Genomic DNA, 144,179 nt, shown 5'->3' with positions numbered 1-144,179 from the left:
ATATTACAGTAACTTTGTTGTTTGTTTAAAATACCATAAGTCTAAGTCTTTTTAGTTGAGATATCAGTTTGTTCGTGTAATATTTATATCGTTAAATATGCAGAGCTTGTCATTCTGAGCGGTTATAGTCTTTGTACTGCTTATTTAATAGAAATTGTTGAGCTTCAAACATATGTACTACTCGTATATCTATCAACTTACTCATTTCTCGATTTTGTATCATACTCATATGGAACATGCATTTATTATTTACCTCTCACCGTTGACATTCGGATTGGATCAACTGTCTGTGTACATACATTACTGTGAGATAGGAAAACTTTGTTAGTAGGCGTCTTATGTAAGTCAGTACATGTTTTAGTACATATTCTCAGAGAAATCTATTTCGCTACTAAAGTAATCCTTCGAGAAATAACCTAAGTTTGGTACACTTTATTGCCATTGGAAAGTAAAATAACATTACTCTCGTAACCAAACTGTTAGGCATCACGTAGTCTACGGGCATTTCATTGGCTAAATTACTTTACAAGAAACCTCTCTACTTATCCCTTAAACTAAATTGGGTCAATCTAAAATCAGGAGGTCAGGAGTTGAGTGGTCCATACCAAGTGCATCAAGTAATTTGAGCTGTTAAGTGAGACCTTTTGCAGTGTATAAATGATTTTATTGACTCCTCAACTAATTTTAATGCGGTTTTTTTTATTTCTTTGGTAGTACAGATGAGTCATCACGACACATCTGCTGTTCAGCGACGGTCTGTGAGATGTCTGTGTCCAGATTAAAATTGTTTTTTGTATTTATCTGTTCTGAAAAAAAGCCCAGTTAATTCCGTGATGGTGAAATAAAAAGTCTAGGGTTTTGCGTTACACTGAAGTTGTCGAGATTTAAAGGTTGATTGAGCAGCCACGTCAATTCTCTACCACCAAAGTCGATGTAAGTTGCTCAAAACGTCAAAGAAAGATATATTATTATCATATTTTTTGTTAGCATTTTAATACTGCCGACTATAACAGAAGAATGGGAAGCTAAATAATCGCCGTTTACATTAAAAAAAAGAAAAAATACAACCGCCTTTAAACCGCAACAAGCTAAATGAAAACACTAACTCCTAAGATCCGTCTTTTAATTACCGCGGAACTAAGAAAGCCGTGCACTGTATTCTAGAGAGTAAACGCAAACAAGTGACTGAAGAAGCTTTAATTTCGTTGTTTAGATTCACAACTTTGTTAATAATTCGTCTCGGTGGCTTCTCACGTAGATGTTGCGAAGTTACCGCGTTTTGTACTTAGGTTAAGCCTTCCTCATTACATAACCACGGAGGAAATTGGAAATTGAAAAGTTATTTATAATTTATGAAAGGTTTATTGTTGTAGGTCAGGTTAAGGAATCTATTTTGAATAATGTAGAAGTAGATTTCTAGAGAAAACGGTTCTACGGATACCTGTTCAGTGTTCGCGTACGATAGGAAAGACATGTGTTAAAAATCAGGTGCAGTAAGTCGGCTTTATGTGATTTCATTTATACTTTCTAAGAACTAGTTTTTAAAAAACGTATCGTCTTCGTAGTTACAGTTATATTTGCTATTACTACACTACTGCACTATAATTGTATATAGTAATCTATAAATTCCGCACTTAAATACTCTTACTTTAAAGGCTACAAACTGCATACTTAATACAAAATTTGCACCAATAAATAACGTACCGACGCTTTGACACTTCGCTACCTACAAGCGACTTTCCCGAAGCACTTCAATGATGTATGTTATAACTTTGACTACACTTGTAATATTAAAATACAGGGAAAACTAAGATGAATGACTCAATACATTAAAGAAATAGCGGAGAAAATAACTTTGGAAGATATTGCATACTGCTTTTTTTGTTTGCTTGCTTCGATATTACGCTCGATGTATGTACTGCAAATACTTAGTCAATGTCTTTACATTGCTGAATACAGTAGGATATTACTATTTGAAAGAAATGTTGTTTCATTAGATGAAAAAAATAGCTTCAGCTTCCTGCAGTGTTTAAAAAATAAAAGCTTTAAAAAAACGTGTACCTATTTCTTCAAGCGAGAACAAAATATACTTTCAAAAGATGTCTTTAATTACGTTAGTATTTAAAGACATGTTTTGTATGGAAAATTGATTCAACACCTTCAATGTATTTGGCGAGAACTATGTCAATTGTCAACAACTCTTAACAAAGGCGACTTAATACTTACCTACCTATAGCATAACTAGGAATCATATTTTTTTTACCTCACAAAATACTACGAAATTTTATTGCAACAAAACTGCCAAATATTTTAAAGTTGAAAAGTTACAATGTTTATTTTAAGTAGTGTAGGTTGTTTGTACAGAACAAAGTTTGAAGTCGGGAAACCTGCACGGGAAATATTGGTTACACAAATGTTTAATATTAGAATAGCAAAGGTTCTGTATGTGGGCGGCTGTTTGTATAAACAGTGAAATTATTTTGTCAGTCTTTTAGAAAGTCTTTGAAGCTTTAAAAATTTAACCCATTAATGTCCCACTGCTGGGCAAGGGTCTCCTCCCGTAATGAGGGAGGGGTTAGGCCTTGAGTCCACCACGCTGGCCAAGTGCGGGTTGGGGACTTTGCATGCCCTCAATAAATGTATTAAACAAATTTTAGGCATGCAAGGTTTCCTCACGATGTTTTCCTTCACCGTTGGAGCATGTGATAATTATTTCTAATACACACATAACTTCGAAAAGTCATTGGTGTGTTGCCTCGGGTTCGAACCTGCGACCACTTGAGTGGGAGGTGTCAACTTATACCACTCGGCTATCACTGCTCTGCTTTGAAGCTTTATAAAGGAATTTTGCTGTCCAATTGAGTTATGCTTCTTTGATAGTTAAATGTTAATATGAATTCTGCTTTATGGTTTTTCACATTTCCGTGTAGTTACATGTTAAGTTCAACACGGAAGCTGTGTATTTAAATCAATAATGACATTAGCTGAAATTACATAGCGGACAGCGTAATCATTTTGTCACCGGAGGTCTAACAGGTGTTTTGCTATATGTACTTATTCTTGGATAAGGATGGCTACTGGAGTGCTTAACCCTTATATTTTTTTTATCAGGATTATATGTTTCATTGATATGACATAACTAGTAAAATTAAGGATTAGTTACCAGAATTATAACATGATACAATAAGATAGCTGTTACATTAAAAAATATACATTGCGAGATTAAAATATAAATATACTAGCTGACCCGCGCAACTTCGCTTGCGTCACATAAGAGAGAATGTGTCAGAATTTTCCACGTTTTTGTAACACTTTTTTACTGTTACTCTGCTCCTATTGGTCGTAGCACGATGATATAAAATATGCTTTTTTTTCCCTAAAAATATTCTCAAAATTATTTATATCTCTTAGTATAACGAAGTCGCACTAAGGCATATGCGCCATTAAAACAGTTGCCATGGCAACGGAATTTTGTTAATTTAATGTCATTATAATATTGACTTTTCGCGACTTCGTTGAATTTTCTGAATTTTCCCGGGAAATGCGTCATTTTCCCGGGGCAAAAAGTAGCCTATGTCCTTTCTCGGGTATCAAAATATCTCCATACCAAATTTCATGCAAATTGGTTCAGTAGTTTAGACGTGATTGAGTAGCAGACAGACAGACAGACAGACAGAGTTACTTTCGCATTTATAATATTAGTATGGAAGAGTAGCCATTCTCACGATGTTAATACCTAAATAAGAGGAAATTCGTTGTACGATCCTTTAATCCGAAGACTGTATGAAAACAATTACGTATCGTTACCTCCCTGAGGCATCAATTTGTTTATAGAATGTCTAGCCAGTTAGGATTCCATTAAAGTTAATTCGGGCTTGTTGTCGGGTGTATCTTACGAGTATTGCGTAGGTTAATATAGAAAAAAGCACTGAGAGTACCTTTTTTTAAGGCTAGTCGAAAAATACTGTTTAAAGGGTATTCCTATTATTGGAAGATTTGAATCAATCTATATTTTGAATCGACTTGACACGTAGCAACGTGTCAAGTTCGCGGCTGTTTAAATTTTCGTTATTGTTTTTTTATAAAATGGTTTTTTTATGTTACTGAACCTTTAGATCTAATAATTATATAACATTTTTGATTTTATCTGTCTGTGTTGATAGTTTTCTTAATCCTAAGGGCTCTTTCAATTTAGACGTTTCGTGTCGTACGGCTGCCGCACGTTAACCGTTAGCCGTCCGACACCAAACGCCTAAATTGAAAGCGTATCTGACTGCCGTGCGTTTGTATGTTAGTGTTGTGTTATGTTATATTCAATTTCATTTATAAATTCTTCCACGTCTATGGCGATTAACACAGTGCCCCGCATCATGCTGCATATTGCGTGTCGACGCACCTACGCGCGTTCCTGCGGGAGTGCAGATCTGCATCATCGTGCGGGTTTTTGGCGCACTCACGCGCGTTGGTGTGTTTTGTAGATTCACGCACGGCGGCTCTCATTTATCCGCCGTTCTCTGTGGTGGTCGTGCAGTACTGAGCATCACGATAGTCTTGATAAAAATCACGCGCGGCACTGCGGGATTCGGTGTGCCATACCTTGCGTCTCGCCTCGCACCTACGCGCGGGGATGCATGTTTCTCCGCGTGTATGCGCGTGATCCGCATGAACGCGCGTGGATGCATTTTCTGTGTGTTAGACTGTGCGTGTTTTCCATACAAACGGAGATACTTACAAGCAACGTTCGAACACACATTCACGCGCTACGCTGCGTGGTGCGGGACAGTGTGTTAAGCGCCTATATCATCCATTTTAAGCAAATAATAAACATGAAAATTCAATGAAATTAGCTGTCACGTTTAGTCACCGCACTATTCAACAGCGAAATGAACACGTGGAGCTTGCGACGTTGCCGTCCTGTCGTCGTGCGTTCTCGGTACCGACACCGCACTGTTGCCGCACCGTGCGATTTGTATGAAAACAAATGACCGTCCGTGCACCGTACGACAAACGCACCGTTTCGGCACTGCTGCGGTCCGACACGATACGGCTAAATTGAAAGAGCCCTAAGAAAAGTTTTGTATTGAGCTGTCACTTACAATTAGTGCTAAATATCCCGCGGCACTTAATTTATTTTTGTTTCTCTAGATGTATCTTTTCAATCAGAATTAGTTCTCTTGAGCCAAAAAATAGTTTCCAACCGACGCATTTAATATAATTTGTTATACGAAACAAAGTATCCATGCAAATCCAAGTAATAAAATAAAATTTCACATTAAAATGTAATTTATTTTTAATCCCACAGGCATTTTCTTATATACGTTCCATTACACAATTGTATCAAACATCAAATTTTATATTCATAAGTCACAAGTGATATCATTACTCATGTAAATTCCCGTAGAGACGCACTCTAATACGATTATGTATCGTAAGTGACATTTAAATGTGAAGATCACGTTAAACCTTTAAACATATGTACGAGGGACTTTAGGATAATAATATTTACAAATAATGTGTATTTGACTTTTGATGGGCTGTTAATTTTTTTTGAGTGGGTGTGCTGGGCTCTGAGTAAATTATTCATTATTATGATTCTAAGACTTATTTTATACAAATGCCACTAATCCTTAATCTTTATTTATTTGATATTAAAGTGCTTCTTAAAATATATTTAAGTATATTTTGAAGTCATTTTTGTACAGCCTATCTAAGAAGACAAAAATGCAATGACATTTTCAAGTTCTAGTAGTAATAGGTTGATTTGTTTGTTAATTCAGTGAAGAAGTTTGCATGAAATTATGATTTTATTTCCTCGGTTATACGGTAGCTGCTCGGAAATTCCAAAATGCAGTGGTTATTCTAGCGTAACATTTAAATTGGCCGAGTATTCGTGTTACGTTTTGCTCCCGAAAAATGTGGACATCCTCATGTCTGCATTTATCAAAGCTGTGTACAGAAATATTCATATTTTTTTCAAAAGATTATATGTCCAATTAGTAAAATCCACAACCCATCCCGCATAAAACCTTTTAACGAAAACATGATGGGGTAACTTGCAGTAAGAATAAAAACAGATTAAGTGAAAAGAAAATCGATTAACAAAGATAAAAGTTCACTAAACTCAAAAAATAGAGTAGGTAGATTTTCCTCACACGTAATGAAATCGTGCGCAAACCTATAACAAAATATAATAATAAGTACATATTTATGTATGTAGTATGCACCCGTAAATGATGTTTGAATTTCCAAGTATATAAAACAAAACTTGGGGAACAAAACTTTTCTCCTTTCTATAAATAACTTCGCTAAACGTTTTCAACTTGTACAACTTAAACGGAGCGATAAAACGCTATATTTATACTTAAGACCAAGTTTGAGGGTTAAGTTTTGAACAAATAGGTGTATTATGTCATACCTGTATGGCATATAATATTTTGATTTATTTAATTTCTATAGTAGTCCATTGAAATGTTACACGAGTTTAAGTTAAACTTCTATTGACCCCACCTACACGTAACATAAATAAAATTGCGTCCTCTAAGAAATGCAATATTCGGCTCTCAAATTGTAACATTTCAATGGACTACTATAACTATAGAGCAATACTTGACTTGTTTTTTGTACTGTTATATTTCAGAAGTTTTTTTCGATACTATCGCCTGTGTATTTATTGTTGTCTTCTAGTTCAATCAGATAATCTCTATGGAAACAAATACGAGGAAGTATCTTTTTTGGAATAGATAGTGTGCGAAATGGGAAATACATTGGATTGAAATAAGTGACAACAACAAATGTAAATAGCCATTTTCTATAAGAAAAAGCATTTACGACGCATTTTAACCACGTTTATTAGTTTGCGCATACTCGTACATAATATACCTTTTTATGATAAGAAATAGTATGAAAACCACAGGGGACTATTGAAATATGACGCAATTTTTATCGCAGACGAAGCTATTTTCGGAATATCTCCAAAGAAAAAATCATGTATGACGTATGAATAATGTTTCTTGACCGACCGAAGTCTGTAGACTACAAAATATGAGCAAGGGTTAAGTGCCTCATTCCAGCTCAAAGGAATTTATAAAATTACGTGAAAGAGACTGTTTCATATTTTTTAAATTCTTAAAGAGGCTGTAACCGCAAATCCTACTTATTCACACTTTCATTGTTTTAGAATAAGATTTATTACAGACCTAAAATTGTTCATAACTTGGCATAAATTTCAGCCAAGTGTTTGTTTAGGAATTCCTTAGAGAATAAAGTCTTAATAAACTTAAATGAATTCTTGATTCGTAATAAAATTTCGTTTTACTTTGAGCGAAGCCGTGACGTCAGAGGCTACGAAGATGGCCGGCGTTACCTGCAAAAAGTTAATTAAGATGATCCTAGAAATAAGGGAAAGCTTCCACCATAACAAATTACCTGGATTAATTAATTTTTGTTTCGCAAATTATTTAATCATTCATAAGGTTTCCTTGTTGCGTATTTTGGAAAAGTTAAGAACGTAACATTTAAAACTTTGTTCAATGAGTATTGTTGAAAGCTACAACCTACGCATGAATGAAATTTTAGTCGCACATTTTGTGGCATTTGCGGCTTACGTAGGCAAATGGAGAATCCGTGTGACATTAACTTCTGATGTTTTCAATAATTTATGAAGTTTACATGCTCCTTTAATACATTTTATCATCATTTCATCAACCAAAAAGAGTAAAGTAACTAGCAAGCGAAAATACCGCTAATTATTGATAGGTACGCTGTCTGAAGCACTTCAATTATATGCGTAATTTGATTCAACTTTGAGTCAACCGCGGTAAAATCGTGTAAGTGTAACGTTTAACCACATAGCCCTGACTAAATAACGAGCCCTATAAAACAAAAATAAAACTACATTGTTGCTATATAAACAAGCTATAAAGTGTTCGCACTTTACACCTTGCAGTGCTTCTAAATATTTATGTAGTAGGAAGGCTAAGTTTTGATAAACAACCGAGCACAACTCTTACTTTCACGGAGACAGGTAGTTGCTGTGATATATCACGTACCTTCCTCTTAGAGCGCTATTGAGGCCAACACCATCGTCCCTTATGCATACAAATGTTTGCACATAAAAATATCATGACAATTTATGATAAAGGGCAACAAGGACTATTAGATTGTATACTGCTTGTTGTCTACGGATTTGTTTGAGGGAAATCTGAATACCATTAAGAATTACTCCGTTCATATTATTAGGTCATCGTGTCAACAAAAAAGTTACACATTACTCTTCTAACATTCGCAGAATTGTCAGTACCCAGAGCTCGAGGAATATGTAACATATTGACCTGTAATTATTTAAGATCGACAACAAGACCGTTCTACGTAAGTAAGTTGTGTTTATTATACTCAATTGAAAGGCATATATGCTTTTTACTTTTTTTAGAAAACAGTTAAGAGCTTATTTCTGTCGATCCTATATTGGACATTTTAGTAGGGCAAGCGAAAAAATTGGCCTACTTTCGACTATTGTAATATTTTACGATGTGATTGATTTAAGGATGTTTACACAAGTTTCAAAGGGTAACGCTGAAAGGTAGTGAAAGATGGCATACAATATTATATTAAATATTCTTCCATTCCTTGTGCACGTTGCTCTATCTGTTTAGGAAAGGTTTTCATGAATTATAAAGATGTTATTCGCAGCCTAAAAATGAATGGCAAATCAAAATCAAACTTATATATATATAGGTATGTATGTATGTAAGATATAAAATAACACGCTTGAAGCGAAAATATACTCGGTTCTGGGCCGACTAAATCTTCTATCTAAATCTACTTACAATACAGCAGACAAAAACAATAAGAACTGTTCATATTTCTCTATTTTAATTGAATTTTGCTATGACAGCGCAACATTTCAATTACTACCGTGTTACCAACACAAAGCAAAGGATTTGTTTGAATTGTATTACTTTCTCAACTTGTTGAAAAAAAGACAATTCAGAAAATATAATTGCTTAGTTTAACTTCGATAAAGAATAGTTTATTTATACTGAAAGGACTTTTTAATGTAACGTTGAAAATCGAATTCATAAGATCTTACTGTTTTATAATAATAGTCATGTTACGATCGTGATTATATAAAAATAATTCTCAACTCAAACTCAACTCAATTAATGTGAACTTTGGAAATCAATTTAGTACATATTTTGATAGGACCTAGTGGACGAACTTTTGATTACATATATCATTTTGCGAAGCTTTTATATGGACTCAAGTTAAATGTATTTTCATTTCATTTATTATATTAAAACGTAATATTGCTTTAGTTGAATCATGTTTTATAAAGTTCAAAGGTTTTTTCTGGGTTGACAGCCGACTTCTATGAATAATTGAGACGCTCCGTTCCTCAACTCGTTACTACTCGATGGATCGAATTTACCAAAATCAACAATCTTCAGATAAAATTGGATTCCGTACGAGTACAAAAATCAATCAATTTCTAATTAAAACAGTTACAAGGCCTTCCAACGGCTTCAGCAATTAAAGATTCTACGATACAAAAAATCACCAAAACGGACTTCATTGTTCGAATGTTCCTAAAAGAAAAGTGTTATTTAAAACTGAGGACAAATCAGTAAAGTGTAAACAAATTGAATATAATGTGAAAAATAATTTTCAAATCGATTTCACAAAGGAAACGGCATTATTAAGCATCAAATGATTTCTCGATTGCGATTTCCACTCGCACCGTTTATTGGAGTTTCTCGAATCGGAAAATATTGCGTCGGACGACAGCGTCGCCCTACGAAGGTTACGTTTGGGAATAAAAAGGAAACATTTGAGTGTAAAAAGTTACGTGCGATACTTAATATATTATTTTTATTACTTCTTCGAGTTTTATAGCACATAATACGTGCTTTTAATGGATCGTAAATAAGTTTGTAAGTAACAATGTAATGAATCTATGTTAATCTGTAAATTGAATGTACGCTTGTTTTAGCTTTATTTTCACTCGAGATCTGCTTCATTAATTCTCTACGTAAGAGTTTAATGTTTAATTTATAATAGTGCTCTCAGACGGGGGTAATCAAATTTTATATCGTTACGTTAAAAGTTGTAATAAAATGTAAGATTTTATCTCGCTGGGAAGATGTCTTGCATCTTTTAGTATATATTTTACATGTTCAAGAGTCAAAGGAATCATATTTGCCATGCGGAATAACTAAGATAAAAGCCATATGAGAAAAGTAGAGTAAGATTTCACTGAACTCTCATGACGTAATAAAAACATTACGAAGATAACCATCTACAAAAGGCACACATTTTACATCCAAACACTAAAAAGGAACTTTAAAACCCATCCAGTTTCCATACAACATAGTAATAAAAACCCATAAAAGCTACAATCTAACGGCGTAATATCTTTCAATATTGGTGAAGGCAACTCGCTAGGGTATTCATGTTCCCATCAGTGCGCAAAACTCGGTACACGTCATTTCCTATCATAAAACTTTTATAGTTTGTTACTCGAATGTTTCCGATGAGGCTTCCGTTACGGGAAATGTTTCTGAAAAATAACGAATGATTTGTTTTTTAAGTTGTAAATACTTGAGATGCTTTTGTTTGAGATTCGTTGTTCCGAGATTTGGTTTTTTCTGAAACTTTACGTGTGAATTAGGGATAATATATAGTTTAGGTTTGTTTAGGAGTATTGGTTGTAGTTACACTTTGTATTAAATTATTTATAGGTTTTCTCTCTTCGTGGAAAATACGCACATAACTTCTAAATAATTCGTAAGTTGATTAGTTCGCTTTAGTTATGCCTAACTCTTTTGTGAATATAGTCAAAAATAATTTTACAAAAAATTTAAAAACAAATCGTCATTTGTCAAGTGACTTTCAATTCTATTCAAATTAATCCTTGCCTAAAACGAATATACATACGACCTTACTCGAGTTACACATAAAATGGAAACGACGGCAACGGTAATTCAAAACCTCGTGAATGAATTACAGAACAAACACTCATGGACTAGTACAATCATGAACAAACGCGACACTGTTCCCACAACTGATTGCTCGTTTTCACACTATTGATACTAACCAACTACATTTCAACTCCGTTGTAATCTGGTTTCGCATTTTAGGGCGATAGCACACTTAATTTAAAAACTAGCAGTAAGCTGGGTCCTGACTGAGCCAGAAGCATCGCGTAGTAATATCTCGGTCTCTTTCTTTCAAATCAAAGTGAGCGTGACTGAGATATTGCCTCGCAAGGCGGCTCCTACAGTTGCGACTTGGGACCCGACTATTAAGAAGCTTTTTGTTAGTTGCCGGCGTCCAAATGTCAGCAGACTGACTTGTTTCGATAGACGTTATCTTAATTAATTCAAACGCGATCTGTCTCGAGATATCGAAACACTATCCTTTTTATACTCGATTCATGAAAACCCTCTCTTAGTGCGTTCCAACGTTGTTCGTTTCTGTCTCAAAAAGTCTTTACAGAATTTGTGTCTGTATAAAGTCTCGACTCTTTGTCCCAGTCCATAAATAGTCGAGAACTATACCAGTTACGATATTCTTCTATAAGCAGACGGTGTCGAAGTCTTTTTATTTAAAGAAGACACTCTAATACACTTACAGTCGCAGCATTCAGGTTGTTACTAAAACTCTTTTACAAAAACGCAGTCGCAGAATTGTTCGCTTGAGATCGTAACTTAACGAGATATATGAGGTAGCAAAATCGTTTGTACAACAGCTTTTACATCGTTTTGTTTTGTGCCAGCACTGGTTTATATAGTGCCAATGAGTTTATTGTTATTGTTAGGCCGCAAACCACTACTGTCGACTTTAGTGGCCAGTGTTATTTGGTTTATCGTGTGGTATACATTCTACTCACTATACATATGTTAATCCCGCTTATCTGTAGTTACTGAATCGGTGCCAATTATAGTAAGTAGTGCTCTATACAATTAAAAATCAATGTCGTGTTGGTTTAAATATTAATTATTTCACGGTTTAGTATTGTAAAAACTTTTTATGAATGAGTAACTGTTAACAGATTATTAACAATACGACAAAATATATTATTAAATACAAAAATCTTAAAGGAAATTCCCAGAACTGTAGAATAAAAAATGTACTTAGCCACTTGGGGAATGCGGAATCAACAAGTAACTCAGTTGGCATAATCCTTGATGTAATATTCAAGGCGAGAAATAAAATGTGCCCAGAAGAGTTATAAAAGGGAATGAGTAGGACGTAGTCTTAGAAATATGTATTCCAAAGGGATACTGAAATACTAAGGGATATAGTCTAAGTGACAGTAAATTGGTCTACTAGTATTCAGAACCAAAGGATAATTATATTTGAATTCATTACGAAGTTAATCGTCAAAGGATTAATTTAATGGTCTCGTAAAATCGCCGTAGCAGAAACTCGTAGCACGGTTTCGTAGCATTAGTATCTACGTAGCGGTAAATCTGCTTCATCGGTTTAAAATTACGTTAGAAGCTAGCTGAAATTATTCACCTTTAGAACTTACAGCTTAGACTACTGAAATAGATGGTTAAAATATTCACCACGCGACTGCGCAGGTATGATCCACCAATAGCTGTACCTATCGTGTATTTTAAACCTTTGTGCCGTTTGTCGGTGTCTCTGTCAACGACCCCGCAAGACAAAAATAGTACTTACGCAATTTAATAAATAATAACATGTTTTGCGACTAGTTGCCAACCGCAATGCAACGAGTCACGTAGTTTAAGTTCAAAACTAGTTTCTATTGCGTTGCAGACTAACTCTTCGATTACTCTTGCTTCTAGTGTGGTATAGAATATATTTAAGGTTGCATTTGGGTCACTGAATAGAAATGGAAATTTACCCCTCCGCAAATAGTTTCGAGGTGACCTTTAAATCCGGATCGAATTTGCGATATACGTAGTATAGGTAAATAAGCTTCTTTTGCTGATTCCTATCAAGTTCGTAAGATGAGAATATATTATAGAAATAGGTTATTCGTTTCGTTCACGTAAGAAGCTCATGTCCACCGATCGGTAAACAATCAGCAGCTTACGCATGCTTTGGCGTTGACTTTCTATAGAAGGCTGGCCGATTTGTTCGTGAGTTTTGTCGTTTTGAACAGTATAAACATACATGTCATTAAGCCATATCAAAGATTTCCGAGTTTGAATGGCTGAATGACTATACAGTTAACAGATAAATACTCGAAGGATATGTTACATGTTACAAATTTTGCTTTTACGTTATTAATTTAATTATTGGTCTTTTAAGGTCAATGACCTAGCAAGCAATGAACGTGTCTTGCATGAAAAAATAAAATTATAAAACCTTAAGTCGGGTCATAAATGTTTCGCAAGTCTGTCTATTAATGTCAGTGCTTACTGAGAATATAAGCTTAACTCAACGTTTAACTTCTTTGAAGATTTGAAATTGAAGGTGTTAATAATGAATGGAATATTTACTTAATATTTGCTTTATAGTTTTTGCGTGGAAAGAAAACTAATGTACACACATCCAAATTACTTTATCATATACGATATAATATGTACAGTAGTTTTACACTTTTAATTTTTCTATCTTTTTTATACATAACTATAGATTGTTATACCTGCTTTTAGAGCTACGTGTGTTCCTTACATTTAAAATAATATAAACTTTTAGTAATCTCTTTTGGTATATTATTTTAAAAGCTTTTTCTGCTTGCCTTTGCCCACATATTCACCCACATAGAAAGGTCCCCGGAGTCTGATAATTGCTAAGGTTTAAAGTAACTAGTTAACTAGTAAGAGATAATGCAAGTTTTTATCGGAATATTTTTTTAAAAACTGTAGTTTGTTTTTCAGGTAACTTGCCAAATTTGACAGTGGGACTGGCGTACGTAGTGTTCTGAAACATAAAACATCAAGAAAAACACGTTTGTGATATGCCAGCCCTATTCAAATATTTTTGTAATTCTGTTTAGTTTTTGTTGTTGTTGTTAGATTTCAACGTTTTATGAGTTACAGTCCGATGACAAACAGATGGTCAGCGCAGTCAATTGTTTCGTTTCTACCCTTTGGATTCGAAACCTCTTAAAATGATGCGATCTAATCTAGAAATTCAGTGTGTGGTGCATACTATATGGGTAAGAATCATAGTGTGAACATGGTCTTACTGTATGAAGAACACGCTCACCCAGTCCAGTAAGCAACCTGCAATATTTTCTACGAAATGATTGCATTATCTCTAAGAGATATTGCTCTCGTTATCGCGTCTCGTACAAATTAGATTAGCTCCCTCGTTTCTTACGTGCACATGTGTTGGCATTATGTATGTACTCGCCGTTTTAGCATTTCTTTCATTTGATTCCCGTGTGTATTTTAGTTAACTAATTTTTATATTTTACTTTTAGAGTGCGGATTATGCATTACATTTATTTAAAGAGGGTTATTTTTTTTTAAACTTTATTATCATTATACCAATTCTTTAAATTTCATAACAAATCGGAATATTTGAAATTGTGTTGCTCTAAAATGGATACTGGAAAACAGCTATTTTGATCGGCATTGGCTTTGAAAGATACGCGGAAATTCAACATCGTGCGAACATTGACTAACTGAAACATTATGTATACAATATTCGTCGTTATTATATGTAAATAAAGGATGTTATTGCCTAAATAGATGGTAGGTGTTTTACGTTCAGTGAAGTCTTGTGTGTATGTGACGTTAATTCATAAATTGGTTATCATATGCAATGAAGCGGGTAATAGCTTGTGGTGCTTGGGACATATTTCAGTAGGCAGTGTGTTGATAAGTCATCCGACTGATTTATTGTCATAATATATTGTTTAGGATAAAATCACGCCTATTACTCGAATGTTTAGCATTCATGATCTGCTACCAAACTTCGGCCTGCCATTAAGAACATTCCAAAAATTACTGTTAATATTTTTTGCTAAGAAAAGCGTGTAACTGAAAGAATTTAGAAAACCCCACTATGTTACAGATTTGAGGTTGTATCATGTAAGAAAAAAATATTTTGGCTACAATCTTTAAATGGATACAAAGCCAAAGCAGAATTTTGCTATACATGAGGATGATGATTCAAATATTATTTACAAATATTAGACCCCCGGTAGGATAAAATACTACTTTAAGTATTTCTCTAACCTTGATATTTAATATGAACCATGTCATTTTCCAATGTCCAAGTTACTACAAGATATCAGATAGAATAGAATTTATATTAAATGCCGACCTTTATAAGAGTCAGGAAGATAGCAAGTACTAAGTTTTATCAAACTGCAGTATTATAAAGAAAACTACTTCGATAAAGGCAACTTACATACCAGTAAGATTACTTCAAATGCGGTGCCTTTGTAGTTCTAGTTGCATTGAACGCATTGAAAACTCTTTGATATCAATACTTTGTTTCAAACAATGTTCAATTTAATACGGTCATTTGCATAGAATTTTTATTTATTATGCAGAAGGAAATTAAATAGTGGATAGTGCATTTTTCGTCGACTTGCTTGACATTTCGGCGCAGGTTACACTCACGGAAGAAAATTAACTGGCCTTAAACCAATTTAACAAGCATGATAATTACTTTTTGTAATTACAAAGGGATATTCAGCAAATTTTACCTAAATCATAGCGCACAACATATTATTATTGTAGGAGTACATTTATATCTTACATTATTTACTTGAGTAATTTCAAACAAGTTTGAACAATAAATACATCAAATACATTTGCTCTCTAAAGCAAGCAAACCAAATTTAGAAACAAATATATATACTGATATTATAAATGCGAAATTCTATCCGTCTGTTAAGCTTTCTTAGTAATTACCACCGAACTGATTTTCTTGAAATTTTGTCCGGAGATAGTTGAAAATTCGGTGAGAAAAGTGGTGCTGTTTTTCAAAATTCTCGACTCTTAGTTAATTAAATCAAAACAACTCACAAACGGACCAGCTAAAATAAGCGAGTAGCAACTGTTTTTAAACGATGTGTAACTTTTTAGTTTATCTACAAACTTAAATTTTAAACCGAACAACTAATTATAATATTAATCTACAACTTTTCAGTTTTAAAGTTGCAAAAGGTATTATGCTAAAAGGATAATTAGTGTACTCCATTACGAATTCTCAATATCGCTCTTGAACTAACTTGAAATTATTGTTCATATAATGAAATCAAAATACAATAAAACAAAAAATCAACTCATACTAAATATTATTTAGGCGGTGTAAGAACATCATTGATATATTTATAATCTTTATAAAGCATTAACCAAATCTAAGCCTCACAAAACCATTTATTCAATATGTAAACAAACTGTCGAATACCAGAGCTTTACGCAATTTTGAAATGAGTAGGCCTTTAAGGGACAAAAGCAATATGAGCGTGAGATCGAAAAGTAAAAATGAGTTTCGACCAAACCTTAAGACTGTATTATGTCATTCAGAACAAAGACAGAATTTGCGATAAAATTATTTTTACCTGTCTATTTTCAATAAATACCCCTAATTTCTGTCACATTTCCTGTTCATATTAGAGATCCAAAGACCACTTAGTATTATATTTTCGCAAGTTCTCCCTATTTTTAGAATATAAGTAAACATCAAAAAAATATCGTGACGCGTGGGCTGTTAAAAAAAAACTTAAGTTATCTTATAAAAAAATTATCAAAGGATTCATGATTTAATAAATATGAGTGCACATTTAGATCTATCTAACAAATAATTCAGTGAATTTGTCGACATTAACTTAGTTTACAAATTAAATCATGACGTCATTTCGAACCTCTGTGGGTGTTCTCATTCTGTAGGTGTACGTAATGTTCGGTCAATTATTTATCATTATCATAAGTTCAATACAATTTCATATAAAATAATAATTATGGATCGATTCGATATATTTTCATTGACATTTTCATATCAAAACAAACTGAAATTGGACAAAACCTACTGACACGTATAAAAATAATAATAAAGATAAGTAAACCCATTGATATCACAAACTTTCGCATTATACACGTAAAACTGAACAGTGAACACTTTTAATTGGCCCTATTTTTGCTATTTAAGTTTCGTGTTCAATGTTTAGCTGTAAGTTTTCTGTAAAAATAAAATAAGGGCGAAAGGTGTCAGAAAACTTAGCCAGGTACTTAGAACATCTAAGTACCTGGCTAAGTTTTCTGACACCTTATCCATAACTAAAACCTTTTTAAACCAACTCTAGAAGAAATGTCATTAGTAGGTACCAAAGCAACAACACTTAGGTACTTAAGTACTAATTAAGTCCCTATAGTATTGTTTGACTCATACTAAGTAGCAACTGTAAGTAATAAGGAACTTATGTAAGGGATTTAAACTAGAAAACGTAGGTACAATTGTGCGCAAGTATCAAATAACAATTATTTAAATCTCACATAACATGACGGGCCGTTCCATTCATCCGCTGTAACACAATACAGTTTGATGAAGACTGACGGCTCTATTACCGCGCCGATTTATTCAGGACATAAACTTGATACCTATGCTGACGTCAGGAAATTGAGATAGACACCTATTTCGAATATCAATGTAGGTTTTATAGCAAACGAGCGATTTATCACCGCTATTATTGGAAAGGCAATTTTTCGTACGATAAATCAGTGCGTGATTGATTGTTATATTTCAGAAGAATGCTATTGACAGATGTGTAGAGATTTGTAGAGTTCGGTTCAAAATTAATATTTGAATTTTATATTTGATCTTGAAGTTCGTTGAAAAATAAAATCGTTAAATTGAATTGGTTTTTGTCGTTTTTTTTACTTTTATCTAATCAAACATTGATTTTGATGGCATAACAAAATATTTTTATATTTTATACAACCTCAAAGTACATAAAAATCCAGGAATAGCGAAGCGATGTATAGTGATACATCAGAGTCCTTTGGGAATACCCTTAAAAGTTTCCTACATAAAGATAGATAGATACACGTGGATTTATACTATGTCTGACGATATGGAGTCCTTAGATTTACGTTTTAGTTATATCCTCTAAGAGTTCTTCCACGACAACCTTGGCACAGTTGCCAAGATGTTCACGATATTAACAACAATGTGTAGGACAGTCGTAGGTTTTATTAAGTAGGTACTTTTAGATGTACTTCGTGTCCTTTGTTTGTATGCTTGTATAAGTATAATTACTGATTAACTTATATTGTCGTATTAACTGTATTAAAAGAGTGATTTTTATAGGATAGCTAGAACGAAAATTAATGTACGAATTTAACGGTGACTTACCCATACATTACAATCTTACTATCTACAAACAAATTCTGCAGGCTCTCTTAAAGCGTGAAAATGTAAAGTGAAAATTAATAGAGGACTTTTTACTGAACTGCAACAGTCTAGGAATTCAAAACAGCATGTGCCTTCATGAATATGTATGATCACGGTTGACAGTATCATTGATATGTCTCAGTCGACCGAATTATCCGTTTTAGACGTGAATATACACTCGTGAATAATTTCGTAGCACTAAACTAACGGTAAAAGGTTAATGACGGAACGGAATTGAGTGACTAAATTAACCCGGATTTGAGGGACTATTGGAACTTGTATGCTTAGTTGATAGGTAAATTAATGTATTGGAGATAGAGGATTAGCATTTGCTTCATAAATTGGGAATAATTGGCTAGTAGGCTTTGTAGTCAATGAGACAAAGTTTTTTTTTGTTCATTAATAGTGATATTGGAACCAAAGTAACTGTCTGTTTGTCTGTTACTATTAGGTCGGGGATAAAGTCTTTTCGCATTATAGTATGTATTAAATTTTAATAAAATCTTTTCTCTACACAAAAAAGCTCGATATTTGGGTACCTCAAGAGCTCACTCAAAGAAACCTAATGAACCGTGTACTCATTTGTGATTCTTGAAGCCAAAGATATTTTATTACAAATTCCTACATACTATAATGCGAAAAGATTTTTTCCCCGACCTAATATTTTATGTACCTACATTCACAAATACTATTTAACCAAGAAGGACATAAGCATTTTTCTTTAAAATAATATCTTGCGGAATGCGCTCAAAAGGTTATCTCTTATAATGTTTGCTAAACAAGATATTAGAACAACCTTTCTCTTTTATCTCAAGTTATTGGAGACTGTCGTAGTAAATTCGAAGAAAGGGAAGGGGAAGTATTGTAACTTTTACTTTTTTTGGTCGATTTAAACTTTTCGTAATTTAAAGTTAAACGGAATAAAAAAAATTATCTTGCTCAAACTCGTGCTAGCCAATTTGTTAGTATTCTCTAGAAAAGGATAACTTTAAAGAAGAGTTTGAATAAGATCAAGAAAGAGTATGTAAAAAACTTTGTTATTAGTTTTTGTTATGAAACACTGATTTATTCATAGGGTAAGTAAGATTTATGTGAAACTTTTACTTTCTTAGAGATTGTTAAATAAGTTAGCAATTTATGTCAGTGATTTTACCCAATTCACTGGGAAAACGATTACTGAAGTAGAGTAAATTGTTGTTTTTTTAACTTTGTTAAATTTAAGCTTTGAACTAGAACTCAATGAGCATAAGTCAGCCGTATAAAAAGAAATAAAATTATTTACACAGATAGTAATTTAAAAAAATTCAAAGTCTTGATAATCGTTGCAATCGTACAAATCAATCTCAAAGTAGACAGTACAAGAAAGTTGAAAATCTCTGTATTATATCAAGTGCCCTACATCTAACGACGAAACATTCACCATCCAACTAAATTGGACACGCTTGTACACTCGTGAAGACAACTACCAACAATTGCATAGTTCATGACAACCGTTGCAAGATGTCCTTGTTTTATTTTGTACTCGTTTATACTGCACTGGATGTACCACGAAAATAACGAAGTGAACAATAATTGCGGAGATTCAAGGAAAGAGAGAGATTCGTCTAAATTGTTTGTGAAAAAGAGTGATATTTTGTTTTCGTGAAACGACGAATTTAAGTAATGGGTTTTGTTTTATATTTATAGAATGCTGAAATCAAGCTTATGTATATGCTACTTTATTGTTTTTTATTTCATAAAGAACAGTACAGAGCCAGCAAAACCGTGTCGATATATTCAATCAGTTGAAAAATCCATCATATAAGTTGCTAGTCTTAAGACATAACATTAAGTACTCTTTATTATTTGATTTACCGAATACGCAACGGCAATCTATTATATGTAAGAAAAAATTAATAATGACATGTCAAACTCAAATATGTAATCAGTCTTCGCCAGACACCTCGGGCACTATCTATCTAGAAAGCATAATTGCAATTTTCTTCACGTGACAAAGGACTGCATTTATTTCTTTCTACTGCGAATAGGGGTCATTATTTATAGTAAAAACAGGCTGTTTAATTTGTCAGCGTCCATAATAACATTGCACTTAATAATTCAGTGTACTAATGGTAGCATTTACGGGACCGTCCCCGGAGGCCTTTACCCAATGAAGTTTACTAATAGAGGCAAAAACAGTCCTCCTGTCTTGATAAGGATAATGACAACGGCAAAAATATCTCATATTTTTTGTTTTGATGATTCGGTCTTTTAGCGTTTGTTCTTTGCTGTATCCAATCCTTATCTTTATCTAAGAGATTAAAGCTGGGAATATAGTAACAGACCAAAAATGCGGTTGTTAGGTTTTATTCTTAGTTTTTTTTATCGAATAATTATACCATCCGATAATTAAACTATCTAAGGAATGCAGGGAGAACATATTATACTTACATGAACGCGAATAAAAATATTATCATCACGAAATAAATGTAGGTGTCAATTATAGACATTTATGAATACGAATATGAAAGGTCAAAATTTAAGGACTTATTTTTGTGAAATTGACATTTAAGCAAACCTCTTATAAGAGCAAATAATCTTGAACGTCAAAACGGATATTTTCTAGGAGCAATAAGAAATTAGATAACTTTGGTCGGCAAATTACAATTTGCTCGTTTCCTATTACAAGAGACCTAATCGTTTCTATCAGAATGTGGGTTTACTGACTTCTATGTTATCCTGCGGCAAAATACACATGAGATATTACTCCGAAGATATATGATATATCTTAAGATGGTTCCAATACTTGGATATATCTATTATCTACATTATTAATGTAAGAGCTAGTTGCTATTATTCCCCTAAAGGGTTCTCAAGAATTATACAAGGTGGATACAGTAATTGGGACTTATAGGCTTTTCTCTATACCTATTCATAGCTTTTGTACTTTATTTACGAAATGTACTTGTGGTTTTACTTTACATAAAGTATTTTTATGAAAGTAATATTAGTGTCATTTTCTGTGTAAAGCATTTTTTAAACATTATAATCATGAAAACATTGGTTTAACTTGTGAATGTGTAAACGATTTTGCGAGAGCACGATTTTAATGAGAATAACAAAAATATATGTTTTAACTCGTCGTCAAAGCCGAATTATGCTCGTAATATTATCTACCAATATATTTACCTAGCAATATATTTACCTACCAATATATTACCTACCAATCCAACTGTGTATGTTAAATGCTAATAGGAACATAAGATGCATAATGTCCTTGGCTGATATCCAACCACGGCCACCATTATTGCTGAATCCAGCCAACTGTCGAAACCACATTCACAACAGCTGCTTTACAAAAGCAGTCCTGTAGCGCAATTCTCTACAGACTGTAATATCGTGAATCGAGAGTTTAAAAATGTGCCGCAGAAACAGTTCCTACGGCGTCCGCTAGACACACTGACCAGATAATTCATACAAAATATATGGTAGAGGATAGTGCTACTGTAGAGTGTATATTACTGTACTAGCTGACCCGCGCAACTTCGCTTGCAACATAAGAGAGAATGCGTCAAAATTTTCCCCGTTTTTGTAAAATTTTTCGTTGCTACTCCGCTCCTAATGATCGTAGCGTGATGTTATATAGCCTATAACCTCCCTCGATAAATGGGCTATCTAACACTGAAAGAATTTTTCAAATCGGACCAGTAGTTCCTGAGATTAGCAAACAAACAAACAAACAAACAAACTCTTCAGCTTTATAATATTAGTATAGATATGTTACTGCAAAAGCCCGAACTGTGGTAAATCCTAAGATTTACCGATTAAATGGTGGTAAAAGCTCGAAATAAAAGAACATTCGGACTTTTACCACAGAGAGTTAATAAATCTTAGGTTTTACCGGAAAATCTTAGGATTTACCACAGTTTGGGCTTTTACAGTAACATATACAATGTATACCTGGCATTCAGCAATGCCAATAAAGCTAGAAAAAATACGACCTATAAACACAACTTCCAAGGTATTTCTCATCCTACAGGCGAACTAAACAAAGGAGGCTGCATTGCCCAGATTCCTTACTGCCTTCATTTACACGAGTGTAGGGCGGATATTTATTTTGCAGTTGTTTTTTCTTTGGTAAGGCCAAATTCCGCTATTAAGGGAAAGTAAATTGGCGTAGAAGCCGACCCTAGCTATCAGGTGACTACTTAAGGAAATGCCAAGAGAAAAGTAGCGACATTCTGTACAATAGTGGGTGAATTTACTACAGATAAAAGAAAGATAAAATGTATCAGCTACTTTTGTTGCGTCATAAATCGACTTCAGAAATGGAAGAGGTTCTTCCATTTCTGAAGTCTGAGGTCTTCTTACTCGTATTAAAATAATATATTAAATATTAATAATTGTTTGTTTTAAATTTCTTTCAAAATATTCCCATTAATTTTCGTAAAGATCTAATGATGACATTTGAGGATAAATAAAGCCCCTAATTTGATAAGTTATTTTTTATATTTACTTTAAGATACCTATAATTATTATTATTGTATTATTTGCGTCATCGATCATTATTTCTAACAGTATCTTTTGCCTACCGAATACCCATTCATCAATCTTACCTATCTAGAAATTTCTACAGACTTGTAGTATGAAAACAAAACAGTGTATGATGGATCTCTTACGTATACGGAACTCAAACCATAGTGAAAGATGAAAAAAATTACAATAATAATAAATAAACGGCGTTCTTACACGATCATTTGAATTAACATATTTATTACAATAATCATACCTTTGAACTTTCGCGTTTCTAGTTTATTATCTACCTAATAATTTAGTTGCAAATGCAAACATGCATTTACTTTGGACTGCTTGACTTTTCGACGCAGTTTATACTGAGTGTGGCTGCCAGCTGACACAGCTGAATCAGGCTTACGGCTGTTTGCTCAAATTTTCGTAAAATATTAAATAATGACGATAACAATAATAGCCAATAATAATAAACGCGACGACAGTTAAGTTAAAACAAACAGCTAATAATTATATAGCCAGCTTATATCTGCATTTTACAAATAACAACATCACACATACCTATATTAAACCCAAACATGTTTGCCCCAGTGATAGAAGTGCTTGTATCCTGTTTATTTCGCAGTGTAACATCAACACCGGTCGCCAAATAAAAGGCTATTTCGACGTAATTCACTGGCAAATGAGGGCTAGTGAAGGCTCGACAGCTTCGGACATGTTTGCAAACAATTATCATGTATGGTGCGTGTGACAGCTCGTGTTGAAATACTCTCTGTGTTGTTTTGTACCGGACGAGTTGTTGATGGCATTCGATGGCCATTTTCGTGTATTTGTGTACTGTATGTAGGTGCTCTACTTGTAACTATGCATAAGATATTGAGAGATTGTCATTGCATATTTTCGTATAGTGATATTAAACTTATAAGCTTATGATTAGTTGCTTACCTTTCTTTCTGAGGTGTTATGATTGTAGACAATAGCAAGCAACGTTTAAATCTATTATTTTATTCTAAATAAACATCCCTTTCAGCGAGTCAAAAACTTCAGATATTTAAAAAATTGTGTCATTCATAAACCTTTTTATGTTTTCTCATTATGCTTTAAACTTTTTTATAATATTCTGGAGCATTAAAAAGGCTGTAGAATATAAAGTACCATTTGAGTAAAAAAAGTAAAAGATCAAAGCAATATTTTTATTAGAAGTGTCCTTTTAAACAGAAATAACGAGAATTGATGCTGGACTTAAAATAGAATTACGTGATTATTTTCATATTTTTAATTAAATTATGATTGCGTTGAAAATTGTGTTTAAATGTATTTGCCTTTTTACTGTTCAAGTAATTACTTGAAGCTATTAAGGAATGCCGCTTAAAATAATTGATAATTCAGACTTATTTAGAAATGTTTCTTAGATATATTTTTAGTATTAAATATATTATAAGTCGTAGTTTTTCATGTATAAATAAATATTGTTCAAGGCGTCTTTATTTTTTTCAGAAATTTCAATTATAAAAAAAAATATTTGGTAAATAATTTATTTTGGCCACTTCGTATAATATAGAAAGCAATTTTATTCATAAATAGTAATGTATCAATTTGGTTAGAAATATTGCGTAGGCGACTCAAAGGGTTAAACTTTAACCGAGTAATAGGATTACATTAAAATTAATGCGAGCTTAAACTTATTGAGTCAAAGATAAGCTTTAAATAAAATATTAGTTTACTTCTATATCGCTATTAGTATTTATTGCTATTTAAATTAGTTTTGGTAACATACAAATGTCTTGTTGATTACAGACATATTCATACAAACTCGTTCTGAAACAAACTAATAAAGATTGCGAGTTGAATAAATACTAATTAAATGCAAAGGCATATTGTGTAATGGACGTTTGCATATTTTTTACAAATTAATACTTAATTACTCCGCTGACGCAACGACCCATAGTGAGTCTGCAGAAACAAAAAAAAATGTAACAAATTAATACTTAAATGTTAAAGAATAAAAAATTAACAATTTAACGTAACCCCATGTATGCGATTTGTTCGAAGTGTAGGTACTATCTACGTATAGTAAAGGAATGAATTGGGAATGAACATCTAAATGTCAAACACTACCTAGAATCGAAAACGGCAGTCGGACATTGTACACAAAACATTGCTTTCTCAGAAAGCTAAAGTTAACGCATCATCCAATTACAATTCAAGGAAGTCCTATTTGCGATTTAAATTCAAACGTTTACTAAGAATATATTTTGTTAATTTCTCGGTGATTCGGACCGCAGATATTCGTTCCGTAAGGCAAATTACCTTGGGGATTACTACTGTAACTCTACTACTATTTGATAATTATGATTTTATTAACTACCGACCTAGGTATGAACAACAGATTATTGCTTTTAGTGTATTTCGTAAAAACTATATAATTTCAAGTAATTTTAAATGTCATACGCTTATTTGTCGACAGAAAACCGATAACATCGAGATAAATAATATCAGGTGTTAAAAATCCCTATTTATTCCCGACTCGTTTGCATAGTCAACCTTGTACTGAAGCTGTTGAAGACACCCGAAGGCAGTATATTTTATTAACTAAAGAGATAAATAAATTACGCCAGGAAATATTAAAACTGCAAGTGGCAAGAGAGGTCTTAATTAATTTTTCTATTGCGACGACGCGTCGCAGTTTTCTCACTACTCAGATAAATTGTTGAAATAATTCTCTTTGACTTACAGAAATGAACATTAAAGTATTTTATACACTAGGATTATATTTTATTTTCTTCAATGGACGCCGACGTCCGCTATAAATGCGCGTAAAAGTTGGATTCATTTCTCGCGAGTAACAAATATTCTTATGATTAGAAAGTTGTTGTATATTGGGGTTTTCTTACTTTAAGTTCATTGTACGTATGCAAAAGCCTCTAAAAAAATCCTTAATAATTATGATTATCTGCTTAATTTTGCTATGTAAGCATTATTAAATGAATTATTGATTACAATAACTTTGCCCAGAATTGTGCTGCTACGGCCCACTCGATAGACCACCCAACTAGATTGGAATATTGAATTATTAAGTACTAAGAAAGGTGTGGAAATTCTCGGAAATAAACGAGGAATCTCAGCTTCTAAGAATAATTTAATTAAGTAGTTCGAATTTTGAGAAATACCTTTGTAAATTGTTCCTGGAGTGGCTTTACTGAATAATAAGCACCTTGAATACTAGGTATTTTCGTTTCTAATTACTTTCGTCATTTATAATAATATAAGACCTTTGATAGATGGCTCTACATTGATTGAAATGATGTTTCGATATTTGTAATGAAAAAGATCGTCTCAAAGTAAATACCTTAAAACAGTAGTTACTTGTTTCATTTGAGCGAATAATGTTAAATACTTTTTTGAAACACTGTAATAGTGTAACGTCACACCTGTCGAATCTTTGACGCCGATCGACAACGGAAGGTTCGGGACTACACTGAACGCGATGTAATTCTGACTAATGTCGACGATGTCACAGGCGACTTTAAAAACATTAGATTTTGTGTCTTATATTGAGAAACTAAACAATTTTTTTTTTGTACAATAAAATTTTATACAATTCTAACAAAAATGCCAACAAACCAACTCGAAACTTGTTAAATACTCCCAGGAAAATGTTGAGATTAGCATAAAGTTGACTGCGGTCTGCCGTAAATAAAAGTAATTGTAACAAAACTTGAACACTAAGGAACTTTTGAACAAATATTGTTGGTATGACTTGGCAAGTTTCCGCGTTGCCCTTTAGAAGTCGGCAAATATGATTATACTATGACCTATGTACTTGCGACAACAAAGTTAGACATTACGGTCTAAAAAATACCTGCTACTACATAAATTCATGCCTTCTTCTCATAGGTGTAGGTAGAGACCAGAAAACATAACTTGGTATGAACATCGCAAACTTCCTTTGCTTCATTTACATACATCCATACATCTTGTCATTCAGGGTCTGAAAAATATTTCTTATACTAGCCTGATACGAAAAAAAAATGTTCTTTTTATTCTTATTTTGAATGTTAAGAACTTATTTTTTCGGCCAGTTATTTATTAGTCGTGTCGTTTTTAAATTTATAAGGTCACAAAGTAGGGGAGGCATAATGTATGTAAAATATGTAGGCGATAAAAGCCACAAAAGAGCATACATTGCAAGTATGAAGCAGTGATATTGCTCCAAAACTTTGATTAACGATCCATTGTACCTATCACGTAATATTATACTGTTCGTTCAATAAAAGCAGCTCCAAGACTCATAAAAGAAAGTGCTTTGAAGGAATTTTCGATTGAAACAATGAAGCTCTTTATAGGATTTTATTTATAGTAATATAGAAGATGAACGTGGTAACCTGAAGCACAAATGATTCTAAGATGTAGTGCTTTTATCAAAATTCAAGGGGTTATTTCAATCCCCACAAAGTCTTTTGTAAGAGGTTGCAAGTCAAACAGTTTTACGGATTAGGATTGAATTTGGCATAGACATTTTTATTGAAAATTAGTGTACTGGCCCGATTTCGTCCAGGTATAGTACGATTTCATCCCGTTGATTTAATTCCCGTAGGAATGTTGATCCCATCGATCCCATACAAACCTTGTCCCGGCAGTAACAAACATATTAAAAAAATAATTCTTCAATTTCGTTTAGTTGTTCAAAAGTTTTGGGCGTACATACATTTCGGTAATTCGTATTTATTTATGTAGATGTTTAACTACTTCAAACAAAAAAGGACTTTAAAAGATGAAATAGTTTAGGAACCTGAAAGTCTGAGAGTACTTGAAAACTGTTTTCGAAGAATTCTGCAAACGTACATTCCTCGTACGCGTATTGGATAGAGGTAACGTCTTGATTTAATGTGCTAAAAAATAAACTTATATATGAAATTCCACGACAAAAATGTTAATAACCAATTTAAGAAAGAATTTACTTCTTAAAGGACCTTAAATTCCGAACCCCGTCTTTAGCAATTTCGGGCTCAGTCTGAGTACAAATTACATTCCTTTATACAGCAAAATAAAATGTCCTTATTAATTAATTCCTATTTGTACATAAAGGTTTATCAGCGATGAAAAAATACACGTAAGAAGGATTATCCGTCTATCAGCCTACGCGTTTCTACGTCGTACAAAGGGGATTCAAACCTTTGGAAATGAAGGCTATAGTTACCTGTGACTACTCACCTGATTTATTGTTTGAATGTGATAATTAATGATCTTGAGAATGTCCTTCAAAGAATTTGTTTACTCTAATTATTACTTTTACTAATCTTCTTTGCTTTTTCGAATAGATAATAGCTAATGATAATAATGGGTATCCTAGTATGAATGTATTTTTAGACAACTAATATTATTTTAAGTGACTTCATTTTATATATTTGCCGCTCAGTCCTATACAGGATACCACTGTAGGATTGAAGCAGTTTTTATTCTATATGAATAAAGAACAAAATGTTACTTATGACACTATTTGATTATCAACATGTAACGTCCTAAGTGTACCTTATAGGGCCGCATGAATTTTGTAGAAAATTTACGTTAGCGTAGCAATGCTTTTATCCATCATATTAGACATATTATAAGCAAATATTAAAACGAAGATTAGTTTTAAATATAACGTGTTTTCTTGGTAAAAGGCTATTTCATTTCCGTTTATTCTGTGGTCCATGCAGGTTCTTAGAAGTGTCCATCCGCAAGAGATTAATGTGATTGACCCGGTTCCTTTTTTTATTCAAAAAATATACAAAAGAAGGTAGACCCTTACTAGAAAAACATATTACTTTACCAATTTATTTAATTTTCAATATTTTTTTATAAATGCATTTTATAAGGATTTAACGATATTTTTTTAGTGAACATCATCATGAACAGACAAAAAACATCACCAATAATACAGACAATATTTTGTAAAACAATATCTTCAAAACAAACATCGTAAATGAGGTGTCGCCATGGTATCCCAAGAAAATTAATCTTTGAGTAAATAAAAATTCCCGAAGCGCTCTTTTGAAGCCATGAAACAGAATGACTGATGGTAACGACATGATAATGATTTTTCTTTGAAGAGTAAACGGATAACTTACATATTTTTTTATGCATTTTTTCTGAAACAAAGGCTTTAAAAGTGCCGTTAAAAATGTAAATGGCTGAAGTTTAGCCACGTGCTCTGATCCATGATAACGATATATTCTAATAGACGTTTAAACAGATACATTTTAAGTTTAAGAGTTGGGTGCCAAGGATCCGATAAAATGAGGATTAATGGGGATGATAGCGGAATAATGAATGAATGCTTTTGTAAAAGCTCAGGGCCGTTTATAGGAGAAATCATAAATTTGGTTTCATTTTAGTTTAAAGATGACAATTATGCATAAATAATAAAGAATTTTAGGAAATATTTGAGATGTAGAGATTACCTTGAACTCTTTATCGGTAGGAATGTTTGTTTCTTTATATCTCTCAAACGTCGTTTTTGGTATTATCTAAATACGGCAACAATTCGTAGAATTTTAAAAGCGTACAAGGTTATGAGACATTAATTGAGTCTACGTCCAATTTTCCTTAACATAACAAAGACACGAGACGGAAATGTAAACAAAACAATGCCCGTTTCTTCAGCATACGAAATAAAAACCCAAGTTGAATTTTTAAAATGGACGTTTTTATTTTATGCAGTGAACCCTCGTTTCTGTAGAAAATAAACTTGGGTAGAAGATAAATCTTAAAATAAATGTCACCGTGTTATCTATATAAATATGAACTGGTTTCAACGCTCGCTCAGTATATTGTTGTTGTTTATTTTCTTGGAAAGTCGCATCTTGCAGCGGCGACAGTAGCGTGATTCTAAAACATTATCTTGGTTGTAAAATTGTGTGAGTTGGCTCCGCTTCTGTGCAGACCGTTCGTGTTTCGAAATGTATCTCATAATCTGCAGACGTGGGTTTTAAGATAACATGTTGAGTGTCGAGAGCTTTGAGTTTTGTACTTTAATTTTGATTAAAAGTGTAAAAATACTAGCGACCCACCTGGCTTCGCTCGCCTATATAATAATGAGACAAATGACATGGATATAAATGGAATAGTGAATGAATGTCAATCATCATACGTTATTAGTCCTGGCGATTACCGATTCATATGTTTACTCAGACTCCTTAAATTTTGACTTTACAGTGACTGAAATGTTATGTAAATGTAGTATGAATTTTCAGCAGGTATAAGGTTTCACGGCTACGAATAAAATATGTATGTATTATTAAAATACCAAATTAATATTATGTATCTTAAGCCTGAATGTGTTTGTTTGAATAAATAATATGAGGTACTATGTATTCTAATGAGGGAAAACCTTTCCTAAGACACGGATTTCAAGGCATTATGATTCATTTAGTGTTTTTGATAATTAGAATTTATGTATTAGCTTCTACACGAGCAAAATTTACATTGCTGCTAGAGAGATAATTAGAAATTATTTGATTTGTTTTCTCAAATTGTGTGCGTATTTCTAGAAAGATTAGTAATACGTACCTACTCATTTTACTGTGTTACTAGAAAGTACAAAAGGTTTTATTTTCCATCATTACAGTTAATTCATATGCGATAGAGTGATATATATATTTTAAAAATACTTACTTGCTAATATTTTTTACTAATTATTTAGATGCAAAACCTATTTTATTAGAGTTTACAATAAATAAGATCTTTATAATTTATGTTAATGTAAAAGTACTTACTTATATTTAAGAATGCCCGGATTTACTTGTTCTGTCGTAATAAAGTCCCTACAGCGAATGAATTCTCATTTCGTCGGTTTCAAAGTTAGACCGCCAAATGAACCTATTTGCATACGTCCCGAAATTGCGCAAGTGTGGGTGCATGACGTCATTACGTGTCATTATGAGTTGGCGTCATAATCCGATGCGATTAATGACGATCGATGCTTGCATTCTCGATGTAGCCTACATTTTCACTGGTAGGTGTATACCGCTGAGAATTAATTAATATTTGAGCTAGTTGGTTCAAAAGGACGAATTTTGACCAATAAAGTGTTTTAATATCGAGAGTTTGACATATTAAATGTATTTCATAATTAGTGCCTACGCCACCCGCTAGAGGCGTAAATCCCGTTTTCATACAAATTTTGTCGACAGATAGCCGGCTGACAACTTACAGTCGAGAGTAGTCGAAAATCGGTCCTCTGTAATGTGTAGTTCTTGTGCACTCTGGCGGTTCATTGTACCTTTGTAAAGTTCCTCTTTACCCAAAATTAACTCACAGTGAAGGAAATATCTTTTTAAAAACACACATAGCTATCTCATTTTACCATAATAATATCCATTTTGTCAAGAGTTTACACAACACCCATGGGAACTCGCGAGTGGATCTATTTAAAGACGTACTTTCGGTCGTTATTCGAGCTATACTTCTTTAATATACTTGTATGTATGTTCCTAAAATTATGTGAGTTGCAAAGAACATTAAATTTTTCAGATGATTCGCGTATGTAGGTGTATGTCGTTACGTAGGACGGAGTGTAATCAGGATTAATGTCCTCCATCAATGTTTGTTTGAGTTATTATTACGGATGATTGTTAATAAGCTTTGACATGTTAAGGCTTTTGGCTAGATATGTGAGCCAATAACCAAAAAAAAAACTGTTGGCAATACTCATATTAGGATTCGTTCCGGTTGAAGTAAGTCTCGTACATGTGAACTTTAAATTTTTTAAAGCACATTTTTTTCAATTTCTTAAAGCCGCTTCTTCCGCGTATGTGTTTTTGGAAGTTTTGAATTAAAATAAAAATGTAAACATAAATCCAATTAACTAATAATAAAATAAACATATATTATTCTTATTCTTGTTTATTAACAAATATGTAGTGGCTGATCCGCTAATCTAAATGACTATCTGTTATATTATATCTGTTATATTAAAAAAATTATATAATAAATGTATCCTTTATACTCATAGTCAAAATAAAGCAACAATTTCGTTTCCAATAAGATTTGTTAAACAAACCTTTTACAGGTGCTAAACGAATACAGGAAACCATAAAAAATAATAAATATTTCTCTCGGGAACACATTTTCCGATGATGAAATAACCAACTGTTTACGATCAAACCCGTAATATTACCATAAAACATTGAAACGGCTCAATATTACACGTCGTAAAAAGGAAAAGCCTGAAACAATATTATAACAATAAATGGCTGGCTTTAATTATTTGTAAAGTTATACGTTCCGAGTTATTTAGTGGTTGCTATCACGAAAATGTTATTAAGATTGTACACTGATATGATTCGTAAAATAATAATAATTATGCCTTATATTGTAATAAGTTTGAAACCTTATATTACAAAGATTTGTACGTGGTAATTTCGTGATAAGAAAAATAATCATATAAAATTATGTTACAGAATAATTACCTTTTCTAAATTCTTAATCTACTTGTTGATTAAAGTATGTACAATGCACACACGTAAATAACATGACGTCTTTCATACCTGAAGGTGTAGGCAGTGGTGTATAAAATTCCTATGAACAAGTTCCATGTTTCGCCATCAAGAATGTTAGTCATATGTAAAAGGAGGCGAGCCTTTTGCCATATACCGGGCACGTTACCAAAATACTAAATATAATCGAATGTAAAATTAAAAAATACCTACCCTTTGCCAGCCCCGGGAACCGATCGAATGCATTGTAAACCAAGACATTGTGATCAGTAGCCGTATACACTATGCCGCCCAAATGCAATGCATATCGATATGTACATATTGAAGGTTGTAATTACTTGTAATAGACTGGGAACAACTTGGAATCAAGGTTTTAAGAACCCATTTTAATTTATGAAAAGGGTTTTCAAAACCGTGCAAGTTGAAAACAGTCAATAAATACGTTCCTTACTTACGCCTTTTTCTCCAAAGTTAATACAAATTCTTTCCGTGACAGTTTGTCGGCAGCTCTCCATGTCTCCTGTTGCATCTTGAAGTTCAACAAGTTGGTAATCAATACGTCGTGTCGTTTCGGTTCCTCTTTGTAAGTAACTTTCGTTAAAGTGATATTATTTTCTCAGAATCAACCTTATGAGATCAAAGACTAGTAAATTATCCCGTTGACCTTTGCTTTGTTTTTGAACTGATAAAGACATTTTAATATATCGTTTTCTATAATAATTTATAACAATGAAGCACAAAGACTGCATGCACGATGGATTCTTCTTTTTACTTAAATTTTATTATAAGGTAACAAAATTAAATCCTGGTAGATTCAGTAATTATAACGACCATCTAAGTGTTAATATTTGACTTGAATGAATAAATAAATGATTTATTGATTGATCCCTCTGGGCAATAATATAGAGGCCAAAGCTTGTTTATATATGTATGTACATATTAATATACATATTTCTTAGGTACTCTTCTACCTTAACACACAGATAGTTTATAACCTGGATTAACACATAAATTATGACAAGGGATTACCCCGGTAAATCTTTCTACGTGATGAAAATGCTGGCTGAAACTAGTATTTATTAGAAACGTATAAGCTCCTTTAGTCTAAAAAAAGAAAGTAATTTGTTAAAAAAAGACGTATAAATTCAAATGAAGAATTATAGATCAATTAGGTTTCTACGTCATAGTGACGCACTAACGTCTCAATGGAATGGTAACTGCGGTAATAACTTTCTGTCTAAGGGCGTTGGAATATCGAATACATTTTTTTTCTTTACATATTAATGAAGTACCTATAACTTTATTATGTGGTTGGCCCGTCTCAACTCTTTGTTACCTAAAACATAAGGATAATGACTGACTTCAAACTTGTTGACTTCAAAGTTTTTTTATAGGAAAGCTAGTATAGCTTTCCGCCCGCGGCTTTGGCAGCTCAGAATTTCACTCCTTTCGATGTATGAATTCTAAAAATCCTCTTTTAATGCTTCCCTACACTCTACAAGGAACTTACATGCCAAATTTCAGCTTCTAGCGTTCAGCTGTTTCAGCTATGCGTGTCTGTCAGTCAGTCAATCACTCAGTATAGGAAGAGCTTCACATATTTAAACGGATTGTTTGGCGCTTGAACAAAAAAAAACATCAAACTTCACATAAAGACGACACAAAAGTACAAAATGAACCAAAGGATGTAGAATGTAGATACCTCTGAGAACAACAGGCAAGATGTTGTATGACGTATAAATGCTACCAATTCGAGGTCCCAAGAGACTTGTGAGAGATAAGACGAGACTCAAACAGACTATTAACAGATTGTCCAATGTTGATCCTGTAATATACACTCAGAGGCCCTAATGCTTGCGTAAGATAAAGATTTTCTCAGAATTTTGGACGTTTTTATCCTCAAAGTATATTTATTCGTGACATAAAAATATAACTGAATTTATTTGCTTTGATTTTTTTTTTGTGAGTTGCGTATTATCTTTTATAATTGCTTGGTACTTGGTTTTAGAATCGTAAATATTTATGTACGTCTGTGAATTTTAATTTCGAATAAGACTGAATAAATAATGCTCTTGAATAGTATCGTATTAATTAAACCGCGAGACAGACAATAGCAGATTAAAAATATAAAATTATAATAATTTTATATTTTTGTGTATTTAATTCTTCGAAACAATTACTTTTAAATAATTTTATTTAAATTTTATAAAAATTCTCTAGTTCAATTATGCTCAAAAATTAAATGTGTATAGCGTCTTATTCATATAATACATTAGAAAATAGATGAAATACATACCAACTAATGACGTCACTGTTTTGAAAACGTCAATAAAGCTTGGAAAATTATTCTCACGTTGTAAAGGGTCATATTATAAAAACAATACCTATCAATTAGTACCATGAAATGCCCATTAGTAGTCGGTTACTAGTAATTTAGTGCTACAAATTAATTCCGCACTCAGTAATTACGGGTCATATGACGCTCTCCCCAATGGCTGTAACTAACGCAAATAAATAATTACCTGTAGTTTCGGGTTTTTCTTTACAAATGACTACCTATTCTTTGTTACGTCAACGCTTTTGTTCATGTAACTTAGTTTGTGAAAGCACAAACTTTTTGAAAATTACGACGTATTTTCATAGAAAAACGTGTTCTATTTTTAACTCTCAAAAAATCACATTCACTTACTGTAAACATTTAACTGTATAAAATATGTACAAAAGGCTGATAGTTCTTATAACAATAGTAAAGAAAAACGGTTGCAAAAAATGCAGGCCCGTACTTGCTAAAGCATTTTACATATTAAATTCCCAGATAAGGACGCGTATAAACGCGATAGCGAAGGTCAAAAAGTGTTTAAGAGAAAATTTTATGTACGTTATTCTATGTGAGTTCACCCTTTTAAAAGTTACTCGTTGCACCAAAAGCTATACAGGTTTAATTCCATTTGTATTCTGAACGCTGAGTAGGTAAAGGTGGAGTTTCTTACGTAATAGTATCATTTCGCTTGCTAAAGAGGTATTTACCTTTAACAATGCAGTTGTTAAGCTTAAAAGTAGTGTTTATTTTCTTATGCAACGTTTGCGATAAGAACTTTTCATTTACCTACATGAAATAACAGTGTTCTATTGTTTTAAAGGTATCTTAACCAGCCAGGAGTGTAACGTAGGTACTTCTTTGCAAATAAAACAACACATTTTTCGCCAATTTGGCGTTACATCATTTTATTTCATTGATCTTGCACATTGTCGAAATGATTTCCTACTACAATACGTGTATATTGGCAATATTTTATATTATTAAACATTTATAAATAAGTATATTGATATAATATAAGGTGTAGCTTATTTTAAAATATTCTGAATATGTAATACGCTTACTTCATAAAACCTATGAGCAATAAATTGTTTTCAGATAATAACTATAGTAAAAGTATTTGAGAATTTCTGAAAATTTAACAAGATAATTTTATCGATTAAAATATGCCTTTGGATAATTTTAATATATTATTCTATTAAGGTTTGTTGCAACTAAAGTTCTATTTAACTTGGCGTGATCGAAACATTATGAATTCCAAATCCAATGCTATACATGGAATATAGTGTAAATTGGAGTTACAAAAATATGATTAAATTCATTTTTAGACTTGAAATTTCACGATACAATTCAAATAGAACGTTTTCACAATTTCTTAATCTATGTTTATAATACACAAAGTACAATCACGTACGATGTGGGAATAAAAATGAGATTACAAAGACCGGGACAAATCGTGCCGAGTACGTCCCTGTGGATATGATATAATACAGCTGATTTAAATAGACTCACTGGTAGGCCGGGTGGGTTGTCGATACGTTCATTGTGCGTTGGCCGGGTTGTCGGGTTTAATTGGTTAGCGGGTGCCATTGTTTGACTTGTTCCATGGGCGCGGCGAGGGCAGAGTTCCAGTGCTGTAAGGCGCGTCCCCTGGCGAACATGTATGATCCTAACACGAACTTGCCGAGCAGCCGATCTGCAACAACAACAATGCCTTTGTTTCTCTATGGCGATATCTCTATTGTTTCTGATGTTTCAGAAACAAGAACAGCTATTGTCTAACGGTTTCATGCTTCATCTGCGTAAATCCATTATATGACAATACATTTATCTAGATAGTTTGACATGCGACTATTATGTCTGATGTTGCGTAGTAGAAAAGCTCACAATTTTATTAAGAAGGGACACAACAAATAAACTTTTACATTTACGAGATACACGGTTAACCAGCCTTTGCTTTTACAACGGCTACTTCTCAGAGTACTGTAATAATACTTTACGCGAAGTACGGCCATGACTCACTGACGTCAAGCCAAATGAATGGAACATATAAATCATGGATACCGTGACGTCATCGCATGTGGGAGCGAAATAAGGAGAAAGGGTAAAGTTATACGACGCTTAGAACTTTCCTCTTTCGGTTAATTAGTATACTATTCTAATGTCTCTCTTGGGTATTACGAAGGGAATAAATGTAAAAGTATTACGGACTCTATCACGACCTATGAGAAGTGATTCAGTCTATTCCGTGTAGGTCACGTTCTCGGAAACCGGCACGGATCTAACGAATTTATGAAACTTACGTGTTGAGGTTTCCACTGGCTTAAAAATCAATCTATCCGGGAAACTCACTCTTATGTTTTCGCACCTGGTTTCAGTGAAGATTTTCTTAAAATCTATGTATTATTATCTGAATCTTTGTAAAAAGGGTAGGGTTCACCAATCTCGTTTTGGAACTCGAATAGAAAATTAAGCAAAATTTTGATGCACAAAAACTTAATTAATTCTGTAGATTTACAAAGATTTCGGCGCACTATAAAAACCGGCTCAAACAGTTGCTAAGGCAGACCACGAAAAGTATATTTACGCGCAAATACCACGCGGTAAGAAGACAAAGACGTGTAGATAAGGTTAGATACCTTGTTGAGGTGTAATCTCTTGTTATTGTAGAGTAACAATGTTTCTGCCTTACCTTTAGCATAAACAGAGTGTGGCTGCAACGCTTGTATGGTAACGCTCGTGGTATGAAGTTCATCAGCCCTCAGCCTGAAGTGGAAGCACTCGGAGACGAAAGCGGATCCGTCTTCACCGACGTCAACAGCGGCGGTTCGACGTGCGCGCACACCTCGACATGCTCGCTCTTGTGTCACTCGAACCACCATCTCTCTCTTGCTTGATGACGGATCCAACTAGGAGACAAAGAGATTAAGCTATAAACTTGTTTCTAGAAACAGATATTACACTTAAGTTGCTACGAGGCGAGAAAATATTTGTAATTTTACCAATATTACGAAAACAGATTTTAATTGTATAATTATGTAGGTACAGTAAAAATGGCATTTAATTAGTTTCACTCGTTAATCAAATAAAAGATTTTAACAACTGAAATCCTTTGATTAAATAAGTTAAATTCGTAAAGATAACAAACTAACTACATAAGTAAAGTTAGCAAAAGTTGTTTTCTAATATTATTACACTGACACGTTAAACGCTCTGTAATTTGAAATACCAAGGCAGAAAAGCAAACGGTAAAAGTGTTCAACACACTTGTGAAGAAACTTTCTTAGAAATCGAATTGTTATGTTCGTCGCAATTTTCTGAAAAGCCTTTTACGATTTAAAAATAAATCGAGTTTCAAATATCCCTAAGGATTTGATAGAATCGTCTTAAAGTTTTAATACGCAATGAATATTTTATAAGATACGCAAAGCATTGCGGTTAACTAGTTAAATACTTATTAGTTAGTTCTCAATTATTTGATTAGTAACAATTAACATCCAGTAAAATGTCAATGTCACAATGTTTTTGTTTCTAATTTTACAGGTTTATTTTATACTTCATTTATAATTCAAGAAAGTAAATCTTTAATCTAGTATTCTTGGCTACAAAGATTTGTACGTCTTTGTAAACCTAAATAAATAATGTAAATTGCTTATAAATTCACAAAACAATCAAAGCCAACTAATAAACTCGAAATGTAGAGAATATATAAGTATCGAAAGCCTTGACAAAGTGGTCTGGCTTTATATTAGTAAACATTAATTGGTACCACAAAGGTCTTTTGAACACTGTTACCAAGCGTCCCGAACCCTCAGTTATACCTATAAAAGGAGTAGAATATCGATAAAGTTTTGTACAAGCGTGAGAGAGTGTTTCAAACTGAAATAAAAATTTCCGCATCGGTTCTATTCAAATTCAAATTGATATTTCTGTCCCGGGAATAGTATCTTTCTATACAGTGGCTCCATTGAGAATCTAAGTAATTTTATTCTGGTGCTTTCCAATTTTGCATACAATTGTTGCTTTACACATGACACTAATAATACAATAGTGTAGTAACTCAAAATACATCGGCACAACAGTTACTGCAACTAGACTTAACACTATAACCATACCGAATATTTTTGATTTTTTAGTAAAAAAATAAAATCTTCTATTTCATTTTTGACACAAAGACCATTTAATTTTTTTATACCCATAGTAGGGAGTAATAGACAAGTTATTCGTCGATTCTGAAAGAAATAGTGCATATTGTATTATTAGTGCGACGTAGTCGGGCAGCATAAGTCGCCATAGCTGGGCGGCAAAGTCTAAAATACGAGTATGAATGTTCGGGAGTCACTAACCGTTCGACCGGTACATGTGAACACTCGGCTTGGCAACTAGTGGCGACTTTCTATTTATGCCGATGGGCTTTTGTCGTTTGAACATAACTGCGTTGGTCCGATCGGCACAAGCCGACTGATGTCGAACAAATGCAATGATTGCTTCGGATTAGCTTTGCTTTTCGACGAATATTGCTGTATCGTCCCGATTATGTATGTAGTTTAAAGTGAAAGTAACCTTTTCAAAAGATACGTTACCTTAAGAGCTCGGGCTTCTATGACGGTGACTGTGAGTCTGTGCAGGTTCTCATTGTATAGTAACGACACTAGAATCTCGCCGAGATCCGAAGTTGGGTCTTGAAGATCCTGTGAAGAGATACGAATATTAACTTGATGGAAATATTCTTTTAAAGGCATGTGCTATGATATAACTGATATTCTCTTTGAATATGACTATGGAGTAATTAACCACATTGGTTACTGAAATTTTGAGAATATTATAGTTGCTATTTACGTAAAAATTTTACTGTTAAAGCTTAATACTGTACTGAATAAATTTATTTACATCAATTCATCAAGCCATCATTAGAATCTATAATATAAGCCGAACAGAACAACAGACTTGCAACAGTTTTCTTTTAGAATAACTTATTTGTATTAGTTGTAGAAAATAAACAGGATATTGCAAAAGACGGCACAGCTGGATGTAGAGCACTTTAAAGTTGCTTTGCCATAGACATCGCTTCGTAGGGGGCGAACCAATTAGCTTCAACTAAATAGAATTAACCCCAATTGACACAATGCGTGGGATAACATTTTTAAGGTGTAATGTAGAAAATAGCGAATGTAAATTGATACAATTTCAAACGAAAAATGCTTAACCACTATTATCAAAACTGACAATATAACACATGTTTCTTTTGTGTATCGTTGCAAAACACAGAAGCATATTGCAAATTTACATATTTTTTATTACCCTACGTATTCCTAGATTTCTATCACATAATTGCGTGGCTGCAATTACTAAGGATCTCCGTTGACGTGCGCTGAAGGCAGACAACGGGACGGTTTACACTCACGAACAATCTCAAAGCGGATTAGCCACAGCAAATCGGCGTTGACAAGACACCCCTCAAGGGAATTACCTCGCTTCTCTTTAATAACTACGAGAGAGTTAACAGCAACACGGGCCTTAACAAACTACCGTCGCGTTTTCGATAAATAATAGCTATTACAGTGGTTTTTTAAAACAACTTTTTTTTAAAGAAACTTGTCATATTTTTGTATAATCACGCGTGGCCTTCCCACAGAACAGTAAAAAGACCACAACGACGCACAAATATCGATTTTACATTCAGACTTAGAATAGATACTCATTCTCGTTACATAAATGTTTGTTCTGGATGGAATTTGAATTCAAGACACGTGGCTGACTATAGTAGCGAGGTGACCACTTTAAGTAGGTATATCGGTAGTCGAATGTAAGTAATCCATCTTACCATGAAAATATTTCGTGACTTAGTTAACAACAGCCGCACGGATCGATCTCTGAGGTTAAACCACGCTTGCCAAGGTTGTTCTGTGTATGGGTGACCATCTTATACAGATCGAGTTAGAGAGTAAATCGTGGGTCCCGGCTGTCATTTTCGAAGATCTTTGACAGTCGTTAACAGTTACAGTAGTCAGAAGCTTAAAGTCTGACAACCAGTCTCACCGAAGGGTATCGTGTTATAACCCAGGTAATTGGGTTCTGCAGGTCTGATAGGCAGACGCTACATGTAAAACACTAGTACCTAGCTGCAACCGGTGGGACTGGAAGCCAACCCCAACATAGTTTGGAACAAAGGTTAAGCTAATACGAAAGTATGAAATTTCGAAAAGGTCTTATCTTCTGTCTTAGTAATATTAGATGAGCTCTTTTTGATATCATGTATTTAGTCTTATAGTTACCTTTTCAATATCAAGCTTGTAGAGCTGCGGTTCTTCATCTGGAGCAACACCTTCCAGCTCAGTCAAGGGCAGAATGATGTGTCCGATCAGTTGCTTGCCTTTACCAACCCTCCCGGTATCCAGAATTGACAGCTTTAGGGTCAGACTCTCGAGCTTGCCGGGTGGAATCTGTTGGGAAACAAAAACCATAACATATATTTGAGAGATGAGATATAAGAAAATGTCACAAATTTATCATGTGTAGACGAAGTCACTATTGAAAGGAATATTAAGATCTTGCATTATTGTCCTTTTCTTGCATTCGTTTTAAGGAAATTTCGTATTAACCGCTTGATATTCGATAGTTCTTGGTGTAGGTAATTGCACTGTTAATATTACGTCTTTCATCTATGTTGTTGTTTTTCATCTATGTTGATATATTGCTGAACACGCTATGTATCGCAAAATAAAAAAGATATTTATTCGTGTTTGTTACACAATGAGCTCCGACTCAAATATACATTCAACAATAAGAATTCACATAACGAATTACGAGACTAATCAAGCAATCCGTCTGTCAGAAACAGATTTAAACTCATATTAAACGCGTACGATTCAGGAATTTCAACGATGAAGCTTAATGAGGAAAGTTTCCACGGAGTTCCATATGAGATTCGAATGGGATTTGTTTTGTAAGAAAATGTTGTGTGGTTGTAAATGATTGAGGCGCGGCGGTGCCATAACTTTGATAGTTTCGGATTAGGCTCCCAATGTCGGGTTCGTGGTAAATCCTTTACGTGACGCGGGACTCCCTGTTACGTGTTACCGATCGGGTGAATGTAAGTTCCAGTAATAATAATATTGTCAATTTCGTTTGTCGTTATTTAATGAGATAACATGGTAATAAAGTAAATATTTTTTGATTCACACAAAGATTCTCAGGAAACAATTTATATATTTTTTTTATATTCGATACTATCGTGTCTTTAAAATTACTTAGAACAAATAAATTTCCAGGAATACGTTCGAAATACTCATCAGTTTTTTATACAACACCCATAGCTTCTTGTAGTCGATAGTGGTATTTAATTTCTTCTACAGTTTTATGAAATGCAAAGTATAAACTTGTAAAAAGTTATCAAAATCAATCTCAAATGTTAATACTATATCACGTCAATATTAAATGTCCATTAACTAATTAGTCTCATCAAAGAGATACGATATCCGACAAATTTCCGCGTTCAAATATTTACTCATTGGCTCTCGCTGCATGTAGTCCGGATGATTACAATTGATGCTTGTAAATAGCAGCTCTGTTAATAAATTGGCAGCACACACTAGTTTCCTGTTTCACGATACTAAAACCCGGTTTCACCATTCCTGTAGCGCGATTCTTTACCACTTTCGAAAAATTTTGTATGAAAACTTGATCAGCGCCTCTAGCGGGCGCCAAAAGAATTATTTTTGTGGTAGATTTTAAATGTCAAGCTCCCGAAACTGTATAGTATCGACCGCATAAGACCGCGCTACTGGATAGCATGCATTTGAATGAACGGTTAGTTTATTTAAAAATAGTTCATAAAATATGAACTGGCTCCTAGCCGTATATTTGTATTAAGATTTTTACAAATCATGTTAAAAAAATTAATGAGATTGAGCCTTTATTTTAATTTATTTTGTTAACCTTCGTTATGTACAGGAAAACATTGCTTAAAAAATATCAAAAAAGGTTTTATTTTCATAAAGAACTCTCAGTTACCTTCTTTCGTTGTAGAAAAATAAAAGATCTTTTGTTTTGTAAGATAAAAGTAAAGAGGTCTTACAAATTTTTAATGATTTTTGAAATATGATATTTTAATAAGACGCGCAAATATAAGCGAAAATAAAGCAGGCCGCAAGTTTACCAAGTCTCGTTATTTTAGTTCAGACGTGCTTTATAACCTTTGTAAATAGTGTTCTATTTGAGTCTGAATACAACCTACGTGTAGTTTGCGCACTTAAAATTACGAGCCACTGTATGAAAAGAAAGCAAATAAAGCGCAAACTGTGAAAACTTGAAAACATAGCGATTTGTTACAACAATGGGTTAAGTGGTTCTCTCAAAATTGTAAAATGTATTTTTCTATATTTATTTTTGCTGTTCATTTTCTTTTTCAGTTTGATTAAGCCTGACTGTGAAAATAATAAAATAATGTCTGTATTTTCTTTTTGTATTTTTCATGAGTTTTACGACTCAGGTATATGGATGTTGAAAGCTCACGTTTATATCCTTTTATCGCCGTGTCAGCCGAATAAAAATATATTTTAACTTAAAAATAACACTATTTATTTTTATTAAAAGCAATAGTAGTAGAAAAACAGTGGGTAGGACAGGGTCAGACGTTGAATAAACTATTGAAATGAAATTATCAATTGTAAAAATGATGTATGTAGTCTAAAATTTAAATTGAATTTAATTCATAATTTAAGCGCAGTTTAATGTAAAATCTGTCCCATTTATAATATATGTTCACCGTTTTTCAAATACCTCAAATAAAATCCGTTCGGATCTATGAAGTAAAACGTGTACATTTTTCATTACAAAATAAAGTGTTAAAGTAAACTCACTTGATAAACAAACGTTTCATCGAAGAACGGGTTGCAAGTCTTCTTCTTTTGTTTGGTCTGGAGCACCCTCCTCTCATCCGGCATCAATTGGATCCTGGCAAGTTCACTTTACATTAATACCATTGTTCTAATTCAAACAAACCCAACAAACGGTAAACAATGCCGTTTGCTTTGCTCGTTGACTTAATCTGTAAAGGAAAGTTGGATGTCCAACTTTGTAACATTTCAAAGTCACTTGGGTTGTGAAATTGCTGCATTTTGGTTAGGAAAATTGTATGACAAATTCGTTGCAAAATGAATACACATTTTGGCTAAAAAGGTACATTAATACAATGTCACTTCTTGCGATGCTTTTTTTCCAAAAGAAAGTGGGCGACCGGTAAAAGAAATGTAAATCTATTGCCGTCTTAAGCCTTTTTACCAACAGTGAGATAATGTTATCTATAAATTGGTATCGTGTTCTTTTTGTTGCTCCACAAAAAGTAACTGAGGGTATGTACCATAAGTCTAACATTTCTATTTACTTATTACAATACTTAACAAACAGATACACCCCAATCCACGTCATGTGACATGACATCACAAACCCCGGCTTATCCAATAATCAACTTTTGTAATAAGCCGATATATTTCTGGCTTTATTCTGCGCACACAACGTTAATTATGTTTCGCAAGAACAATCGTGCTTCCAATAACAATGTTTCATTAAAAAATACGTTGATGACGTAAAACGTTTCCCACAGAGAGAAACAATAATTTTCTCATTAAAAATGAACAAGATCAAGATAAGTGCTGAAAAATCACGACCGAATTTTACGCAGTTCCGTCGATACGTGATGAGAATAATGTTTTTTTATTTTTTGTTCTAGATTCAGATAAAAATATGTAATTTATTCGTATTTCTTGTTCAATAGATCTACAGTTAGAGGTGCCATTTCGAAGGAACTAACTAGGCGAATAAAAAAAATATTTTCTAACGTAAATCTGAATCTAGAAGAGTGTGAAATTCGTTGGTGCGATCAAGTAGCTTGATTTGAGTTCGTTAACAATAAAATAAGTAATAAATCAACAGTATAATTTGTGTCTGGAACTGCTCAAAACCGCGCCGCGAGGGCGTAAACATTAATTACATTAGTGCGCCACAATCACTTACTTGATGTACGGGTCACACGCATTGGCCAGCGCGGGGGTGCGGGAAGGCAGATGTTTCGCTTTTATAATATGCACCTGTAGCCTTTCCGTCCCCGCCTCGTATTTCAGAGTGAACCACACTCGACCCTAGGGAAATTAAAATAGAAGGTCAATTAAGGCGACACGTCATATCAATGACGCCCTACGATTTACGCTACATTCACTTTCGCATCCAACGGCGATTTCATTTTACGATCCCCGCTTTCAATACACATAAATTGAAATGGAATCCGCAGTTGTTTCGGGATTGGTCATTTATTTTGTTATTGAAAATATACATTGGTAGAAAGATGTCTTAATTGAATTAGTTTCGGCTGTACAAATACGGGCTCACTTTTATGTTTCATTGAAGAAATATTTTGATGGCTCAAATCTTAATTTAATTAAAGTTACGAAGGACGAGAACTGTCTTTGGAGTTACTTTTACGCGTACAGTAAGAACAGTTAAAGTTGTGAATGAGAAAAGTTTGCCGTCGGTTGTGCCCGTATGTACAACGGTATACAATTTACGTTTTCGTACGCGCTATCAAATACGGGCCATCGTAAAAACGTGTCACTTTTACACGAAATTAAAACGGGTGGGCGTCTCTACTTATCCGCTTACATTGAAATACGTTTTCAAGTATAGGAGCATTTGAAGGAGCTAAAGTGGGTATACACATACGTAGCTGACACAGGGATAGGATTATAAAGGGTGCGAAGTGAAAGGGACAAATTAGCGTTAAGACGTTATTGAACGTGAAAAGGTCTTAATCCTAAAGATGTCTGAGCTGTGTTTGCAGACATTGTTTGTTAAGGTTGATTAATGTAGAACATAATTTTGTTTTCAAAGAGAATGTAACTGAGATGTTTGATCATTTGTATGTTTGCGAACATTTTGCTAACGTCTTAACTAATTTATTACGATGAAATATAAGGGCGCTTCAAATCCGCCTAAGCTTGAAATATGATTATATAAAATGTCAATCTGCCCTGTGATAACAAGATAATCGTTTTCTTTTGACGAGGGCCTTATTCTTATACAAAAATAAATGAAGCTTGGGTTGTTATGAACCGGACTCTTGTTCCATTAAAGGAGAGTAAATCTTTATAGCTGGGGGCTATAAATTTTAATGTCGTTCCTATAAGAATGGAGCGTGAAAACAGTAAAAGTTAAACGCAAAGTACATAAATATTCATAAGGGACAGTAAATTCGCCCACGAGTCCGACTTGTTGACGGAATATTTCAACCTTACGTTAGGTTTTACTGATTAGAAATACACCATAATCAGGTAAGCCCAGTATTATGTTGGGGTAATGAGCTGTGTCTTTGTTTTGGAATTCAACTTTGACTTTTATTCTAAAAGTGCTATCATATCTTTGACGCGTGTAGCTAATTTGTATTACAAAATTTTATGTTGTAGGTACCTTTTGCTGTAAAGAATATTCACTTATTTCTTGGTACGATGTTCAACTAAGACGTGCACCTGCAAGCACGTTTTACTTAACTTCAAGTTTCTAATATAATGAGAGAGAGGGCGCTGTTGCAAGAACTTCGCCATGCACTCCAGTGCACTTTAAGTGTTGCACGAGTTGGCAAGGGCTTCTACTTTGCTCACTCGAGCTGAGTGTATTAAAATGTAATATATTTTACATAAATGTCAAGAAAAATAATAAACAACAAGATGGGATAAAACATCACTATTTTTAGTTGTAATATCCGCCTGAATGCATTTCAGCGCCCGAACGGCAATAATTATTATTGACAACAACTGGGAATGACTTATATCATGCTATCTGAAGCACGGAGACGCTCAGTTCAGTGCTTTTCAAACAACTCATCTACAGCACCAAGGGTATCTTAACCTACAGATCCCTTATCAGCCGGTGAGCGCCATCTACTCTAAGCTTCTCAAAACACCAGTAAAATGTTTTCAGTTCAATTAAATAAGGATAAAATTGAATTTGTAAAACTACGTGATTGTGAACTGTTATTCTGTTCTGATATTTGCAATTCAAGCGCCGCGTAATAAGATTTAAGCGGTAAACTAATCAGCGTCCCACAAAGTTCAGAATGAGGTTCGAGCGTACCTACTAGCTTTTATGAAGGACTTTGTCGCTTTTACGATATGCTTTCACAGCGGGGAACGTGAATATGAAAGAATATGTTACGGTAGTTTGAGGGTTAACAGATAATATAATAAGCGCAATGTTTTGGTACGTAGTACATTATGATTCAATTGAATATAATTTTCTTTGCGGGGTTTTCGTGCAATAATAAATACTGTTTAAGAAGCAAGTGCAGTTTCATGATTTATGTTCGTGTATCGGTTTTATGTAAAGGTTTTTAAAAAGGCGTATATATCTTGGAACATAATCTAAAGTTAACGAAAAGTTAATGGAGCGTATAATCCACATGATCTGCGTCGATATAACAGCCAGTTTCACGTCCTCGCTAAAAGATGATTTGATCTAAAAAGTTAAATTTTCCAATAAAATATACTTCGATCTCAAAAAGCTGGAAATAATTTTTGTGTCGTGTTTAGATGCACGGGATTGTAATACGGCCAAGTTCATAAAAAAAATGTACACAATATTTTCTGTTGATATATTGCTGAATGGAAATTTATAAATAGCTGAAGAAATTTAAGTGATATTTTATTGTTTATCTGTTGGTGAAAAATGCTACTTTACTCCCAAGATATTTGATATTTAAAATGTAATTCTGATATTATTTAAACTTAAAAATGCTTACCACATGTCCTTCAGGCCACATAAGATCTTCATCGAGGCAATCAGATTTGTAAAGCGATGGGTCCAGCACTCCTAGATCGGCGGTGTTTGCTGTAACAAAGAAAAACATTGTTCTTACAAATGAGCTAACCATATAAATCCTCGTCATCCAAAACAGTAAAAGAGGCTTACAAACCCAAAACCTCGCGGTTAAGTAATTATGATATTAATTTCCACCTCTATCATATTAATTTGTAGAAAAAATTATTATAAATCGAAAATACATAATATATTTGTTGAAAATATTATAATTAGGGTAATTTATGCTGCAAACTTGCATTCTATTTAAAGGCTCGTTGTTTTCAGACGATACAAATGAATAAGCGGGCTTGCAGCAATTCCCACGCAACGCAATTTATAACAATTAACGCGAGGGAAAATGCCCGCAGGACTTTTCCTTTAGCATTCATATCGTTACATTTACTTAATATTTATGGTCGAAAAATGCTATTCTTTAAAGTTTTTCTTTTATATTTATTCCGACATCAAAGAATTGCGACTCTATTCAGATGTTAATATTTTCAAGATATACAAAACTGTATTCTTGCTTGAAGAATAATATCTTTGTTTAATGCAGATTATTAATTTGCCTTTTAAAGTTTTTTAATCGTCTTATGGTTTTATACCGGGTTGTATGCATGGATTTATTTCATTTTTCACCAGATATTTATAAAAAAATAAAACCATTCAATTGTTATAAATTTAATGCAAATTTAATCGACATCACTGAGTTGTTGAAGTGTATTTTTATTTTAACCGTAAAACCTACTTTTTATAACCGTGACTTAATTAAAATAGTAGCATGAGAATGCCAGGTAGGTATTTTTAATTTATGGTTTGATGTTCACATTCATCATTACACACAGTCGTTCCCTTATTTAACAAAGGGGTTACATTTACTTGCGTGTTATTTTAGGGTGATTTAATTAATTAAATAAAATTTTGCAGTAATGTAAAAAATAAGGCAGCTCTTTTCTGTATTATGTAAAAACATTTACACAAGCATAATTACATCAGAAAGTGATCATTTTACTCGGGTTGATAATAATGATTACAGTCGGGATACAGGAATCACCATAATTGTGCCGACATCTTCAAAACAAATTTTATTGCTGTAAAGCTGTCAAATAGTTCCAGCTATTAATCCAGCGCTGTAATTCATTTGATTCCAAATTTTATATTATGATGAATCAAACGTCTTTCAAGATCTTTCACGACAAAATCAAAATATATTTGGTCTATTAATTAAATTGATTTAATATAATTTCTCGTATATTGTACGAAAAGAACTTGGCCTACATTTACAACGAGTACCAATATAACATGTAGGTTAAATTCACGGAATTGAATAACGCCGAAAATACACCGACGCTTACGTTTGGAGGACGTAAAGTACGTAAACATTATGTCAATTTTGGGAGAATATTGCAATCGATTTGTCAAGAAACAAGTGCTTATGTAAACCAATACAGGTAAATAGAATAGGAAAAATAAGTTAAGTCCTTGTTATGAGTATTATTTACATAGTAAATCTGTTTGTTTATTGTAAATTCGACACTTTGGATGAATAAACTGAACGGATTTTAATTAAACGTTGCTTACTTCTTTCAAGCAGACGAAATAGGCTAACAATTTGACTATCATATTATTTTTTATTAATGTTTATTATTTCAGTCATTTAGTGCAATGGGGATTATCTCACATTGGGTACATTGTCAGGTATATTATCAATCAACCCACATATATAAATAGACTTAATCATTTCTTTAAACAACATATTTTTCAAGTTATCTTATATGAGGTTGAAATAAAATATGCATTTTTATTTGATCTAAATATATTTTGCCACAACGCCGCGTGGGAGTTCATTTAATAGCATGTATTTAGCAGTTCCGACGTTTACTTTAAACTAAGGAAGCGCGGAATTCCAGGTATAATATCTGCACTGGCAAACTGTAATTATAATTTCTCTGAAACTCCTATATTCCAATACCGACGTTAGATGTAAATCAATATTCATTTAATTGTTAGCTTGCAAAATGAAGATATAGTTAGATAGATATAGATAATAGACATAAATAACGTAATATACATGTGAATAACGATCAATGCACTAATCAATTAGAACGATAACAAATTGCAAACTGTCAGCTTTGATTGACTAGTTTTTATAGAATGGTAAGTATACAGTAATATTTTTTTAAAGTTCATAATAATGTGTGACCTTGTTCATAATATTGTGTCTTTTATAAAAACCTTTCGTTCTATTTTCAGTCAGCTTTAAAACTCTATAAAACCTATATTAACAAAAAACCTATATTATTATGCATTAATCATGCATACTTATGTCGTCAAAAACAGTCTCACATTGATCGATTTTTTTATTTCCAACTAATTCCACCAGATTTTTAAGCTTATGTAATAAAGAGGTTTTAAAAATATAAAGTTGTTAGGCAACTCTTATAGCTATGCCTATAAAAATATTTCACAAAAACCTTAACATTTCACCTCAAGCCATACCTCAAGTGGATTACTAAAAAAGTAATTAAAAGTTAATCAAGAGTTTCAAACTGGGACTCAACCTCAAGTTTACAGTGGTTTGTGAGATAAATAAATCAACACAAGAAAGTTTTACGCAGTAACAACATTTAGAAACTACTGAGTGATTCAATCAAAGAGAATGTTTAGCCTCTAATTCATGACTTTACATTAGGGTGGTCCACCGATATAGGGGAATTTTTTTTTTTTCAAATAGAAGTTTCGCCACCCTCCCATTTTGTTACACCAATCATACTTATTATATATTTAAAAAATCAGCTTTCTATCTTATGTAATAGTGGATGCTCAACGGCGATGAAAATATTAAAATTTTAGTAAAATATCCAAAAAGGGTATGAGCATACATTTCACTACAGGTACATCAAAGTAAGACTTTTTATTGTAATAAGTAGTTAAAAGGCACATAAAATGAATGATCAAAGCAAAAACTAATTTATGTTATTGTAAAAACTTTTATGATCAATCTAAAACTGAGTTAGTTAACTCCTTTTTAGAAGTTTCAGTAGACACAAGTTGCATGTTTTTTTTCAACTAAATGTAATAATATATTGTTTTTCTTCCTCGTCCTTAGTGAGCAAGCTATTGTAGTCTTCAAATAGTTTCACACCCCCTACCGCAGCCTCTTTAATAACAAGCAATTATGCAACTTTTGCTTTAAAGATAATCAGCATTTTCATTCCAAACCTCAGATGGTAATTGCAAGAAAAAGTCCTTAAATCTAGTAGAAAATCTGTTTTTAGCGAACTTTCCGACGCAAAAGTATATATATAATGTGTATCAAATGACAGTTAACGACTGTCACCTCGTTCTGGACGAGAACTACGATCAGCATTCATTTGATGAACTGTGGCCATTTTCTCGCCACAAAAAAGCTTGTCGGAAAACAGAGCAAAGATAATAAGTTCGTCTGGCAAATACCACAGGTGACGCTTTAAGACCTTCCTTGCAGCTTTACTTATTTCAAAATCAATGGCATCGTACAAGTCATTTCTTGGTGCATCTGTTTTTAAAGGCATTTCAATACAAGTCTTGGTGTATTTATGAGCACCAAAACTAATTAATCGAGCTATTAGCTGTTCTTAACTTTTAATTAGTTAGATTATTCTTTTAAGGAATTATTTGTACAATAACTGTCTGTGTAAATAATGCCTGAAAAGAAAAATCTTCATAGCATAACTCAATTTAGACATCCATCGAGCGTGGTGTATTGGACCTGGGGCCAGCCAATGAATTTAGAAGGTGGTTTGTTCAAACGATCATAGTGAGTTCAATTAACTCCTTGTAGTAATCGCTAACTTGTTTTTCCCCAGCTTTTACGATGGTAAGAGTCTCAAGTGTGTTCAGGGCGAAATTTTCCGTATCCGAATTATCAATCAGACTATCATACTGCTTTTTCGAAAAAGTCTCCCATGTATCACTGAATCTCTTGAATAGTGGTATTTGAGGAGAGCTTGACTGACCAAAGCACAGTGATTATGACTATAATTATGAAGATTTTTAATAAATTTCTCTATGCAATGGTCTAATTGTCTTGTCGAAATTCCCGATTTTTTCCATATTTCCACCACATTTTCAATAAGACCGCGCGCAGAATTTATCAAATTTATATGTTCAATAATTAAGTGGTGATAAAGAAGCAAAACTTGCCGAAGAGTAAGATGTTGATTGAGCCTTGATAAGGGTTCCACATCTCAACAACCCAAAAGAAAAATATCGTGGTTTTGTCGAGTTATTGAACATATTTTGTTCCTATTTTATGTAACAAAACACTTTTTTTAAATATATTTTTTAGTTTTAAACACTTAAACAGTCATATATATAATGAATTAGCTTAGTTTAATACCCAAAAAAGACCTATAACAGTGAAAGAAAAATTTGCACTTTTCACAAAAAAATCTAAAGTATAACTGCTTTGAGCACCCACTTCCACTAAAGCTACCTTGTTCAAATTTTGCAACGTTATTATTTCAAATACGTGTAACAAATTAAGCCCGTGGCGAAAGTGATAACTAAAAAAAAATTTTTTTGGACCACCCTACTTTACATAATACATTTTGTTTTCTAGCCCGATTTTGTACACTGAGTACTATCGAGTATCGACAGTTTGGCATTTAAAAAGCACTGCAGAATAATTAGTTTGTACGGTGCCCGCTGCAGACGCTGACGTGGTTTTCATACAATATTTCTCGGTAGCTAGCTGGATGTCGACAGTTGATAGGAGTAGGATGTGAGTGCAGATAATAAATAAAACATCCTACAAAAGTACTATAAGTCCAAACAAAGATAAATTAATTTGATGTAAACTATTTCAGACTTTTCCTTTCAAAAGGTTCCGCAACATTTGTATAAAAAATATTTATAGTTCATTTTTACTTAAGCTTCAGGGTAAACTGCGTAACAAAATATTTTTTTATCTCAAACTGTCAACGTCCGAATTGTATAAACATTTAGCCGCTGGGCGTAGACTTATCTGAAAGGAAATATGTATATATTTTTAATGTTTTTGTTATTTTTGTCAGATCAGAAAAGATCTCAACGATACATTTCCATCGTTAATTGGTTCTTATACAATGTAGCTAATGAGAGGTTTTACGTTAAATCTCAAACCGCTGTGCGCCGTGAGAAACAAAGTCTCGAAAATGATAATGTTTATACAAAATTGTGGTGCGAGAATTATTAAAATGAATCAAATTAACTCAGTGCAAAATGTGTTCGGAATAAATATAACTGTATTGGGCTACTTTTGTTCTGTTAATTGGTGTTGGATTCGAAATTAATAAACAGTAATTATTTGTAATATTTGCTAACTGACTTAACTTTTACACATATTATTATTGATTGTCGCCTCCGGCCTCACTTTATAAAAGAAAGGATGTGATTCATTTATAGAAAGAGAAAGTGTAAACTTTTATGTTTTGAAAGATGAATATCACGATTGAAGACGTCAACCTTACCGGTCGGATAGACAATTATCATCAGCATTCTTAACGCTATTTATACGCGAAGCTCGTGACTCAGTTAACAATAGCCGCGGGGATCGTTCTCTGAGGTTAAGCTACGCTTGCCGAGATTACCGACTCCAACATAGTTTGGGAGAAAGGCTAGGCTCAAAAGAAAAACAACTTCAAGCCACGCGTACGTTCAGACAAAGGCAAGAAAAGATCTACTTTATGTGATTAATAACATACATAGCCAAGTGAAATATAAACTACTAGAGATCGCCCGCGACTTCGTCCGCGACTTCGTCCGCGTGGAAACCCTTTCAAATGTCATCGTAATCGATTCAGTAGTATTTCCGTGAAAGAGTAACAAACATCCATACATACATTCTCACAAACTTTCACATTTATAATATTAGTAGGACTAATTATGGTACCCAACTACTAGACGTATTACTGGCCACTAACAAACGCGTCTCAAGCACTGTTCACTGAACTTGTATACTTGGGTGTTCTTCGTTTAAGAGGATGTTGTCTATTCACCTGTCACAGGCCCTTACCCCAACCCGAGGGAAATAATGGAGTGCTACTTTACCGAATAAACAGTTATAAATGTATGTATGACAAATATTTTGATGTTATTCATAAATTACATTTATTCTTTGTGACATGCGATTATTTTTTTTTATTATATATTCGTTCGTATTTGATTTTAGGAGTAGGTTGGCAGTGTTATTGGGTCTTGAGTGTTTTATTATTAACATTTTTGGATCAGAGTTAGGAATGACGCAAGAAGTAGGTACGTAGTGAACGTAAAAAAGACTTCCTGAGAAACATTTAAAACGGTGAATACAAATGGTGCTATTTTTTACCTATCTAATAAGCATGCTACTAAAGTTTTTAAAATCTATCAACATTATTTAACATATTAAAAATTATTTATAACGTATAACATTATATAACTAATTGATTTCGGCGTTTATACGATTGTACGAATACATTATTTTTATGTTGAGATAAAATTACTTTCCAAGTTTGTAGATAATGTACTCCCAGTATATATTATTTTATAAATAAAGCATCTTCTAAACTTACATCACAACCAAGCTATCTTAAATATACCTACCTACTTTTCCTTGATTACAGCGGAACTTCGTACCTTGCGTGACCCAACATTCTCTTGGTCAATTTATTAAGTGAATCGACACAAAAGCAATTATAAGTTAATCAGGAGTTTGAAACACCGTGACTGAATTTCAGTTTATAACGTTGTTATTGAGGCAATTTACACTTTGTTCTTGGACAGACCTTATTATTTAAAGGAAATCTTTGAAAAGAATAACCTTTGAAGTGACTAAACGATTCTTGTTTTTGTTCCGCAAATTAAATATTAAACATCATCCTTGATTAACTGGTATTTAAAATTTAATAAGATGTTCTTTTAAAGTGTTAGTAAGAACTATTTCAACTCATAATTATTATTCTCAGTATTCCCAGAACGACAAATTACACAGAAAGTGCGGCTAAAGGAGCAGCTAAAACGACGAATGTTTATTTATTTATTAGAGTCTGAATCAGCGGCTGTAGTATTCTTTCTTATGTTTAATACATGAAGATTTCTACAAACTATCTTATTCAGTAAATTCTTTTGATTTTAACACAAATATTTTGGGAAGAAATCCCGTTTTAGAAGGTTCGATGAACTTTAACTTAATCACAAACGAAATTAATATTTATTTACACATTTTGTAGGTAACGAAACATCTTATAACCTTTAATCTTGAACTAAAAATACATATGTATTATTTCAGTCTACGCGTATTTCGTGTTACGTATCTGCCAACGATAATCAGTCATGTTAATTACCTTAATTACCTTTACACAATGTTGTATGCGGAAATACAATGTAGCCTACTAATTAATTATGACACATTTAATATTCAACTATTCGACACCTTCGTTACATTAAAGTATATTAAAATGTTACCAGCAAAACACGTTTATCAATGAAGTTATGAAGTAGCTGCTAAAGAGATTCTGTACAGTGGGTGCTATCGAGTTCAAATGTTTTAAATTCTCGATCCCCCTGCATCGATCAAAATGCATTTGCGAAATGTTAAGCAAATTAAGGTTACGTATGAATAAATTAATATTTATCCGTATGGTAAATCTTATTGATTTAATTATTGCATTATATTTGAAATTTGGCTTTATGAAAGACTCAAAGTATTCACACATTAGTTTTACCTTTTTACAAAACTCTAAGTGTTTGTGTACATTTACAATAAATTTAATGAAGAATAACATTACCGTGTCAATGTTTTACATTTTATTTCAATCTATCCTTAACCATCATTTGCGGGCTGTAATTTTTAATTTAAATAAAATCGCTCCTTTGCCCTTATTCAATAATGATGGCTTAGAATTATACCTTAACAAAATGTATTTTTGTTTCAATTTTACGTTTAATCAAAGCTTTAGCGGTTTTAATTACTATCCCTAATCCTTTAGTCTGGAACCTTTCAATTATAATTATTGTTATTTTTAACATTAATTTTCTTGACTTGGCACTGGTTAAACGGCTGTGGACACCAAGGCAGAAAGCAGATAGGTTCTACATTGAATCTCGTAATTGTTTGTGTATTTTAGTAATACATCGACAGTCCGGAACTCAGTATTGCCATAACCTCGCTTCTTATATATAATGAAGAAATTAATTTTAATAAACTTTTAAACTCTTGCGTTGCATGTTTAATGTATAAACAGTCAGCCTGCGACCACGGCGAGTGCAACCTGCACCGAAGCGTTAGGCATTTTAAGATAAAATGCGTGTTCGCGTTAATTCCCTTATTTTATTATACGTACATTTTAATAAAATTTTAAATTTTTCCCACTCAGAGTGTATAAAAATAGGCTTGATATTTTTACAAAAAAATATATTCAAATTGGAGTCTTTTTTCACATTTTAAAAGCGTGGATTAAATTCAGAGGCTTCCCCAAAAAGGTTCCAGGAATCGTCCGTTGAACGAGTTTAATTGGTTTGTTTGGTGTCTCCTCGATGAAACGTAAACTGCCAGTTAATAAAATTGAGTTGTTATAAATATGATTCAATATTGAAAAACGTAATATATATCTAAACTTAATATTATAAAGCTGAAGAGTTTGTTTGTATCATTGTTTGAACGCGCTAAACTCAGGAACTACGGGTCCGATTTGGAAAATTCTTTGACTGTTATATAGCTCATTTATCGAGGAAGGCTATATATCATCACGCTACGACCATTAGGAGCGGAGTAGTAACAAAAAATGTTACAAAAACGGGGAAAATTATGACCCACATTCTTTCTTACGTGACGCAAGCGAAGTTGCGCGGGTCAGCTAGTTTTATTATAAGAGGTGGATATCAAAACAAGTCTTTCAATTAAATGTATTTTACTCATTCTCGATTTCTAAAAGATTGGTAAGATGGATAATATACTAGCATGACAGTTACAATAACTACAACTTCCAATGACTACTGTTTATTGACACGTACTCATTAAATTAAATAGTGGTTTACAGTTGTCAACAGATGTTTACGTTGATCAGGCTTTCAGAAAAGAATAGTCTCGAAGTTACTGCAACACACAGAGGGAATCGATATTTTTTTCAATTGTAAATACCTCCGGAGACTGCCTTCAACAGGACTTATAATATAGCTATCAATCAACTGATTTTGCTCTAATACGACGCTCAAGGATATTTCACGAAATATTCCAAAGTATGTCAGTACAAAATTTAGGCACCAAAGTTTTGGCCAAGACACGAATCAACTGACAATTAAATTGTATTTTTCTTCTCACAAAATACACAGTTTCCTAAATCTTAATACAAATTGAACAGAATATTACATTAGCGCAAGGCCTACGAAGTTAATGCGTAGACAGTTACAATAATCTTGTCACGTAGCTGCCTACGGCGTAGCTTCGTAGCAGCCTCTACGACTTTTTCTAAACGTTTTCCGTTTATAGGCAATTATGTTCTATTTTTGTGATAATACGACAGAGGAAATATTAATGTGAGTTTATATCTACTGACAAAGTATTCAATTGTATTTTAAAATATAAGTGCGTAAAACAAAGGAATGTATTTCGCTTTAAAACTGTATAGCAAACAAATTTACGAATGCTTAGTCCTAAGTACTTTAATTTAAAATAATTAGTGTTCCATGTACGAGCGAATATTACCATTGAATATTTTATGTCCCTTTTTAGATGTCTCCGAAATGGAAACGCGGCTAATTGAAGTATAATGAACAAATATTGAATTATGTACACGCAAATGAAATTAATGCTATCTCTTCGTAAATATATCTTCAAGGTTATTTGTCGTATCTGGTTACAATATAAATAGAATAATATTTTGTTGTAATTCATGATATTTCATGGTTTTCTTACTTTGTGCCTAATTCTTGTAGGGTAGGCATTTGAAAGGTCTTGACGAAATACAAATGAAGTTCATAGTTCAAAGTTTCAAAGAATTAAAAGTCTTGTTTTCACACTACTGTGGCTTTTAACAAAACAAAAATAGGAATAAGGAAAAGAAATATAAGAAAAAAATTACAATACTAAAATTTTGTAGTACCCGTGTGCCGTTTTTTATTTTATTTAAAAAAAAAATATGTATTCGTCATGACTATGATTAAATTGAAACTAGATTCTGAGTACTTTATATTACAGTATACTGTCTTTGATAGACTATTGAACCAGCAACCAAACAGTTTACACTATCGTCCTATTTTCCTTCCGAGTTTAGCTAAAGTTATTTGTAAGTTATATGCAGTATAACTTTACAGCTTAAACTTCGCGATAAAGGATAAGTAGTGGCAAGTAGTTTGTCGCTTGATAGCCGTGGACTAATACAAGCGCTTCCTTGAAGTTAGCCGAGCAGCAAGGGAGTTGTAAACTAGAGCAAATACAAGACTTGTAAAGATAAATTGATAGATAATACGTGATATGTTTTGAATATGATGTAAAGTTTTGCGAATATTTTTAGCTTCTGTCAGTTTTTTTTTGTTTGGGAAGATTTATAGAGTATTTTAATAGGAGGTTTAATTAAACAATATTTATTCAGTAGTTTCATGTGAATGCTTAACAAAATTATATCCATTCAAGTTTTGGTATTAGTATTATTTGAATGCATACATAATTTTTAAAATAATCCTCAGTTTTAGCCTACCCAACTGTCTAGTTATTAGAGATTTTATGTTTCTTATAAAAGTAAGAAAAATATTTGTTTGTTATACAGTTCTTGTATCCAGACGGGTTTGCATCACAAAAAAGTAGTAAAAAATAACTTTCCAAAGCGAGAAATAGGTACGAGGAACATATACGAGGATGCATCAACTGAAATATAGACAGGTGCTTTCACTACTCACTGAAAAATACTGAGAATATTTTTAGAGACTGATAGAAATGGAGAAAAACCTACGCGAAAAATACAGTTTACTGACATTCAGAATAAATGTATCTGAAAAAGATAAAGGTCACTCAATAATATTTTGAAATTAGTGCATGTTTGAGTTCATAATAGGTATTTTTAACTGTTGTAAGAACTGTTTTAAATGGCAAATATATGTAATGATAATTATCTTTTATTGTTTTTCAGAAGAACTTCTTCCTCACAGTCAATTGCTCTGTTGTCGCACAAACAATGGACATAAAACAACCAGACCCGGGCACAACGTTCTGTGAAAGCCAACAATATTTGTTCCGTGTTATGTGTATTGAACCTACGACCTTTCTACACAATGGTACTGGCGTAGGTAAAACCTTAAGCACTGCACAGCGAGTAATGAATACCTAAGTCTTCTTTTCATCAGTCCATTGAGACCCAGTGCTGAATATAATTCTCACTCAGACTGAACCAACTGTCTTCTTTTAATAAAGATATAATTCCCAGTTTGATTGATTAACCGAAATTGTCATGATGACGGCAACTCGGAGCAGGTTATTGCCCTCTACTTAATAATAGTCTGAGAGGATAATGAAAATTGACGTGAATAATTGATGACATTCTCTAGTTTACATTTGATTAGCTTAAGACATTGTATTAATGTTATTAGTTATTCACACCTCCAATTGCTTTACTGTCTTTAATAATGAAAGTCATCAATAATTATTATGTTAAGAAAAGGTGTTTTTTTTAAATGAAGCTTAAAAAGTAGAAATGGGCTGGAAGTGATTGTTTGGTATAAAATAAAATCAACAGGAATTAATCTATTAATACAAAAGTTTACCCCGACTAGCTGGTTAGACGACATCATGATATATGTAGGTTGCTAAAGGCAAATGCAGTATCGCAAAAAGAGCGGTTCTGAGAGGGACGTCCATACTCAAGAGAGGGTGAGAATTGGGCTGAATAATAAAAAAGATCATTTAATTTCAGTATACCTTTTTTCCAACTACATCAATGTGCGTTAAAAGATACCCACCATAGAATATGAAAAAATCATTTACGGAAATGCGATAGCAATCAGTCAAGCATTTACAAATGTGCAGAATTTTATCGCAACGGTGTTCACCGCTTGTATACTTTCATTATAAGAGCGTTTATTTATTGGGGACACGTTAATGCCTCATCGAAATAAGCCGTTTAATGATACCGAGAGCTTTATGGTCTTTATCGAAAGCCGATTGACAATGTATTTTTAATTAATGTTTTGTACAACGTATTTTACGTTTTGTTTTGTTTGTTTTTGTCATTTGATTTGTTCAACTAGACCCGAAACAACTGTTTGTGGATTGCACAAATAATTGTTCCGTGTGGGAATCAATCCCGCGACCTCTCGACGCTATGATAGCGGCGTGGTGACCTTAACTACTGCGCCACGGAGGCAATCAAAAGTTACAGACTTATTCGTTTTCACTTAAAAAAGCTGTAGTTTTTATTTTAATATTGGAATTACTATTTGACGATAACTGTCTAAAACAAATTATACGAATATTGTTATTTTATGACATTCAGTATGTACTAAATGTTAGAATTAATTACAGTGTTCATATAGTATTCAGTAATGAAAAGTTACTTCAGTCGAATGTGTTTGACTAATTAAAATTAGTTAGTATATTGTTTTGAATAAACACGCGAATATTAATACAGAGTGGAATTGAAACATTGTTGTTAGTTTCGGCAGTTCATTTAAACTTAGTCCTTCAATTACTTTGATATCTATAATGTATATAGATGCTAATAATACGGTGTAAACTAGGTTTCGTATTGTAGAAAGTGACTAAATAATACTCATTGCCGACTTTTAGTGTGACTATCAAAGTTAGGTTATATTAAAAAAAAATATTTTCATCAAATTGTTTTAAAATCTATTTGTAAACATATTGTCCGTTGTCCAAATGTCCGTATCACATTATAACTAAGCGAAATTATTACTAAATCGCGTAATATAAATTACCTTTGAAATGAGTAAATACCACAGTCTAAAGGATTCTGTCCTATATATTATATTATAAAGCAGAAAATATTTTTGTTAACCACTTCATACAAGTACGTCCACATTTATACGCTCAATAATACATATTGCCCCGTCGTCTGCACAAATAAAATTCATTTCCCATTATTTCCGTTATATAAATACACATGAAAAATGAATAATCTTTTCTGTCTGAACATATGAAACGGGAAAATTTCTTTATTTGTAAATCAAAATGTTGAAAACAGGTCTTCGGGATGCTAACTATATGTGGCTGACTAGTACACAGTCATCTGCGTACTCTTTGCAAATCAGATTTATTGTGTTTGGGTATTTAATAGCTTCTAAAACAAACCAGCACTCGTCTGGTAAAACAGACATTTGAAATGTTTAAGCTATATTCGTTCTTTCTTCTCTAACGTTGAATTTTAAAATGAATACAAATAGAAACAGCACATAAGTCATTCATTTGATTCCAACAATAACACAAGCCTGTGACGTCATATGCACGTATTTTCATACAGAAATGATGACATACTTAAACATTTCATACAAAGTAGTAGATTTGACATATTATTACAGTCAAATACATTAATGGCTAACAAACCATTTGTGGTAATAATGAACGTTAATTTTATAATAATAGGTATAGAGCTAATAGTAAAGATCAAACGAACATGAAACTATAATTAATCAGGGAAGAGATCCTCATAATATTAACGTTTCAAAAGCTTTAACATGTTTGTTTGTTGCCATGACGACGATTTTCGCATTTGCTTCAAGGTTGCCAAGTTAATACAATAAATGATCCCTAAATTGATGTTAGAACATAAAAATAGGCCTAAAATTGATGCAGGAAATGAGATTAAAGATGCTATTGTATCAACCAAAAAACGAATAGTATCAACACTAACTATTTGCGGTTTTTTAAATAGTGTTACGGCGATAAAAGTGTAATGAATACCTCACTAGAACGAAAGTTATTTTGTACGAAAATAAACCCTTTGTAAAATTTTCCTCAAATAAATTCAATTTTGCTTATTCCGTAGGTGGCCTAAATCTCAAAACGCGGTTGTAATAAACCTATTGTGGTGTCTGACGTGTGAACGGGTCGACGTTGATTATTTTAATTAAACATTACATGGACCCGAGCCATCTCTGTATATTAAAAGGGATTGTGCTGTCATTAGAACAAATCCTTTCAGCATTCCAAACGGACCGTATGAGGTTTCAATGGGCTGTTTGTTTTAAGGGTAATACTCCATAAATTGGGAGATGGTGTGTATAATATCGTTGCTTTTCAAGTGACTATACATAATATCTAGGTATGGACAAATAGAAGCCTATTCTCAGCAGCGGGTAGAATAAATAAGTAGTAATCTAGAAATAGCAAAGTTTACCCATTTTTCTTACTTCAGACTTACCCGTCTGAGGACTACTACATACAGTGCGATGCAAGTTTCGCTTTTTTACGGACAAGAGAATACAAATGTGGTCATAAGAGTAAAATGAAGGTTACGTTTACAACAATGGTAACAAAAAAGAACTCCAAAAGTTCACTTTATCACAGGTGCATAAACTACATTAGGCAATATGTGCTATCATTCGTCCACAGATCTCATTATGCAGAGTTGGTCGTGGTTAAAACGCTTTCAAGAAGATTACTCTCAGTACAGGTACAAGTTTTCCACGGATAAGACGTACTTGTTTACAAAACTTACGGCTTCTACGCTCTCACGTAACCTAGTTCAAAGGATTAAAACCTTTCTTGTATGTATTTTTAGACGCTTATAATATTGGAAAATCGATAGTTTAAGTTGAGTTCTAGTATGCGCGACACACGTATTCATTACCAACTAAACCAGTAAATAATATCAAAAAATAAGACAAAAGAACCAATGCAATGTTCTTAAAACAAAGAATCTAGTTTTTTTGTATGTTTACACTTGACTAGCCTCTTCGTGTCGTTTCCTTAAACGTTTTTACTCAAGTGCTCTTGTGTTTGGCATTCGATTGCTTTGATATTTCCCCGTACGATTTAACTCCACAAAGAAAAAACGCAAGTGGCCTGAGGCTTTACCTATGCTCAAGAATCAAGGAACTAAGCACACTTTAACTAAATACTGGTATTATCCCAACCTTAAGATAGTTTGATCCTAGCATTTGATAATAAACAGAAAGGTGCTTGGACAATCCTTACACTATTGAGGATATTATTCGGCTTAGGTTGTATTCTCTCAAACTTAATGTGTGTAAGATTATACTCTTACAAGTTTCTGACAATGTTGTTTGCATTGCGTAAGCGTTTACGGTTCAAGCACACATAATATTAGAATGTTTAACAAAAATATGTGAACACTGTTATATTCTATTTCTACAGCAATTTATAAAAATAAAATAAAAACAGCAATTTGACTTCTGTTTATTCATTTCAAAGTAAATTTACACTATAAAAATTTCGATACTTGAAATAATATTCTTATATTAAAAAATACGATTGAAAATGCATGTACCCGTAGACATATTCTTGGCTGTATTTTCTTCTGGTCGTGATATATACATATTTCTTCTTAAAACCCACATTTTATCTTTCATAACTAGTAAAGTCTTTAACAAGCTAAGACGAAGGGTCAAACTATCCGTATAATGGGATAGCGATAGAGTTAAAAACTTTTTCCAAGTCAGATTGTATCAGATGAGCTACGAGCAAAGTATAAAACGAGTTAGGACTTATAGCCCAGTAGAGCATACTCTTAATTAATGACTGACGCCCATTCAAACTTCCTGCACTGTACAAAGTTGATATTAAATGTAAAAAATATTTTAAAATTTGTGCCTGAGTTACTTGTTCGATTATTGGTGAGAATATATTTGAAAGTAAATTTTCATGCGAATCGCAATAATGTGTTTTTGATACGAATTCAGTCAGAAATGTTTTAACGTCATAGATATATATTAACATATAGAACTTTTACCATTGAGAGTTGGTAAATCTTAGGTTTTACAGAAAAATCTAAGGATTTACCACAGATCGGGCTTTTACAGTAACATATACAATACTAGCTTTTGCCCGCGACTTCGTCCGCCACCTGAATTTTCCTATGGGAATGCAACATTTCCCCAGGGTGAAAAGTAGCCTATGTCCTTTCTCGGGTATCAAAATATCTCCATACCAAATTTCATACAAATTGGTTCAGTAGTTTAGGCGTGATTGAGTAACAGACAGACAGGTTTATATAATTAAATCTGATAACTATAGACCTTACCATGGTATTTAAGCTCGATAGTTAAAGTTTGTTTGTTATCTTCATTGACAACATTTGGGACCGAGTTTTAACATACCTTCTGAAGTATGAATTTATAAATTTATACATGTTATTGAACATTAAACAAATGTCAGTGCCGGAATCCATTGACGCAGCAAAACTTTATTACCACAAAAACTCGATTCACACGTGCAGCATTATCTGTACGAAACAAAAATAGAAGGGAAGTGACAACTGATACTATCTGGTATCCTTATAGGTTAAATAATGGCCGGTACGTGCTTACTGTGTTAGGTACTCCTGTGCCGCCCATTGACGTTTTTGTTGATAAACCACGTAAAATAGCAAATGATTGTCTTGAAAATTGTTTTTTAAACTCCAAAGTATAAAACTGAACTACCAGACCCGACTGGTGAGAATAGTAGACTATGGAACTGATGAACACTATGTCTCAAACGTGTCCGGAGTGTGGCATAAAGCAAAACACTCGCTAGTATTAAATGGGACAAAATTTGGATATTTTTCATACACCTCTGCTGCAGGTATTACAAAGCCGTGGCGAATATGTACTAGGATTATTACAAATAACAAACACTGACAAAAAAAAAGGAAAAAACAACGTGAACAAATTATAAGAAGTTTAATATTCTAGAATGTTTGTCAAATTCTAGTTTGTAAATCCGTAATGAATACCTTCATATTCATCGAGAATGAGATCAATCTCAACAAATTCAAATACCTATTATAAATCTATTCCAACTTTTGCCGGTTACATAGCTAATCCCAGCCTAGGTCGATCAATATCCGATGGCTAAGTAAGTTTGCACGCATGGTTAAGCCACATCCCTAGATGGATAACCGCTATTTGCTTAGAGATAGCCCTTCGTGCCGGAACACATTAAACTATTAGGACTTAAGTACATATGGAGAGCCGTTATGGGGTCATTAAACTTATGGTGGATTAGGATGAAGAATTAATATTTATTCGCAGATAAAATTTATAGTGTAAAGTAATGTAAAGGAAATGTAAAGAATAACCGTGATTGGTGGAGTTGCTTACTTTTAATCCTTTGAGGAATAGAAGTCTCAGATTTAGATAAAAAAGGGGGGTTGGTAACGTGACCGGGAAATAACAGTAGTCTCGCCTCCTCGTAAATGGCAAAACGTGTATTGCACACATTGTAAGAATGTAGAGGAATTCGATTTTCTTTTTCTATGATTAATAATGGGTATATGGGAATCAATACTGAGTATGATTCGTTATACATTAAAGTAAAACAAATTTTATATATCAATTAATAATTTCGCTTAACAGCACGTATTTCTGCAGAATGACTGCGCCGAGGGTTACTTAATCCACTGATCGTTTACCGACCGGGTATGAGCGCTTCATAGCCAGTTGCGCTCACCGGTCACACAAACTATCTAATCTAAACATAACATAATGAATTGCTAGCTATACCGTTACTTAATTAAACAAGCTTGTAATGGGCCTACAAGGAATTATAAACTACCTACCCATTGCGGCGGTGTCTGCGTTTGAACAAAGGTTTCCAAATTAATTGGATTAAATATATTTGTTGTCATGACGAAAACTAAAGGCTTTATTTGAAGCCTAGGTAATACCATTTTGGTCCCGAAATATAAACTTTATATTAAAATATATAACTTCTAGACTTTTGCAACTATTATTTATTTTATAAAACTTTAGAGCGATCTTTGTATTACCTATTTAATAAATTTGTCATTGCTTGTAGTTTAATCTAGGTAAATCTGGCAAGCCTCAGCCTCTCAGCCTCTCAGCCCTCAGCCTTGGACCTCACTATTACAATGATTTGTTAATGATTGCTGATTTGCGATGACAAGGCTCTAAATATGCAAGGTCAAAAAATGTATCCTGCAAAAATGATATCAGTATCGATCCTCTTTCCTCATTAATATTTGATTCAACCAATGTACCTCTAATTACGCATAAATTTCCAGATGTAATGCCCGTGGCACAAAGCTTCATAAAAAGAATTACAATAATAATTCCATTGACAAAGAAGTCTGTATCAAAGTGCCTATTTCATACAGGCTTTCAAGCTTTAGCGTGAACAACAGACACTCCCTCATATAACATAGTAACAACAAAGTGTATTAATCGTCGTATTCGTCCCCACGCGTGGGTCAATGACCGCTATGACAATCTACGTGCCTTTGTGTTACGTTACAGGCATTGTTTGTTATCATTTGATTAATTTTCACCTGTTTCCCGGTACTAACAATTACATATGATACGTATTTGAATATTTGGTTAACTTGAAAAGTAACGGTGCGATCGGTAGTGTATCTGATCGTTGATTACGAAGTCTCGGGTTCGAGTTCCTGGTTGGGCAAAAGTTTATATGCATTCATAAATTCATTATGTCAATAGTAGTCAGGAGTTTGTAGAGTGTGCAACGTGCCCGGTTTATTGCAATAGGCTTGCCCCCTGTTACATAGGAAAAACATTATTAATGGCGAAATGTGGATGTATTTTTACACCTCTACCTACACTTTTGGGATATTATGTATAGCAGGAAAGTATATGCGTTTAAAAAAGTATGACAAGGTTTTCAACGTATTTTATTTTCGAAATTACAGAGGAGGAGGAGGAACATTTTAATTCAATTAGCGGAGTTCATTTTTAAAATGGTTGGAAAACAAAATATTTAAGTTCTATTTAACATGCCTTGTTCCCATTGGGGTTGGTAAAAACTGTGGAACGTCACTTACTACGACACGTAATACGACAGGGCATTAAAATTCCATTTTTATAAGTTGAAACTGATGGTAATCCTATGTCACTACATAGTTGACTAGCCATATAAAAGCACCATAGGTAGATCCGTTGCTATATTAATATGAAAAATGACTAGATATTTGTTACTCGAAATGGCATTACAGTATTTCTGTAACAAATGGAAGGCAACAAACCTTCCGCTCATACCAGTGGTTTAAGATTTATGGCAAAGTTCAGGTTTACGTAAATACGTGAAAAATAATATTAAGAATATCAAAATCATTTTACTTTAGCATTTTGTTGAATACCTACTCCACGTGACGTCATTAAAGCTGGCAAAGCATCACTTTAAATGTTAATCTAGACAATTCATTTACGAATAATATAAGTTGACTACAGAGTGACTATGTACTTAAAAGGATGATAATAATAATTTAGTTCTGTACATACCTCAAATATAATATCTAGTGAGTCAGACCTTCATTATATACTGAATGTGTTACAAACTATCCCAACTGAAATTAACCCATGTCAGAATTCCGACGTACTTGAAATAACTTTTGTCTATTACATCATCGTATGTAACCAGTAGTTATGTTTTTAATGTTATAATATTTATGGCTACTTTACGAGTAATTAACAGAAATATATGCATGTAAATAAACATATTTGTATGCAAGTATGTTTGCCCAAAACCACTTTTAAAATTACTCCACGATCTTCTTCGATCGACGTCTTGACCAAGATTAATTCAAAATGGTTTTAAGTGCAGACGAAGTTTAAATGTTTTAAAACATCTGGTTTTATGTGACACGTTTCACATATTCCAAAACTTAACTTCTTAAGTAACAATAAAAACACGTAAGAATAATGTAGAGTTGGGTTCTTAAAAGTTTTAATAGCCCTAAAATGAGATAAATGTGAAAATTATGCAGATATAATAGAAAACTGGACTAATTAGACTTTTAGTTTTCGCTTACAGCTCCCGAGGGATGTGATGAACAGTCTATCTGAAGTTCAAACTACTAAAACTTAGTTCACGGATTGTTGAAGTATACTTATTCAGAATTCACGGTCTAAACAGCTTGGGGCTATTAGGGTGTTAAAATAGCATCTCATAATGTGGAGTGTAGGCACTAATTGCATGTTCGTGACGTTAACTTGAGGCTTGAAAGAATAAACGCTCGGCATTTCCGCAAATCAGAGTGCGGTCGACGAATAGACGGGCTAATATAAATTTAATTACGGATGCCACACGACATGCTGAGAGTGAAATAATTAATTTTCCTTCCAGGTTATTTTATCTTTGACGTCATATTCAATTTCACTTTATTTAATATATTTTTAAAGCATAAGTTTTAATTAGCGTCAATCGTAAAACGCTGGTTATCACGGAAAATAACGACAAACCTTTTCATTGAAACATTCGCGAGTTCGTCTTTGAATAAATATAACGTGTTCATCCGAATATGCATTGAAATTTATTATATTCAATTTTAATTACACTTATGGTTTTTAATTTATAAAATAATATAGCTCTAGCTCGTAATATTGAGTCTACCACACGAGTACACAAACCTCTACAATTTATTACACGAACGATATCTCAACTAGTATGTACTACAGTATTCCCGTCCCAATTTAGTAGTCTCTCCGCTCCGGTAACTCAGGTGTAGTCATTAAATTCATAACGTGTGCATTCTGTTGACACGTTACTGCGAGCGTCGATACAGTGTGCGGTTGAGAACCCTGCACGTGACAGTACCAACGTAATCACTGGTCTACGACTGCGGTTTCTGCAAACTGCGGTGAAGACAGCTAATCTAATGCATATTATAATAAGTTTCCCAATCATCAAAGTCATGAAAATAAATTTAAAATTCAATTTTAAATACAGGTTTTGCGTACATAGATGGTTATATAGTGAAATTAACATAAAACCTCATCTAGAATAGTACATATGTGTATGTATGCTGCTTAATTAGTAGGTACTAGCTACACGTGTATAATTAGCAAAGTCTAGACTGAAACGCCGTCAGTGAAATTTGAATAACAACGACTATCTAATCCGAAATACTTACATTGAAATTCTCTATTGTAACTAAATCTACATGCATTCATACCTAAAAGTACAGACAAGGTACAAGAAAATGCGCGGTTAATCTATAAAAACCATAATAAGAGTGTTAGACCAATTGATCGACCGTCGATCCAAGCAATTTATATTTAATTATAAATTGAAAATCAATGGTGGCCACCAATTTAACCCGCTGTTGAATCGACACACACAGCCTCTGTATAAACGGAACATAAAACTTAAAGAATTTATGAAGAAAGACTAATTTTCTACTGCCAAAATTCTTTCTATTGAATCTCAAAGGGTGTAAGACAATTTTTCAACTTACAATGTGTCGTGACCTGATCCATTTTCAAGTGCCATTAATCTTAATACGCATGCACCAGTAGTTTTCGTACCACCAACTGAGATTGTACACGTAGAATATTTTTATATATATACATATTGTCTCAAAAGGTAACAGATCCGATTAGGTTGCAGATTTAGGAAACTGTTGATGGGAAAAGCTATGGGTCGTTGAGAATGGGAAATATTTTTAAATTTTGCAATACAAGAACGTTACCCAACAATGGATAAGCAGGGATTACAAAAAAAAACTCAGGAAAGTAACGGATCGTGGATTTTACCTTTTTTTTAAAGCAAATGGTGTGAGTCCTTTTAAAGGATATACAAACTAGATAACGAGAAATTAAACTAGAAAACTAGAGAACAAAACACACCAGAATACGGCTAGACTTTGACAAACGCTTATTAATAAAGTCTTATTTAGTTATGAAAGAAGGTTTTAAAGCAAAACAACGACCCAGAATTCTATTAATGCCACTACAATCAAAATAAACAGTGGACAATTAAAGTTGAATTCCTTTGTATTCGAGTTGATGTTTCGGAACGTTTCACCAATGTTATCTTCAGTTCTCAGTTGTTTGTTCTTCTTCGGAATATTAATTAATGTTACATTTTGTTTTGAGATGTCTTTCATTCTTCATGTTCAACTAAAATCGGATTATTTTGTGACAGTTTACATTTCGCGAATGATAATTGGGCCTTTTATTTCTACTCTTACATTAGCTAATGATCTATGCCTAATTTAATTTTATAATCAGTAAAAAAAGCAACAATAACGGCTACGCTAGAAAAAAATATTCTCTTTATATGACGAGCATTCGCATTTGTCTTTCTTCGTTTTTAAACCAGATTCCTATGGTTCTATAACCTTTGGTTGGACCACTGTTATCGTTGGTTTATATTTTTGCATTTTCAATTATACTTACATGACAAAGAATATCGTTTATGAGTTTTTATTTTTTCACATTATTCTTAAAACACTTCGTGTATTCGAAATCACGTTGACAAATGCGTGGGATTTAATCAAAAACGCTAACAGGAAACCAATAAAAAAGTTACTTAAGAAATACTTAAAAGCTTCTCCACATTATGCAGGAAAGGTCAATTCTATCTTATCAATTCCATTCACCTGAATCGAACTTCCACCGGCAACATTTGATTATCAAAAAGTGGTTTTCAAAATTCAAAAGGTACATTTGTATAAAAGTATCTCATGCTTTTGTGATAAGGTTCCGTTTTGCGACCGCGAGATGTTTTTCCTACATTTATTTATATTTCACCATCCTCTTATTTCCCTGAAGAGTAAGACAGAGTTATAAGAAGAGGAAGCCCACGTTTTGTTTGTTATAATAGGACCCCATTCGCCCACAGTTTCAAATTATACTCTTGCGACTCTACACGTGTGATGTTTAAAGAATGTGGTTTTCATCTTCCCGGCTTTTGGTCTCGTCTTTGCGACTTCCACGAAAAATTATCTGCGGTTTAGCAATAATTATTATAACTCTATTTTAGTTTGTTTTGAAAAAACGACCGACACAAAAATAAATCACTGCGTGTGTGTTAAATTTAAATAAAGTTACGTGTTCTGGTCTAAATCGCTTGTAAAATAATTCTGTATTTAAGAATATCTTTTTTTAGTGCCTCTTTTACTAGCCTCACACGTCTAACGAGCAAAACAGTAATTTTCCTTGCCACAATTTTACCGCAAAACATAAAACACAGTCCACAGTCTCGCACGTTGCCACATATTAAAACTAACTGCACGTTATAACGTAACTAAAGCCTAATTAAGTGAGACTTACTGAGGCTGCCGTACAACGTATGCATAACAATGCAGGTAATATTGCTACAGGTACAGTCAAAAGCATATAACAAATGTATATACGTGACACTAACATGCATAACAGTAGCGCGATTCTGAACAGTCGGTACTGTCGAGTATCGAAGTTATATCGGTTTTAGTTGCAAGTGATCTATGTATAAGGCCCGTTGTGCTTCTAATCATTATGTGTATAAGCCGCCATAGTTTAATATATACATAAAAAATATTAATTTTGGTCACAAATATATAAAAAATGTAAGTAAAATGTAGTATAAAAGGTATTATAGATAATAATTTTGCCGTATGAGGGTCGAATACAGACAATTACCTGCACCGACTTTTACGTTTCCTCCAGGGCCTGGTAATGCTAAGCTCAAATACTACTATGCTTAACCCTTCTATCGAATGCCGCGCTAAGGTTGTTTAACTCACTAAATGTCCGGTGAGCACAACTAGCTATGAGCGCCTCAAATATATTTTCTTATTATGAGCACGATTGTGATGATGTGTACATATTTTTGCTCACGACTGTACGGCTAGTGTGGAAGCGACAAATGATATGAGAATATAATATGAGGATTGGACCTCTGTGGAGAGCGGTATTCATGGTCTATTTGCACTCGCCACGTCGTCTGCAAGTGCTTTACAGAGAACTGCAGTTAATAACTTAAGGTTTAGGATATTAGCTCGGGATTTGCTTTGATATGTAAATGTTAGTTTAGTGCAGCATTGTCTTAGATAGAGTCAACTTGGCGTCCTCCGTCGCGTTGTGTAAACCGTTTATAAAGGGATATAATGTTCATGTTTAATAAGTAACCAGAACATGGTTTATCAACACTTCTTTGCTTACATCTGAGTTAAGAATTTGATTAAAGTTTAAAAATACTAGTATTGAAATTACTTAAACTGATTATTAAACTAGTTTGACTGCCTCCGTGGCGCAGTGGTTTAGGTCGCCACGCCGATACCACTGCGTCGGGAGGTCGTGGGTTCGATTCCCACACGGAGCAATTATTTGTGCGGGTCTGGTTGTGCTTTGTGTCCGTTGTTTGTATGTTTGTAAAAGTCCCCGCGAGACAAGAGCAATTCTTAGTGCGGGAGTTGTCTTTAAAAAAAAAGAAAAAAATGTAAAAATGGAGGAAATGGAGGAAAATGGAGTCATTATATAATTAGTTTGTGATATATAAATAGTTAGTAATCTAATACCGCCATTAGTGCTTAGAAGTGGGTTTAATAAGAAACACGTGATAAAGATTAGTTAACTCATGAAATTCCGTCCTAATCACGCGTCTGATAATGCTACGCTGACTGTAGATAAGAGCAACGAAATACTACGCGCATAAAAATATCTACGCCGTAGCATAATCGCTACGTGAGACCTACAGAGGTGCTACAACTTTGCTACGATTATTGTCGCAAGAGATGTAAAAAATTAGACACTTTGTGTGACGAACAGTAGTAGATTAATAACATTTTAGTATTGTTTTTGTACCATCGCAATTAAAAACTGAAACAACAAAGAGAAAACGAAAAATCAAATAAAATTTCAACAGCTCGATGCCAAACAACAAATCCACGAATGGGACTAGTCAATCCAGTTACGACCTACAATAAACAATCGGCCATTGAACGCGAGTAACGATGAACGGTGTTACGTCAGAGCTTCAATCATTCAACATACGCATTTGTTTACGATGTATGCACCCAAATTAAACCAACAAAAATAAAATAAAGATACACATGTGGGCAGAATGACGCATTACGATATTCAATAACAGTGAAGTGATACTAATTGCTTCCTTCTTAGAATTCCTTTTGTTTTACATATTTACGACTTGATTCCTTGAAACGTTTGGTTCTGAAACGGACGTTGAAGTTGAATAATTATATTGAAAACTGTAATTATTTTAGTGCTGAACTCAATCAACCGTTTGGTCGTTTGGCAAATTTATTTTATATTTCCATTTTTTCGTGACGATATTTGAAGAAAATTTCAGACAGAGCTCATTTTGGCATAAATAAAGAGAGAAATTACATTGCCTTTGGCATTAAGTTCGCCTTTATACAACTTTGTATAAGAAGTTAAAATAAATAAATTACAATTACTTTCCTTTACATATCAGTCTTCGAGCAATAATGTAACCATAAGAGATCCATTTTCATGAAGAAAATGCACACTGCCATCAAACGGCTCCTTACAAACTTAGTTGTTAAACTTTATCGTGTGACATTTCCATCGGCATAAAGGTACGGACGTAAAGCCAAGTTGTAAAAGTAATGCCACCAAAAACATTCTGTATAAACCTCAAGTCTCGCAGCTCAGTCTTTCTGGCGTAAAAAGTAGTGAGATCTATATAATACCAAGTCGATTAATCTATTTCGTCTCTACTTAAAGGACCTTCTGTCTTAAGTTATTACATAAGTTATTATCATGCCAATAATAAAAATATTTTACGTTTAAAACAAATAGACCGACCTGGCCATCGCATGATTTGTATGTATATGTATACACTACACAGCACGACGAGTAGTTAATGCTCCTGAAATTTTAATGGCGACTTTGTGTTTTTATGCGATGACCAAGTCGATCTATTTGTTTTAAACGTTAAATATTTTTAATATTGGCATGATAATAACTTATGTAATAACTTAAGACAGAAGGTCCTTTAAGTAGAGACGAAATAGATTAATCGACTTGGTATTATATAGATCTCACTACTTTTTACGCCAGAAAGACTGAGCTGCGAGACTTGAGGTTTATACAGAATGTTTTTGGTGGCATCTCACTTCTTTTTGTAGAACGAACATAAGTCCAATTTGTATGGAAAGACGTTTTTTCTTACAATTCAACATATTTTCCTATGGGAATGTTGTTTAGTTTCATGGGCTAAACACCCTTACCCACCCTATACCCCCTCCCGTTATGCCTCATATAGTATGTACCTATCTACACCTATTATTTATTTATTATTTTCTACAGTAATAATGAAGTAATAATGATTAATTAACTGCAAATGTAACCTTGTAATCTTATACATTTATATGGGATTACAAAGTTATTGTTGCAGTTAGTGTATTTAGAAAACTGGACCGAAATTAGAAAATATTAAATTTTTCCCAAGATTAAGACACTAAACCCTATTTGTATTCTAAATTTTAAGCTTCTAAGTCTGCTAGAAGTACCTTAGACTTTTGATGATCGGTGAGTCAGTGAGTCAGTGAATCAGTGAGTGACAAAATTGAAAATTTTAACAAGTTGTCATTCTTAAACTACTGGATCAAATTGACTGAAATTTTAAATATACCGTGTTTATACAATGACTGATTAGTTGCTGAAAATTTAGGCTTCTTGCTTTATCCACAACGACATTATAGGGGGGTCGAAAATAGCCCGAATTGCTTCGAGAAAAGATGGTACGGCCGTGCCGCTTTTTTTTGCTCGACTTGCGGGGGCACTTCCGTGCCCCCAGATATTTCATCCTTCCATTTCCCCAAAGAGTTTTGAATAAAAGGTTTAGGATATCTAACCATCCATTTTAATTATTCGAGCGGTCTTAAGCTTCAAATTCGTGGATGTTTTCTTTGCGTTCAAAAATCCGAATCAGTTTTCGTTCGTCGTGATAAATTAACGAATATTTCAGACTCATCGCCGTATTTTTTTTATGACGTAGAAACCGATTTGTGAGATGCTCTGTGACGCATGAATTATTTGCGTTACAAAATACTACGTTGTTTCGTTGACAGAGTTTTATTTTTATGATATCGTTGTACGTTGGGAATGTAGTGCCACTTTTTTGTTTATTTACCTGTACAGTTTACAAGTCAAGTGTATTTTGAAACGAATGACCACATAAAAACGTGATAAACTTGAATATTTAATAGCCATAAATTCGGTGGACACAAACTTATTGCTTCTGATGTACTGAAAAAACAGATACATGTGGGTAAATGTACTGGCGCAGAATTTAAAAAACGTTGATATTTTTGCGTGACAAATGCCATTATTTCAAATGTTATGTCTCCCAAAGGCGAGAGATTTTCATGAAAGTACCGTGACCCAGCTAATTGTAATAAAATAGAGTGATGTTTTTGTTTCACATTATAAGGTCATTCCTTATCTATTCAATGACTATTTATGTTATTAAATTATTGTTTAAGTTTGCGCTAATCGATAACATTATGTTACTAGTTCAATCTGCGTTAGTGTTAAACACTATTGATATATCGTATACTACAAATTATAATTTTCACTAACGCTTTTGTACGAATCAAGAATTGAGCAAACAAACAAATTATGCGCTATTTAAATAAGAATCAGACGTATTTTTTTGTGAAAAACGATATTTGGTTTCACGTGGATATCGAATATTAATACTTTGTTCAATGCATAGTCATACGGAATTGAGTAAAATCATGATAATGTACCGCAACATACTTTATAAGTAGCGGAAGCAAGCAATTTTGGTATATTCTGAAGTAAAAGCAAAAAATAGATAATGTTTTCGCAAGCAAAACGTGCGGGTTGTAGTAATTTTTCACGTAAAATGGACCCTTAGGTGAAGTAAGTGGCCGAAAACACAAAGATAAGTGTTAGGTCAGAATTTATATTGTAGTTGACCTTTACTTTATAGTACTTTTGCGTATTTTGCCAAGTTTTGAAAGCACAGCTAGTTGCGATTACGGAGCAATCAGCGTGGAAAGAAACCAGGTATCAGATGAGTTATTTATTAGGATTCATTAGTAATTTAGTAATATAGAAAGATGCCTCGCAAAGGATTCTTTGTGGTCTACTTAAGAAGAATTATATCCACTATAGTTTAGTCAGTACTAACGCGACTTCAAAACATTCTTTAAAATGTTATATAATGTCTGATAAGTCTCTTTTTATCAAAATGGTTTTTGAAAAGGAATAAATGTCAAAAGTCGACTCCAATATAATGTATATAAGGTAACTATCAACCTCACTATATCAAAGCCAAAAACCAAAAACCCGAATTGCTTAATTATTTTCGCAAAAGGTTCAAAGTAATCCCTTTATCTACCGCGGAAACCAATAACCCTTAGTCTAAACGAGTCATCCGATATTTGAAACAGTATTTACATATTCAGTAATAGGCACTAACAGATAACAAAGGTTCTATCTCTGAGAAACAAAGGACTTTATCAATCAGATTAATATCCGCTGTTAAGATAAATCGATTTGATCACAGTTCAAAACACACCAGTTTTCTTAGGGCTGCAGGAATTTGTAGCACTAACAAAGGGAAGGATTATGCCAAATATTCAATAGGTACATCGTATAATATGTAACTAATATTACCGCAACAGTAAAGTTACCATTCTATTCATTAAATTAAATGTCTATTAATTAAATGTCTTTCTAATAAACGGTAGGGGACCTTTTCTCACCAGTGGGACATTAAAGGGTTGATTTTTTTTAAGCTCTGAATTTTGAAGCCGTGCTCAAGTGAAAAAATCAAAGCATTATAACTAATCAGAGCTAACACGACTTTTAATGTATAATAGAATACGGGAATTAACGCGAACACGCATTTTACCTTAAAATGCGTAACGTTTCGGCGCAGGTTGCACTCGCCGTGGTCCCAGGCAGACTGGTAAGAGGTACATTTTAAGGTAAAATGCGTGTTCGCGTTAATTCCCGTATTCTATTATACATTAAACATGCAACGCGAGAGTTTAAAAGTTATGATTGCTAACACGACTTTTATTAGTAAGACAAAGTATGAGTATACTAAGATCAAAAATCTAGTACTATTACTGGAAGATGGGACCCGATTTCATAGAAACCCTTTAATATAGCAAACTCCTTTAACATTGTCTAATTATTTTCGGAATAACAATGTGCGATAAAGGAGCTTTATGGACGATATTTTAACAGTTTCGCTAGACATCAAACAAGCTATTTTTGTTCAGACTGCCTGTATTATCTTGTTACTGGACCGATAAAGTCTCGTTATAGTCCTTCTAATCTTTATAATAAGATCACAGTTTTATAACGAAATAAATATTAATCTTTACTTGTAGAGTCTATTAAATGAAGTTAGCGGTCTATTTTCTTTCGTTAGAATACTTTTGATACAGTCGTATTTATATTGATCTTCGAATCTTTATGTATTTGTATTATTATCTCACTGTATTGAACATAATTAATCATAAACATATAATACTAATGAACAGATTAATCACAATGTATCATAATCGGGTCATTACTTTTTGAGGTTAAAAGGACACGTAGTTGACATTAGAACTACGATATTATCAGCTGGACAACTTTCCACAGATGTTCTTGTTGGGAAATTCTCACAGTAGTATTAATAGAAACATGGAAAGTACCTACAATTACCTAACTTTGATAAACTTGAGGGAAATGCACTGACAATTATCATTTTCCAATGTCAGAAGTCAAATCTTAATGGCGTACGGAATGATAAGAGAATTGATAATATACGTCCAATTATTACTTATTAGCATACCTCTTAGTTCGTATGAATTTCCCAGTATTAACGTAATGAGATAATCCATATTTGTCATAGAAACGAGTAGAATTTCCAAAAGTCAAGTAAAGGTTATCAATCAATTTATTTATATAGCGGAATTACGCTCATATGCATTTACGATAAATATAATATACTTTGTGATAATTAGTGATAAGACGCTTAAAGTGCATAATTTTACGCTTTAGGGTCAGCGCAGACCAAGAGGAGCGCAGCGGAGAGGATTTTTTTAACGCACTTGAAAATCAACTTTAAAATCATTAAAATAAAGTGCATAATTGCTTGAACCTGACAAAAAATGCTCGCGCGTCCTCGAGGATGCGCGGGTATCCCCGCGCATACTCGAGGACGCGTGAGCATCGTACGAAAAATTTCAATGTTGTTACTGAGTTTAAAGAGAGAGAACGTCATTTTTATTCTTCTTCAGTCAAAAGAGCAATTATAATCATGGCCCAGTCTACCATCGTTGACGAATTTTCACGAAAACTGGCCTGTTTATTGAAGAATGGTAACCTAGAAAGTTTTCCTCACGCAGGCTCGAGCAGTCGCGAGCATGCTCGAGCATCCGCGAGCCGTAAAGAAAATGATCGAGACCGCGCGAGGATTATTCCGTTCTGTCTGCGCTGGGCCTTACACAAGCAAGATTTAAAATATGCTGTTATAAATACAATACCTTGCATGCCTAAAATGTATTAACACAGGGATTGATTATTTCTTGACACACGGCTTTAACTGATTTGTGGGGTCTAAAAATCATTTTTATTATAATTTTACGCTTGTATTACTCGAAGGTGTTGGTAAATATGTATAAAAAATTTCCCGTTTTTCGATTTACAATGTTTGTTCTATGCAATAGAATGCGAGGCTATTTATATATTATATACACCAGGCACCTTGCCAAATCCAAGCTACTTTTGAAAATATTCGAAAACTAATATTTACAACACATTTTTACGTGTGCCATTTATCATGGTTTGAAAAACCCTATATCAAATGAAAATATTCAAAGTTATTACATAGATTTTATGATACGATAGAATAATATTCCGGAATACGCCTGACAGCCCTTCAAAGTATTCGCAATCACTACAAATCGCTCTCACTGTTCCGGCTGTCGTTCTTTTATCTGCAGAAACAAATGGTAAACGTATAAACAGATTTATTTAGTAGTTGAGCAACAGAGCTTTTGTTTTCAGTGGCCGGAGTGATTGATGAAGATTTTCCAATATTAAATATTTTTTAATAATAACCCTATGTAGTTTGTGAGGATGTACATATTATTATGTTTGTTATTCTTTGACGCATTATATACTGATCGGTTTTCATCAAATTTGGTTCCCATAGATATTTTTATGGAAATCTATTCACTCGGACGTATAGGCGGGCAGTAGCCAAAACCTCGCAGAACTAAGTAGTTCTGCGAGGTTTTTGGTGTTTAACAAGTGTAAAAGGTGCGATGTTATTTTAAAATTTGTTAAGTAGTATAAGTTTCAACCGCCCATGTGGCGCAGTAGTTTAGGTCACGCTACCATTGCGCCGGGAGGTCGTGCGTTCGATTCCCACAAGGGACAATTATTTATGCGATTTACAAATATTTTTTTCAGGTCTGGTTGTACTTTATGTCCGTTGATTGTATGTTTGTGAAAGTCCCCGCGACACAAGAGCAATTCTTAGAGCGAGAGTTGTCTTTGTAAGAAATTGGTCTTATAAAACGTTGTTTACGTTTTAACAAGTTAACAAGGTTTCCTTGTAAGGAATAACAACGGTTGTAAAGTCAACAATGTTATGGGCTGTGCCGAGATTGTAAGAGCGTGATATACATAGATTGTTCGCATAGATGAGACAAGGTAAAAATCGATTAAATTTTAAATATCGATAGATTTCGTCGAATCCAAAATTTAAATACATATTATAAAAGCTATTTAATATTTTTAACAAGAGATCATCAATCCATACGCGCTTATTGTCATCTGTCTCATTAATTCAGTCCACTTAGAATATCGTGGTCTAACTAAATGAATAGGTAAATAGTACCGTGGGGGCTTTGAGTGCAACTGAACGTAAACCGCACACGAAATTGGTGTCGAATGCATCGAGACCGCCCGACATTCCGTTGACATTTGGCAGAAAGGTCAGGGAATAACCACATTAGTACAGCATAGAGGTCTATTTTGTCACTAGAGAATAGTATTTATGATACTTGCTGTATCGTATAGGGTTTAGTAATAGGATATTTTTCTGGCAAGTGAGATAAAATAATAAAATAAAATAAAAATAATAAATAAATATTACAATGGACAACTCACACACGGTCATTTGATTCCAAACGAGTTGAGTTTGGTAGAGTTCTTGGTGGTCTTAAAAATATAATTTGAAAACCCAGTTAAGCAAAAAATACAAATAATTCTGATCTCCGCGTTTTGTTTTAATTGGACCGGCATTATTAAGCAAATAATAATGGTTTTGACTTTTCATTGATAACTCAGTGGAAACGAAAACAATATTTCATATTTCGCCTGATTACTTTCATTCTCGCGTCACAAAGGTTCAAGCTTCATTGACTGGTTCAACCGATTGATGTTTCAACACCTTCCCTTTTCGCTTCAAAAAGTATTCCCACTCTCCTTTATCATAACAAGTCAGCCCAGTTGTTCAATCAGACCTATTGTTTCACGAAGTATTTCTGTAGTCAACCATTTATATTGACAGACTTGAATCATTCACACCAATAACTTATCGACCAGTATAATTATGTTAGCATAGACCAAAAACTACGCTCATTAAGTATAGCTTAACATCATAATGTTAGCCGAAAGCCTCGAGTTACGAGGGCGTAGGAACACACTAATCATTTATTATTAACTGCCGCTGCGGGTTACACGGTTTATTGACGTAAAAATATTGGTCCCGGTGGCAATATTACAGGTTAACTACCAGTGGTTACCCTCCTATCGATCCGGCCAACCCATATTTAAATCGTTTGAAACGATACTCCTTAGAACGATACGGGTCTAATCAAGGAAAAGTGATATTAATATGCGGCACGTTCCCTTCATTCATGTAATTAAATGAAAGGTAATCGGTCGAAGATGTATCGGCATGGTTCTGAATAATTAATTGGATTAACAAGATAGTAATTTTGGGAGATTTATGAAAGGTATTTCGGATTAAAATAGAAACCTTTATGCTTGAACAAAATATGTTTAGCAATTTATAAAACAAGACATAATTAAACTTACTTTCGGCGAAGGGAGCCTTGAAATTAATATGAATTGGTTTAAAATTTTAATGGAGCAAACCGAAAACCTTAAGCTTGTTATTTTTATTATTTTGTTTGTTTATTTTGTCTCAGTAAAATAAACTGCGGTTCATTAGTAAAGTTGTGGCGCGTGTGAAAAGCCCGTACAAAAACAAGTGACCGAAACTCAGAGCTGAATAAACAAGATTGAATGGCTTGCACAACAAAGTTATTTTGTCAGTTCAGTTAGAGAGTGCCGCATAGAAAAGGGGTATATTCGAAAATTCTAGAACACATACGTCAGATACGAAAATGCTATTACTTGGAGTAAAGTGCGGATATTCGTGCCCGTGTATGCGATTCACCTACTCAGCTGTGAAATGAAAAGATATTGCGTCATAAGATTTTCAGTTATATTTCCTGTCAACGGCTTTTGTACAAAATTAATACAGTAACAGAAAAAATAGGTAAGTTTTTGTTATAATACGATCTTGACGTCACCAAGGTATTGACGTAAATAATAAATTACTTCATTTAAGTGAAATAACCCCGAATATTAAATTATTATTAGTAATCAATACTGCGTTTTTGTAATGCTTATAAAGATTACTTACTAAATGAATTGGATCGGTACTGCGTGGGCACAGGCGGGCACAAGACGTCACTGCCCAGACTGCTCACGCTGACCACATCACGAAGTTCCCCCAGCGATGATGACCGAAGTGTTGGCAGCGAGAAGTTCACTTCTTTAGTCCTGTTAAAAAAATACACATTATGAATATGGTTTTGTAGCAAGCGACTGACGCAACGCTATGGGAATATCGCGTCAGAAACACGTCAAATCTAATAAAATACCAATAGCAAAAACCGTCGTATCCCTTGGCTGACACCTACACAGAAAACAGAATGCTGACTTGTTGTAACTTGCTGTAGGCTAAGCGATTCTGTGACGCGATTGGGGATTCCAATTCTGAGACGGGCCAAAAAGTCTCTTCTGAGTGTTCTTGTAAAAAAATCTCAGAATTCTCTGAGAATTTAGCGCGTAGTTACAGAGTTTAGGAAAAAGACTTCCGTGCGTCGGAGAGCACATTAAGTCGTCGGTCCTGCGCCTGACCACTCTCTGGTCCATTAAGCCGTCCCACCGGACTATGAGAGTGTCCTTGTGAATGAGGTACACACTTGGCCACTATAAAAAAAGTCATGCGCAGTTGGCTGGTTTCAATAAAACTGGCCGCCGCAGCCGAATTTAGCCAGGACGAAACAATATAAAAACTGATAAATATCGATTGAAGATACTTTAGTGTTACCGTGCAATTTAGAAACAATTGACTAGCCACAGCAAAAGCGTATTTTCTTCAACAGAATTTTCCTTTATATGCATAGATATCGACCGACATCGCGATAGCCATGAAAACAAAGGTAAAATAAAATTGTTCGCGTAATGGTCGCCGTCTGCAAAATTTTACGTTTATTATACCCATCTAATTGTGAATGTTCTTGAATGCTTTGTTCTCATTAATTACCTCGTAGTCTATAAGACCGGTCATCATTTTGATAATTACAAGATTTTCACTGTTAATTACTCGACAAAGCCTTCGAATAATAAGGACCAATTATTTTAATTGGTCGATTGTAAAGCATTATTGGAACTGTATCTGTTTATCTGTAACAATTTGAACTAAGAAGAAAACAGTATTCTTCTAAAGCAAGAGTTTTTCAATTCTAGGTACCTGCTTATTATTTCCATAATTTCTACTTAATTTATAAAAGCCATTGGATTTATTAAATACGGTAACTAAAATTGTTCTGTCGTAATTAGCGCAATTTACAATTTTCATATAGTAATGTTTGAATGTTTTCTTGATCAATACATTTTATTATAGCACAAATAAATAGTATGCGATTTGTGTTCATTGTAATGCGTTTCGGTTTATTTATCGAACATACACGTGATAAACCTTTTAGTTTATTGGCGTTATTTTGCGTGAGGCGCTAGGCCAAGTTAGATAAAGATAAGATATAATATAGGTTAAAATAAAAGACAGCAACATTTTTTCGTGTAAATATTTAATGGTATTAAAGTAAATTCAGGATTGCCAATATAATACATTATTAGTTTATTTCAAAAATCTATATAATGTTTATTTGATTACTACACACATATCGCATTAAATCGTTTAAGGATTGTTGTTAATTTAAGTTGCAGTGACACTTATACGGGCTAAAACTAAGATAGGTCTCTGCGTTACCATCAGCGGGAGCGTCGGGGGTGTCGGGTGTTTTGTCAGCGTGTTCAGTTGTAACTTCAGCGGCTTTAGACGTAGAAGTTTCAATGAATCGGTTAAGGATATGTTCGCACTTCTTATAACCACCGCAGCCAGCTTGCGAGCAGCCCTCACGACAATGCTCAATACAAGTCCTCCTTCCGTTGAGCAACTTTCCATGCACAGTACAAGATGGTTTGTCGTCTGCTGCTGGCGCGTCGTCCCCGCAGTATGTGAGGCTCAACATCGCCGCGAGAACAAATAACACGAAGCAAGTGTAGAACTTCATGTGGTCGTGTGTCGATTTCACTGTGCTGCCTCATTCAATGAGACGCCTTATATACTCGTACTAACACAGTTGTTGATAAGAATGCTATTAGGTCTTTACAATGTCAAAGTTCATTACTGTTTATGATCATACTTTTGAAATAAAAACCGGCCAAGTGCGAGTTGGACACGCGCAAGAAGAGTTCGGTACCATCCGAACCTTTGAAGAAAAAATATTTCAAGCGTCTACCAGCATGGTAGAACCCTTAAATACTTTTTTGATCATGGTTTTGAGCATTTGTAGTTAGACAAATATTTTATTATTATTTTGTAATCTTGGTATATTATACGTCAATGCAAACATTATATCAGCTCATTTTTTTTTCCAAAATATTTTGATCGGTGGTAAAAAAAAGCCAATTAAAACCTTAGCTTTTAATTTACCCTAAATTTTAGTACTGATATATTCAGGACTGTCCTCTGAATTCGGCATCCACTTTAATATGGGTTTAACCTTTTGTCGACGAAGTCAACAACAAATGCATTTTTGATAATTTTGAGTTGACTCAAATTTAGCATGTATGTAAGTTTTAATGGGATTGTGTACTTAAAAAAAATCGATATGTTGCAAAACGTGTTAATTAGAAAGAAAAGGTAATGTAGATGACTTTTACTGGTTCGAATAAACGTCAATCAGTTTTTTAACGTATTCAAAGTTAATAAAAAACTAAGAATTGCTTTTATAAAATCGGTATAAATACTTTTCAGGCATTAAGTAGTCTAAATTGACGTTAAATTGCTGTTAGTTGAAACAACAAAAAAAAAAAACTATTTAAAGTTAATTCGACCTCCCTGCCTACTTATGCAAAAGTGGTGACAGGGCTTTAATGTAAATAATGATCATTGAATGAAATAAATACTGCCAATATTAATATTACTAATTTATTTGGAAAATGTACACAAAAAAATGGAAAAAGCAGTTACAATATGAATCACATTCGATTACTACACACATATTGCTCTTAATCGTTTAGAGATTGTTGTTAATTTAAGTTGCAGTGACACCTATGATAGTTAGCACAAAGGTAGGTCTCTGCGTTACCATCAGCTGGAGCGTCGGGGGTGTCGGGTGTTTTATCAGCGTCTTCAGTTGTAACTTCAGCGGCGTTTGCATCAGAAGCATCAATGTTAGGGTTAAGGATTCTTTCGCACTTCTTAAAACCACCGCAGCCAGCTTGCGAGCAGCCCTCACGACAACCCATATCACAAAATCTCTTCCTGTAGTATAACTTTCTATGCGCAGTACAAGATGGTTTGTCGTCAGCGGCTGGCGCGTCGTCCCCGCAGTATGCGAGGCTCAACATCGCCGCGAGAACGAAGAAGACGAAGCAAGTGTAGAACTTCATGTTGTCGTGTGTCGATTTAACTGTACTGTCTCGTTTAATGGGACGGTTTATATACTAGTACTACCGCAGTTGTTGATAAGAACGCTATTAGATCTATGCAATGTCAGAGTTCATGACTGATTATGAATGCTGTTGAATTAAATACCGGCAAAATAGGAGTTATAAAGGATTATAAAGCTGAAGAGTTTGTTTTATTGTTCGTTTGAACGCGCTAATCTCAGGAACTACTGGTCTGATTTGAAAAAATCTTTCAGTGTTAGATAGCCCAGTTATCGAGGAAGGCTATAGGCTATAAAACATCACGCTAAGACCAATAAGAGCAAAGTACCAGTAAAAAATGTTACAAAAACGGGGAAAACTATGACCCGTTCTCTCTTATGTGACGCAAGCGAAGTTGCGCGGGTCAGCTAGTATATCATAATTTTCTTATCTCTGGTATATACGTTATACGCTGCAAGCATTACATCAGGTCATATTTTATTTTTGTTAAGATCGGCTAATTAAAATCTTGACTTTCAATTCATGTTAAGTATTGAGACTAGTACTTTTGACGGTAAGTCAACAACGAAGGCATATTTAATGCTTTTGAGTTGATTTAAATTTAACATGCTGTGTAACAAACGTCTATACATACATACCGTTTATGAACACTCACAAACTTTTGCATTTATAATATTAGCAGGATAATCTTTGTCATTGATGTTATCTGACCGTAGACCATTTCATACACTATCGGCTAGTATATAATAGCTTAATAGCAAAAAAAATTTAACCGCTGTCTAATATCACGATATCAAGAAAACTAAGGATTACTTTACTTAACAGGCATAAAATAATCTAAATTCTCGTTAACTTGCTGTATGTAACCAACTGACAGAAAAAAGACACAATTAAACATAAATTCTACCTATTTATGCAAAAGTGGTGACAGGGACTGCGATCAACTTTTTTTGACAAAACTTTATGATTCACATTTATTACATGACGTTATGATGGAAGTTATGATCACTGAATGAATTAAAGACTGCCAATATTATGGAACTAATTTATTTGCAAAATGTACACAAAAATGGGAAAAAGTAGTTACAATATAAATCAAATTCGATTACTACGACATGTTGCACTAAATCATTAAAGCATTGTTCTCAAATTAAGTTGCAGTGACACTTCTGTGAGTTAATACGAATGTAGGTTTCTGAGTTACCATCAGCTGGAGCGTCGGGGACGTCAGGTGTTTCGGGAGGGACATCCGCAGCGTTAAAAGTAGTAACAGCGTTATAGTTAGGGATTTGTTCGCACTTCTTAAAACCACCGCAGCCATTTTCCGAGCAGCCCTGACGACATCCTACATTACAAGCCCTCTTTCCGTGGAAAAACCGTCCATTTGCACGACAAGATGGTTTGTCATCAGCGGCTGGCGCGTCGTCCCCGCAGTATGCGAGGCTCAACATCGCTGCGAGAACGAATAAGACGAAGCAAGTGTAGAACTTCATGTTGTCGTGTGTCGATTTAACTGTGCTGTCTCGTTTTATGTGTACGACTTATATACTCGTACTACCGCAGTTGCTGATAAGAAAGGTATTCAATCTTTGCAATGTTAAAGATCATGACTAGTTATGTTCATTTTGTTGAAATAAAAACCGATCAAGAGCAAGCAAAGACCGGCATTCATTTATCTATATCTTTACTAATTATAAAGCTGAAGAGTTTGTTTGTTTGTTTGTTTGAACGCGCTAATATCAGGGACAGCGGGTCCAATTTGAAAAAATCTTTCAGTGTTAGATAGTCCATTTGTCGAGAAAGGCTATATATCATTACGGTACAACTAACAGGAGCAGATAAGCAGTAAAAAATGTTACAAAAACGGGGAAAATTATGAGCCATTCTCTCTTATGTGACGCAAGCGAAGTTGCGCGGGTCAGCTATTTATTATAATTTGGTATTCTTTGATATATATTTAATATATTTATGTATATTATTCGTCAATCGCTGCAGGCATTATATCAGCTTATATTTTATTCTTACAAAATACTTGGATCGGTGGTAAAAAATAGCCAAGCAAAATCCTTGTTGAAACAACTTACAAAAAAAAACAATATAACGTTAATCCACCTCCCTACCTGCCACCTACCTACTTATGCAAAAGTGGTGAAAGGGATTGCGATCAACTCTTTAACTCAATCTCATATCACATGACGTTTTAATGTAAGTAATGATCATGGAATGAATTAAACACTACCAATATTATTAAACTAATTTATTGGGAAAACTCACACAAAAAATGTAATAAAGTAGTTACAATATGAATCACATTCGATTACTACACACGTGTTGCATTAAATTAATATAGTTGGATGAATTTAATTAATATGGATGGATAGTTGTTAATGTAGGTTGCAGTGACACTTAGACGGGCTAAAACTAAGGTAGGTCTCTGCGTTACCATCAGCTGGAGCGTCGGGAGTGTCGGGTGTTTTATCAGCGTGTTCAGTTGGGACTTCAGCGGCGTTCAAATCAGAAGCATCAATGTTAGGGTTAAGGATTCTTTCGCACTTCTTAAAACCACCGCAACCAGCTTGCAAGCAGCCCTCACGACAGGCCATATTGCAAATCTTTCTCCCGTTGAAGAACCGTCCGTGCGCAATACAAGATGGTTTCTCGTCAGCGGCTGGCGCGTCGTCCCCGCAGTATGCGAGGCTCAACATCGCCGCGAGAACAAATAACACGAAGCAAGTGTAGAACTTCATGTTGAAGTGTGTCGATTTAACTGTACTGTCTCGTTTAACGTGTACGGCTTATATATACTGCAGGATGCATCAGTTGTTGATAAGAATGCTATTAGGTCTTTGCAATGTCAAAGTTCATGACTGTTTATGTTAGACAGGGATTGCGATTACCTCTACACAATTCTTATATCTCATGATGTTTTAATGTAAGTAAATGATCAATGAATGAATTAAAGACTACCAATATTACGCAATAAATTTATTAGGATAACGACAAATGGAAAAAAGTAGTTACAATATAAATCACATTTGATTTCTCCGTAATTGTTGCACTAAATCATTATTTAAAGCATTGTTGTTAATTTAAGTTGCAGTGACACTTATGATGGGTAAAACAAAGGTAGGGTTCTGCGTTACCATCAGCGGGAGCGTCGGTGGTGTCGGGTGTTTTATCAGCGTGTTCAGTTGAAACTTCAGCGGCGTTAAAAGCGTTAGCACCATTGTTCCGTTCAAGTCTTTCGCACTTCTTAAAACCACCGCAGCCAGCTTGCGAGCAGCCCTCACGACAACCCATATTACAAGTCCTCTTTCCGTTGAACAACTTTCCGTGGGCAATACAAGATGGCGTGTTGTCAGCGGCTGGCGCGTCGTCCTCGCAGTATGCGAGGCTCAACATCGCCGCGAGAACGATTAACACGAAGCAAGTGTAGAACTTCATGTTATTGTGTGTCGATTTGACTGTGCTGTCTCGTTTAATATGTATGGCTTATATACTACCGCAGTTGTTGATAAGAATGCTATTAGATCTATGCAATGTCAGAGTTCATGACTGTTTATGAATGCTGTTGAAATAAAAACCGGTGAAGTAGGAGTGGAACTCGCGCAAGAAGGGTTTAGTACCATTCAAACCTTTGAAGACAAAATACATAATATTCTGTGAACATTTCAAGCGTGTATCCGTCGTCGTTAACAAAGACAAGCAAAAAAGAGCGCTAGTTATATGGAAGCCTCTTTTTTCTGTTTAAAGTGGGGAAATGCTTTATGCATGTAATACACACTATGGGTGGAGTGCAGGGTTTTGTGGGACTTTCCCGCCATAAGGGCAAGTATACCCACTAATCCACCTATGTGTTCTAACGGCCGCTTTGCGGCGTGCAGCGGGATAACTGCCGAAACATGCACCGCAAGCCGCACGCTGTATGGAAGCCCCTTTAAAACTTAAGTTAAACATTTATTCTATCACGATTTATAGTATTTGTCGTTATAGCAGCTACCAAAAAAACCGTTTACTGCAAAAAAATCAAGTCCCTAATTGTCACGGTTCATGCGATACATACAGCAGTCTGATGACAGACAGACTGCAAAGTCTCAGTGATAGGGCCCCGTCATCACCTTTTGGGTACAAATGATCATAGGATAAATTAAAGACTGAAAATATTATGCAACTAATTTATTAAAAAAATACAACAGAAAAAGTGAAACAACTAACAACATAAATCAAATTCGTTTTAGTGCGACGAAAAATCGATGAACAATTGTGTAAAATTAGCCGCAGTGACACCTATACTTGTGCAGGTAGGGTTCTGGGTCGTCACCATCAGCTGGCGCGTCGGGGGTGTCGGGTGTTTCTGGAGTGGTTTCAACGGCGCTAAAGGCAGTGGCCTCACCAGGGTTAGGGATCTGTATGCAGCTCTTAAAACCACCACAGCCAGGTTGCAAGCAGGCCACAGTGCATCCCACATGACAAGTCTTTCTTCCATTGAACAACTGTCCTTCCACAAGACAAGGTAGTTTGTATTTCAAGTCAGTGTTGTCAGCCGCTGGCGTGTTGTCAGCGGCTGGCGCGTCGTCCCCGCAGTATGCGAGGCTCAACATCGCCGCGAGAACGAATAAGACGAAGCAAGTGTAGAACTTCATGTTGTCGTGTGTCGATTTGACTGTGCTGTCTCGTTCAATGTGTACGGCTTATATACTACCGCAGTTGTTGATAAGAAAGGTATTAGATCATCGCAATGTCAAAGTTCAGGGCTATTGATGCTCATGTTGTTAAAATAAAAACCGGCAAAGTGCGAGTTGGACTCGCGCACGAAAGGTGCCGTACCAACCATTTCTTTAAAGAAAAAATATAAATACATATCATGTGAATATTTCAAGCGTCTACCTATTGTCCGTAACAAAGACAAGCCAAAATAACGTTCGTTGTATGAAAATCCCTTAATCAAACTAAAGTTAAATATTTATTTGTAAAAAAAAATAACTCTCTGACTGTCACGGTTCATGAGATACGGCCTGATGATAGACAGATAGACAGCAAAGCCTCGGTTATAGGGTCCTGTTCTCGCCATTTGTTTACGAATGATCATAGGATAAATTAAAGTCAGACAATATTATGTAACTAATTTATTTAGAAAATGTACACAGAAAAAGTGAAAAATAGTAAATATATAACCATATTCTTGTTAGTGCGACGATTGAATTGTTGAAGAATAGCGTTAAATTAGCCGCAGTGACACCTATACTTGTGCAGGTAGGGTTCTGGGTCGTCACCATCAGCTGGCGCGTCGGGGGTGTCGGGCGTTTCTGGAGTAGCTTCGGCGGCGCTAAAAGCGGCAGCCTCACCAGGGTTAGGAATCTGTACGCAGGTCTTGAAGCCACCGCAGCCAGGTTGCAAGCAGCCCACACGGCATCCCACTTGACAAGTCTTCCTTCCGTTGAACAACTGTCCATTCGCAACACAAGGTAGTTTGTATTTCAAGTCAGTGTTGTCAGCCGCTGGTGTGTTGTCAGCGGCTGGCGCGTCGTCCCCGCAGTATGCGAGGCTCAACATCGCCGCGAGAACGAAGAAGACGAAGCAAATGTAGAACTTCATGTTGTCGTGTGTCGATTTAACTGTACTGCTTCCTTTAATATGTACTGCTTATATACTGCTGCAGTTGTTGATAAGAATAGTGTTAGATCTTTGCAATGTCAAAGTTCACTTCTGATTAATAAACAACAGTGATAACTTACGCGACGTATGATAGAAATGGGAATTACCAGTTTTTGTGTACGAATATTTTATCACAATTATCTGCATACACAGAGAATAGTATCATATTTTCTTTTAAAATTCTAATGGCTTCTACACACATGCCAGCGGCAATGCCGCCGGCACAAACTGTGCAGAGCTGTCAATACCCAGCATTAACGTTCGAATGCTAGGAACGAGTGATGCCGGCAAGCCTCGGAACCCGCAGCCACGGCCTAAGTCTAAGTGCCGGTGGCAAGGCCGCCGGGCACTGTGTATAGGAGCCCTAAACATCAATGAAAATATTCATCCTTAACAATACTACAACTGCGGAATCTGTTTTTATAACAAAATAGCTGAACTTATTTTAATAACATATAACAAGGTAGTCGATTGAGGAGCTCGTGGCTTAGTTAACTACAGCCGCGCGGATCGATCTCTGAGGTTAAGCTATGCTTGTCGAGGTTGTTCTGTGGATGGGTGACCATCTTATACATATCGAGTTTCTCCGTGTTTCGGAAGACAGGTTAAATTGTGGGTCCGGCTATCATTTACGAAGATCTTTGACAGTCGTTAGCAGTAGTCAGAAGCTTGAAAGTCTGACAACCAGTCTTACCGAAAGGGTATTGTGTACCCAGGTATTAGGTTGTGGAGGTCAGATAGGCAGTCGCTCCATGTAAAACAATGCTATCCAGCTGCATCCGGTGAGACTGGAAGCCGACTCCAACAAAGTTTGGAACAATGGCTAAGCCAATATATATATAAGGTAGTCGATTATATCCCATGGAAGGATAAGTTTCTTATAAAAAAAAAAATGGTGAAGGAGTAGCACACACAGCTTGAAAGCTTGGCGAGTAAAATTATCTGTTACCACATATGTAAAAAATACTTTTATTTCAATAAAAAAAAAAAAACACCTGCATGTAATATAATAAGTCCGTTCGCTCACTGGTAAAGATTATGTTTTAATGTATTACAGTTTCAAACCATCCCAACTAAAAGGTGACATCTGTTTAAAATTTATGTAGGCACTTGTTTTACATTATTAATTATTGTGACTCACTTCACGAAAACGTTCTCATTTGGCGTAACATGTAGGTGACCAATCGGTCTAGTTATTTTCCATAATACTCATAATAATGTTTATAAAATAGGTAAGTGTGACAACAATGAGTGTGTCTTAAAAGGTGGTGTAATTATTGCTCACATTATACGACTGTTAACTAACAAACCCTGACATATACATATATCCATGTTACTGTAGCTTGATGCTGTACAGTTAGTATTGCCGACTATCGAAAGTATGATATTTAGAATGTACTGCCAAAATAGTTCCTACGACGCCGGTCAGAGACGCAGATTAGATTTTCATACAAGATATTTCGATGACAAGCCGGTTGTCGGTAGTCGATAGTAGTAGAGAATCGAGCTACTGTAGCGCAATTCTGTATAATCTGTATTGTCGAGTATCGAGAGTTTGACATTTAGAATGTACTGCCAAAATAGTTGCTACGACGCCCGTTAGAGGCACAGTGAACGATATCGCTAAGGCGTTAATATTTAGTAGAATAGAATAGATAGGAAGCGTTTGCCATTTGTCTAGAGACACTGATTAGGTTTTCATACAAAATTTCTGTGACAAGCCGGTTGCCGGTACTCGTTACCTTATAGTAGAGAATCAAGGTACTGCAACGATGTTCTCTACAGCCTGAATTGTCGAAAATGGACAATTTGATATGAACAGTGGACTAAAAAATGTTTCAACGCCACACGCTAGGGGAGCTGATCGTGATTTCATTTAAAAAATTAACGATAGTAGATGGTGGTAGAACATCGAGCTATAGATCATACATACGTATTTTAGAACAAGTAACTTTTTAAATTTAGTTCCATTATTGTGTAACTCCGGCCGCCTCTTTTTATAATTATTTCAGATGATGAGAGACGAGCTTGACTCGTACAACCCGAAATGGGCACAGAGCCTTTGCTCGGCAGTGGGACGAAATAAGCTCATAATAATAACAATAAATAGTATTTTAAAAGTCCAATTTCATATAATATTCCAAACCATATTATGCATACCGAGTTCCTCCGTGTTTCGAAAGGTACGTTAAATTGAGGTTTCAGGCTGTAATTTTCAAGGATCTTTGATAGTCGTCACCAGTAGTCAGAAGCTTGAAAATCTGGCAAAATCTGGGTTGCCGAGATCCGACAGACAGTCGCTCCACGTAAAATATTTAGCTGCATCCGTTCAATTAGACGCCAACTCTAACATAATTGGCAAAAACGATAAGCTGATTTATTGTATTGGTAGAATTCGGCTTAAATCCGAATAAACGTCAAAGAAGGAATAAAAAAATGGTTTAAACCTTTTTTAAAAATGCAGAGAAACCTATAGATTACTATCATCAAATAGTTGCAAAACCCTTAACAGGTATCACGTTGTTTACATTGGCGGTACAGCTGTTTGTAGAAAAAACTATCAAAAAAACAATTCAACATAAATTCTACCTTCTTAATGACACATGATTTTATAATGTAAATAATGATCATAGGATAAATTAAAGTCTGAAAATATTATGTTACTAATTTATTTGGAAAATGTACACGGAAAAAGTGAAAAAAAGTAAATATATAACCATAATCGTGTTAGTGCGACGATTGAATTGTTGAAGAATTGCGTTAAATTAGCCGCAGTGACACCTATACTTGTGCAGGTAGGGTTCTGGGTCGTCACCATCAGCTGGCGCGTCGGGGGTGTCGGGTGTTTCTGGAGTAGCTTCGGCGGCGCTAAAAGCGGCAGCCTCACCAGGGTTAGGGATCTGTACGCAGGTCTTGAAGCCACCGCAGCCAGGTTGCAAGCAGCCCACACGGCATCCCACTTGACAAGTCTTCCTTCCGTTGAACAACTGTCCATTCGCAACACAAGGTAGTTTGTATTTCAAGTCAGTGTTGTCAGCGGCTTGCGCGTCGTCCCCGCAGTATGCGAGGCTCAACATCGCCGCGAGAACGAAGAAGACGAAGCAAGTGTAGAACTTCATGATGCCGTGTGTCGATTTAACTGTACTGTTTTGTTTAATGGGTACGATTTATATACTGGTGCAGTTGTTGATAAGAATAGTATTAGATCTTTGCAATGTCAAAGTTCACGTCTGATTAATAAACAACAGTGATAACTTACGCGACGTATGAAAAAGATGGGAATTACCAGTTTTTGTGTACGAATATTTTATCGGAATTAACTGCATATGCAGGTATCATACATTCTTACTTTTAAAATTCTAAGCATTAATAAAATGTTTATTTAAATTAACAGTAGTATTTTAAAGTCCAACTTCATATTTAAAATTACAAAGCTATAAGAAAGCCTTCCGATTAATTACACTTTTCATAACAGTAACAGCAAACAGCAATCTATTAATAATTTAAAGTCTAGAGAACTTTAAAATTACAAATATGATCAAACATGTAATCTACGCAGGTACGACTAGATCTACCTAGATCTATGAAGGTGACCCCGGTCCAATAACACGTAAGTTGACAGTGTTGTTAGTGTTGATACTAATCAATTGTGAACTTTGCTACTGCCAAGAAAATCTACTACACATCTTATCTACAACTGCGTAGCGCTGCAGACTATATAAAGTGTACGCATAGAACACGAGAGCATAGTCAATCTACCCACGACAACATGAAGTTCTACACTTGCTTTGGTTTATTCGTTGTCGCGGCGTTGTGGAGCGTCGCTTATTGTGACGACGATGCTGCTGTTGGAAGTAATGCGTATAAACTACCAATCCCAATACCTTGTTTAGCTCAAGGCCAGTTATTTAACGGAAGAAAGACTTGTACAGTGGGATGTGCAGTTGCCTGCTTGCAACCTGGTTGCTTGGGTTACGATAGATGCGAGCAGATACCTAATCGTGGTGAGGCGGCCGCTTTTAGCGGTGTCGCTCCCGCCCCTGATCAGCCCGCCACCTCTGAAACACCTAGCACTCCTGCAGCCCCAGCTGATGGTGATGATTCGGAACCCTACCTTCACAAGTACAGGTGTCACTGCAACTAAATTTTAAAGGAATGTTGTAACGATTTTTTATTGCGATAATTGATTTATCTTTTCTGTGTGTATTATTAATAAAGAATAAGATGCATTATATTGTTTTATTCAATATTTTCTTAAGGAGTATTCTTTTTTTAGTATTCAGCACCTTATTTTGTATTGAGGTCTGTAAACTGTATCCACTGGTTTCTGTTATAATGATCACAATATAGGTTGTCAAAAATGTCATTAATGAAGTCACGTTTTAGTCAAATAATTTGGAATGAATTTACTACATTGTTAATTCGGTTTTCCACATGTCTTTGCCAGTCTTTCACGAAAAGCCAGGTGAAGACCAGATCCGTCATTCGTTTTTAAGTTTTGCAGACATATTACCTAAATTTTTTATGCACATTTTAATGATCAGTCTAAAAAAATACTTGGTTTTGCTCTCAATGTTTTTAAAAACCAGTAACCGTTTTGGCATCATTGTTCACAAACTGGCTTGTTCCTATACTAAATACTTAAAGTACGTGAGAGAAACAATGTTTTGTACAACACCATCCATTCATTGTGTTTTGATGAAAGAAGGAGTTTCTTAAGCTTTTCTACGCAGTGCTGTTATTCAGACGGCATAATACTATTATCCTTTGCTTTGTTAAGTTCATTTAATATTAAATGCGCTTCATATGAAGAGTAGTAACAGGAACAATACTTCTATACTTTCTTACTTTTTTAAATAACCACCGCCTTAAATATCAAGTGAAAAAAGGTAGTAAGTCTAAAAGCGAGATATGTTGTACAAATGGTTAAAAAAAGAAACTTATTTTAAATTTATTTTAATATTTTCAAAAGAATTTCAAACAATAATTCCGCTTCTTTAATTTAATCTAGCCCTCGACGTCCAAGCACGTCGTCTATTTAGCCCAAAATAAACCTCTCGAGCCTAGAAACCATTAATCTTGGTCGGCTTTACATTTAATTAATATTAATTATTTCTCTTCTAACGATCATTTTTAACTGCGGCAAACTCTTTCGGTAATTACTGAGCTGTCTATTACATAACTTCCCATATAGACACAACATGTTCAATGACATAGTATCAAAGTCATCATGGTTCACGATCACACGATGCAATTATATGCAAGGTTTATTATCTTTATACATTATATAATTGTGTAACGTTAGAATATAGTTATCAGCTCGTAAACAGGGTCATACCTAAGCATCAGTGCCAATAGTAAACATTGATAACCTTACGGTCTTAACCCGCACTTGGCCCGTGTGGTCGATTCAAGGTTTCTCTCTCTTCTCCCGAAAGACCTTTGCCCAACCAGTCGGTAATGGATTAAAATTTACGATTTGGTTAGAAATATGTCAGTTTGATACAAATTGTTATAGTGAGTGTATTGAGCTTATATCAGAGGTTCATGGGTAAATTGTTTGAAAAAAACATTCTTTCAAGTTTTTTCATGTCATGAAGTAACATATTTTTCTGTCAGGAAACAGAAAGAAAAGTGATTACCTCATTAAAATTCTGAATACCAAGCAGCAATTATTTTCTTACAAGTACTTTGGCTACTACAATGTACAGCATTAATTTTAGTTTTAAAAAGACAGACACTGTTTTAACGTTACGATTTTTATCTAAAAATATAATATTTAAATATTATTTTTCGTCGTCGTGTCTTCGCTTGCTCAAAACCCTTAGATTTGTATCGGCCCAAAACTATGTAAGGTCCAAGCATAGCGTATGTTTAGATATAACACTGGCTGACTCGCGCAACTTCGCTTGCGAGACATAAGAGCGAATGGGTCAAAAGTTTCCCCGTTTATGTAAAAAAAAAAATATTGGTACTCTGCTTCTATTGGTCGTAGCGTGATGATATATAGCCTATAGCCTTTCTCGATGGACTATCTAACACTAAATTAATTTTTCAAATCGGACCAATAGTTCCTGAGATTAGAGCGTTCAAACAAACAAACAAACTCTTCAGCTTTATAATATTAGTATAGATACACATTCTGCTTCGCCATTTAGTATTTCAGTGCTTTATTCGATTACGATAGTCAAAGAATGTCTTGCTCCGTTGCTTAACATTTTTTGGTCTAGTCCACTTACAATTAATAGTCTAATGATTAATGAATGTACTAGAAATCTTAGCTAACAAGTCATAGGAACAATTTGATCTCTTTATCAGATCTTGAACTTACAATCATAACTTGTAGTACATAGTCTTAAAATAAACATCTTATCTCAAACGCAAATAGGTACTGAGTACAAGAAAATGTTCCTACTTTCCATAACACTTGGCTATTCAAACAAAAATATCGTACTCCATAAATACAAATAAGGTTTATCCTAAGCAAATATTGGTCTTCCATTTATTATTCTATCTGAGTTTTGCTTCGAAATTTCACGATAATTCGAAGCTATCGAGACAAATAGTAGTATAGGTTTTTTGATAGAATTTGTTACTTTGCCAAGTTCATCTGTTTACTTTTTGTTTGCCTTTTTGCTACAAATTTATATAACAAAAGATTAAAAAATGCTTGAGTCCAGGCGATTTAATAATTTATATGTGTATTTAGGTTTTAATCTTATCCATTTTGAGAAGTTATATTTATAAGTTCACTTGTAAAAGTTGTCGGGTGTAGTATATTTTCACATTTCATTTAATTTCTCCACGTAATAGAGGTATAGTTATAGAGGTTTTATACTATACTTTGAACGTTTGTTTCGTTGTACGACTTCACGCCGTAAATGTAATTTACAATGCGTGATTTGTCTTTATCATTAAGTTATTATACAAATAGATGCCTAGCTTAGTTAACTTAACCCTTGTCATTGTGGTATAAATAAAATGGTTTGTTTGCGTCAAAAATAAACGTTATGTACAGCTCCGTAACCTTTCAGTTATCTTAAAAGCTTCAGTAAACCGAGCATCTGTCATAAAAGCGCATTTTCTGCAGTATAGAGTTAATGTCTCGGAAATTTTAGAATAGATACGGGTGACACGGTTTTTGCTTGAATGAACGATTGAGTTGAGCGATAGAGGGTAAAACACGTAATGCTAAGGAAAAAATGCATAATGTACCTAAAATTCTATTACTGTTATTATCAGTAGAGTGAATAGCATATATAAAAATATGAATATCTATTTTTGTTTTTAAAAATGAATAACATATTTAAAAACAAAAATAGATGCGTCCAATCCACCCTTACGTTAATACTTAAAGGAACAAATAACTTTAAAACTCCGAATGAAGAAATTTTCGTTCTTTGTTTTAATTTTGGTTTGTTTATCGTCGTTAAAGCACCGGATTAATAATATTGTACTTACATGTAGCACGGAGCCGAGATATCATGTGGTGGGTACACCAATATTGGAGGTGAGGGCACTGGGGAGGGGCTATTCTTGCGCCTGCGAGCCACGAACACACCAGCCATGATGATCAACAACAGAAGCGCTGCGCTCGCGCCACCGGACGCCACAAGCACTGCCTCTGTGGACAATTGAAACAGGTTACAATACTCTTGCTTATGAAGCGGCTACGTTACCCAATAAAGGGGACAATTTCATAGCTGAATAAGTATTTAATGTGGCAAATGTATTAAACTGCTATTCAAATTCCATGTAATGACGTATCTAATACTCAACCCAATGGATAAAAGATTCTGATTGGTGATTTCCCGACTAGATATCATACATTTTCTATGAGAATTTGTTCAGCACCCTAAACGGGTACCCGAGGAACTCATTTTATAGTACATTTAAATCTTAAACTGACTCTAGAAAGTCGCACAACTGTAATCATAATAACATTTACATAACTTCCTCTTCCTGGACTTTTCATAAAAGTTTTTAGGAATTGTATTAGGCCTAAAATCACCAAAATAACACCGAACAAAAAGTTACAAATGTCTAGCAAATATTTCTTCCTGAATCTCTAACATTTATACTAGGAAAGTCTTTCGCAACTTTTACGTTTTCAATATATCTCTAGGGAATGTGAAGGTTTATTGGATAAAAACATAACCGTAATAATAGGAAATGACAGTTGCCCGCTATATCTCACATATGAAGCAAAGTGTAGTGTACCTTTAGGCGATAGCTTTAAGAAATGTACAGGGAATATAGTTGTATAGGTGAAGAGATTTTTTTTTTCGTAAAAACTAGAATTAAGATGAACTTGAGTTTACCAATGGTGTTTTAAGATAACAGTACTCTTAATAACTATAAGTGCTTTTGGTGTCAGTTTTCAGGCAAAAAAGCGTTCAATAGTCGGATATTTCTTTCCACTTTTTTCAGCATGGCTGTAATTCAATCGTTGATATAACAAGCCAAAACAAAGATATACAATATTTCGTCTCAAATGACTATCCAATTTTGTATCGCAAAAAATATGATTTATCATGTAGCAGTGAATATTTTACGAGAGTGCTATTAAATGATTACGATGTCGTATACGCACACGCGTAAACTACGACAAACAATAAAATAGAGCACGTCCTTTATTAGGTTATAAATGTTTCAGGACACTTGAATATGGCGCCTAGACTTTTCGTAAACATTTTATTAACTAAATATTTTATTTCCTAATATTTATACTAAACTTCTGTACCTACATTCATGATGTTAGATTATTTTATTAATTTTAATCTTCCATTTTGTACAATGTACATAGAAAAACACGATTACTTGAAAATCTATTACACTGTCTCCATACATAAAATATGTAGCACAATGAATAAACAATAGAATTAAGTTAGTTCTAATGTTTGACTTTTGTAATGAACCCTCAGCTTGATGAGTTTTAACCAAACTACGAAACACGGGACATAAAACTAAACACAAAAGTTGACACAACGCAAGAATTGACAACTCATGATGAGGGACCCGAACTGAAAAACTATTCAGACAACTCCGATTTCCCAAGTGAAATCTAGACTGAGTCTAATCTTTAGTGTATTTACTACTCGTACATCAAAAATATCTCAAGCCAGTCACAAAATTCCAGCACTTTAATTTAGCCGCTTTTTCGCTGTGTATTCATGCAAAAATAAAAGGTTCTAATCGCATAAAACCTGCGGGAGAGTTCTTTTGTGCGAAAGCCTTAAATGAATAATTAATTTTGTGTGTTGCGATGCTTGATTGAACTTCTCAGTGGGAAATTTAATTAAATTTAGGGAAACTCGGCTTTTCACAATTGAAATATTTCAAATATTTATTGTACGAGTAAGCTCAATTGTTACTGAATGTAATAATTAGCTTTTGTTGGCGGCACAGCTCGTGTGGTATATGTCAATAAAAGCGTTCTTTCTCATTGCGAAATTTAATTAAAACCAAATTAAAGTAATCAATGTACTGGAATACGATAAACCGCTAGTAACTTTTAGATGAACCGGCATTGATTGGCATTTTATATTCTTTTGATTGGGCAGTAAATAGTGTATTTGTCACATAAACTCCTAACGCACAAATACATTCCTTTGAATACTCTTTAACATTTTTTTTCTTACTTCTAATCTTCAGATGGAACAGTAAATTCATTCAGAAACCTAGATCTCCGTCTTACCAAGTACAAATAGAGATATGTCGCCTTTCACTTTTACGTAGTAACTAGGTTACAGTCCGATTTCCCTGAGTCGATTTGTGAGGGAAGATTTATTGAGGTTCCCTACATTTTGTTTTTCTGTCGGTCTACAAGCTGAATTTATCACTTGCCTTTTACTCGTACCCTTGAAGAAGTATAGTCTTGCCTAGATTTCTAACATTAATTAAAGATAATAAAGTGTATTTACGTAAGGCTATTGTACGTTATAAATAACGCAATGATTTTTTTTTGCTTTACAGTATTCACCACAATCGACAAGAGTTACGAAGGTTCAATACCTCAACTTTTTATTTCGGTCAATTATTGAGACTTCTTGACGCGAAAATTTTGGAAAACTGTTTGACCCTTCCTATGTATAAAAACTGAAGTCAGAGAGACAGTCGCTCAGAAAACGGTGCGCCGCAGAGGCAGTAAAATTAATAAACTTGTAAGTATCAATTAAAATGTCATTATGTTTTTGAAAAACATCTAGCCAAATGGTACTTGTCTGACTTTGGTGAAGCAGACCAATATAAAATAAGTTAAAATCAATAACAATTTCAGATATAGCTTAGGCTTTTGCGTCTTTGTGAATAAGATAATCAGACCTTTTAGTAAGATCATTAGGGAATTAGAAATGTCTGGAGATATTTTCTGGACGGAAATTTAACAGATGTAATGGCGGAACGGCCCTCTGGATCATTATACTTTGATGGGTGCCAGATGTTCTATGTTCTACTACGCAAAAAATAACCACAATTGAATTGTTGAGAAAAGGTTTAGGTAATATTTTGATAAGTGGAATTGATTGGACTGGTTACATCTAAATTCAAGTTCAATTAAATAAGAGGTTTCCTCCTATGTTGCCAAATGTTTTTGAAGTAAATATATTATATAAGTAAATATATATACTTTTTTAAGGAGGTATTCAAAATGAAACTTAACTTGCTACACGAAAAGATACATATTGCGTGATGCGCCACAACAACTTACAACTTATCCTAGCTAGGATATGCAAATTAGTAAATTCATTGAAGGTACAGGATTTACTCGAGCATTATTAAAAATATAGAACACGTATACCAACCTCTCCAATTCACAGCATTAGCGAGCGAGAACTCCGACACGGAAGTGGTAGTAGGTGACTGTTCGTAGCGAGTATTGACTTGCGAGCTGTCCACCTGACTGAGGCCCTCCACGTGTCGTGACGTCACTGGGTCTTCGTACTCATGCCCCCGGTCATAGTACTCCTCGCTCTGTTTCTCTTTAGGTTCCTCGTCTTCGGGATTATAATCCGCGTCGTAATCTGTTGACAATGGAAAATTATTGATAACTGTACCACTGACCCTTGGAGATAGTAGTTTCTGAGATTTATAAGTTATAATAACTATTCTCTTTAAACATTGTAATATTAATTGCAAGAAGGTATATGTTGCGGGATGACTGCCTCCGTGGCGCAGTGGTTAAGGTTGCCAAGCCGTTACTATTGCGTTGCTTATTGAGGGGTTTGATTACCTCACGGAAAAAAAAATTGCGCGATCCACACATAGTTGCTGCTCTGGTTGTACTTTGTATCCGTTGCTTGTGTGTTTGTAAAAGTCCCCGCGAGACAAGAACAATTCTTAGTGCGGAGGATATCTTCTTTATATATATAATTCTTCTGTAAGTGTGTATGTCACTGAACTTCTCTTAAGCGACTGGACCGATTTTGATGAAATTTCTTGTGTGTATTCAAGGGGGTCTGAGAATGGTTTAGATTATTAAAAGAAGTTTAAAATTTTCAAATTAAAGACGTGTAGACAGGACAATGTCTGTCGGGTCCGCTAGTTTTTTATAAAGATACAGAAAGTATTTTTTTACGTATAACAAATGACCAATTTATCATCATGATTACTCATATATATTATATTCTATCCACTGTAGAGCATATAAATAATATATTATAGTACTACTATTTTGTTAGTTTACTTTCAGTGTACCGTCTATCGTAAGATTTCCACACGAAACTAAAATATTTGTGATCCTTAAATCTTTGGGTTCCAGGAATGTATCGACTTTGTCTTCAAGATTATGTGAAGACCCTTGCGACACAAAATTCATCCTTAGCGTGGGAGTGTACCAAAAAAAATACCGAGATTTTCAGTCGGTTAGTGAACTTGATACCTTTCGATTGCGTATACATTTTTCATAGTAGGTAAGAAGGAGGATTTGTAGGAGCAACGTAGCAGAAAATGAAATAATGTGAACAGTCTACGTTGCTCCTTATTACTAAAAATAGAGCCGCCCCATACCTCGGTGGGTGTTGCCAAGGTCACGTCTACTACGCACTATAGTCTGCGGGCATTCTTAATAATTGCAAAACAAATAAACTTTTTGTAGTACACTTTAGTTCTTTGGCTATGTAAAAAACATAATAACATCTTTGTTTCAGATCAACTGTATGTACAATGTACATCAGTTGATCTTATAATATCACTTTCGTTATACCCGACAGTTTAGGCAGAAGTTATATAAATTACATCCACGTTTAACCTGTAACAATGTTAGTCTTAAGTAGCAGGGGGCGAACCTATTACTATTTGCCGAACACGTCACCAAATTCTGGGCTACTATTGAGAAGAATTCTCATTTAAAATAGAAATTACAAATAGCACTGCCCGACCCAGGAATCGAGCCCAAGATCCCATGATCGGCAGTCGGATACACTGCGGATCGCACCACATAAGCAGTTATTAATTAGAGACTATTTGGTTCTGGTAAACTAAGCTGTTAGATTTTGGCAATTTCGCATTATAATGTTTTAATGATTACACTAATCAAACTAGAACTTTGTTACAATCTTCAAAAGTAATCTGAGATTAGTTAAATCATTTAAGTTACATTTATCATCTTGTAACAAGAGAGATGGTAGGAATATATAATATTTTTTTATTAAATAAAACTGAAAAAGTCTCGAAATGTTTAAGTCACCCATTTAGAGAGGTTTTCAGTTTCATTCATTTTCGTGTGGTTACAATATTGTGTCATGTAGATGTATAGTAGGTTTAAGAAAAAGCTCTGTTATGCATCTGACAATTTAATTTATTTTTATATACAGAATAAAGAACTATAACAATCGCGCAAACATGGGTGTTTAATATACTAGCACTGTTTAATATATAAGGCAGGAATATAAAACATTCTTATGTCTTGCAGTGACACCTGTACTTGTGAAGGTAAGGTTCGGAATCTTCGGCGTCAGCTTCGGGAGTGGTAGCGCTGGTAGCGCTGAACGCACGGGCTTCACCGGCGTTAGGTATTTGCTCGCAATTTACTAAACCGTTGCAGCCAGGTTGCAGGCAGCCAATTCTACATCCGACCTCACATGTCTTCCTCCCGTTGAACAACTGACCCTGTGCTAGACAAGGAATTATTCCGTACTGTGTTGCTCCCCCTGCGGCTGCCTCTCCGTTTCCCGCTGGTGCGGCGGCCTCTCCTGCCGGCGCCTCATCGCAGTTTGCGACGCTCAATGCCGCCGCAAAAACAAATAAGGCAAAGCAAGTAAAGAACTTCATGTTGTCGTGTGTCGATATGACTGTGCTTTCTTGTTCTCTGTGTCGACTTAAATAGTAATACACCAGCTGATAAAACATCTAAACAGCGATAACTTCAATTATCAATTGACCTCTGGGAAAATGGTAAATAACACAGAGTGTGAATTCTTGTTCGCACGGCGTGATCTTCAGTTAAGGTTACAAGCACAGCTACTATTGGTTTTTAAACCAAAAATTTTTTTTTTCTTCAATCTCTTAATTGTAACAAATTGGGCAATAGATATTTAAAAGACCTCATAAGAAGAAATAACATACGATACTCATACTTTTGGCTAATCAAACCAAAGCTAGATTCGAAGGTACAATAAATACACTCGTTGGTCAGTTTCAATGAAACTGACCGCCGCAGTCGGATCGATGGGAACATTATTATAGAATACTAGCTGCGCAACCCGCGCAACTTTCCTTGCGTCACATAAGAGATAATGAGTAATAACTTTCCCCGTTTTTGTAACATTTTTTACTGGTACTCTGTTTCTATTGGTTGTAGCGAGATGATATATAATCTATAGCCTTCCTCGATAAATGGGCTATATAATATTGAAAGAATTTTTCAAATCGGACCAGTAGTCCCTGAGATAATTGCGTTCAAACAAACAAACTCTTCACCTTTATAATATTAGCATAGATATAATATTAGTATAGATGAAACTTACCTGGCGTATTATAGGTCTCCCTCAATATCTCGGCCGGGTCTAGCGGCGCCGGCGCATACCACGGCCTCCGCGAGTACACCTTCTTCCGATTGACCGTCCGTTCGCTGTCATCAACGTTCCGATAACTCGACGGTGACAGGTTTAACATCTCTAAACATCTGATGATACCTGTGGAAAGAAAACAAAGTTGAGAATACCAATAATAGCATAATCATTTATTCAGCGTACATTTTGTGGTCAATCTAGTATCGAAGTTTTTAAGGTCTTTGATCTGTCTTAACGACTGATATTAGTAAATATTCAGGAAGGACAATTATTTATGTCCGCGGATTCACGTAGTAACGAGCTTAGTAACGAGGCAGTATTATCACTTTGCAGCCACGCAGTAGCTATAGAATGCCCGCGCTATGGTTGCTAAATTCATTGATCGTTTATCGACCGGTAAGCAACTAGATAATAATATGAGCAGTAGAGTTCATACAAGAATCCGAAAATTAAGCAATGTGCTTGCTTCCAAAACATTCACGTACAAGTAAGTTCATAGTTACAATATTTTCACCTTATTACAAATTGATTGATATGTACTTGCAATACTTATGCCAGGCTACGTTGAAATATTGCTAATACGATAGATACTTTTATTTAACAATTCACATTAAAATAATAAAAACTAAAACGTCCTTAATTCCAAAGTAAAATCGATATTTCTGCATTGACTCATTGACCAGAATGGCTAATTTCATTTCTAAATCCGGACACAAATGAATGAAACAGATTCTCAGTCGATCGCGACAGAAATAATATTCGAAGTTTGTTCAGGCCGACTGTATTCTAAATTCAGAGAATAGACTTAAATAGATAGGTCTAAGAGTCGCGACATGTTAGAACTAGTAAAAAGTAGGCTACGATATTTTTATCCGACTATACAGGAGAGGTAGGTAGTTAAACTTAGCCCCACTTCAAGCTTGAAAAGCTTCTACGTGGGATGTATTTAAAACAATAAAATGCGGATCAAGCTATCTACAGACGAAGGTAGATTTGTGGTAAATTTGAAAGGTATATCAAAACAACCACGTACGGCCGCAAAGGTAAAACGAAAACTAAGTTAACCTTTGATATTTCGTCTATGTAATGTTACGTAACTTTGCTGAACGAATTCCTACATTTTGAATGGGAATAAGGAATAAGAATAATATAATGTTATCTTTATATATGCAAATGAAGAATAACAATCTAGTTCTCTTGAAATAAATTGAACATTAAATGCCATAATATCTTACTTGGGTTCAGATGTTTGGAAATCAGCGTTTAAATCTTCACAAACAATGAAACTGAGACTATAATACTTAACACGGCCGTTTGAAAGAACATGTCATGTACATACGAAATATTCTCAGTCAAATAATAAACTTATTTCCTCTCTTAATATGTTCGGGAAAATTAATTACATTGTTTGAGCGTCTGCTTTAAAATATTATTACTGCATAAACTTAGGGTATCTGCAAACATCGATTTAATTATATCCATCGTTTTGTGTAACTATCCTAACGCTTTATAGAATAATGTTTGCCTTTTATAAAACTGGGTCAGTGTTATCTTTCATTTTAATATATTTTTAATTGTAATGAAACACCCCGTTTTACGAGACTGACTTTTTAGAATACAGGATAAAAACATTAAAAATGCTAATTAGAGTTTTATAGGGTTTACTTTTAGTTAAATATGAATAAATGAAGTTATAATTTATTGTGTACTGAATTTATTTTTTAATTTTCAAGGTTTTACATTGACTATAGGGATATAAGCTTGTGCCGCGGCTCTACCAGCTTGAAATAGTAGCCTGTAGCCTTCTCCGTGACAGCAGCTGTCACCCTAAACAATCTTATTCAAATCGTTTTAGGCATTTTTGCGTAAATGAGAGACAAACCAATGAACACTGTTGCATATTTTTATCACGTCAGTATGGACGTCAACATTAATAACCTACATACTACATAGGTCCTTACATTATGGATGTACAATGACATGTTGGAAATCACTAAACACTATATTGATATAAAACTAAAGATTCATTTGCAGAATTTAAAACGTAGGTAAACTAAACATCGCTTTGAGCAAACCCTCAATCATGCAAGATACCAAAGGCCGTACAAAATGGACATTACAAAAGGTTTGAAGCCGTTTCAAATAAAGATACCGACAAAAATTCGACCGTTTGGCCTCTCGAGCATTGGCAGCTTTTGGGGACTATGTGAATAATGCCTTGGCAAAGAATTTAATGGCCTTTTCTATAGCAGTTTGACCGTGTTCGTTTTTCACGTTTTGTTGTGCTTATCATTGGTTAATACGCATCAGTGGACGTCAATGTGACCAAACAAACAGTTGTCGTTTCCATTTTCACAGGCTATTTTTTTATTTATGTTTGCTTATTTATCGTTATGTCCAGTAGTATGACAAATTATAGATTTAATTTCAACATACTATACGCGAACGAAAATAACCATTGTTATTAATTATTATCAATACAGCGGAGGTGCATTCATTGTAACAAAGCTATAACATTTATCCCCAAAACATACAAAAGCAGAATAAGTAATTCAATAATAAACTTCGGAACCAATTAAGGCTGGCTTTCAAACTGCCAAATACATTATATTTATATTTAACCTGTGAAGCATAGGTGAATTTAATAAACTTTTATACACCCACCTACAGATGTAACACAAAAATATGTTGACATTTAGTTCTGTAGGCGGCGAAGAATAACCTGGCTTATAGTCTTGTCTAAATAGCCTGCGAGCGAGCGGTAAATAAACATTAGTTTTACTGACACCTTTAGACGACTGAGATGTTGCTACAACACATTTATAAACTTGTGTCTTAATGAAAAAAGTAACTAAGTTTGCTACTATTTTTCGTAAAAGGTAGGACCATTTTATATAGTCTAGTGTTGGACCGGTGATCGTACAAGGATATGAAACATAATAAATTAAACAATATTTCACTTAAATATGATATTTATTATAAAGAATAAAACTGATTACAGGTATTAGAATTATGAAAACTGGCGGTGTATACATAAAGCGTTAAGTCCGCCTATATTCTGTTTTATATAATATACAGACAAATAAATAAACAAACTCAATATGAATTTATATTTATAGATAACAATTTAAATCAATTCTTGCATTTGCACTTGTAATGGTGATCAGGTACTGCGATTAGCGCTACATGGGAAGTGTCGGCAGGATCTCGAGTCTTTATCTCGCACTGTCTGTAGCCACCGCACGCAGGTTCTTGGCAGCCAATACGACATGATTCTTCACACAAACGTATTGATGGATAAATATACGATTCTACCGCGCATAGGTTACTATGCGCCTCTTGCCCATCGTCGATAGAATATACGACTTGTAACATCACCGTGAGAACGAAGAACACAAAACAAGTGCAGATCTTCATGTTGTCGTGTATCAATATGACTCTGATTTCTTGGTTCGATAAACGGTTTATATAGCATTGGAATGAAAGAGATAACGGCGGTAGGCCATCTCAAAGTTCACAGTTCTCTACGATCGTTATACATACTATAACATAACATTATATTTATTCGCATATTAGAGTTTTTAAGATTGTAATAAATTACAAGATTTCATAAAATTCTGTTTGCGAAATTAACTTTTCGGAACGGTCTGCGTACGTATCTCTGTAGGTGACTAAACATGGAGATGAAAATGAAAGTAAATTAAGCAGTACATCTGCTATATACAAAGTCATTTATTCGAAATAAAACAATTGAGCAAGAATTTATGAATTGAAACAAATATACTAACGTTTATTATTTATTATTTAGCGTTTCACTCGCACTTTCACTTGACGAAGTGTTGACAAATAGGTATTGGTGTAACTGTGCTTCTCTCGATCAGGTACGCCAATATCATTCGGCATTTTTTGAAGGCACTTCAGAAAGAGACTTTGCAGCCCTACCGACACACATCCAAGTATTATACTTCATCGATTCTTCCGTACATGGACTAGTGCGATCGTTGTCAGTAGAATATACAACACTCAACATTATAGCGAAAACAAATAACACATAATAAGTGTAGAACTTCATACTGCTGTGTATCAATTGCTTTTTCGGTTCATTAAACGGTTTATATACTACTGCAAAGGAAGAGATAACGTGGGCAGGCCATCTCAAAGTTCACAGCTACGTTTTACGAACTATTTTGTTTATACTAATTATAGCCATTATATATTTATTCACATATTAGGGCCAGTCGCCGTACATCCAAATTTCAACTATTTCTCTAAATCTGTGTTAAAGTAAAATTCGGTAACAAAAACAATTTAAAAATTATTTTTTTGGTAAACTAAGTTCTCCAAGTGAAATTTTGAACTGAAAAACACCTGAGCACCTATCTATGCGGAAGAAGAAAAGCAGAAATAATAATGTATAATTAAATAATGTATAATAAATAATGTATAATTGCTTTATACCAATTTATTTTAAATAAATATTATTACATTTACAAACTTTGGAACAAATAACTGCGGTTTGTTTATTTATTATTATACTTTATTTGCGGTTACAATTGCACTTGAAGAATTGTTTTTGAATTGGGGTTTGCTTTTCTTCGGGATCCTCAATTGGTACTGTCTTCGTCTCACAGTGTTTGAAGCCACCACAGGAAGGGAATTTGCAGCCGGCACGACATGACTCTTCACACATCTCCAATGTTGTATATCTCACAGATTCTATCGTGCACAGGGTGGGAATGTTGTGACCGTCGTCGGCAGAATACACGACGTGGAACATCGCCGCAACGACGAATAATACTAAGCAAGTGCAAAACTTCATGTTGTTGGGTATGGATATAATTGATTTCTCGGTTTGTTAAACGGTTTATATACCATTTCAATGGAAGAGATAATCTACAGGCCATCTTAAAGTTCAGCTACGGCTCTACGGCCGTACTCTACTTATCTAAGCTATGATATAACGTTATTAAAGTCTGTTGATTTGTGGACGATATACGTTGGCAACGATTTTTTTTTTACCATAAGCTATAGTTTCGGAGAAAAAAGTGGACTCCATGAAGTAAGAGAGGAAATAAGACAATACATTTGATATATATTACGTTATTTAATAAAAATACATAAAAATGAATTTGCAATTATGAAAAAATATTAATGATTGCAATTGCACTTGTACAAATATTGAAGTATAGGGGTTGGTGTGACTTCGGAAGACACGGTACTCCTGAGCGGCAATAACTCGCAATTTTTGAACCCACCGCAAGAAGGAATCTGGCAGCCAAGCCGACATGAGACCTGACACATCTTGAATGATGTATACCGCACCGATGTCACGGTGCACATATTTTTTTCTATGACTCCAGCATCTTCTGCGACCGAAGTCGTAGCAGAATATGCGACGTTCCTCATCGTCGCGAGAATGAATAGGACAAAGCAAGTGTAGAACTTCATGTTGTCAAGTGTAAATTTTGACTGGGCTTTATCGATTTCGTAAACGACTTATATACTAATCAAGGAATTAGATAAGGTCGGTAGGCCTATTCAAAGGTCGCTTTACGTGTCATGTGTAATATTTTTGGCGTGACGTCACTCCATGTTTTATTCTCATATTGAAGTCGAAAGCGTCTTGCCAAGTTCATCGTTTAAAGTTTTCATCTAACTTCGAAACGCAAATAAATTTTCATAGCGCAGTTTGTAAGAAGTTATTTCACTATCATTTTAGTATTTTGTTCGACAATTTTATTAATATGGTACTCTTTCGATGTTCCAAAATGAAGTTATAACGAAAACGTGACTTAGTTTGGGTAACCTTATAAAATAGTATTCATCTTCAGTTATCCAACAAATATATTTTCATGTTTACAAATGGGGCTATTAAACTTCTAAGACCTACATAGACATTTGAATCTGTGTAATCTTTAGGCAATTATTAAGCGATTTCTAAAATTATATTTGCTACTTTCGTCTGGGTTTGAAATATGTAACCAAGTAATAGGTGCTATCGTACCTTAAACTACTTGAAGGACAAATAAGTATACAGTTTACAGGTAAATATTTAAAATTCGCGCATGAAACGACAATAGATATTATTTTCTCTCGAACTATTCTACCTCTAGTTTCCAATTGCACCCACAAGACTACAAGAATTTTCTCAACAAACTACGTGACTGTATTATTCTGGTAGATTCAATTTATATAACTTTATCCGACACGATTAAAGTTCAATACAGGTATACGAACGTATGTGAAATAATATGACGTCAATACGTGCAACGAATAAAATATTGGTGAAGGGTAGTGTCTCTTTCATTGCTTAATTTGTATTGCACGTAAAACAGAATGAAGTAGGATGTAATGGTGTGAATTTTGAGATCGTTTCGATAACCTTTCAAAGAGAGAGAGCAGGAATAGCGGAGGTGTCTAGGCATTTGCCTGGCACGCAAATGGTTGAGGGTTAGAAGCTAGCATATGTCTTTTTAAAATGTAGTGTATAACAAACATTGTGATGAAATCTTGCACGCTTAAAAGTTCTTGAATTGCCATGTTACCAACACGATTATCAGCGCATGAAATTGATTGTACAAATGTGTTATTTCCCAAAACTATACCCGGCTTACCGCAATTTTCTACTACTTTTTCGCCTATTGACAATCGGCTTGCTGTTGACAAAATTTCTTTTAAATCCTGATTAGCATCGTCAGTGGATACCTAAAAGTAACAATATTTAAGTACATTTTAAGTGTTAAACTCTCAATATGACTGGCTAGCTACGTATTTAAAGATTTCTTAAGAAAAGGGCTATTACGATTCTAGTTTCATTCGAAATTATTCTTATCATTCACAAAGATAAATATATATTATCCTTTCCATCCAATTCGGGTAAAGTTACATCTTGTTTTTTGTATTGAATATGAAATTTGATTTCGCGTCAAGGAATATGTTTAGGGCAAGACAATATTTCTTGCTAGAAAAAATATCGAAATGTGGTTGGATCCTCTTTGTATTATTTGAAATATTCAAATATTTTTATCGACTTACACTTACATAAACGTAAATATACGTCCATACTAACATTAAATCACGCCTTTTATCCATAGGGGCGTGGGCAGAGACGAGAGAACGCAATTTTATACAATGGTTTAAAATTGCCTTGCATTATACAGAGTCGGTTACGGATACTGCTCACCTAACCTATTTGCAAGTCATTACCCATATGATCAGATCCGTAAAAACAGATTTCCATCTCTGGTTTTGCGCAAATAAGTTCTGAGGCAAAGAGTATTCTTTGGTTGCAATTAAAAATCCTTATTCTTAGGGTCACGTCTTACAAGTTTTTCCTATTACGTCGTTTCTTTCACACCGCGTTTAGTACAAAACAAGCTTATACAGAATTGTTTACGTTATCGAAGATAACACAAGATAGCTTCTTGAACTAATTGAAACCTGCTAAGGTAGCGTATGATGTTTAGATTGTCAGGTCACATCTTACAATTAAGGTTATATAAACGTACCCTATTTGCAGGCTGCTTCTCGGTAAGCGACGATCAGCCATGATGACGTCATATAAAGCCACGTTAATATCTATCAAAGCTATTATGTAGGTACGTGACAATAGCCGTCGATTGAAAAGTAACTAACTGTACAGAGTGTGAAAATTAAGGTTTTCCGGACCGATATTCAACCAGCGGCCATTTTTGTTAATACTGCAAATGCATATGAAATGATTATTGTTGTGAAAAGGTTTTTAGAATTATAATGGAAGGGAATAAAGTAATTAAAAGAATAATAATTAGCTATGTACAGCAGGCGTGAGCGGAAGTCACATAACCACCATTTTAAAAGTTTTATGGGCTAAACTAAACAGAAAATAAAGAACTTGCGCCATTTTGATATTCTATAGCGGTATGAAATCGGCCTTAAAATATTTTTAGCACATTTAAATATGATTCAAATACTGAGGATTCTGTTACAATGTTTACTATTATCAATACCAATATTATGTTATACCAACTAAAAAGCCTTACGTCGTTATTTTTAATACACACAAAATTATAATCTCTTAACTTTCACTTTTCCTCGCATTGGGAATCCATGTTAAAACTTTACCCTATTTCGGAACATCACACCTAAAGTGGTATTAAATAAGATTTCACCGATTTGTTGTCACAACTTTCCTTTTTGCAAAAACTTCATTCCCTATACTTTTGTTGGATTTGCTTTCGTGTTAGTTGAAGGTCTTTTTAAGGCTGTTAGAGCATCAAAGCTTTCTGATTTGAAAGTTTCTTTCACGTGAATAAGAAAACTAAAACGAATGGATTCTTTAAGAAAATTGTTTGCGTATTTGAATTGGTAGGCTTTTGTAACGTTCAGGTTAGATTAAATTGAAACCGAAAGTATTATCCAGGCATACCCCTAGTATTACATAGTACTGGCTGGTAAAAAACACATTCACTGGCGCAATTCTGTATAGTCTGTTCTATTGAGTATCGAAAATTTGCAATTTAGAATGTACTGCCAAAATAGTTTCTACGTGGCAGTCAGCGGCTCTGATCGGATTTTCCTAAAAAAAATCTCGATGATAAGCCGGTTGTCTGTAGTCGGCAGTAGTAAAGAATCGAGCTACTCATTAAGGCATGCAATGAAAAATGCCATTGTTTAGAGTAAACGGGTAAAAAACACAAACTTAATTATTGTTTACATGAATAAAGTGACCAATGACCTAGCACACAGCATCACCAATCTATTTATCTCCTCACGCAAACCTATAATCGATATTTTTTATACAAAAACGTGAAAATTGAAATATTCATTTTAGTAAACTTTCTCTTTTTATTGACGGAGGGAGATTTTGATTGGCCTCTGATTCAATTATGTGGTGCGGTTTGAACCCTGGCGAGAACACACCTACGCCATATAGTTTACTTTACCTATGTAATCAGTTTATCTCGTGATCCTGTACAAAGTGGGATTTTCACGCTTCTAAACCAGCTGGCAATTTTAGTTGCATAGTTTTAGCCTAAGGTTTTTACATGGACATATTAGGTCGGAGAAAAAGTCTTTTCACATTATAGTATGTATGAACACAAATGAGTACACGGTTCATTAGGTTTCTTTCAGTGAGCTCGTTAGGTACCCAAATATCGAGCATTTTAATATAGAGAAAAGATTTTATTACAAGTTCATACATACTCGTACTATAATGCGGAAAGACTTTTCCCCGACCTAATATTATTATCATGATGTATAGAGTCATCAGTAAGAGCAATAAAATCACTATTTTATCCACGAACTTGAAATCGTCTTACAACAACTATTATGTCGCTAAAATTTATGGGAGCGGAGTAATGACTTCACCAAATATTAAATTAACTAATTTAGAAATATCGTTATCATATTCATATAGACTAAAAAATCAAAATAAATAAATCTCTGCCCATATACATTTAACCAAATACTCGATCGCTACAGTCATTTCTGCTTATATTTGTAAAAATACATTTGAAATACTACTGTATATACACATATCTGTAGTCATACTTATGACATAGATTATGACTTCATATGACTAGAGTAACGTGTAGTGTAAATGTTGTTTACCAAGCCGTGATAATATGAGGGAGAAAAATGAGAGGTTGTATTACACTGATGTATGCTAGGTCGCAGTTATATGTGTAATTTGCTTCAACGAAACATGTAATTACATCGTTGTTGTGACGGCAATTTGGAAAATAAAATCTCGAGCAAAAAATGTATGAAGCTTTTTAACAACTTGATCAATATCGAAAACAATTGGGTATAATTAACTAGTTATACTATGTAGAAATGTATTCAAAATAATCCATATTAGCCTTAGATTTGAGTACCTACATAAATGATAGTGATGATATTGTTAGAACCAAGATTTTGTGGAGCTCGTGGCTTAGTTAACAACCGTATGGATCGATCTCTGACGTTAAGGATATCGTGTTATATCCCAGGTAACTGGGTTGTGAAGGTCAGATAGGCAGTCGCTCTAAGTAAAACACTGGTATTCAGCTGCATCTGGTGAGATTGGAAACTAACTCCAAATTAGTTTGGATGGAAGACTAGACTGACTAACAGTTAGAACCGAAATTTTCTTCGTTATAATAATAGACAAAAATACCAATGACATTTTTTCAGTTAAACTGTATACGTAACCTTCGAATGATGACGTCATATCTATGCACAAAACATTAATGACGTATCGGTATCAACATACATATATTACGAGTATACCAACTACTAAGAAATCTACGTTATTTAAAATTTCTATAGAAAGAAGTGACGCAAAACGCATTAAAATTTCAATGAACTGGACACGTAAACATCGTAGACAACAACTTTCCCTGAAGGCATTGAAACACGGGTTAGAACTAAATCGATTCTTATTTTAGACCTGAGTCGTTCTTTAAAATTACTTTGTAAATATTCAAGAACATTTTGTTTGAAGATATCCCACACGAAGTATAATAACGTCCTTATTTATTCACGATCCAGTTAGTAGAATTAAACGATATGAGCTTGAATAAATACAAAAATGTATGTACAATGTATATTTTGCTTCACGGCAAATATAATTACAAGTGAATTCTAGAAAATACTCTTGTATATTGTCAAATGGAATAAAAGCTGAACATATACGATGAGATTAAACCCGATAGTTACAAGTCAGTGAGTCATTTCATTCAAGCGGTTCAAGTTCATTTAAAATCAATATGCATTGAAACCGCTCAGATCTGGGTACATACAACCCTGCATCGAGGTATGAACTTTAACTTACTCCCGTATGCATATATGGATGTGAATGAAGTAAAATAAATTTATGGTGATGGTACCAAATAGTGTTCTCTGGTATCTGCTTACAGTGCTTGCTATCTTAGGAAAAAATATACTTTATGTATGTATTCAAGTCGCAATCTCATTAAGTCCCTGCACTCCGAATACTCCACGTAAGAAAATGACAATTTGAAAATGTGTTGAAAAGCTGACACTAGTGTACAATAGAGCCCGTTTCTCGCTGAATACAAGAAAACTTTGAATAAACGTGCTCGTTTCATAACAGCCATTTTTATTTACAGTTCTTTTCCTCGGAATGTACACAAGGCACACAATGCGGAATGCAAGGAGCATTTGTTCTTCGTGAGTTGATATTTGTCATGTTTCTACTGACATCTCTAAAAGTTTTCTTTCAATACTTCAGTACCAATATGGTGCAATATTGATCGATGAATCCACCAGTGAAAGTTTGTTACGAGAGAATTAATTTTTATTGCTCTCTAAAGCAGAACTTTGCGAGTTTCTTTCCTCTCAAACAAAATAGCAGGGCAGATACTAAAAAATATTTATGAAATCCCTTCACATTTGTTTAATATACAGAACGCGAAACCTGTTTGCAAAGATCAAACGAAATATTATCAACTTAGATTCTTCCCTTCAACGATACAGGTCGTTGTATACCATACATTAACTTTTCTGTTTATACTTTCTCACAAAGTAAAAACCGGATTACTAAGATAATTCCACCGTACAAATAAGGAAAGTAAACAGTGTTGTGAATGCAAGGAACAACAAAAACGGACAAAAGCAAACGTCTCTAGAACGACGTGAGCTGCTAGAAAATTCATGGGTCCGGGTGACTTACGAAACCTGCCCGCGTCCCTTACTATATCGCGCTCAGGACAAATTGGGCTATACTAAGGCTTTATATCACTGCTATGAAAAACGCCACGTTTCGTAAACTAAGGGTTATTTTGTCAGCTTTTCACTTTACACGATATGTCACATAAATATTATTAAAACAAAAGATAAATTTAACCCATTAATGTCCCACTGCTGGGCAAGGGTCTCCTCTCGTAATAAGAGGTGGTTAGACCTTGAGACCAATTGCGGGTTGGGAACGTGTCACACCTTCAAGAAATGAATCTCGAATTTTTTTTAAAGAAGGTTTACTATGGTCTCATGTATGCAAAGTTGCACCACGATGTTTTCGGACTATATCATCACGCAATTCATATAGTTTTGTATACAAAAATGTGTTGTATTTATTTCCGATAAAAATTGTGATTATTTGCTAAAACTGGGAAATTACCAAAACGTGCCGCTTTATTTACTTTAGTTTAGGTGATATGTATTATGTATTATTGACACAGTAATTGATATCTGCGCTCATTATTTTGCGATAACTCGACCTTGAACTTGTACAAGAACAATAACATTTAGTGAACTGTATTATTATCAAATAAACAGAAGTGTGATTAGAGATGTGTTATTAACACAGTTTATCAAAATAATGTTATATTGAACGATATCCGGCTACGGAGGGAAGTCTCATAGAAATCAATCACCTAACCCTGGCCTAAAAAGTTTATACATGTTTTCTATGATTTAACTTATAGTGTTGAGACACTATAAGTATAAAATGTATCATCCGATACACTTTCTATACCTTATGGCTAGTTGCGCGGGGCAGCTTGTGGTATCATAAAGATACCACAAGCTGCCCCGTGCAACTTCGCTTGCGACACTTAAGAGACACTGGGTCAAAATGTTCCCCGATTTTGTAACATTTTTCGTTACTACTCCGCTCCTAATAGCCGCAGCGTGATGTTATAGCCTTCCTCGATAAATGGGCTAACTAACACTGAAAGAATTTTTAAAATCGAACCAGTAGTTCCTGAGATTAGCGCTTTCAAACAAACAAACAAACTCTTCAGCTTTATAATATTAGTATAGGAGTATAAATTAGTATAGATAATAGGTAGTAGGTAATAGTGCTCTTCGAAACCTCAGATAATAAACAACTCAAAACTTTTGCCCTACATTTTAAAGGTCTACCTCTCGATACTATAGATAGTTTAACAGTTTCAGTTGTACAAAATCGTGCTACTGGTTTATCCACGTAGTGTAACGCATAACTTTGTCATACAGTATGTGGGGCCTGCAGCAACAGGCCTTGTTAACACTTTAACGCCTCGTATCAAGTTCGGTTAGATTGCTCTGCATAGCAATTTGGTAGGTGTCGAGTATACGCGATATAAGCTATGAAATATGTTTTGGGAGCTACTTTATACTTGTACAATGATATGATATGATATATGATATAACCTCTAAATGCGAAACTTACTCGCCTCCGTTTTCTGAGTACATTTAACGGTAGTTTATCTATTCAATAGCGTCAAAACTCATACAAAAAAAACGCTTTTGAATAGATAAACAACCGCTAAATGTACTCAGAAACCGGGGGTGAGCCGATTTGGCTATTTTTTTTGTACAAGGATAATTAAAGACCCAAGAAAGTACATGAGATAGTTTTCATCCCGGAAATCTAACGAGAGAGAGAAAAAAACGGATGCTAAGCAATATAACTGCTCAAGCAGACGGAGTTGTGGGCTAAGGCTTGATTAAAATATAAAAATAATATGGGCTTAATATTTTTAATAGTATTAATAACTACAATGTGTTTATTTGGACGAACGACCTAACTCTACCTATTTGTGTAAATATTATTACATATTTGCTTTTAAATTATGTTAGCCGCGTTAGATTTTGTGGTTTATCAATAATTCAGCGAGCGAACCGCGTTTGTTGGCTTTCAAACCAAAATATTTAGTATGATAATAATCACTTACGGTAAACAGACTATTTCAATTATTTTGTACTAGCTTACCCGCGCAACTTCGCATGCGTCACATAAGAGAGAATGGGTCAAAACTTTCTCTGTTTTTGTAACATTTTTTATTGCAACTCTGCTCCTTTTGGTCCTAGCGTGATGATATATAGCCTATAGCCTTCCTCGATAAATGGACTATCTAACACTGAAAGAATTTTTCAAATCAGACCAGTAGTTCCTGAGATTAGCGCGTTCAAACAAACAAACAAACAATCATAGTATAGATCATGCCGTATTTAGATTACCTGCATTGATACATCACTGTTATTTGCTCACAAAACACAAATTTAAAGAACCTTATGTGTACTCCAAAAAGTTCTAAGCATATATAAGTACTTTTCTTACAACTTAGGAATCGTAAAACGCAAGAGGCGTAATGCATAATTTCAACGTTAAATAAGCAAAAATAAAAAATGTAAGTTTAAAAACCCCAGAACTAAAATGTAATGCTGTATATTAAAATCTGATCAATATAATAAGATCATAGTTCACAACTAAGCTACCACAAACATAATTGTATCCACTCGAGTAAATTGCTGCTGAGTGACGTATTAACCGCACTAACGCACATAACAAGCCATGAGCAAACCTATTGTAAGAAGCATTAAACTTGCACGAGAAATCTTGAGAGATAATTAATAGAGCTCTTTATTAATAGTGACTGCCTCCATGGTGCGGTCGGTAGTGCATCGGATATATCGGATATTTTTTGGGATATTATACTGGCATGATAATAACTTATGTAATAACTTAAGGCAGAAGGTCCTTTAAGTAGAGACTAAATAGATTACTCGATTTGGTATTACATATATAAATCTCACAACTTTTTACGGCAGACAGACTGAGTCTGAGCTGCGAGACCTGGGGATTTTTACAGAATGTTTTTGATGGCATTATGTTGACATAATACTGCTTCTGGGTACCGTGATATTAAGTTGACGTAATTTTTTTCTGGGTACTTAAATAGTTTCAGCCAAAAATAGTTTTGATATAAATGTATTTTTTCTATTCACATCATTAAGTTGAAGAAAAAAATAAAATGAAGTGTTGAAAGAGTAGCACAACTAGCTTGCATTCTTAAATGTTTCCTACCATGCAAGTTTATCAGAAGCCATCTTATGGTGATTTAACCAGCCTCTTTATCGCTTTATGCAAAACTTCTGCATGTAAAACCATACAGTACTATTTATAATGCCCACATAGCATGACTCCGAACAATATACATTATGCGAACATTAGTTTAAAGTTACAGCCGTTTATTTTAACCAGCCAGTTCCGTTTGAAATTTCCTCTGAAAGCCAATTTGCGGTACAACAAAGATAGGTCAAAAGTTAAACGTGAAAGCATTCGTAAAGGTCGGAAGTTCAAATCCTTTCTAACGGTATTCCTCACGTGTTTCACAATTACTCTTTTCGTTGCTACTTGGTTATTATGTCGGTAACCCAATTTCTTTTAATTAGCGTCTTGACTCATATACCTACTACCGGTACAAGTCGTCTTTACGAAATAGGGGCATGTTTTGAAATTTAAAAATGTGGATGCAATAAATGTATATACATGTTGGAGTTACATTTAGATTCATTAATTAAATTACTAATTAAGAACTTTGTTCGACAAGACTTTAAAATATTGCTTCGAGGCTTGTTTTCTTTTCATCACTATTACTACTATATTAACCTGCGCCGAAATGTTAGGCATTTTAAGGTAAAATGTGTGTTCGCGTTAATTCCCGTATTCTATTATACATTAAACATGCAACGTGAAAGTTCAAAAGTTATGATTAATAATTAAAATGCAACTGTTTGAGATTTGATAATTTATTAAAATAAGCGACCACTATCTTATAAATTGGTAGCAAGCCTTCTGAAGAATAATAGTAGCCAACAACATTACACCACTCCAATACATTATCGCTTTACAGGGGCTTTACTTCGCCCACAATAATTGAACATTACATTCAAGGTTATAGTTGTCATTATAATCGTTAACAAACAAAATAAACAACAAATTATTCTGTAATAGTATATTTCGTAACACTTCAACAAACCGCAGCCATTGAGTTAATTCGTCATCGCTTCGATAAGAATCGAAATAAACAATAACATACGTACATAACATTACGCCTATTATACCCAAAGGTTAGGGTATAGGTGTAAAAAATACGCCAACGTCTCGCCATAATGATGTTAGTCCCATGTAATAAGAGGCAAGCCTATTGGCATAATTACACGTACCCAAACTCCGAAAGATATTCAAAATTAAATTAGAAAAGGCCAATAGTACTTTTCCCGATCCCGGAATAGGGCCCGAGACCCCATGATCATAGTTGGCAGTAAAAATAAACAATAAAACATATAATTTATGCAAATACCTGTGGTGCTATCCCTAGGGAGATCGCCTTGGGATTCAATTTGGGTTGTCCTGGCCCATATTGCAGTGACCCAGTTTAACAGGAAAACCAAATAAAATATTACAAAGAATCGTATCGCTATTTCCTGAAGTTAGGAACTGTCAAAAGCATTGGCGACAAGTAATCCAATAAATATGATTCTATAGACGTATTTTGATGATAGTTGTTACACAACTATGATTGCGTTAGAAGGTTAATATGAAAGTATTTTTGAGAATGTTGTGTTTCCTAGCTGTTTTATGTGTTTTGTTTTAGAAATTTTAAAACTGGACATTATTGTCCACGTAGTTAATATTCTTTGGACTTTGCCTAACCTTATGGGAAAAGTCTTAATATTATGGTATGTTTGTGAATCTAAGGCCATGTTGGCCCCAAAAGTAACTAAATTAAACTATATTTATTGTTGCCTTTAAGATAACGCTTGCCTATTAGGTAAAGTAACATATAACACTTAATACGCTATGAAAGTAAAAACCTAAATTATCTATTCTATATTCATGCCTATTCTGACTATTACACGAGTTCAAACAATCATATTGCCTAACAATCCGCCCACAATATCCTCTGGGACGCTATTAAGCATAACTGTAAATAAAATCGACTTCACAATAACTCAGTTGAATTTCGACACGTTTAGGCATTTATTGTTATCAAATATAGCACATAATAGCTCAGTTATTATGTAGTTTTATTGTTTTTTTTTTACAAAAAGCAACAAAATCATTTAGACGCAGATAACTTTTTGTGAACATTTTTTTTAAGTATATTTAACGAAATTCGACAGAAAATTAAGAATCGTAATAATCTTAAGCGCGGATTTCTTCTCTAGGTGTCATTGTATGTGTAAAATTTTTCATGTAAAATTGTTGAAATACAAGTAAAAACTGGCTATGGCATGGTTTGGTTATGGTTTTGGAAAGTAAAAATCAAATCAATCACATAAATAGTAACTTTACATCTGACATTCTTAAGTAAACCGGATTTAAAGTTTTCAACGATTTTCTTTGGAAAGCAAGTCTAAGTCTATCATCAAAATTCGTCTATAGAATCACACCTAATATATTTAAAGGATATTTCATCAGTGCTTACGTTTCCATTTTAACTCGTCACTAAAGACTATAGCTTTCATCAAAACAGTTATCTTAAATACTATATCCTTGTTATTCCCTTGCTTGTTCACTTCAGTAATGTAATTCTGAAAGGTTCTCAACTGGTCCCGTTAAAGCAAACACACTTCTATACGTTGTACGTCACACAAAATTGGGTGATTCAATTTTAGCACAGACACGTCGCATGTACGATGGGGGTTTACCAAATAATATTAGAATACTTTTATCGCTTAAGAATAAGATTTTAGATAACCTTTGGTTAAAGGGCATCCTATTAGAATGTTGGCATGATGTTACGTATGGAACTTTGGCAGTTTAGAACTAAAAAGATTTTTTATATTATATCTATAGCAGTGATAGCCGAGTGGTATAAGTTGACACCTCCCACGCAAGTGGTCGCAGGTTCGAACCCAAGGCAACACACCAATGACTTTTCGAAGTTATGTGTGTATTAGAAATAATTGTCACATGCTCCAACGGTGAAGGAAAACATCGTGAGGAAACCTTGCATGCCTAAAATTTGTTTAATACATTTATTGAGGGCATGCAAAGTCCCGCACTTGGCCAGCGTGGTGGACTCAAGGCCTAACCCCTCCCTCATTACGGGAGGAGACCCTTGCCCAGCAGTGGGACAGTAATGGGTTAAATTTATTTTATATTTTATTTTATCCAGTTCTAAGAAATATGAATTACGTTCTGTCTAGTACCTACTCAGATCTGCAATGGCCTAATGTTTCATTAATCCGAAGTTTCGTTACAATTTCGATGTTCCATGTAGCCATGAACATCAAAATTGCGTCTGCAAGTCATGGAACATCGAAATAAAAAGTCCGATAGTCATTGTACTTTATTGGACTGTTATAAAAAAAGGTAATTAGTAAATCTAGTATACTCTCAATTAAACTTTGAAGTGTAAACTTTTTTATTCCTACAAATAATCTTTAACTTGTTACTTCACAAGTTTCTGCGACAAATAAACTTGTTAATTATATTTTTCGATTGTTAGGAAGTCTTATTATTTAGAAATTACCTGTTATAACTTTTAGGTAACAAATTGTTGTTAGTTTCTTATTATTAGATTTCAAAGGAAATTGTTTAACAGAATTTAAATCTATGGCCGTTCAAAAGTTTACGTACAAAAGCAATTTAAACTTAAATTGCCCTAAGATTTGGTATTACATTTTTCTTGTAAACATTTTAGTCTGGACGAGATGTGAAATGATCTTTTTAATCTTCTGTGCAGTATGAATACTAAAACCCGTCTTAAACTTTCTAAATAGTATTATTATTATATATATATTTTTAAGGTCCCATTTTCAATTTTAACAAAATAAGTTCGTTGGATAAAAACCTATATTCATTGTATAATATGAAATTTTAAAATTCAATTACACGTAAGTGCAAGATAAAAAGCACGTTTGCATAAATTAGGTATATTTGTAAATTACTTCCTTCGCTAGCGGACAATAAACTGCGGCGTAGTTAATAAATTTAAATGAAATGGCACAACATGCTATCCTCACGGCCGCGGTAAAAGGCGCCTTAAAAAACTCAAGTTATTAAATTCCTGCCACGTATTCAATCCTGGTGAAGCGTAAAATGCAAATATTTCAAGAAAGCACGCACAGAAATCCAGGGAAATGACATAATACGTGAGATAGCTCTCGTGTATGTCTCGAATTACATTCATAAGTTTGTATGATGAAAGAGGATGCTGGTGACAGATAGACGTCCGTTGCGCTTCCCCATTTCCTTCCTATAAACCAGAGTTAGATGGCTTCCGAATGTATTGTATCAAATTAGAATGTGGACACGTACGGCATATATGGGTAACTGAAAGCAATTCCTAGAACAATTGTTTATATTTTCTTAAAAGGATTGTGATACAATCACGTTTTGATAGTTGAATTACATTTCGGCAATAGTAAGCGCAGCTAGGGGAGGTTTTCATAAATTTCCGAAAAAGTTTTTTTATTCATTAATTCAGATAACAGCAGTTAAGCCATGTCAAAAGCCATCGGGTGGCTTGAAGAACTTTGGCACTAGGTTGAACACTCGTTGGCGGTAGATTACGATGAATAATGAAAGTGTTATATAGCACACTAACTTTAGAATTAAATTAAAATACATGTTTATTATTGTATATCCATTGCATAGATGACATGCGCATATCAAAGTCCAAGCTTGTAATTCGGGTGTTGCGTGTTGTATTAAATTACCTTTATCAATTTTCCTGAATAAACTACACATATTGAACTGTTCCCTCACGCAATATGCGTCACATGTTCCTTATACGTCATACGCCGTAGCCTTATTACTTCCTACCGAATAACTGAATAAGTTATCTTATCAAAACATTATACGAAACTTCAAAGTATTAATTCTATACTAAGCTGGATAAAAATATCTCTCAGGTATCACTTTCTTTGCGGCGCGTGGCAAAAAGTGCTACTGATTTAAATTAGTTTTTATCGAAGAAAAGGAAATATCTCTCTTTGAATTCTAGGAACTGGTGCTAAAAGGGACTGAAAGAGTTCTTTCTGCAATTACGATTGAATGGAAAAGGTAATTCTAAAATTATCTAGATAAGTGTCTAGCACTGTGCGTTGTTAAATACGAGGTTTGTGTAGGAGTCAAACCACGTCACGTTGCGTGTGACATCATCACGGTACATAAAAAAACCTGATGCAACAAAAACTTTAATTGAAAAATATAACACTTAAAGTGTTTCGTCTCAATTCAAACGGTCACTATAAACCAGACAAATTGGAAGAAAAACTTATCCGAATTTCGAATAACAGGAAATGACGACATGATAATACGAGTATTCTAAATTTGAGATAAATCTCCTGTTACAAAACAATATGGCGGCCTGTTAGGCGGCTTCCGAAACCGAATCTTAAATTGGTTGGGCTATAACCGTTTTTTTCATATTTCATAAGTACTTATTAGTACGGTTAGGTTTGCAAAACTTTACGTTTCGAATTTCTCAAGGAAGGTATGAAAACGTACTGAAATAAATTCTGACGTCATTCAGGTACAAACACGATTGTACAAAAGAAACGAGAGATGGTCTAGAACGTATTCGAAGCATATTTCTGAAAGTCGAACGAAAATTGACTAGAATATTTGCTTTTTACACAGTATTTTAATTTATTAAAGAACATTTTTGTAACATCGAGATATTTAATGTTAATGTTTTTTCGAAATACTTTGTAATCCACGACTGTCCAAAAACGCTGTTCAAAGGTTATTTTATGACTGTAATTTCGCGTTAGAATATTTCTCGAATTAAAATGTATCAAATGTATTAATTCACGCCATGAACTATAATATTTCGACTAAATCCATTCCGGTGCATTTTTACGACACAGAAAGGAAAATACTTTTTCACAAGTCACAGACTTACACGTTTATATAATTTACAATCTTACTATTTGATTGTGGAAAATATGGCTCAAAAGATCTACACAGATTTCGAACGAAAATAGTACGTGTTTTTGGAACATCAATGTAGCTTATTATTTGTAAGTTGATAACGACACAACATTGAAAACTTTAACTTCGTTTTAACCAGCTCCAAATACTTTAAATATATTTTCAATACCCAATCAATCACAGCTCGATTCAAGCCAAAAGCGGTGAATTAAACCCCAATACAGATTCTATGCAGCTGCATCACATTAGTGTCGTTATATCCCGGAAAAGTCGTTGGTATTCAGGCCGCTATCATTAGATCTCTTGAGGACGGTTACATTTGCAAGTCATGACGTAAATTGGCTCTGGCAAGCGTCCGTTTACACTGACACAACCCATACTACTCCTGAAGTGTTGAATTAACGAAGATTTAATAAGATGATGGGTACCCACGTATTTTTACAACGTTATATGCAGCGTAGTGTTAGGTCTTCTCAATTTTAAGTAATAATATTTCATAAAACTGTATTATTACCTAAAAACGTTACGTAAAACGATATATGATAAAATTGCCCTATTTCTAATGTTTTGTTGGAATGTTTTTCTCCTGTGTATCTATTTTTCAATCTTATAACGTTTTTTACATACCGAAAAAGAATCTGTTTCAAAGTAATCTATAGAGTTTCGATTAAAATATCTGGAACATTTATAAACTGATAATAATACGTTTATTTATGAATTAAAAGCACGCGCGAGTCAACTGGACGCTTCAAATGACGCCGAAGGTGCAAAATGTAGCTCGAACTGTTGCGCGCGTAAGATTTAAACCGCTAAAAACAAGTAATCAAAGAAGTTTTCTTACAAAGGATGTAAGAAAAAGTAGTTCAATATCAATAGTAGACACATCCACAGTTTAAAAGTACACAATTCAAATAACAATCTAAATTCAATTCCTTTTCTAATACAAACATTCTCAAGTTATTCTGTAACTACAAACATTAAAACCATTGTCAGTTGGAACACAGATCTTCGAAGAAGTAGACAAGTTCAGAAGTTAGTCAATCGTTCATAACAAACCCATGCATAACCACTATTCATTCAATAAGCCGTGATTAGTAAATCACAGGGAAACTACAGGTAACAGTTACTTACCGTTTCACAAAAAAAATCACACGTATTTTTGAAGGGGGATTTTACTTCGAACTTTCTAAACACACAAATACATGCTTTTCTACGTTTTTTTAGTAATGCTTACATATAACACCCGGTGGTTATACTTGGGGTATAAGTGCGAGCGATATTTCGCTCAGCCCAGTATACGTACGGAGGTCAAAAGTACCGCCAAAGCACTGGACGAAAACGCTCGGGAAAAGTTCCACGAGGTGTTCACTGCGCATGTTCCTTTCATTAAGTAAAGTTAGGGCGCGTACAGATTCTCGAAACTTTGAGTGTGACGCCAACTGACTGTTTGATTGTGGTAACTACACAAGTGTGTAAAAAACCCGTTTCATTAGGTTTACTAATCAGTAATTAAAATGTTACAAAAGTTATCTGTTTTGGTTTAATAATTACTACTTTGTAGAATGAATATACTTCAAATAACATTCGAGCCAAACCATAGACAGTTAAGAAGAAAAAGTTATTGTCATGTTTCGCAGAACAATTTTATCTAGTCGAATGTATAGTCTTAGCACAAATTAATTACTGGCCTTTACTTTTATTCAATCAACTGCGATTGAGCTTAATTGAACAAAGTCGACTAGAACATTAGAGCTAGCAATTTGCAACGAATAATTTGTGCATGAAACCTAAAAAGAAGCTTGTTTTAAGTGGGCCCGTAATTACCTAGTAGTTGTGGGTGTGGTGTACTTATTAACTAGTTTGTTGTAGTAATAGGAAGGTGTCCGTAAAAAGGTCGCTCGAAGGCGCCATCGGTCAGCAAAATTGTTTTTAGACAAATAAACCAATAACAACTGTTTGTTGGAATGTTTGGTGTTTTTCTGTACTATTTAAATCTATGACTGACTCTGTGACGTGATCGGTAATATATGCAGTCAAGAAAGTCCTGCAACGTAAGCCAGTTTTAACGAAATTGGCCGCCGCAGTCAAATGTCGGCTATGAGGACATTATTTAAATCTCATTTCCACTTTTTAATTGATGGAATCTCATACCTTCGTACATTTTTATGAAATTATACGCAGCAAAAGTTTCGGCTTCAGGCTTTACAATTTTTTTGTGGTCTTTCTTAGTAGTTTAGACAAAAAAATTGTGATGCAAACAACTATGTTAAAGATTCATTGTTGTTTGCATCACAATTTTTTTGTATTTAGCACTACATTTAAACAGTTCTTTGAACATGAAAGAACAGACTATAATCTAAAAAACAAAGACCTCTGGATTGTATAAACGTTACCTTAAAATGCCTCTATTAGAAGTAAAACTAATAAATTTTAGGGTAACTGTTTAAATATTTGAACAAAACTCAAAGGTCCTAATAATCTACCGGCCTTCGTAAATATCAACCCGAAGTGTTCTAAACAAAAGTTTTTAAAATCACATTTTTTGTTTTGTTTTCGTTAAATTTCATTTTCTTATTCCTGTTTTAATTATATGAAGCTGTTTTACAAATTTTGAATTTTAAGTAAGGAATTAAAAAGTAAATTCCGTAGCAGACTTTCACAAATGTATTTGTATTTTTAATAAAGTGCTTGACCCTTGTTTTTTCCGTTTGTCTAGCTTATTATAATAACATTTTTAACTACATTGCATGTCTGAACAGTTTTAGTACTAAATCTCTTTCAGCGTGTTCGAATTTATCTAAGTATTATGTGCCAGTACAGTAAATATTTTCTATGTAATTTATCCTTTTTATATAGATACTAACGGCCCACCCCAGCTTCGTTCGAGTAAACATTAGCAAATTAAACATTAAAACCTTCCTCAAATATAATTCATATATTGGTAAAAACCGCATGAAAATCCGTTCACTAGCCGCGACGAGCGGATTGTATAATTATGGAAGTAATAATGTTCATTCTTATCAGAAACTTTCAAAATAAATTCTTATGAGTATCTTTGAAAATAAATGCCCATAAAACAGTGCCTCGATTCTCTACTACTATCGACTACCGACAACCGGCTAGCTATCGAAATTTTGACATTTAGAATGTACTGCCAAAATGTTTCCTACGAGACCCGCCAGAGGCGCTGATCAGATTTTCATATAAAATTTCTCGATGACAGTTCGGTTGTCGGTAGTCGATAGTAGTAGAGAATCGAGGCACAGTACCGCGATTCTGTACAACTATCGACTACCGACTCGCTATCGAAAAATTTTGTATGAAAAATTGATCAGCGCCCCTAGCGGATTTTTGCAAACAAATGTTCTTCAATGGCGCCATTTTTCACCAAACATTAAAATAAAATTAAATTAAATATTTATTTTTGCTGGAGCGCTCTTGGGGCAGTTCGAAATTCGAATTTCGGAATAAAATATTCTTTCCATTTTTAATTTTAATAAATTATTTAAATAATAATAGATAATATAATTTTAGGAAGACTAGGCCAACGAGGCTCAATAGGTATTGTTTCAACGTAGGAAAAAAAAAACGATGATTCTTTTTTTGTGTTGATAATGTTTCGTTGAACAACATTAATTATTATATTTTTATATTATAGATTTATTTTTACTAATACCGTTTAAAGTCGACTATAATTGTTATTTATGAGAATAATACCTTTTATAATTATTTTTTATCCACTATATAATATATTTAAAATTAGTTTATACACAATTGTTTCCAAGAAAATTTTATTTAAAGAACAAATTTTCAGAACGAATCTTTCTCTCACTTTAAATGTCAAGTTTTCGATACTCGATAGGTCGCGATTCTCTGCCGGATTGCTGCCGGTTTCCTAACGAGTAGCTCGATAGAAATGTATGGTACTCGATAGCGTGACGTTAGTATCGAATGTACAGAATCGAGGTACAGGTGCATTTGTATAACGTAACTGAAAACTACAATAAGCTTACATACATTTACAAATATGACGTAAACACGGAAGAAAAAAATAAACGTTTAAAGTAAACTGAAGTAAAATTTACACAAAGGAACTGCAAACTTTGCAACACGCAACTTTGTTTGCAAGCAACTGATTTTACAGTAATGAATAAATGTAGCTTTATAGATAAAGTTTGAAAACTTTCGTTCGAGGTATAAGTTTTACAAATTTAACTTTTATTAACTTAAATAATTTAAATACATTTTATTCTGCTATTAATAAAGTCATGGAGCAATGATTACCGTATACTTTAGTATGCAATTGATAGTTCAGTAAGTTTACTATAATTTACACCTAGCAAAAAACATTGTTACTTTTTATAACCGAAAATTATTTGCTGTACTAATAAAGCTTGAAAATGACTTAAAGAAAAGTAGTTCTTGCGGAATGGGGAATGGGCTAGGGACTTTGATAAGTTTGTCATATACCTCTATTATTTCTCGATAGGTATATGTGTCGAAAGTGGAGTAGTCAGGGTTTTTAGAAATAACCTATTTTCAATTAGGCGCAGAAAATTGATAGAATAAGGTCTCGTGGATAACCTCGACGATCCCCGTGGTAGGTACTTAATTACAGTATTATTAATTACCGTTATCGCTTAGTGATTAACGTTATAGGTTAAGGTTCTTCGTGGAAACCATGATTTTAGGTTAAAGATTAGACTAAAATTGACCTTGTATGTGTTTAAAAATGGATTTACTAATTTTAATAGAAAATGTTATACTTAGATAATCACGGAGCAAAATATCAGTGTAAATACACAGCTAGGTTACTTCTCATAACGATACAAGATCATTATAAACTAACGTTTCCATAATCAACAAGATTTCTGAATTGGAGAATTAAGTTTGCATGAGAGAATAAATTAACGCAGAAAGTTGCACAGCATTATCTATTCCAAAACGAAACCTCGACGTATTAAACATGTGAAATAGTTTCAACCAAAATAAAATTGAATGTTTGGAAAGATTTTACTGCTATATTAAAAAAACAATAATAGATTTCAGCCTTGTTACACAAAGGGCTAGCCTAGCTAAGAGCTGCCTCTCTTACAGGTCTAGTAAAGCGTAATTGGCATTACGATCTGACGCCTGTACATCGGCACGTAGCGGTAAAATGTAAGGTACGAAAGAAAAGAATGCCGAAAATCGATATTTCAAGTTTCATTTAGTTCGTGTCCGTTTGTATGTTTGTAAAAGTATCTGTGGATCTGTTCTTAATGTGTAAGTTTTTTTATGCTGGGAGGTTTTAATATACGATTTGTTGAGTGGAAGCAAATGTGGAAGGAATAAAATTGAGCTCAGATGTTTGTTCGTATATATGTCAAGATCTCGTTCGCTATCCGATATGATTACGAAATACGTGTAACGAATGTTTTCATGTTTTGTTTGTATACCACAGACTTACTAGTGGAATGAAACTCGTTTCAATAATTAGATTATGTAATATGTAAATGCTTATATTCAGCCGTATACATGTTCATCTAAAATTTATATAAAAATAATATTTTATTGCTAAAATTGACACGACGGTGGTAGTACACGGGCTTGTAATAATACTAAATTAAGAAACTTGTAGATTTTAAATAACATTATTGAGATAATAATTAAAGATCATCAATCCAAAACTTTTTAAAACAAATGATTTTGTACATAAACTTTTATCGTTAACTGGTGAGGTAATGCATATAGACTACCACGCAAAGCAAACGTAATTATATTCTAGCTTAATTAGTGCAATCAGCTTTAATGAAATGAGATATGAAGTGCCTAATACGCACCGGTTAATTATCTCGTGGGAGGACTAGTGGGCAGTACTAGGCACTACTAGAATAGTATTCACGGAAGGAGGGTTAGGCATAGTTCGACAACCTTATGTCAAATGCTGGATGGAAACTTTCAGCTGTCAGTTAGGGTAATAGAACAATGTAAGGCGGGTTTTTAATTTTATTAAAATTGCACTGAAGATACAGTACAATTTTAACCCATCGAAGGTTTTATAGAACGTACGAAATTGAGAAGTCACGTGCATTCTAAACTCAATGTTATTTCGTTATTTTTATTGAGTTAATATTTTTCTAATATAAAAACACTTTTGGTAATTCTCCGAATAGGTCGTCTACTAATATTATGCTTATTTTTATACATGTTTCATGTCAAATAAAATGTATTTTTTTATATGCGAGTATTTTAAATATTGAGTTTTCGTGTAAACTCGTACGTGACTTATGCGATCACGAAGCTATAATATATCATTCGTCTTAGCTACATCACATGGACTCTACATTGGAAACCTTTAACCTAATCATGTATTTTTAGTATTTACTATGGAGTCGCCTACGTGTCGAATATTTGACATTCGGAATTATATACTGCGATATAAACTTTTAATACAACGTAAATAACCAGTACAAAAGTAGAGTTTTTTTTTACGAAGTATACAGTTATTAACTTTCTAATCAAACCTGCGGCGCGAATCTCCACTAATACCGCATATGGACAACCGCCTAAATATAAAAAGAAATAAATGTACGAAAACCTGATCAGAGCCTCTAGGTGACGTATAACCAAATTTTTAGGTACATTTAAAAGCCAAACTCTCATTAATCGATAGTACTGACTGTAGAAAATCGTAGCACTAGTATAAAAGCATTAAAATCGACATAATAATATTATAAATAGTAACAGTAACTGTTTCATATCTTATGAACACGCGTGATAAAGAAGAAGCTAAAAGTACCGTTATATTCATTTACTTGTAGTATACATCGAATCTATATAAAATACATTAAGTATTTCATTACCAAGGTACGAATATAATTGATATTACATTATTATTACAATTACTCGGCAATTTCGGAATCTCTGGGACAACAAGAAGATCATTCAGTGCTACAATTAGTTAATTACAGAATAAGCTCTCCAAGGTATACTTAGTCGATCGACATTATGTCGAACATCATTGCTGGCTGGAAAATTAAAGACTGTTAAAATCTATCAGCTGTCTGTCTTTGTGATAGAGTCTAGTAACGGAGACAATTTGTTTACGTGACAGTTGACCACAGTAGCGTGATTCTATAGCACAATTCTCTACAGTACTATCGACTGTCGAGTATCGAAATTTTGAGTATTGCCAAAATATTTCCTACGACACCCGTCAGAGGCGCTGATCAGATTTGTATACAAAATTTCTCGATGACAGGTCGGTTGTCGGTAGTCGGTAGTAGTAGAGAAACGAGCTACAGGATCAGAATGTTCGTTTTCAGGACAAGTTAACTATCGCACTTACATACATGCATAATATCACGCCTTTTATACCTGTAGGTGTAGGCAGAGGTGTATGAAACACACCCACGTTTTGCCATTAACAATGTTAGTCCCATGTAATAGGAGACGAGCCTATTGCCATTTACCGGGCAGTGGGCACCACACCAAACTCGTATTATTTATTTCATATTCGTTGCAAGAATGAGTTGGTTACGAACCCTGTGTTAGCTGAGCATGTGGCACCTTGCCGATGAGAGGACTACGAACTATTAAGTGTAGTTATTATTGTATATAACGATACGTTTTAAACATTTATACTAGCACGTAAATAAAAAGGCAAATAAAAAAAACGCGTTTCTTTAATTAATATATTTTTTCCAGAGTTAAATGACGTCAATTCAATAAATACTAGCTAAGTATCTCTATATTACGATCAACTATTTAAAATACCTAACTATTCTATACAATGTGTGCGTGTTTGCAACCCGATGCAAAGATACTTCGGTCAAGGTTATCTTAGAACCGATAAAGTGCAGTTTATGCGCAATTGGGGTTTCCTACTTCGATTTCCCCAGCTGTTTCTATTTACGTGTGGGATAATCCGCTTGGAATTTATCGGTGGAAATGTTAACTATGATAAAATATAAACTGTCGCTTAGAGATAACAAAGAAAACGTGTTAATGCGTGTGAAGACTGTGAAGCTAAATTAGAAAGATTTATTTAATGTCTTTGTTGCGGCTATCAGTGAAAAAAACTTATTAGCTCTGTTCCTAAATCGAACCTGGTTCCTCGCGTGAAGTAATAATGTGTTTATCTCTTTAACGACTACACCATGAATTATACGAATCTAACAATTCAAAACATAAACATTAAAAAATACTAAAGATTTTTCAGAAATAAACACATAATCGCTCCGAGCTACAAAAATTTCCTTTACCGGCTCAAATAAAAGGCTAAAAAACTATTGAACATATTGAAACAAACAGCAAACATTGACTCAAAGGAACTTAATCCGAAATGTAAACGTAAACAAAAGCTTAGGATCGGCTCAATTAATTATTACACAACCGTACAATGGATTAACGACAATCTGACTCTCTCAGATACACCTATGAATAGTAATAAGTACTTAAGTGACGCTTTCACAATCAATTAATACTAAAATACCTTCGAGAGTTCTTAATTAACGCTAAAATTGCACTTGAATAAGAAAATAAGATTACATTGAACTTGGCTCGTAATGTGATTCTAGAGTGAAGGCACTCGCCGAAACTGCGATATGTCCAAAATAAAATTATGTTTCTGGAAAACAAAAGTTTTTCATATCTTTGCAGAACTTGGTTTTATGTTTGGAAACTTAAGTAGGTTAATTTGGACGTAAAAGTGGAAATAAAATTATATATTTTGGGGCTCTACGTGGGGATAGACATTAATATCGTTTTAGTTGAGCAATTACTTGAGTTTATTTGGGTAAGCAAAGTAAGCATATAAAGAAGTAGTAGTAATTGGAAGTCTATTGAAAAGTCATTTGCTCTGCAAAGAGACATAATAAATTTTAAATAAAAAAAGGATTATAGAGTATTTAAAACATTTTATTGGTTGTTGGTTTGTTAATGTTTTAACAAAGATTTACTCTTTGTGTGACATCATTCATCCTTTGATCAATACAAATAAATATATTGGCCACCCTCCTTAATATTAAATAAACAAAAACCCTACACAAGTGGTTGCTAATAAAATAACGAGATTAATGGCGCCTCTAAAGGTTAGCTCTAATCACAATTACGGGAACTGCGTAACTCGCTACGGTCAGTTAATTTTTACAACTTGCAGGAAGATGAGGATCTTAGACTAGAGTTCTTTTATGAACATTTATTCAGGGAAGTGACACAAAACAGCACCCACCTTTGTTCTTTTTTTACAATTTATGAGAGCGCTTCTGTAGCGCAATTTTGTATAATTTGAACTGTCGAGTATCGAGAATTTGACATTTTGAATGTATTACCAAAATTATTCCTACGACGCGGCGACGCCCGTTAGAGGCGCAGATCAGATTTTCATACAAAATTTCTCGAGGACAAGCCGGTTGTCGGTAGTAGTAGTACAGAATCGAGCTTCTGCTTCAATTTGCAATGCATCAGCCGTCGAGGAATCCATTTATAAATTAAACATTTATAAATTAATAATTTTGTTCGTCTAAAAGTCGACTGGATTCGTTATGTGAGCGGCGGTACTGCATGCAACAGGCAATCACGATGTCTCTGGTTCAAATTCCAGGTCTATCAGTGCTACTGGTTCTTTCAATTTCAATTCAAACGTTCTTAATAGTAGCCCGGATATTGGTAACAGACTAATGTCTATCTTATAGACACATTTTAAAAGGCTTGATTTCATAAAAAAATGTTATTACTATTTACAATTTATTACCTTGTTATCTTATCACGCTAATTTCTTGTAATGAATAATTAAAGTTTGATAAATAAATAATAAATGTAAGATCATAGGTCAAATGTATAGAAATAGACCCCAGTATCATAAATTTGCGGGACGATAACCACATGTTTACTTATCAGTTGCACATGTTATTTGGTAAAACCCCGAGATTTGTTTAGTATGTTTTTGTTCTGCCTTATAAACTTAAAGCTAGTTTCACGGCACACAGATAACCGATTTTATAGATAAAGTGAGTGCAAATGTATGAAAAGATCTATCAGTATTCCACAAGTTAGGTTAACAGATTAAAGCATGATTACTACGTCGGAATCTGTCTCTTAGTATTCGTTTCTACGACATCGAAATGCCGATTCAGTGGACTTAAATAAATAAAATAAATGTAACCCAATACTGTCCCACTGCTGGGCGAGGGTCTCCTCCGGTATTGAGGGAGGGGCTAGGCCTTGAGTCCGCCACGCTGATCAAATGCGGGATGGGGACTTTGTATACCTCCGAGAACTGTTCTAAAACTCTCAGGCATGCAAGGCTGCATCACGATGTTTTCCTTCGCCGTACAAAATTTACAAATATTACAAAGCAACATTATGGTCCGTATGCTTCGATTCCGACGCAGTGAATGCGCAGCTAATTATTATTCTCACTATAAAGTAGAGCAGTTGTCTTTTGCTTTAAAACAAAGGCATTCTAAAAGGTGTCGTCTTTTAATTACTCAATTAGCCTCTTATTTCAGTTTCAGAACAAGCGTTAGGTACTAAACTAGAGATATAATAGTCAAGTGTAGTGCCAAAGTAATCTCAAGTGATGGCCGCAATGGCTCTCCGAAGTATGCAGCTCTGCACTCCAACAAGATTGTTAGATATGAGGTCACGATCTCTATGTACATTTAAGTGAGCGTTATATACCGAATGAAGCATTCAAATTGATTAGGAATTCCCTTTGTGAGAGTTTAGTTAAAGTGCACTTTGTCTGTAGGTACTTTTGCGCTTACAAGTTTATTTAATTCCAGAAAATAACAAAGAATAGGGTGCTTCATTTTCAATCTTAATTTAGAACAAAGGCTTTTCAAAAAGTAGTTTTCATTATTATTGTGGTTTATTACAAGCATTGAATAAATCAAAATTATTATTTCACATTAACGCTTTATAACGACAGTAATTACTAGTTTTTCTCATTTGAAAGAGGATGAAAATGAATCAAGGAATTAATAAAATGTCTTCTTTTTCAGAAGTATTTTAATTAAGTAATGGTTTTTGAAATATCAATGTTTTAGAATTTCTGTTAAGTTTTGTGTTTAAGTTACCATTATTGTACTGATATTTCAATCAAATGCCAAGTTGAGTTGGTATGATTTTTCGGCACATAGTACACACACACAACCGTCATAATAATATAATATTTAATCTTATGTGACGAGGATCTAATGACGCTGTTCCAAAGTTTTATTTCTAGTTAAGAGGATAGCGATTTTTTAAAGGGCTAAAATACTAAGAATTCCTGCAATTAAATATTCCCACTCCAATGGCTTCCGTGACACTATGAAGAGTTCAACCACATTCGTCTATGTATCTGGCTATAAACACATAGATATCAATTCCACTCAGAATACATAGTCGTTATTACATGAATATTATAGAAGCTCATTTAGCTATATTATGTGTAATTACTACCAATAATAAACTGTCTCTTGATCTAATGTTGGTAATGAATCTTAAGTAAGCTTTTAGAAGCTAAGAGTAGGAGTTAATCTAGTTATTCATAAATAGAGTTGGCATTTAATGTGCTTACATTATATTATTTGAAAAAATTGTAGACTAATAGTTATATAAGCAAGTATAACTGTTTATGGAACAGATATTATAATCCACAGATAAGTTTTTAAACAGAACAATTTGAGAATTCAACGCGTAATGAACAATCAGTGAAAATTATTTTGGAACAAGGTAATCGCCTGAAAAAAACGATTTAAATACTTAAACATCATAAATACTGTTAAAGAACTGTTACTTATTTCAATTTCCATATCCAAAAATGATTTCACAGTTAAAATTAAAATAAAAGATAACTTTACTTTACCTTTGTGTTCCGAGATAAAAAATATAATTCAAAGAGGTTAATTAACTTGTAAATAACTCTAATAAGCATGATTACATGGAGCGTCTCAGCGATGTAATATTCCGACAGTAACGTCACGTTAATTAATGTATCAGTTACATCGTCTTCCTAGAATTACCTAATTACTCACGTTTATACAATTGAGCGTCGGATTACAGAAATGTATGAGAATGTAAGCAAAACCCCCTTCTTTTTATACTTTTGCAGGCATTTGCAGAAGATACAAAAGTAAAGTAGTACATACCACCAAACATTTCACTTAAATATATTTTAACGAAATATTTTTTTATTTTTACCGAACATTTTGTTAAAAATTAATAATAAATAGACAGTGGAAAATAATTTGATTAGTTTATATCTACACTTTATATTATAAAGCTGAAGAGTTTGATTGTTTGTTTGTTTGTTTGAACGCGCTAATCTCAGGAGCTACTGGTCCGATTTGAAAAATTCTTTCAGTGTTAAATAGCACATTTATTGAGGAAGGCTATAGGCTATATATCATCACGCTACGACCAATAGGAGCAGAGTACCTGTAAAAAATGTTACAAAAACGGATAAAATTTTAATCCATTCTCTCATAAGTGACGCAAGCGAAGTTGCGCGGGTCAGCTAGTTGATTATAACTAGGTATTTACAAGCACTAGCAGCGTAAAATATACAATTCTCCTAATAGAAATCTTTAATACTCTACTCAAGTCTATGCCGCAAAAATTTTGCTAGGCACCAAAGTATAATAATATTATATTATCATACTCTCTGTTTTTTTTGAAAACTTAACTATCAAGTGAATTAATGAAACGTAGAAATGTATATCAGTACAATCATTGTAAATGTTTACTACCTCCAAAATCCGATTCCGCGATCTTTCAACGCGGTGATTAGGCGCCTACGCAACATCTGCGAGGATTATTGTTACATCTTAAAGAAAGGCGACCTATAGGCTCGGCGCTCATTAACGCGTGAGAATCGACGCGAGTTTTTTAAATTTTGGTGTAAATATAATTTAAATAATAATACGCTGTAAATATGTAAAGGAAAAAAAACACTTATTTATTTCATACTCTAGAATCATAATGCTGATAATACATAGCTACCGTTCGCTTATATCGGGCCGAACAGTGTGTTGTTACGTTTCCCCATTTGTATAAATATTACCTACACAGATAAGTAAACAATATTTAAAAAAATATTGCCTACTCTTCATTACAAGGAACTTAAAACAAATTGCAAAAAGTTAACTATCATTGGACTTAAATAATGATAAAGTTCTTATATCCGTGGAATTGTCACCTAACGGCTCTTGGCTGCAGCAATTTAAAAAGAGCGAATGAAAATACAATGTGACGCTACTATTAAAAAAAAACAACTTCTTTTAGAGTGTTTTTATGATATACGCATCGCGTAAATTCCTTTGCCATCTTGTCAGTGGGCGCTGGTCATAAGACAGTCCCCTCATTTATCTCACGATCAATCTTTTCCGACGATCCTTTTTAGTAAGAAAACCTTTCTTGTTCTATATATTTGATATTGAATTTGATATTTTGTGGGCCGTTGTTGAAAGCTTCTTAGTAGCCTTGAAATATAAATAAATGTGGTTTCGTAAATAGATCGTAATTTATACTTGTAGTTGCTAAGCACAATATAACAACACAATAAACACGAAAGAAGCACTTACTACAAATACGTTGCGTAATTTTTGCTAAAACCTTGTATGTGTATCTTCTTTCCGACGTATTGAAGTTGTAATGTATACAATTGACGTAACACAATAAACCTGTCGAAGACCACCGTTGGGCAAAGGTTTTTTCAAGTTGCGTCACTTTTTTGCTTTTTGCTTCCATCCGCTGTCTTGTCTTTTTCTACAAAGGAAATAAAATTAATAAAAGTATCGTTAAACGTTAATCTCATTTATTTTCAATTTTTTTTGGACATGAAACATATTTAGCGTAATTGCAATAAATAATAGTTTTTTTTTGTACGACGACTATCATTTCAGCTAATGAATTTTTACGACCCGCCGTATAACATGACAAGTCATATTCCTGTATAATTCATACTTATGTTTCGTAAGAAGCCTTTAATTGCCATCTAAAAGCTCTAGACGAGCCCCAAAGGCATATAAAACACAGAGAAGTTAGCGGAAGTTGGCACTATCCTTGACTATTACTGAGTTAATGAAACCTCAGCATACCTTGTGCCCAAGATTTAACTATCTTATTCAATAATACATTTTATTTGAACACTGGTAACAATGCAAAGTTACGTGGCATTCTATAACCTATATAATATGTAATCTTTCCATTCTAGAAGAGTAAAAATATAAGGATGTGAAACTAATGCAATTTAGTTACACACACTATGTTATCCTTAGATAACTTTCTTTGGTTCTTGCATCTATTTTTGATTCAGTTTCCTATGTCTGTGAGCGGGCCTTGTTTAGATTACAAACGCCGCAGTTACGAACTTCAAACAACAATTCAAACGACATGAACAAATAAAAACAATTAAAGGTTAAAACTGTTTTTTTTACTTAAGTTGCTGCATCAGTATCTAAATGAAAATCTAATCTATGCAAAAAATAATAATATCTTAAGATTAAGAAAGGCCCTCTTTGTAGTATAAGGTCTTCATTTCTTGTTGCTTCGCCCACACGCATTAGTTTGACAATACATAGAGTAATGAACATTTAAGATACATTTGGGACCACAGACTGCCCCATTACACTCGATAAACTCTGACTGGCACAATTTCACAGTACATTACTCTGAAACATTAGGTTCGATGTCCGAATAACTACAGTTGGGTCTATAGTTTGTGCTTAAAGTTAAGCCTAATTGAACGTATACAACTTTACAGTTCGTGACAGAGATCGTTTCGAGATTCGTACATTAAAAAGTCACCTTACAACATATGCACTATTATGCAGTGTAATCTATTATTGAACAACAAAGATACATTATGGCTCTGTTGTCTGTCTGATATACATAGGTCAATTTAATTTGATATAATTTGACAACACCCGACAACTGACTGTAGTACGGAGACACTATTCAAGCAAAAGGCCACTTATTAAAGGAATATCCACAACTATGACTGCCTTAAAATGTTGGTAAGTATGTATGAAATTATAGTCTCTATAGTAAAAAAGTTATTTTTTACACTGTATCCGACTGTAACAGTTTCACTGTACTCAGTCAATACATCTAAGAGTGATATTTTTACTACTCTACGAACGGAGGGATGACAGTAAAGTATAAAAACGTCTAGAACATCTCTCAGCATATGTTTATGACTGCAGGTAAGTATATTATGTCGTTAGTCTGTGACAGTGATCACTCAAGCAAGTTTTATGCGGTACAGGAGTAGAAATGAAATAAATTGTGTTTTGTCTCGGTTCAATTTTGTGTCTAGTTTTGAAGTATCACAGAAGAAATAAACAACTAACCTGGCTATTTTTGCTTTGTTTCTTTTTGTATTATTGTCAAAAGTGTAAATGTATAATGTTGTTGACCTAATTAATTTGTCTTCTTAATATCCTTATGAGTAAGTGTATAAAATAAAAGGGAAACAAATGTAAATCTCCAAAACACGCTTGGTTTACACGTAATAAGAGATCTGTATTATACGTGATATAACTGTAAATTATATCCCCGTCCAAATCCTACGCTATAAGTAAAAAAGATATTTACATATAAACACACACAAGAAAATTTATCTCTATACAGCTAGTTCCGAAACTCGCTTTACATCAGACTAAACGGAGTTCTCACAAAATTATCAGAATAGTGCATATTAACCTCAGTTATAGTAAGCAATTAAGGTTCCAATTAAACTGCAAAACTCAGTGTTGAACAACCCGCATCACAGACATTCTACTCCCACTCACCTTTGCCCGAAAACTCGTGAACTGAAGTTTTAACTATGCATGTTTATGATATGACAGGTTTAATACGTACTTGAAAAACTCAAAATTCTTTATACCTTTTGGAATTTTTGTTTACCCATAAGTACTTAAATATTTTAAGCCGAAGGTCATTACAATACGATATTTTATCAAATTACCTACCTAAAAGATTAAATAACTGAAGGAAATCAAAGTTGTATAAATAAGTTTAGTGTACTTAAACTTGCCAATACGCCCTTATCATTTGGCATAAAGACGGGGATAATTTCTTTTCCTCATTCAAGTCCAAATTACCAAAGTTTTTCTTTTGCCAAATTACTAAGTTAAGGTCGTTGTCTTGTCGTTAAACGTTTGATTAAGGTAAAAAGTTTTTACGAGATTCCAAGCAAATTAATTCCGCAAAAAATGTTATGAAATATTTAAGTCTGTGGAATAATTTGTTGGGTATAAATAATTGAAGAAATACTTAAAACATAGGTACTATTGTAAATTTTCTTCACTAGAGTAATAAACAATCAAATAGGTAATGCGCGCAGAAATAGTCTAGTTTAGCGCACCAATATGAATCTATCCTAACTGATTCTGATTATGACCTAATTAAGATACAATGAGCCTGGTGAGAAAATATTGAAGTTGGAATTAATCATTACCATACAGTGAAATTCTTTTTTTAATAACCAACTTGATGGTTGACAGTTACGACGTCAAATAAAAAAAAAATAAGTACACCCTAAAGACCAAAAGTATAACAGTTATAACGGCATCATTTTACGCGTTTTTCTATTAAATCTTTGAAAGCTGAGAAAAATATAAAAATGTCAGTATTTAATGTTCTTCGCAGTTAATATTACAATGTCGAGTCCCTAACTTTTCTCATTCTATTACTGTCACCGGCAGACCATTGTGATGCTGTTGACATACTTGACATGCTTATAAACAGATTCTATTTTATTTTTCCATCGATTGTACGGACGTGACGTCATGCTGTTATTGACGTTTATGCAGCTGTCAAATAAATAGAAGCAAATTGGTTTTGAAATTGATGTTACTATTACAGTACTAATCATTACAAGAACAGATTTATAATTTCACTACTTCTAATTCAATATTGGGTACATATTTTGGAATTTACTCATGCTTCTGTCATCTAATTTATTGGGACATACTAAACTATTAGCTGTGAAACTAACCCTTAAACGTTTTGGACTTATGAAAGAGTACTGAATAATTGTAATATCTGAAAACTTTGTTAGGAATTAAACTAACACGTAGACTGTCACAAACTATTCCTTTTCAATCAATCCATCTGTATTCTAAAAAAGGCTATAGAACATTTCACACGAGCACTTCAACGCATAATGAATTGAATTCATACAGTCCCAAACAAGTTTGAACAGCTTTTAGCTAAAAATATCCCGTTCCCTAGAGTCTATTCCGTAAATTAGGGTACATGTTGAAAGTTCTGCGTGCTCACGAAACGGGCTTGGAATAAAACTTGTGAGATTAAGGAACAACTAAGAAGTAATATAAACTGTATTGGGAGAAATGTAGGTGAAAACAACAATAGCGAGGATTTTTGTAACGCTTGTATTTTGAGTACTTTGGTTATTAAACTTTTTATTGCTTAAGTTATGTGCTTTGTTGTAAATGTTTTAGTTGTAAATTTAAATGGTAATATGTTATTTTAGAGATAAAAATAATTGTGACGGGACTGGTGCATAGTTTATTATAGAAAATTAATCAAAACCCTTAAAGTATTTTTATTACTAAATTGTAGTGACGGACATTTGGTACGGTGCAGCGGTGGTGACACAGTAGCATTGATAATACTGGCAACATACAATTATTGTAAGCACTTTATGAACTTTAATTCTCAAAATAATAAAACTCAAAACTCATTCTATTACCGGGAAAAAGTTATAAAATGTCTTTAACGTTGGCTTGTAAAGGCCGTTATGATTATGGCACCTAATTATCCCTTTATGCAAATAATTCTTGTAACTCGACCTCCGTACCTTCGCCGTGAAATAAAATACTTATTTACTCACACTTTAATGTCCATTAGGTCGGCAAAAGACGTGTATTTGTGTAGGATTTCATGTTGCGCTAATGTTTTACTGCGGTTTTTGCCAATGGGTAAAAGGCAAATGGTGTAAACAAAAGTTTTTTACTGGTCTATATTCCGAGGGTGGTATAAATAATTATTACAATTTTGACGGAAATCGTGTTTACACCGTATCACTATAAAGCTGTGCTGTTTACTGCCTCGGAACCTGACCACGCGGACAGCAAGGATTTGTCACTTTGTATTCATTCCTATGGTACTGAAATGCCGATCTAGTGGACGCAGTACCAAAAGAATGAATACAAAGCAACAAATCCTTAGAGTCCGCTCCAATTTCGAGGCAGCGAACGCGCTACTTCAAAAAAAAACCTCTTTTATCTGAGTATTTTTGTATCTAATATTGAATCGGAGTTGTTCTCATCTCAATCTAACGCTAGCAACTGCAATAGATCTCAGTGATGACATCAAAATTCCAAACAAATGATAACTCAGTCCTCTTAGGTCATTGGATTTTCTCATTACGCTATATGACGTCCATATGTGGAAAATTGATAGCGAAGATCAATAAGATCATGGCAACATAAAGATTGCAAGTAAATCTAATATTATCGTAATCTCTTACTATCGCTATGAATAGAAAACTGATAAGTAGCATCTTGGATATTAAACGAAGATTTTGCTTATACAAGATTATAGTAGATTGATGTAAAATTATGAAAATTAGACAATTTGATTTCACCATGTTTGGACAGATAAATGTCAGGCTATCAATTTGACTTTCTATACATATTTTCATAACTTTGCTATAATTTTACTATTAAATAAGCTATTCGACAGTAATTCGGAAGTTGTCAAACTAACTTAGGGCCTACTTAATATGCAATACTGAAAAATCTATTTTCTTTTATGCGCCTATGAATATAATGATTGCCCTAATACTGAACTCTCACTCCGCAATCCATTTGTGCGATAAAGTTTTCAGGCGTTCATACGCTTAAAGTATTGATGATTAGGAGAAAAAAAAGCGTGCAGATGGCTTTTACAATTTAAACATATTTACTATATTACTAGGTCTCCTCCCGAAAGATCATATCTAAAATCGAATAAGTGCAGGGTGGTGACTTTGCATTCCTTCAAAAACTGTTGAACACATGCTATGATATTTCATCACGATGTTTTCTGCTCCCTTCTTTCTTCTTCTGTAAAAAGTCATCATTATTTCTAAAACTAGACAATATTATTTACATACTAAATAGAAGTAGAAAGTTTGTAAGCTTAGTGCAGTTTTACCTTTATCGCACCTTCAAAAACATTAGTACTTTTTTATACTTCAGGAAGAGAGAGAGAGTATTGTCTGGTCCATTTAATGCATTCACTATCTTTGCAACTGCGAATGCTAAAAGCATTCTGAGGAAATGTAAAAAAGTGCTGCAATATTATCTACAGGCTCAATTTTATATCAATATGAACGTGCTAAATACGTATAAAACTTTTTATTGTGTACATTTTGAGTGCAGTGCCTCGATTCTCTACTACTATCGACTACCGACAACCGAACTGTCATCGAGAAATTTTGTATGAAAATCTGATCAGCGCCTCTGACGGGTGTCGTAGGAAACATTTTGGCAGTACATTCTAAA

General features: G+C 33.9%; 1 protein-coding gene across 2 annotated transcripts; it reads right to left on the bottom strand.

Moving 5' to 3' along the window:
* Nucleotides 1-35,518: 35,518 nt before the first annotated feature.
* Nucleotides 35,519-126,013, bottom strand: LOC142979314 (synaptotagmin-15-like). Of its 2 annotated transcripts, none has more exons than XM_076124163.1 (12): nt 125,927-126,013; nt 104,004-104,171; nt 100,842-101,060; nt 97,501-97,663; nt 81,062-81,201; nt 47,420-47,508; nt 44,647-44,771; nt 43,494-43,587; nt 40,908-41,075; nt 39,216-39,323; nt 37,325-37,541; nt 35,519-36,328 (listed from the first exon to the last, which is right to left on the bottom strand). In XM_076124163.1, the coding sequence occupies exons 2-12, from the start codon at nt 104,149-104,151 to the stop codon at nt 36,201-36,203; spliced, it is 1,599 nt and encodes a 532-aa protein (XP_075980278.1). In that variant the 5' UTR covers nt 104,152-104,171; nt 125,927-126,013; the 3' UTR covers nt 35,519-36,200. The 2 variants fall into 2 exon arrangements, with proteins under 2 accessions (XP_075980278.1, XP_075980277.1); XM_076124162.1 differs by having other exon boundaries at nt 125,824-126,007.
* Nucleotides 126,014-144,179: the final 18,166 nt, after the last annotated feature.

This window comes from Anticarsia gemmatalis, chromosome 16, assembly GCF_050436995.1.
Source record: "Anticarsia gemmatalis isolate Benzon Research Colony breed Stoneville strain chromosome 16, ilAntGemm2 primary, whole genome shotgun sequence".
In the NCBI taxonomy this organism is placed as follows: domain Eukaryota; kingdom Metazoa; phylum Arthropoda; class Insecta; order Lepidoptera; family Erebidae; genus Anticarsia; species Anticarsia gemmatalis.
The sequence above is the reverse complement of the archived record's forward strand: the minus strand, read 5'-3'. Positions and strand labels throughout refer to the sequence as shown.

Bases quoted from the DNA above. Each gene is read 5' to 3' on its own strand.
- LOC142979314 (XM_076124163.1), bottom strand. From the start codon at position 104,151: ATGTTAAACCTGTCACCGTCGAGTTATCGGAACGTTGATGACAGCGAA. The intron at 101,061-104,003 runs GTAAGTTTCATC...CATTGTCAACAG, and splicing joins GGAGACCTATAATACGCCAG to ATTACGACGCGGATTATAAT. The intron at 81,202-97,500 runs GTAAGTACAATA...TTTTTTTAACAG, and splicing joins ATCTCGGCTCCGTGCTACAT to GACTAAAGAAGTGAACTTCT.